The 144,179-nt window shown below is 44.2% G+C and overlaps 2 protein-coding genes across 5 annotated transcripts in view; one reads left to right on the top strand and one right to left on the bottom strand.

Moving 5' to 3' along the window:
* Positions 1–2,070, top strand: part of R3HCC1L (R3H domain and coiled-coil containing 1 like) — a 141,857-nt gene extending 139,787 nt beyond the window's left edge. For all 3 annotated transcript variants that reach the window (XM_029610126.1, XM_029610127.1, XM_029610133.1), the window contains one exon: positions 1–2,070. This exon is cut by the window's left edge. The gene's annotated coding sequence lies outside the window, so the exon portion shown is untranslated.
* A 45,007-nt stretch (positions 2,071–47,077) lies between these two features.
* On the bottom strand, positions 47,078–142,725 carry LOXL4 (lysyl oxidase like 4). Of its 2 annotated transcripts, none has more exons than XM_029610124.1 (15): positions 142,628–142,725; positions 140,159–140,507; positions 130,059–130,237; positions 122,510–122,718; positions 109,980–110,018; positions 109,611–109,824; positions 108,931–109,114; positions 101,477–101,631; positions 99,757–99,924; positions 92,884–93,046; positions 91,407–91,650; positions 58,522–58,637; positions 54,346–54,482; positions 53,455–53,566; positions 47,078–51,135 (listed from the first exon to the last, which is right to left on the bottom strand). In XM_029610124.1, the coding sequence occupies exons 2-15, from the start codon at positions 140,445–140,447 to the stop codon at positions 51,068–51,070; spliced, it is 2,277 nt and encodes a 758-aa protein (XP_029465984.1). In that variant the 5' UTR covers positions 140,448–140,507; positions 142,628–142,725; the 3' UTR covers positions 47,078–51,067. The 2 variants fall into 2 exon arrangements, with proteins under 2 accessions (XP_029465984.1, XP_029465985.1); XM_029610125.1 differs by lacking the exon at positions 142,628–142,725 and adding an exon at positions 142,463–142,527.
* Between the last annotated feature and the right edge of the window lie 1,454 nt (positions 142,726–144,179).

Here is a 144,179-nt window from a genome sequence, read left to right as displayed (position 1 = left end):
ATCAAATCAAGCAGCCTCTGGAGCCTGAACAAATATTGTTGGCACAAGTTCTGAAGCAGTGACTTTTGTATTGGTCCAAACTCTGAGCCCTGTTTTAACTTTTTCTAAAAAAAAAAATAATAACAATAATAATAAAATAAATGAATTTTGTATACTGATTTTTGCTCAAAGGCAAAAAATAGCTAAATTAGTTTTCTAGCAAAAAGCAATAGTTCTCCAATACTTAGAAAAAGTGAAAGCTTGGATCAGCTGTAATCATGCTCCTGTGGCATATGAATTTAATGTGATACTGCGCTGAGTAAATTGCACAGCTGGGCTGTGGTGATGCTGACCATATAAATACTATATTTATCATACTATTGGTCTGCTCACCTCTTCTTCTTTTAACCAAATATCTCTTTCCCATAGGTTTATATGTTCAGAGATTATACCATTGCTGTTTGTAGTTTATTGTTTTGGGTTTCCCTTTTCTTAGAAAATTCTTTGACAATATCTTCTCTGGAAAAGACAAACATTAAACATTTTCAAGTATTTTATTTTTCCAAATAGGCACTCGCTTTGTCTTGTTTTTGGATTGAAAAAAGCTGAGTGTGGCTTCTCGGGATGGGGGAAGGTTATTTATTTCCTGCACTTGGCAGGAGCTTCTTGTTACCCATACTCTCTGAGGAAACAAGTTGATCTACAGGGTTACCTGGCTCCCTCCCCAACCAGCTGTTCCTTAACAATTACAGTCTGATCAAAATTCCTACCAAGGATCTGTCCTAGCTCATGCTCTGAAACGCAGCCCCAAGAACTGCGAGAGGAAAAAGCGATGAATAATTTATTGGTATATAACCTTTTCTCCCACATACGTTTTGATATAAATTTGAGAAGAAACCTACAGCTTTTATCTGGGCTTCTGCATGTTAACCTGGTAATTGATAACATAGGTTGATGGGATTTTGATGTTAACTCCCGGTATCTGCTGGTACTCTGTGATTATGCTAATGTACATCCTATGCATGATGACACGAGCACTATGGGAGCCCTCTGCTTTGTCAGGTTGGTAGGTGCTCTTGTGCATGAGAAGTGGAATCCTCCATTGCAGTAGGGGTTGGAAATTCATATCGTGCAGGCTTACATCATTACACCACAGCCATCCAGGCTTATGTAATCTCCTGCCCGAACAACTGCAACTCCCTGAACATCAAGCTCCCAAAAAACAGTAGGAGTGCTCAAACCAGTCCTTGGGGTCCCCCCAGCCAGTCGGGTTTTCAGGATATCTGTAACGAATATGCATGAGATTTATTTCCATGCACTACTCCTATGCATGCAAATATTTCTCATGCATATTCATTAGAGAGATCCTGAAAATCCGACAGGAGCAGCATATGTGCAAAATGCTGCCCAGTAAATTCCCACAGATCACCCCCACTGCTCAAATTGCTACACTTTCTCCTAATCTTTCATTGCATCATTTTCAAGATCCTAGTTCTGTCTTTCAAAGTGCCCAAGGGATTGGCTTCCTCCTACCTCTCCCTGTACCACCCCCTGCTGACCTCTGCGCACTCTGCTTCACACTCGATTGGTAGCTCCGGCCCTCAGGGAAATGCGGTTCACTAGCACAAGGAAGAGAACCTTCACAGGAGCGGCCCCACCCCTGGACATCAGACTTGCACCTGAGCTCACTTTCAGGAAGAGATTAAAAACATGGCTGTTCGTTGAAGCATTCAGACCTTAACTTCGTTGTCCACCAGTCAGAACCTCCCACCACCTCACTCCCAACACAATGCCTTCAGCTTCTTAACTCTGGTAATTTTACTGGTTATTTTAGCAAAACCACCTTTCCCTCTCCAATTCCTGCTATTGCATCCTCCCCACCTTCCACAGCATCCAGTCTCGAGTGACTTCACAGGAAGATAATCCGCTTTGAAGTGCCGAAAAACGGAATATAAAAATAATAAATAGTTGTGATTTAAGATTCTTGTCCTGAATTGATTTAGGAGTCAGTGGATAAAAGTCATCATGCTGTACTTCAGCTTTAAAAAAAAAAAAAAAAAAAAATCTTTATCTGGGCATTAACCAGACAAACCCAATAGAGATAGCTGGAACCTCAGGAAAAAAAAAATCAATCTGTGTTTGGTACTATATAATCAAATAGTCTCAACTTTAAGTAACGGGTGTGGTAATCCAAAAGAGCTCTGTGTGATGGGGGGTGAAAGGCTGTTGTACACAGAGCAAGAGAAGGACCTTGGGATGATAGTGTCTAGCAATCTGAAGAAGGCAAAGCAATGTGACAAGACGACAGCAAAAGCCAGAAGAATGCTGGGCTGCATTGAGAGAGGAATTACCAGTAAGAAAAAGGAGGTGATAATCAGGTCCTTGGTGAGGCCTCACCTTGGAATACTGTGTTCAGTTCTGGAGACCGCATCTCAAAAGAGACAGAGACAGGATAGAGGTGGTCTAGAGAAGGGCGACCAAAATGGTGGGTCCGTCTCCATCAAATGACTTATGAGAAGAGGTTGAAGGACCTAAATATGTATACCCTGGAGAGAAGGAGGTGCAGGGGACATCTGATATTGACTTTCAGATACCTGAAAGGTTTTAATGATGCACAATCAATGACAAACCTTTTCCATTGGAAAGAAATTGGTAGAACTTGGGGTCACGAAATGAAACTCCAGGGAGGACGACTCAGAATCAATGTCAGGAAATATTTTTTCCAGTGAAGGATGGTGGATGCCTGGAATGCCTTTCCAGAGGAGGTGGTGAAGACAAAAACAGTAAGGGGTAGATTTTCAAATGTTACATGTGCACGTGCTACCCGGCGTGCACACATGGACGTGTGATTTTATAACATGTGCGTGCTGGCAGTTGCATGTTATAAAATTTCAGTTCGGCGCGCACAAGGGGGGGAACAGTAATGCAATTACGCGCTACGAAGCATCGGGAGCGGACTGGGAGGGAACTTCCCAACCCCGTTACCTAACCTCCCTTCCCCTTCCCCTTCCCCTATCCCTTTCCTAAATACCCCCAAATTTTTTATCTTACCTTTTGCTCCTGCTTCCGAGCAGGAGCAAGTTGCGTCTCTAGCCCTGCCCCGGACCACCCCTTTGGCTAGCCCCGGGACTTACACGTGTCCCGAGGGTTTATGCTTGTGGCTGGGCCCTTTGAAAATGGGCCCGGCACACGTAAGGCCCGGCCACACACGTAAACTTTTAAAATCCTGTCCTTAATGATTTCAACGGGGCATGGGATAAACTTTTGGATCCTTAAAGGCTAGAGGATGGGAATGAAGAAAAGAGTGCATGGGGGTAACTTGCTGGTGTGGCAGTTGCTACCATTAACCAATAAGCCTTCATACTGTTAATGCAACTCCATCATTGCTCTCTGCTTCCACGGAAGAGGGAAAAGAGGAAAAGGAGAATTAGATTCAGACAGCAACCAACAAGGACATTAAATTGTACAGTCTGGGAAAACAAGCTTGGGGGTAACTTGCTGATGCAGCAATTACTACCTTTAACCAATAAGCCTGATACTTTTGATTCAACTCCAACAATTGCTCTCTGCTGTAACAGCAAGAGGTAACAGGGAATTGGACTCAAAACAGCAGCCAACAAGGGCCCTTACTGACGGTCTGGGAAACTGATAATTATAACAAAAGCTTGCTGGGCAGACTGGATGGACCGTTTGGTCCTTTTCTGCCGTCATTTCTATGTTTCTGGGTATCCAAAAACCTTCAAAATTTAGCAGTCAACATAAATATTTATATTCATTATCATCCTTCTAGATCAGTCCAGATACATAGGTTTATACCACCCTGCCATCATATGGAGATAGAGAACACAGCTTCTCCGTTGACCTCATCACTGCTATTAGTACTGGAGCAGCATAGAAACCAGCCAGTATTCTCTGTCTCCAGCAGATGGTAGAACAAGTGCCAGACTGTGCAGCAGGATTGTAGGCTCCCAGAATTGGACTTAGGGTCTATCTTTGTTTGAGAAGGACTCACTTCTACTCCCAGGGCATGAGTCTGCAGGCTGAATCCCCTGGTTTGAGTGAAGTCCTCAGCTCCTAGTGTAATAAGCTCCTGCTTGTTCCCTTTGTGGAGCAGGCAATGTGTTATGCCAATAAAGTTCCTGATTGAACAGTTTCTTGGGGTTTTCTTGATGTCTTTTGTCCCTGGTTCATCCCTAAGGTAGTTAAGGGTACAGGAGAAAACATTCAATGTATTTATTTATTTGCTTTTTTATTTATTTGTACCAACTTGTATTCCACTGATAAGAAGGCGAGCCAGGCTAGTCCGGGCGCGCCGCTGGTAACTCAGGCGCGAGCCCGGGAGGCAGCTAGAGTAGGTTAGAAAAGAGGGGGGGAGGGGAGAAGTGGGGTAAGAGAGATGGGAACCAATGAGGAGGCAGCCAATTCGAATGCTGCCTCATCATTGGCTCAGAGATAGAGAGAAAAAGAAGGGAGAAGGCAGGGCAAGGCAGTTGGGAATCAGGCAGCGAGATAGCAGGAGTTCTTGCTACCGGTTTGCCTGTTTCTCAACTGCGGTGTTGTAGGTCGGGTGTCGGCGTGTTCGAGCAGTAGCAGGTCCGGGTTGCTGGCGCGGTATGAGGCGGTCGAAGGGACAGCAGACGGCGCGGTCACGTGGGCGGACGGCGCGTGCGGCAGATGCGGCGGCCGGGGAGCGGCGAGGTCGTGCTAGGGACCCGGTGAGTGTGGCTGAGTCTCAGGGCCGGGCTCCTGGGGACAGGGGCGTTGAATCGGCGGTCGGGACGGCCCAGCGCGGGCCATCCGTGGTTCTTTCCCCTCCCGCTGTGCAGGCGCCGGTCGTCCTTGGGGCGGATTCGGGCGAAAGCGGCCCGGAGCCCGACAGCCCGCCTCGCCCCGTCAGCCCGGGTTCCCACTTTGGCATTGCACTCGCGCATGCCCAGCCGACCCAGCCCTCGGGTGACCTGCGGGAGGCTCCGGCTTCCGGGCGGGTTCAGCGGCCTAGCCACGTGGCTCCTGCGGCAGCGAGCGCAGCCGCTGTGTTTGGGTCGCCGGCGTGTTTTGGGGATCCCCCTCTCGTCCTCCCTGCGGGACCGGGTGGCTCCCACACACCTCCCGGCCTGGGGCGGATGGGCCAGACCCCCCCTGCGGCTCCTTCGCAAGGACGCAGGTCTGATGCTGTGCGGCCCCGACCGCGTTCCGGTACGAGGGGCCGTGGCGGACGTGCGGGAGGGCGTGGTGTGAGGTCCTCGCCGGCTGCCCTCCCACGGCGACAAGGTGCCTCTCCTGGGGGTCGGCGCCCCCGCTGGGTCCCCGGAGAGCCTCCAGGGTGCGCTCTTGGTGCCCCCATGCCCCCGGCCTTGCCGGTGGGCCCCCCCCCCCCCCGCAGGTTTCTGCGGAGCTCGTGGCGGAGGTCCTCAGCTGCATGGCCAGGGCGGGCTATTGTATCCAAGGTCCTAGCGGGGACGGGGCCCAGGGCAGCTCGGGACCGGGGGGGCAGCTCTCTGTCCCCGGCGCGTGGCAGGAGGCTCCGGTTTTCCCGGAGCGGACCGTTATGGTTGGGTGTGCGGGAGGGGCGGGGCGGACCGTTCGTGGGCGCTGCCCCTGTGGCCGGTGTGCCCCGGGGGTCTCGTGAGGGGGGCGACCAAAGGTCCGGCGGGAGTAGAGGTTTTTCCCTTGGCTGGTCGGAGGAGGATTTACCAGGCCCATCCAGTCGGGAGGCCTGGCGGACCCCGGTGGGCCGGGAGTTGGGAGCAGTGCTGGCCGGGACGTCGGAAGGTGGAGGTGGACGGCCGGCCCCGGCGGACGAGGTGGACCCGAATGTGGCGGTGGCTGCTGCGGTCGGAGCGTCGGCGGGCGCAGGTAAGGATGAGTTGGGAAACGGGGGTGGGGTGGATGCGGGTAGGCGACGGAGGTCGAGAGGGGAGTCCAGGTCGAGCTCCTCCTCCTCGGGGTCTAGCTCCAGTGGGTCGAGGCCGGGTAGGGTGGCGGTGTTGGGGGAGGGTCCGAAATGTGAAGTGGGGCCCGCGGGTGTGGCGTCGTTGTCTGAATTGTGGGAGGAGGTGCCGACGCGCTTGGTCAAGCGCATTCGTAAGCGGAAGTTTGTCGATATCTTTAAGTTGCTGGAGGGACGCCGGGGTGGGAAGCGATCGTCCAGGAGGGCAAAAAAGCGCAGCCGGAGGAGCGGCTCTAGGCCGCGTGTCGCGAAGAACATTGTTAATTGGATGCGCGGGTTTTTGCGTTTGGCTAGCGTAGTTAGTCACTTTGATCCGGCACAGTATGGGGCGTTGTTGTCTTATGCCGATAGCATCTTGGGGGCCTTCCGGGATTACGAGGGTTGGGCTTGGCTCAACTACGATGAAAAATTTCGGGACAAGATGGTAGGGAATAAGCTCATGTCCTGGGGTTCTCAGGACATCCATCTGTGGCTGACGCAGATGACTAATAAGGGCGCCGCTTCGGTTCGGAAGGGTACGGTGGGAGGGGGGGCCTCGGGGGCAGGGGGTCCAGGGCCGGCGAGTAGTGTCAAGGGGCAGTCCTTTCGGGCCGGTGGGGTTCGGAGTGGTGAATTGGGCTCAAAAGGGGGGGCAGGGGGGTCCGATGTCTGCTGGCGGTATAACAAGCTCACGTGCCTGTTTCCGGAGTGCAAATTTAGGCACGCTTGCGCCACCTGCGGGGGAGCCCATTCGGCGGTCAAGTGTACGCAGGGGGCAGGGGGCGGGGCTGGTAGGGGAACCAAATAGGTCCCTCTTGGCGTGTAAGGCGGTCTCCCCCATCCGGGTGCGTGAATTGGAGGTGGTCCTACGTGAGTACCCTGATGGGGAAGCTGCCTCTGCGTTGCGGGAGGGGTTCCGGGACGGGTTTCGGATTCCGTACACGGGCACGGGGTGTGGGGGGAGGGCAAGGAACTCCAGGTCCGTTTCCCGATTGGCGGGTGTGGCTCGGGCTAAATTGGGGGAGGAATTGGCGTTGGGCAGAATTGTCGGGCCTTTTTCGGAGAAACCGTATGAGCGGATGCATTTATCTCCTTTGGCGGTTATTCCTAAAAAGGCAGCGGGTAAGTTTCGATTGATCCTCAAATTGTCCCATCCCAAAGGGGGGTCGGTCAACGATTTTATCCCGAGGACAGCGTGCGGGGTGCGGTATGCTTCCTTCGATGATGCGGTGGCGCTTGTGCGTCGGGCAGGGCCGGGAGCATTGTTGGCCAAGGCGGACATTGAGTCGGCCTTTCGCTTGCTCCCGATCCACCCCTCTTGTTTTCCCCTTTTGGGTTTCTACTTTGAGGGAGGGTACTACATCGATCGTTGCTTGCCCATGGGATGCGCGGTTTCGTGCGCCTTTTTCGAGGCATTCAGCACCTTTATTCACTGGGCTACGAAATGCGCCAATGGGTGCGCGGATTCTCTGCATTACTTGGACGATTTTTTATTCGTTGGTCCGGGTGGGTCGGATGCTTGTCTGCGGCAGTTGCGGGGCTTCCTGCGGACGGCGGAGCGTTTCGGGGTGCCGATTGCGCTCGACAAGACAGAAGGCCCGGTCACCCGGTTGACTTTTCTGGGTATTGAAATAGACTCAGTTGCCATGGTCTGTCGTTTGCCGGACGACAAAGTTGTTCGGTTGCGGGAGTTGGTAGGCATGGCTCGGGGGGCGGTCAAGCTCACCCTTCGTCAGATGCAATCATTGATTGGGTCCCTGACTTTTGCATGTCGGGTGATCCCCATGGGGCGGGCGTTTATTCGTCGGTTATCGGCACGAACGGTGGGGATTAGGTCGGGTCACCACTTCATACGAGTGTCGCGGCCGGTGAGGGACGAACTGGAGATCTTGGACGATTTCTTGCGGTCGTTCAATGGGATTCGTGTGATGCTGGAGCCGGAGGTGTCCACTCCGGAACTGGACCTGTATTCGGATGCGGCGGGGGCGTCGGGCCTGGGGCTTTACTTCAGGGGTCGGTGGTGTGCGCAGCCTTGGCCGGACGATTGGGTGGCGAGTGGCATGGTTCGGAATATAACCTTCCTGGAGCTCTTCCCCATTGTGGTGGCGCTGACTGTTTGGGGGGAGGACCTGGCGAATAGACAAGTGGTTTGGTGGTGTGATAACTTGGGGGTGGTTCAGGTGGTGAACAGGCAGTCGGCCAGGTGCTGCAGGGTCTCAGCCCTTTTGCGGGTCATGGTCCTGTTATGTCTGCGACTGAATGTGAACTTGCGGGCGCGGCATGTCCCCGGGTCCTTAAACCTCATCGCTGATGCTCTCTCTCGTTTTAAGTGGGATACCTTTCGGGAGGCAGCACCGCTTGCAGAGCGGCTAGGAGAGCGGGTCCCCGACCACTTGTGGAACCTGGGCAGGATGAGAGCTGGGACTTGATCAGGCGATCGGTAGCCCCGGCGACGTGGAGGTCGTATGTGGCGGGGCATGTGTCTGTTACTCGGTTTTTGATCTCAGGCGGGTGGGCGGGGGGGGGGGGGGGGGTCGGGGAGGCGGATCTGGTTAGATTCATCTTGTGGGCGAAGGGAACAGGGTTTTCCCTGGCATCCGTTCGGGGCCAGTTGGCGGGCTTTGCCTTTTTTCGTAAGCTCGCCGGCGGGGCGTACCCGCTGCGTAGTTTTTTGGTCCGAAAATTGCTGGACGGGTGGAGCAGGTCGGGGGGACGTCGGGTGGATGGGCGATTGCCGATTCGTTATGGGGATTTGGTAGCCTTGGCCAGGGGCTTGCGGGGTGTCTGCGGGTCGGCGTACGAGTTGGCATTGTTTCGCTTAGCTTTTTCCTGGGCGTTCTTTGGCGCGCTCCGTATTGGAGAGTTAGTAGCGCGGTCTCGCGAAGGTAAGGGGCCGCAGGAGGGGTTATTGGCGGGCGATGTGCGGGTGTATAGGGATCGGGTGGCTGTTCGGATTCGGCGCTCAAAAACGGATCAGTGGGGAAGAGGGGCGTGGATTTCGTTTGTACGGGCTGAGTCCGCTTGGGTTTGCCCGGTGCGGCTGGCGTTGGCGTATGTGGCGGTGCGACCGCAGGTTGGGGGCGGGTTTTTAGTGCATGTTGATGGTTCCCCGCTCACGAGATACCAGTTCGGGGCGGTGTTACGGAAAGCGGGGGAGGCCTTAGGGTGGGAGGTGCACCGTTACACGTCGCATTCTTTTCGTATTGGTGCGGCTACCTCGGCGGCGGAACTGGGATGGTCGGAGGCGCGGATTAAGGCTCTGGGGCGGTGGAAGTCGGGGGCTTTCCGGGCCTATGTACGGAGGTAGTGGAGTAGGATGGTTCGGGGGGCGTTCTTCGCTGGCTGTGTTAACGACTGGTTTGTCTTGCAGATCGGGTTGGGGTGGCGTTACGGAGGAATTGTGCCTGGATCGTGGGTCATTCCTTTATTCATCGCGCTTGTCGGCGAGCGAGGAAGCGGCCTTACGGCGAAAATCTGAATATGGAGCGAGAAGATGTTCGTGTACGCTGGATCGGAAAAGGGGGGATGAAGTGGGGGGACCCGGTTTGGTGCACCCGCTTGGCTCATCATTCATTTGGGTGGCAATGATATCGGCAGCCTCACGTGCCGCGAGCTTCTTAAGCTGATGAGGAAGGATATGGCCTCCCTTATGAATCGTTTGCCCCACACTACACTGGGTTGGTCCGATATGATTATTCGCCCCCGGCACCAGCGAGAGCCCCTTTGGCGTAATGGTGTGAAAAAATTGAATCGTCAAATTGGCAAGTGGTTGGTGCGGGAGGGGGGTTTTTGGATTCGGCATCGGTGGTCTTGGGAGTTGTTGGGGGGGTATTTCCTGGGGGATGGGGTTCACCTTTCTGAAGTGGGGACGGATCTGTTCAATAATGCCTTGGAGGATGGGATTCGGCAGCAAATTTGGAGGAGGGGCCGCAGTGGGGGGACAAAGACTAGCTGTTAGTCTTTGTTTGTGGCGGGAAACCCGAGCCGGAAGTTGATTGTATATTGTAAACTGTAATGGATGGATCGGAGGGGGGGGAGGAATGCCCGTGTAGCTTGGGGCCGCTGCACGGGAAGGCCTAAAGAGCAAGAGGGGGGCCGATGCTCAGGCCGCAAGCTTACCCTCGCTGATGACGCGGCGGGGTAAGTGGGAAAAAGGGGGGGCAGAAGATAGCTTATCACCGGGCCGAGGTGTAAGCAAAGTGGGGGATATGTTGGAGGAGGAAAGGGGGGGGGGGGGTTATTTTGGTTTGTTGTTAAGAGCTGGCTCGGGTTAAGTTAATAAACTGCGGCCTTTTGTTTATCACCAAAACTGTTGTGAAGTAGTGTTATTTATGACTTTGTTTATCACTAAAACTGTTGTGAAGTGGCATTATTTATGAGGAGGAGGGGGAAGGGTAGCAGCCGTACGAAGGTCTCGAGTCCCTGGGTTAAAGAAGGCGAGCCAGGCTAGTCCGGGCGCGCCGCTGGTAACTCAGGCGCGAGCCCGGGAGGCAGCTAGAGTAGGTTAGAAAAGAGGGGGGGGAGGGGGAGAAGTGGGGTAAGAGAGATGGGAACCAATGAGGAGGCAGCCAATTTGAATGCTGCCTCATCATTGGCTCAGAGATAGAGAGAAAAAGAAGGGAGAAGGCAGGGCAAGGCAGTTGGGAATCAGGCAGCGAGATAGCAGGAGTTCTTGCTACCCGCCCTCCCTCCCTGTAGGATGTTTTGTGTTCAGGGGTTCGTGCATGTCGCAGTGGTGGCGGGAAACCCGAGCCGGAAGTTGATTGTATATTGTAAACTGTAATGGATGGATCGGAGGGGGGGGGAGGAATGCCCGTGTAGCTTGGGGCCGCTGCACGGGAAGGCCTAAAGAGCAAGAGGGGGGCCGATGCTCAGGCCGCAAGCTTACCCTCGCTGATGACGCGGCGGGGTAAGTGGGAAAAAGGGGGGGCAGAAGATAGCTTATCACCGGGCCGAGGTGTAAGCAAAGTGGGGGATATGTTGGAGGAGGAAAGGGGGGTGGGGGTTATTTTGGTTTGTTGTTAAGAGCTGGCTCGGATTAAGTTAATAAACTGCGGCCTTTTGTTTATCACTAAAACTGTTGTGAAGTGGCATTATTTATGAGGAGGAGGGGGAAGGGTAGCAGCCGTACGAAGGTCTCGAGTCCCTGGGTTACTGCAAATCTCAGCAAAGTGCAAAAAACTTACAAAATAAAATCGGACAAACAATAACTTAATATTAAGTAGCACTAGCAATTAAGGAGCAAAAGCTACCGGAAATCTGAAAGGTAGGAGGCAGAAGGGAATCACATCAGTCAGGAAAGGCCAGGGTAAACAAATTAAGACTTTAGCAGCTTCCTAAAACAAAGGCAGTCCTTTTCTGCTCTGATTTTCAGCGGGAGATTATTCCATAAGGCTGGGCCTGCAATAGAAAACACAAGTTTTGAGAGACTCCGATAGCTGTGCTGGTTTGGAGGGGGATTTCTAGTAAATACTGAAAGAACATTAAATCCTCTTGGTTTTTTCTTGTCCCTTTTTTTTCTCTTATCTTTCCCTTCTCCTTCAGCCACCCCATTTCCCTTCTCCCTTCTTGTACTGCTGGCCTTCCTCCATCTTCACTTGTGCTGTACACAATAGCATAGGCAGCAAAGGTAAAGCTGCCATGGTTTGGGGGAAAAAAAAGACCGAGGAGCTTTTGCATTATCCGCGTTTGCTGTTACCACAGTGCTTCCACGGAGTAAGAGCTTGAGGCAGCCAGGTGTTTTCTGACTATTGGCTTTAGTGAGCTTGGAAATCTGGGGTGGGAGGGGGCGAGCAGGGTGGGGAATGGCCTAAGCTTGAGGACAACGAGAGGGGTGGGCAGAGTTGCTCCCGCTTTGCAGTGATTTCATTTTGGACAGAGAGGGGAGTGAGAGACCTGTTGGATCGGGGCTATCAATGTGGAGGGTGCAGGAGCCAGCGAGTGTCTGGCATTTTGGTCTCCTGCTGTCCCTCCTGCAATTCAGCCTCCATGGTGGGGAGGGATGGGGTTAGAATTGTGGCTGATTCTCTCACTTGCGGAAAAGTTGATGAGAGAGTTAATTGGGCTGCTTCAGCTCTACTGCAAGGGATCATTTTCTGTTGGGAACAGCTGCCTTTTTGGATTTCCCAAAGGGTTCACTTCAGAAGGTGTCCTTTTTGGAGGGGGGGCTTGCTCAGGCCTGCTGAGCCCTCCAGTGTTGGCTCCAGAGGGGGACGAGGCTAACCATGGCATTTCTGGATGTGGCACAAGTTTTAACTCCTTGGGTTCCCTTCTGGGTTTAATAGGGAGCTGGAGGAGGAGACGGAAGCCAGGAGTCTATTGTAGTCCTTGGAAAAGCAGGAGTTTGTTTATTTAACTATTTATTTATTGTACGCCATCATTCTGTAAACAATCATGGTGGTTTACAACAAGCATGCTATTTGGTAATATACAATAGATAAAATAGAATCACCTAGGTCAGTAATTGCATATAATGCAGTTGTCTTCTAATCACGAAGACTCCGCCATGATCAGGTTATTTAAGAAGAGCTTGTTTCTGTCATTGCTTATGTAGCTTCCTCCCTCCACATGTCAAATGCCAAAGTTGAAGAGGATCCCGATGAAGATCCTATCCTAATAGGGGTCAGAAGATCATCTAAGCCAGTGGTCCCCAACCTTTTTTGCACCAGGGACCGGCTTCAAGCAAGACCATTTTTCCATGGCCCGGCAGGGTGGGGCAGGGGCGGGGCTTTGGTCATATGAGGGCGGGGTTATGGAGGGGGTTGGATTTTAGTGCACACTTATCATTTAATTATGACATTTATAATGTGAATGTGACTCAACTCACCATAAGTTCTCATATGCATGGCACACTGACCCATGATCGTCACGGGGCTAGATGTAAAAGTACAGTTTGTATCCACAGGAACCCCCCTGACCCACAATAATGGATGTAAAGCAGAATTCTGACATTCCCCATACAACTCACCCTACAAAAAAGATATTCTGGTTCTGGTGACATCTCAGTAACAGTAACTCAAACTCCTTCTACTTCCAGGCTCAATAGCCCTACTTATGAAAAGACAGCAGTTTACCACCAATGCATGTCCTCTTGAGAAAACACAACAAATAAGACCGATACAAATGCTTACATGCTAGCAAAATATTTCATCTCGGTAACACACACAGAACCGACCTAACATACTCCCAGGATCTGTAGTAATGCACATACGAGGAGAGATTGAAGAATCTAAATATGTACACCCTGGAGGAAAGGAGGAGCAGGGGTGATATGATTCAAACTTTCAGATACTTGAAAAACTTTAACGATCCAAAGACAATGACAAACCTTTTCCAACAGAAAAAAATCAGCAGAACCAGAGGTCACGAGCTGAGGCTCCAAGGAGGAAGACTAAGAACCAATGTCAGGAAGAATTTCTTCACGGAGAGAGTGGTGGATGCCTGGAATGCCCTTCCGGAGGAAGTGGTGAAGTCCAAAACTGTGAAGCACTTCAAAGGGGCATGGGATAAATATTGTGGATCCATCAGGTCCAGAGGACGCATATAAAGAGCAGGTAGTAAAATACTGCACGGAGCGGCAGTAGCCACAGAGGCATTCACGGAGCGGGATGCCAGTGGCCAGTGGTAGGTGTCCACCTTCATGGAGCGGAAGGATGTAGGGCTGTCATCTCCCAATTAAATAAAAAACAAAAACAAAAAACAAAACAGGGATGGGATCCATCAGGTCTAGAGGACACATATAAAGAGCAGGTAGTAAAATACTGCACGGAGCGGCAGTAGCCACAGAGGCATTCACGGAGCGGGATGCCAGTGGCCAGTGGTAGGTGTCCATATAAAGAGCAGGTAGTAAAATACTGCACAGAGCGGCAGTAGCCACAGAGGCATTCACGGAGCGGGATGCCAGTGGCCAGTGGTAGGTGTCCACCTTCACGGAGCGGAAGGATGGAGGGCTGTCATCTCCCAATTAAATAAATAATAAAAAAACCCAGGGATGGGATCCATCAGTTCTAGAGGACGCATATAAAGAGCAGGTAGTAAAACACTGCATGGAGCGGCAGTAGCCACAGAGGCATTAACGGAGCGGGATGCCAGTGGCCGGTGGTAGGTGTCCACCTTCACAGAGTAGAAGGATGAAGGGCATCCATCTCCCAATTAAAAAAAGAAAAGAAAAAAAGAAAAAAAACAGGGATGGGTTCATGGGCTTATAGGTATTACCAATTATTAGGCTTTTCAATATTTGATGATAGTTAATGTGACTTTCAAGGCATTCTTCACTTTCGGTGCATGTCCGGCATGACTCCTTGCTTCAATGACAGGGGAAAAGAAAAACTGATACTTCACACATTTCCAGCATTGCCCTCTGCTTCATGGCAGAGAGCTATGCTGCCGCTTACCCAACTAATCAAACTTAATATTTCACTTGGAAGCAGCTCCAGCACTGCTCTCTACATTAATGGTGGGGGTGAAAAGGGAATTAGAACATAAGGTTACTAAGAGCCAAGAGAAACAGTTAAGTATGAGAACAAATGTGTGAAGCTTGCTGGGCAGACTGGATGGACCGGTTGGTCTTCTTCTGCCGTCATTTCTATGTTTCTATGTTTCTATAAACTAATCTGCACACAGTTACACCTGTATTATGGAATACACTCAAACAGGAGCAACCCTATCTATGAAAAGGCAACACTACAAATATTAAATCGGGTCCTAAAAACCAATACACCTCTTATTAGGAAAACAGAACTAGCAAGCAGCTATAGATCCCCACACAGAAATAATTGTAAAACTATACTAATAAGCAGAATAAATGTTTCAAAACAGCTATGAACAGAATAACATCAACAATTAAAAACTCATAAAAACTATTAAACATTCTCCAAACATCAATAAAATATTTCAAAAAAGCAGACATCACACAATTAAAATGGCAGTCAAGAAAAATAAACTTAAAAAGCCACTTTTACTTACCCCCTCCAGCAGCTGTCCTACTCCCCTTCCCTGCAGGCCGTGGCACACACCAGAAGCAGCAGTAGAAGCTAAGCTCTATACTTATGGTCCTCTTCCTTAGTGCCCATGACTCACACACACACCATACCAGTCATGCCCCCATGACCAGTTTCTGTCTCTCACACACCAATCATCTCCCAAACAGTCTTTGGCACACACACACCAGTCACCTTCCTGAACAGTTTCTCTCATGCCATACACACACACACAGAGGCCTCCCACTCCCGGTTCTACTTACATATATGGGCTTCTCACTCTCATAATCACTTTCTCTGTCTCTCTCTCACACACACACACACAATCACCAGTCTCTCACTCCCATGTTCTCTTTCAGATATACAGGCTTCTCCCTCCCATGATGTGTCTCACACACACCCAGGTTTCTCACTCCCATGCTCACTCTTCACATGCACAGGCTTCTCATTCCCATAATCACTTTATTTCTCTCTCTCTCTCTCACACACACCAGTCACCTGATCTCGCTCATGCATACACACACACACACACAGGCTTCCCACTCCCATGTTCTCTTTCAGATATACAGGCTTCTCCCTCCTATGCTGTGTCTCACACACACCCAGGTTTCTCACTCCCATGCTCACTTCTCTTCACATGCACAGGCTTCTCATTCCCATAATCACTTTCTCTCTGTTACACACACACCAGTCTCTCTCATTTCCATGCTCACTCTCCACGTGCACAGGCTTCTCATTCCCTGAATCACATTCTCTCACATTCACACACACCAGTCTTTTTCTCTCACACACACCGTCACCTTACTAAGCAGTCTCTCTCTCTCATGCATGCACACTCACCCAGGTTTCTCACTCCCATGCTTTCTTTCACCCCCACAACACCAGGCTTCTTACACCCATGCTTTCTCACATACCCAGACTTCTCACTTCCATGCTTTTTCTCTCTCACACACACACATCAGTCACCTCCCTGACTAATGTCTCACACTCTCACATACATATCAGTCATCTCCCTGAGCAATCACTTTCATTGTCTCTCACATACACACACACACACACATCAGCTCTCTGACCAGTCAATCACACACATGCTGGCTGCCTGCTTCTCTCTCTTTCTCTCACTCACTTCCTCTCCGCCCCCCCCCCCCCCCAAGCACAAACGGTAGCTGCACCACCTCCTCCTCCAGCCCCCGCAGGCCAAGAAAGAAGAATCCCATCGGCCGCGGGAGGCTCACGTTGCTGTCTCCTTTACCTATTATCAGCTGCTTCGATTGCTCGGGGGCCGATGCTGCTGTCGCCGCCGCTATTTTTTCATGCGGCACGGCTCTTTCTCCTTCCCGCGCACCGCGTATCACTTTTTGTTCTGGGTCAGAGGGAGGGGGGGCGGGAAGAAGAAAAGGCCAGCCGTGGATGCCACAGCTTTTTTTTTTTTTTTTTTGCACCGCTGCCGTTCCCGCTGGGCTTGAACGTGCTGATAGCCCAGCGGCAACGGCAGCAGGGAAGGAAGAGCAGCGGGAGAGACCGGGAGCACGCGACACACCTGCCGGTGCTTGGCGGCGCCGCGGACCGGCAAAAAACTCCCACGGCCCGGTCCCGGTCCGCAGACCGGTGGTTGGGGACCCCTGATCTAAGCCATTTCTTCTTCACAAAGCAATCAAGTGCATAGTGTTAGGGAAATGTGATTGTCCCAAAGGGGTGACTAGAGGAACAAAAGGAAGAAGGGGAAATGTGGAAAAGAGGATTTGCATTCAGACAACAAACAACAAGAACTGAACTTCACAATCTGGGTAAGCAAATAAGCGTGGGGGTAGCTTGCTTATTCAGGTGGTTACTACCCTAAACCAATTAAGCCTGATACTTCACTTTGAATGCATATACAGTGTTGCTCTCTGCTTCAACGGCAGGGGAAAATGTGGAAAAGAGGATTTACATTCAGACAACATCCAACAAGGCATTGATCTGTGCAGTCTGGTTAAACAAGCATCAGGGTAACTTGCTTGATGCGGCAGTTACTACCTTTAATCATTAAGCCTTATGCTCACCTTTGATGCAACTCCAATATTACTCTCTGCATCAGTGACAGTGTTGTGGTTGCAGGATGAGGTGGACCCTTGGACCGGCCTAGTGAAAAGGAAGTTCTTTAGGACAGGCCGGGAGGCAGAATCAAGCTGAAGAGCAGGCGGCGGCTTCATCCTGGAGATCCTAGATCCCCCCAGGAGGAGCCCGTAGGGTTCTGGACCGCTGGGACTTAGGCGATCTCAGGCAGGGGAATCGGAGAGGGCTTCACCCAGAGAATCCTAGATCCCCCCCCAGGAGGAGTCCGTAGGGATCTGGACGGCTGGGACTTATGAGGCGGGAGCAGACGAGATGAGAAGCAGATCCAAAGGTCAAGGCAGGCAGCGAACAGGGAACGTCAGGAGCAAACCGGAGTCAGGAACCAGGAGATCAGCAGACGAAGGAACAGCTGGAGCTGGAACAGGCACAGGAACATCAGGAGCCAGGACGACAAGACCAGCAGGAACCAGGAACAGGACGGCAACTAGACTCTCGAAGGAGGGACCTCATTGCAAGGCGAAGTTCCTGAGTCAGACACCGGTGTCTGTCGTCATCCAGGGGGCTGTCCAGCACTTCCGGGTACTGGACCTTTAAATGCCCTGTTCTCGCGCGCACAGCAACGCGGGGGACTGCATCAGAGACGGGCTCGGCGGCGTCTCCCACGTGGAGACGCCACAGCCATGCAGCCTAACAGGTCAGGAACCCGGCGTTTTCTTCCGCGGTCCGGAGCGGAGGTAAGTGGCCACGGCCCCGATCATGGGAGAGGCGGTTGGGGCCGCAACAGTACCCCCCCCCCCTTTACGCCCTGCCCCCTCTTTAAAGGGTCAGGTTTTCCAGGATGATCTAGATGGAATTGTCGGAGGAGTGACTTATCTAAAATGTTGCGGGCAGGTTCCCAGGTGTTGTCTTCATCTCGGCAACCCTCCCAGGCTAACAGGTACTCCCATCGACGATTGAAAAAGTGTACGTCAACAACTTCCCGCACTTGGTATGTAGGATCCTCAGCCGTAGGTGCTGCTGCATCTTCTGGTGGTTTGCGGTGAAAACAAGAGAGAATCACTGGTTTAAGGAGGGAGACATGGAAAACATTGTGAATTCGCAAGGTGGATGGCAGTCGTAGTCGATAGGACACCATTCCAATTCTTTCTGCCACTCGAAAAGGTCCACAAAACTTGGGTGCCAACTTTTTAGAAGGCAGCTTTAGATGGATGTTCTTCCTGCTGAGCCAGACGCGGTCTCCCGGACGGAACGCTGGTGCAGGTCGATGGTGCTGGTCTGCATATCCCTTTGCAGTCTTGGCAGCAGAAGTGAGTTTGCTCTGAATGGATTTCCAAAGACCCCGAAGTTGTTGTGCGGACAACTGCGCTGCCAGTGAAGAAACTGGTACAGATAGGGGCAGAGGTGGTTTAAGCTGTTTTCCGTAGATGGTTTGAAATGGAGAGCTCTCCGTGGTAGCATGGATTTGGTTATTATAAGAAAACTCAGCCCAGGGAAGAAGCTCCGTCCAATTGTCTTGTCTCTCATTCACGAACGCCCGGAGAAATGTTTTCAGAGAGCGATTCATTCGCTCCGATTGGCCATTGCTTTGGGGATGGAATGCTGTGGAGAAACTGAGCTGGACCCCAAAGCTCTTACATAGGGCCTTCCAATATCAGGCCGTAAATTGCGGCCCCCGATCTGACACTATGTCCTGAGGAAGTCCGTGGATACAGAAGATGTGTTGGGCGAATAGTAGTGCTAGTTCGGGGGCAGATGGTAGCTTGGGTAACGGCACAAAGTGGGCCATTTTGGAGAAGCGGTCTACCATGACCCAGATCACGGTCTTCCCCATAGACGTTGGTAGATCCACTACAAAGTCCGAGGCTATGTGGGTCCAGGGCTCTGTGGGAACTGGAAGTGGCTGCAATAGACCCCAGGGAGATCCAACCTTAGGTTTCTGTTTGGTGTACGTGGGGCAGGAACTTACATAGGTTCGGACATCCCGTCGCAGATTGGGCCACCAATAGTATCGATTCAATAATTCTAATGTCTGGTCCCGGCCGGCATGCCCACCGGTTAGCGAGTCGTGAGCCCAGCGTAACACCCTCTCTCGTAGGCGTCTAGGAACCACGGTCCTTTCTTGGGACTCGACTGTAACAGCTGCCAGGCGAACCTTGGCAGGATCTAGGATGTATTGAGGATGATCCTCGTCCTCGTCTAAGATCGAGGTCCGAGATAATGCGTCAGCTCGGGCATTCTTTGAAGCTGGTCGATACTGGAGGGTGAAGTCAAAACGACTGAAAAAGAGCGACCATCTGGCTTATCTTGGATTCAACCGCTGTGCTTGAGATAGGAATTCGAGGTTCTTGTGGTCTGTATAAACCATTATAGGATGAGCTGCCCCTTCTAGCCATTGTCTCCACTCCTAAAAGGCCAGTTTGATGGCTAGGAGCTCCTTGTCGCCAATACTGTAATTGCATTCGGCGGGTGAGAACTTCTTCGAGTAATATGAACATGGAAGCAACCGCCCTGATTGCGAGTATTGACTTGAGTATAGCTCCTATCGTGAGGTTAGAGGCATCGACTTCAACCACAAAGGGGCGCAGCGGGTCCGGGTGATGCAAGCAAGTGTCTGTTAAGAAGGCTTGTTTTAGCTCTTCAAAGGCCTGGATGGCCGTGTCTGGCCACACTTTAGCATCCGCCCCCTTATGGGTCAGAGCAGTGAGGGGTGCCACTCTACATGAATAATGGGGAATAAAATGTCTATAGAAGTTGGCAAATCCCAGGAATCTCTGTAAGGCTTTTATTCCCGTGGGGCGAGGCCATCTGGTGATTGCAGATACCTTCTCCGGATCCATCCGGAATCCGGTAGACGACACTATGTAACCTAAGAACGGTAGAGACTCACACTCGAACATGCATTTTTCAAGTTTAGCATACAAGTGGTTATCCTTTAGGACTTGTAACACCTGTCTGACATGCTTTTGGTGAGATTCCAATTCTTTAGAGTAGATTAGCACGTCATCTAGATACACTATGACGTATGAATTCAGAATTTCCCTCAGTACCTCATTCATGAGGATTTAGAAGACTGCAGGGGCATTACACAACCCAAAGGGCATTACCAGATATTCATAGTGCCCATCCCTGGTGTTAAAGGCAGTCTTCCATTCGTCTCCCAGGCGGATGCGAACTAAGTTGTAAGCTCCTCTTAGGTCGAGTTTTGTAAAGAGTTTGGCTCCTTGTAGTCTATCTAGGAGCTCAGGGATCAACGGAAGTGGGTAGCTGTCCCTTTTTGTGATGGCATTTAATCCTCGATAGTCTATACATGGTCTGAGTGACCCATCCTGTTTCCCCACAAAGAAGAACCCCGCTCCGGCAGGTGAGCGAGAGGGGCGGATGAACCCCTTGGCAAGGTTTTCCGTGATGTACTCAGACATCGCTCGGGTCTCCGGTAGGGATAGTGGGTACACTCGGCCACGAGGAGGTGTGGTACCTGGCAGCAAGTCTATAGAGCAGTCAAAAGGTCGGTATCGAGGAAGAATCTCCGCTTTTTCCTTGGCGAATACCTTGGTGAAGTCTCTGTAAGGTGCAGGCGGTAGTACCGAAGTGCTGAGCAAGGGTACTTGAGGTGGCTGTGGAATCTTGATGCAATGAGAGAAACAGAAGGTGCTCCACTGCGCAAGTTGGAGAGTATCCCACTTGATTACTGGAGAATGTTGCTGTAGCCAGGGTAGCCCTAGCACCAAGGGGTGCACGGCTTTTTCCAACACTAAAAAAGATATTTCTTCGGAATGGAGTACTCCTGTTTGGAGCGTCAATGGTGTTGTGGATTCCGATATGGTACCTGGAAGCATGGTGCCTCGAATGGACGTGACACGTAATGGAGGGCATTGTGGTACAGTAGACAGACATAATTGGTGCACCAAGTCTGCTACAATGAAGTTCCCCTTCGCTCCTGAGTCTATGAAAGCCAACGTATGAAAATACCCTCCGGGGTATTTAATGGTCACTGGGACTGTACATTGAGGAGCAGAGCCGGCACAGCCTAGGAGTAGCTCCCCGGTACTTCCTAGGCTCGAGCGTTTTCCGGGCGTTCCTTGCACTGTGCTAGGAAATGCCCCTTGTCGCCACAGTAAAGGCATAACCCTAGTGTGCGACGTCTCCTTCTTTCCTCAGCAGTCAGTGGGGCGCGACCTATTTGCATAGGCTCATCAGAGGAGGAACCTGCAGAGGGTGTTCTTGGCGTGGCCATTGGAGTCATCGGTCTGGCGAATGCTGGGGCAAGAGCTACGGGCCGGCATGGCCGTTGCTGAAGCCTTTGGTCAATCCAGCCAGCCACGTCTATAAGGTCATTTAGATCGTCGGGAATATTCCTGGCAGCCAATTCATCCTTAATACGACTTGCCAGTCCTTCCAGGAAGATACCTCTTAAACAATCCTCGCGCCAACCCACCTCCATGGCGAGGGTGCGGAAATCAATGGCGAAGTCCGCCAAAGATCAGGATCCCTGCTTTAACTGCAACAAGTCGGATGTAGCTGTAGACTGGCGAGCAGGTTCATCGAAGGCTTGTCGGAAGTTAAGGATGAACTGCTGGAGGTTGTGCAATAATGGATCTTGGCGTTCCCACATGGGGGAGGCCCAATCAAGCGCTCTCCCATCAAGTAGAGAGAAGATGTAAGCTACCTTCACTGAGTCCGATGGAAATTGAGCAGGCAGCAAGGTGAACCGGACGTAACATTGGTTTAAGAAACCACGGCAGGTCTTGGTGTCCCCCGCATAGCGTGTCGGGGCAGGAAGCTGAGTGAGCGTCGTTACATTCATAGCCGGAGCTGGAGGCGGTACTGACGGTGGCTCAGGAGTCGCCGCCTCAAGACGATTGGCCAGACGCTCGACGGTGGCAGCGAGGACATCAAGGCAGTGTTGCTGTTGCTGCAGGTGTTGTGCCATCCCGGGGATGGCTTGTAGGCCAAGTGCTTCCACCGGGTCCATGGCCTTGCAAACTGTTATGGTTGTGGGATGAGGTGGACCCTTGGACCGGCCTAGTGAAAAGGAAGTTCTTTAGGACAGGCCGGGAGGTTGAATCAAGCTGAAGAGCAGGCGGCAGCTTCACCCTGGAGATCCTAGATCCCCCCAGGATGAGCCCATAGGGATCTGGACCGCTAGGACTTAAGCGATCTCAGGCAGGGGAATCGGAGAGGGCTTCACCCAGAGAATCCTAGATCCCCCCAGGAGAAGCTCGTAGGGATCTGGACGGCTGGGACTTACGAGGCGGGAGCAGACGAGATGAGAAGCAGATCCAAAGGTCAAGGCAGGCGGCGAACAGGGAACGTCAGGAGCAAACCGGAGTCAGGAACCAGGAGATCAGCAGACGAAGGAACAGCTGGAGCTGGAACAGGCACAGGGAACACCAGGAGCCAGGACGACAAGACCAGCAGGAACCAGGAACAGGATGGCAACTAGACTCTCCAAGGAGGGACCTCGTTGCAAGGCGAAGTTCCTGAGTCAGACACTGGCCTTATATACTCTGCCGGCGTCTGACATCATCCAGGGGGCTGTCCAGCACTTCTGGGTGCTGGACATTTAAATGCCCCGTTCTAGCGCGTGCGTAGCAACGCGGGGGGGGGGGGGGGGGGGCGGAGTCAGAGACAGGCTCGACGGCATCTCCCACGTGGAGACGCCGCAGCCATGCGGCCTAACAGGCCAGGAACCCAGCGTTTTCTTCCGCGGTCCGGAGCGGAGGTAAGTGGCCACAGCCCCGATCGTGGGAGAGGTGGTTGGGGCCGCAACAGACAGGGGATGGCAGGAAATTTGAATCAAACAGTTACCAACAAGGGCCCTGAACTTGGTGGTTGGTGAAACAGATAATTATGGGAAAATAAGTGTGGGAGCTTGCTGGGCAGACTGGTCTTTTTCTGCTGTCATTTCTATGTTTCTAAGATGACAATGAGCAGACTGTATCTGCTTTCTGGTAGAAGAAAGGGAGTTTATTTAGGATCCTGAAGATTGATACCTTGGTGTCAGTTTTGACTTACAAGACAACTATTCCTGTGGAAGGTGGCACTGCCTTAAAGGACATACAGGAAGAAAGCTTCAATCCCTTTTGAAACAGACTTTCACTTCTATGGTTTTAGCAATCCAAGCCTTCATTTGTGGGGGATATGAAGTGTGGTCCCTGATACTTTGGTTGCAACAGTTTCCAGACATCCCAGAGGTGACTTGTTTGAAGTCTGAGGCCACCTTTGTGGCGGACACACTCGTATGATCTTGTAAGGACCACTTCCCGGTTGGCAGCTTCAATGGTTTTGGCTCAAAGGTTGGTTTGGCCAAGAAACGTGGCAGATACAGCATCTAAGGCTCGACTTAGCAAATTTCTTTTTAAAGGGAAGTTATTATTTGGAGAAGTTTGTGAAGAATCTGGGGGTGTTCAAACCCCAGAAATTCCCCAAGTATAGATCCCACACAGCTTTCTGGACTGTTTGAGGCTGTGGTTGCTTCAGAGAGACCAAGCAATATTGTCTGGGGAGATAATCTTCAGTCCAGTCTAATAGGTTTCGATGTGGGGCTAGGAGACATAGGTCCAATAATACTGGAGTCACTGTAACTCCCCAGTGACTCAGAGTCAGTGGTTCTCCTGAGAGATTATCTTCATTGGCAGGTGCCTTCTTTGGTATTATCAGGAGTGGACTCTCATCATATCAGACCACATGGTGTTCCCCTGTGAATCAGTCCAGGGGGGAGGGATTAAAAGACTCCAGCAGTTTTATTTATTTATTTATTTATTGTATTTTTAAACTTTTCTATATCGTTATTTAGTCATGCACCATCACAACGGTTTACAGGGAGGCACATACATTCATGATTGGGTAAAAATCTCTAACAAAGTGCCAATAACATTTCGGTTACATGTTTTACTAATAAAATTAAATGATAGGTGACATGGATCTTGTCCATTTATATGGTTACAGGAGTAACCATACAATTATTGTACTTTACACTGAATTTCCATATTCTTCATAGTGAAGTAGGAGAAAATAATAAAATATGCAAAAATACATCTGGTGACATTGTGCTGTGTGTTTAAGTTCATTTGCCTGTTCATTTATATTTCTTATTCTCCATTCTCACTGTAAAATGCTTTTTTGAAAAGCCAAGTTTTTAAACTTTTTTTGAAGAGTTTTAAATCTCTCTGTAATCTTGTTTCGAGTGGCATTCTGTTCCATAGTATTGGACTGGCTAAGGATAATGCTCTTTCTCTTACTTGGGTCAGTCTAGCTGTCTTGACTGAAGGGATGGTTAAAAGGGCTTTATTGGCTGATCTGAGATTTCTCTGGGGGACATGTAAGCGTAGTGCTGTGTTTAACCAGACTGCTTTGTCTTCGTTGATTAGTTTGTGAATCTTGCAGAGTGTTTTATATTGTACTCTTTGTTCTGTTGGCAGCCAATGTAATTCGGCAAGTGTTTGAGTGATGTGATCTCTTTTGGTTTTACCAGTAAGTATTCTGGCAGCAGAGTTTTGTAGGATTTGTAGTTGTCTAATTGTTGAATATGGTAATCCCAAAAAAAAAGTGTGTTACAGTAATCTGTGCTAGCGAATGAGTTCCTGTAGGACTGTTCTAAAGTATGCTTGTGTTAGCAAGGGTTTTAGCCTCCGGAGGATCATAAGTTTGGCATAGCCTTCTTTAACGTTTAGCAATATGTGTTGCCTAAGGCTGAGTTCCGTGTCAATTATTACCCCTAGGTTTCAAGCTTTCTCGGCTAGCTCTACTTTCTGATCATTTTTAAGTTTGATGGGGTTTTGAATCAACTCAATGTTTTTTCGTTCAAGTTTCAGTTGGAAGTAGTGCTTCTGGTACTGACAGAGGCTTGAGGCCAAGGGCAGTATTCCATTTACTTTATGGTTTAAAAGAAGAAAGGGTCCTTTTGACCAATCCTCGATCTCAAGAGGATCAACAGGTGTCTCCGGGTGCCATGTTTCCAAATGGAGACTCTTCACTCCATTATTTCAGCAGTTAGACAGGAGGGACTATCTCTCATACCTAGACTTTTCAGAATTGCACTTCCACATTACCCCATCAGGAAGGATCACTAGAAGATCCTTCATTTTTGTATGCTGGGCAGACCTATAAATAGGTTGGAAACTAGGATGATCAGATTAGCTGTGTTGCAGTTTCTGCCCATAGTGAAGGAAGTGGCAGTTTGTGTATTCTCGGACAATGCCATGGCTCTGGCCTATATCAACAGCAAGGTACTCCAGAGCACAGTGGTGACTCAAGAGGCAAGTCTTTTGCTGGTTTGGGCAGAGTGGAATCTTCTTCTTTTGTTGTCCACTTACATTTCTGGCGTGCAAAACATTCAAGCCAACTTCCTTAGCCAGAATACATTGTATCCCAGGAAGCGGGAGCTCAGCCAGAAAATATTTCAAATGGTGGTTTATCCTTCACATAGACATCATGGTAACTTGCAAGAATGCCAAGTGACTTAGTTGTGGCTAAAGGGCAAACCCATATTTCTCTTTATCGTGCCCTTCTGTAAACCGTTGTGATGGTATTTAACTTAACGACGGTATAGAAATTTTTTAAAAATAAAATAAATAAATAAATAGTGAAAAATATATTGAAATTGACGGCTCAGTGTGCTGCGGCAAACAGAACGTTAGGAATTATTAGGATAGGAAAGGTGAATAAAACAGAGAATGTCACGATACCTCTGTATCGCTCCCTGGTGAGACCATACCTTAAGTACTGTGTTCAGTATCTCAAAAAAGATATAGATGACTGGAGAAAGGAAATAATTATATATATAATACATATATAGTTTACCCACCTCCTGTACTATACTTCATACATCTGATGAAGTAGACTCTGTCCTTGAAAGCTCATGCTTCAATAAATTGGTTAGTCTATAAGGTGCTACTCGCCTCTTGTCATTTTTGCTATACCAGACTAACACGGTTATCCCTCTGAAGATTTTTTGAAATCAGCTGCAGTAATAGCTTTACCAAATCCTCTGGCAATAAATATCTGAGTTTAGTTATGCATTGAGCAAAAAAAAATGTTCTTCTATTTGCCTTAAATGTATTACCTAGTAACTTCTTTGTGTCCCCTAGTTTTTATACTTTTTGAAAGAGTAAACAACTGATTTGCGTTTACCCATTCCACTCCACTCATTTTTTTTATAGATCTATCATATTTTCCATCAGCTGGTTTTTTTTTCTCCAAGCTGAAGAGCCCTGACCTCTTTATCCTTTCCACAAAGGAAAATTGTTCCATGACCTTTATTATTTTGGTCGCCCTTCTCTGCATTTTTTCTAATTCTGCTATATGTTTTTAGGGAAATACAGTGACCAGAACTTCAAACAATACTCAAGGTGTGGTTTCACCATGGAGATATATAGAGACATTATGATATTATCCATTCCTTTCCTAATAATTCTTAGCATTCTGTTTGCTTTATTGGCCACTGCCATACACTGAGCAGAGGATTTCAAAATATTATCCATGATAATGCCTAGATCCTTTTCCTGGGTGGTGACTCCCAATGTGGAACTTTGCATCACGTAGCTATAATTTGGGTTGTTCTTCCCTATGTGTTCTTTGCATTTGTCCATATTAAATGTCTTATGGCATGTTATTCTCCAGCTACTATAGATAGTTATTGTGAGTATGAAAATGGTTTACTGTTTTTAAAATTGATGTATGTTTTATAGTTGTTATCCTCTGTGAACTTAGGATATGTGCGGAATAGAAATTTTTAAAATAAATCTGCCATTTGGATGCTTAGTGTCTCAGTTCTGCAAGGTTCTCTTGCAATTTCTCACAGTCCTTATGTAATTTGCAACTTTGAATACGTTTGTTTCATCAGCAGATTTGATCCCCTCACTCATTCCCATCTCTAGGTCATTTATAAATGTTAAAAAGCAGTGATCCCAGTATTTATTTATTTATTTATTTAAAATCTTTTATGTACCGTCGTTTAGTAATACACCATCACAACGGTTTACATATAGGCACATTTATTTGGTTTGGTTATAGATGAATTTACAAAAGTGCCATTACAATGTCGGTACATGCTCATATAAAATAATGTATAAGAAAAGTGGCATTGATCTAGTCCATGTATATGATTAATATGGTAATCATACAAGGGTTATGCTTAAGCTGGAGTTTTTCTAACAATTATTGAGTATAAAGTAAAAGTTGTGGGACCAATTATCTAGGTAACCTTGTTCTAAGTTTTTGTTTGTTTTTTGTTTTTGTTTTTTTTTTATTCTCTGTTCTTATTGTGAAATGCTTTTCTGAATAGCCAGGTTTTTAAACTTTTTTTGAAGATTTTTGGATCACTCAGTAATCTTGTCTCTAGTGGCAATGTGTTCCATAACGTTGGACCGGCCAAGGATAGCGCTCTCTCTCTAACTTGTGTTAGTTTCGCTGTTTTTACCGATGGGATTGTTAGTAGTGCTTTATTGGCTGACCTCAGATTTCTTTGGGGTACGTGTAATCGTAGTGCTGTGTTTAACCAGTCAGCTTTATCTTCATTGATTAGTTTGTGAATTATGCAAAGTGTTTTAAATTGCACTCTCTGTTCTATTGGTAGCCAGTGTAGTTCGGCCAGTGTTTGGGTAATGTGGTCTCTTTTGCTTTTGCCGGTGAGTATTCTGGCAGCAGAGTTTTGAAGGACTTGTAGAGGTCTTATTGTAGAGTACAGTAATCCCAGAAATAGTGTGTTACAGTAATCAGTACTTGTGAAGATAAGTGCCTGGAGGACTGTCCTGAAATGTTTCTGGGTTAGTAACGGTTTCAGCCTCCTTAGGATCATGAGTTTGGCGTAGCCTTCTCTGACTTTCAGTGATATGTGATGTTTAAGGCTAAGTTCTGTGTCAATTATTACTCCTAGGTTTCGAGCTTTCTCGGCTATATTCACTTCCTGACCATTTTTAAGTTTGATAGGATTTTGTATTAGTTCCATGTTTTTTCGTTCTAGGTGTATAAATTCCGTTTTTTCAATGTTTATCACTAGCTCCACTTTGCTTAGTAATTGCCTAATTATGTCTAGGTACATCATTGCTAAGTTTAGTGTTTTTTCAATTGTTTCGTCTATGGGCAAGATTAGTTGAATGTCATCTGCGTAGATGTAGTGTGTTATACCGAGTCCTGCTAGGAGGTGGCACAGCGGTAACATGTAGATGTGAAACAGTGTTGCTGATAGTGCAGAGCCCTGAGGTACTCCTGTCATTAACTTTATTTTATCTGATGTTGTGTGTTTTATCTGTACTTGAAAAAATCTATTGTTTAGATAGGATCTGAACCAGTCTAGTGTTTTGTTTTGTAGACCTATTTCTTCGAGTCTGTTTATAAGTATGGAGTGGTTTACTGTGTCGAACACTGCTGATAAATCCAATAGTACAGATTCCTGGGGCCCTCCACTATTTACCTTTCCTCATTGAGAAAATTTCATTTTTCAGTTATTTCAGCACTCTGCGATGTATACCATCTGGCCCAAGTGATTTGCTACTCTTTAGTTTGTCATTTTGCCCTAATATATCTTCCAAGTGCCTTGAGATTTATTTCAGTTCCTCTGAATCATTACCTTTAAATATCACTTCTGGCATGGGTATCTGTCTTACACCTTCCTCAGTAAAGATCAAAACAAAGAATTCATTTAATCTCTCTGCAATAGCCTTGTCCTCCCTTAGTGCCCCTTTACTCCTAATCATCCAATGGTTCAGTTCATCCCTTCGCAGGTCTTTTGCTTCAAACGTACTTGAAAATTTTTATTATGAGTTTTTGCTTCAACAGCAAACTTATTTTTGAATTCTGCTTTTATCTTCCTTATCAATGCTTTGCATCTAACTTGCTAGTGCTTGTTATGCTGTATCTTTCATTTGGATCTCTTTTTCTCCAGTTTTTGAAAGATGTTTTTTGGCTATAATAGCCTCTCTCACCTCACCTCATTTTTTAACTATGCTGGCAGTCATTTAGTCTTCCTTCTACTTTTTTAATGCATACATCTGATCTGGACTTCCAAGATGGTAGTTTAACCTCATGCTCAGTGCACTAGCAGGTCCTCCTTTTGAGCCTCTTAACCATGCATCCTTGAAGAATCTCTGTCTTACAGCAATATATGCAAACAAAAAGAGCAAGGTGTATAAAGTTCATAGAAACTGTAATCCACATGTCAAGAGTTGGGATAATTCTTTATTCAAAGTAAAGCAATCCATGTGTAATGTACTGATTCAACAATTGAAAGTCCCCAACCACATCCATGTTTTGCAATAAAGCTGCATTGGGAGGGACAAAGAACACAGAAGATGATTAAAAAATGAAAGACTGCTAGCAATTCAGTCTTTGACAATTTAATCATTCCCTGTGCAGTTCTTTGTCTCTCCTGGTGCAGCCATATTGCGAAACATGGATATGTCGGGGGACTTAAGATTGTTGAATCAGTATAGTACACATTATCCAGACTTGATGTGTGGAATACAATTCCTTTGAACTTTATATACCTCACTGTTTTTGTTTGATACTTGTTTGTGAGGTTTGCTCGCTCCACCTTTATTTTGAAATATATATTCTGCTATTTTGTTAACATATTGGGAATCACATATTGGTGTATATACTGCTGAGACAAGTGACAACATACATATTCCAGCAGAAAATGCAATCAAAATGATCCCCGTGAAGAAGCCAATAAATATTTAGTGAAACAAGGGCTCCTTTTTGGAGAAGTGAGGTGCCTTGCCAAAATTTGTTGTACATACGCAGCATTAAATAGGTGGAATGGTTCTTGCTATAGCTCAGTAATAGATTTTCATTTGAATGCACTAGATGTTTTACTTACTTCCTTTAGTCTGGGAATTAAGTAAAAATACAAATTGGAATGTAGAATTCCTGTAAAGGTTTTTTTTTTTTGTTTTGTTTTTTTTTTGTGCTGGTTTGATTTCTCTGGCTTGTAAAACATTTAGGGAAAGTTCGTCATTAAAGAATTTAAGACCCCAATGAAAATCATTCACTGTTTGTGAAATTATGCTTAGCACCTTGTTTACTCTATTTTCTTTTTGCCAGTAAAGACATTTTCTCCCGTTTGTGCCAAAAATTGAAAATGAGCAGCTGCCTAGAACAACATGTTCCTTGTTCTGTTCTTCAGGTCAGCGTCCGAAGTGAACGGGTTTCTTAACGTTCCATTCATTTTCTTGGGCTGTGTGATGTGGGAAGTGCTTTGGGTGGGGTGCCGTGGTCGTTCTCTCATTCAAATTCTCTTTTGAAGCAGGACACTGGGCAGACTTGGTGTACTTCAGCATGTTGTGCTGAGCATCATATGACCTCTTTACAGCTGTTCCAAGTAATGTTCAGGATGAACACGACATACCTATTGGAAATGAATACTTTCTATTTTGGATTATTTGCTTTTCCTGAATAATAAAGTCATGTTTATAGCTAGTCATGCTGTAGATATTTTTATGCATGCATATATTTATAAGGTACATAACTCAAGGACCACATTGACTTACAAGCTAGTTTTCAGCAGTGCATGTGTATTTCATGCTTGTGTCATAAACAGGGCCAGATTTAAGAATTTGGTGCCCATAGGCAAGACTGGAGGTGAGGGCAGGGACCCACCCCATAGAGCTCAGGATTCATCTCGGAGAGTGTGTTGGACCAGAGTGCCAAGGTGGTGCCTCTTTGTAATGGCATTGGTGCACAACCCTTAAAGCAAGTGGGAGAAGGCTCATCTTTGGCCCAGCATTAGGTACCTTCAGAATTTGCTGCACTAAACTGTTGTCGATGCCTAAATCTGAGCCCGTTCATAGATAGCAGTTCAAATGTTTGGGCTTGTGCTTGCTTGTCTCCTCCAAGCATGGGATTGGGCATTAGCATAACAACTCAAAGGATTGTGCACCTATTAAAAACATTGAACTATCTACTGTCATACTTGGGGTCATGCTACTTTAACAAGTTTTAATGTAATACTACTTAGATGTTTTCATAATATGGTTTCTTACATGCTTTTCAATGATGGTTATTAAATCAACATATAAGGAAGGCTATCAATTCTGTTGTATCAAAATATGTTGACTGTTTAACACATTTTGATCAATAGAATCACTGTAATACTGTAGAATATCACACTATGATCTACAGCAACCTTAAAAAGTACTCTTAAGAGCTTAGTGCCTATCCTTGTTAAGTAAATTCAGAAAACATTTAACTGGCATTCAATCAACCAACCACTTTATGTAGTAAAATAGGTACAAGCATAAAATAACCCAAACCTCAGGTAATTTGGAGCTTTGACACAAAGTGACTTCAGAATTTTGTTGGTGTTTGTAATTACCAAGAAAAGAACTCAGAATATGTTAGACACATGGCAGCACAAGATAAAGAAGGCTGAATTAACACAACTCCAAAACTTGTTAGTAGTAATATTATTGTTGAGAATTCAACTCTCATTATAGTTCCATTCACTCAGCTCATAACCAGTGTGAAATTCAGGCATAAGCCCAAGGGTAGCATCTTCCCTCTGCTCCCCTCAGAATATGTGGTATTTAGGGGTACATGTTGTAAAATCCTGGACCGGCGCTCACAAGGGGGTGCACCTTGCGCGCGCTGAGCCACGCTACCTTCCCCGTCTCTCCCCCCTAACCTGACCTTTCCAACCCTTCCCCTAACCTTTTCCCCCCCTAGCCCTACTCTAACCCTCACCAAACTTTGTATCTTACCTTTTGGGGGCAGGTGTAAGTTGCTCGTGCCGGCAGCCTGCCGGCACGCGATCCTCCGACACAGTGGCAATGGCCGCTCTGTCGGAGGCCTCTGGCCCTGCCCCTGGACCACCCTGCCCCTTTAGTAAAGCCCCGGGACTTACACGCATCCCGGGGCTTTACACGTGTCGCTGGACCTTTTTAAAATCCGGCCCTTTATGTTAATAAGAATGGATTAATAATTTTATAATCATCTTTTTTTTTTATTTCTTCTATGAGTAAAAACCTTTGTTCCTCTGCACTCAGGCAGGCCAGTCCACACAAGTTGGGATATGCACCTCTACCAGCAGTTGCAGGAGTAAAACACTCGTTGATGTCATGGACATATAGCCCTGCCCCAACGTCAGTCTATCAGTATTCTCTGACTCCAGCAGATATTGGATATGCATCTCCCTACTGGGGATTGCTTGTAGTAAAAAAGAAAACAAGAAAGGAAAAGGTAGAAGATTTCAGAGCACCGCTTCAGCTCCTGAGGTGAAACCACAGTTTGTTCCCTCCCTCAGTTGAGCATTTTAAATCTGGGAGCCGGTCAGGTGTAGACTTAAAAAAAAAAATGGTTTGCAGACGAGGGAGTGCTCAGTGTTGAAGGCTTGTGCCCTTTCCCCCCATAGCTGGTGATCTGATCATACTCTCAGCCAGGAAGGGCTGAGCTCAGGTAAAAAAAAAAAAATAGGGAAGTTTCAATCCCCCTCTCTTTTTCCTTACTGGGTCTTTTTCCTTAGGTGTGGGTAGTTCTATGTCTTTATCTCCTTTTCCCTCTCACTTCTCTGGGAAGTTAGTGTAGAGCAGAGGCGGCTCAGGCTCGATGAGTTGAGCAGTCTTTGGCTAGGCCTCCGCTCCTCAGGCTTGGTACTGTCAGCCGTGTGGTAGACCACCATGGCGATTTTATAGCATGCAGGTGTGTGTGTGTGTGCACAGTCTCAATGCACAGCAGTGTTTTGATGTAAGCATGCAAGGCCACACTGCCTGTATTTGTGTGCATATTTGCGCATGTATGACCGTGGCCTAGTTTTGGGCGTGTAGTTACATGCAGGGGTTCTTGTGCACATACAACCTCAGCCTACTTTTTTGGTGCATATTTGTATGTGCACTCCTAGACATGTGGTGGGCACGCAGGAAGCCATCAAGAGCCCAGTAGAGAAGGACCATAGCTCCGGGGGAAAAAAAACGGTCTAAGCGCCTGCCTATCTGTGAGGCTTGCCTTATAGCGGCAATCCAACCATCACTTTCTCTTCGCCTATGTCAGTTCTGCTTAGATGCTCAAAGCAATTTGGCCACTTTGGATTTTGCTGATGTTGAGCTGTCCCCTCGGGAGGGGAATGGGATGGAAGGCAGCACAGTGGTTGGATACCTCCCCCTTGTTCCTGATGACAGACATCTCCGGTAGAAGGGTCGGAGAGTGTCCAGTTTGGGTCTCTGTACCCTGGTTTGGATCCATCCTCCTTTTCCTGAGTGGAATTTTTCCAGGGTCTGCAGGCTTTTCTACAGGGGAGGCGAAGCAACCTTGTAAGATGGATGTGCATACTCAGGCCCCCATTTGTCAGGCACTTCAGACACGCGCTACAGGGAGGCTGTCCCTGGTTGTGATCCAGGGGATGTGGACCATGATACCTCAGAAGACTCCAATGAGGACTTTGATTTCTCCCTTTTGGAAGAAGGAGAAATTCCACCTGATTTGGAACCACATTGGACTCTGCTCTGGTTTTTTTACAAAGATGAGTTGCTGAGTCTGTTGACTCAGACACTGAAGATGCTTGGTGTTGACAGGGGTCATGCTGCAGGCTTGCAAAGGAAAGATTTCATATTAGTCACCTTACACAAAGTGTCCTATTTCTTTCCCCTTCTGGATCCAATTCAAGAATTGATTGACCTTGAACGGAGTGCCCCAGAAGCAAATTTTAAAGGGGGGCACACTTTAGTGGGTTTGTACTTCTTGCATCTGAAGGCAAGGGATCAGTTACAATTCCCGAATGTGGATGCGTGGTATGCGCTGTTGCCAAGCGAACCACCATTCCAGTGGAAGGAGGGAGAGCTCTAAAAGATGCTCTGGATAGGAGGATTGAGGCTATCCTTAAGTAGGCCTTTGAGGCCATGGCCATGAATTTGCAGATTGCTTCTTGCTGCTGCCTGGGTAGCTCAGGATGGTTTGCATCTCTCTCAGGAGACGCAAGGAGTGGGATCCGATGGCGAATTGGAGATAGAACTGGGTGCTGCCTTCTTAGTTGATGCAGGCTGTGACTTGGTGCGGACAGCTGCTAGAGGGGTGGTTTCTGTGATAGCTACTAGATGCCAGTTGTGGCTTCGCAATTGGTCAACAGATACTATTACCAAGTCCAATCTCACAAGGTTACTCTTTAAGGTTTCCCTTTTGTTCATCAGTGAATTGGAAAAAAAATGGTGAATAGTTGGGGGAAATGCAGGGTTCCTCATTTACCGAAGGACGAGAAGGCGGCATCATGCCCTTTTGGGGCAAAGGGCCGCTTCAGAGATTCCCATCTGTTTTATCCTTACAGAGGAGCATCTACTCAAATGTCTCATTCCTATGGAAGATATCAGTCCTTTTGGCTTAGAAAGCCTCGTAAGGATATGGGCTCTGGTACCGCAGCATCTCTATCTTTACAATGAAGGCGTGTGGGCTCATCTACTGGTGCAAGAGATAGGTGGGAATCTATCTCTCTTTTATCAGAGGTGGGTCCAAATTACAACAGACCAAGTGGGTCCTGGATGTGGTGAAGGATATCAATGCTGAATTTCACCAAATTCCTCTAGATGCCTTTATGGTCTCTCCATGCGACTCTCTACAAAAGAGAGTGGCAGTGGAGACTACTTTAAGGAGGCTGTTGGATCTGAAGGCCTTGATTCCTGTTCCCAGATCACAGGAAAATACAGGGTGGTGTTCCATTTATTTTGTCATTCCCAAGAAAGAGGGCGGGGTCTTTTCAGCCCATCCTAGATTTCAAAGTTGTCGATCGACATTTGCGTGAGGTTAATTTCTGAATTGAAACTCTATGTTCCATAATAATGGCAATGCAAATGGGAATTTCTCACATCTCTCGACCTGACGGAAGCACATCTCTATCTTCCCATTCACCAGGAACAACAATGTTTCCTATGCTTTGCCATTCTGGAATGTCATTATCAATTTCAGGTTCTGCCCTTTGGGCTGGTGACTGCGCCCAGGACCTTCTCCAAAATAATGTTGGTGTTGACGGCTCTGCGCAAGAAGGGTATTTTAGTCCATCTGTATCTGGATGACTGGTTGATTCAGGCCAAAAGTGCAGAAGAGAGCTGCTTGGCTTCTCACAAGGTGATCTTGTTTCAGGAACTAGGCTGGATGGTGAACTTGGTAAGAGCAGTTTACAGCTGGCTCAAACACTAGAGTATCTTGGCGTGCAGTCTGATACCGAGCAGGGCAGCGTGTTTCTGCCAGAGGGTTGCATTCAGAAGTTAATTTCTCAGGTTCAGGCTCTGAGAAGGACGATTTACCCGATTGTGTGGTCTTATCTACAAGTCCTGAGGGTTGATGGCAGCCATGTTGGACATTGTCCCCTGGATGAGTGCGCACATGTGACCCTTTTAGTGTGCATTGCTCTTCTGGTGGAATCTGCAGCCCTGGAGTACATGGTGAGATTCCACTTGCCAATAAAGATGAGCGTCCAGTTGCAGTGGTGGTTGTAAGTGGATCATCTCAGGAAGGGTGTGTCCTTGGAGATACTGGACTGCTGGTGCTTACGATAGATGCAGGCCTTCAGGGTTGGGGGGGGGGGGCTCCCTGTCAAGAATTGGTGACACAAGGTTGCTGGAATGCTGAGGAGTGGCAGTGAACCATCATTCAGTTAGTGATACATGCTGTTCGTCTTTTCATGCTTGTGGTTTGCTGAGTGACTGGAAGATCAGTCAGGAAGGATAATGTCAGACAATGCCACGACGGTGTCCTACATCAGTCAAAGTGTTGGTGGAGGTAGATGCACGCATGGTGTGGTCAGAGCGACATCTCCAGAAAATATCCACCTCCCACTTTCCTGGGAAGGACAATGTACGGGGCCGACTTCCTCAGCAGGCAAGACTTGGACCCAGGAGAGTGGAAGTTGGCAGATAAGGTTTTTTAACTCATAGTGGCGCACTGGGGTCGCCTATATTTGGATTTGCTGGCAACTTTCAGCAACACAAAGGTATCACATTTCTTCAGTTGCAGAAAGGATCAGAGGAAGCCAGGCATCAATGCTCTCGTTCAGGTCTGGCTGCAGAGTGGGCTGTGGTATGCCTTCCTGCCTTGACTAATGATAGGCAGGCTCAATTGAAAGCTTGCAAGTCAGACAGAAACTGTACTTCTGGTGGCTCTGGATTGGCTTCGGAGGCCATGGTATACCAATCTTAAAGACTATATTTTAAGCTATATACTTTATATTTCAATAGGGAGCTATTTTATTCTGGATAAGAGGAAACTGGATAGAAGGAAAGTTGTAGCATTCTGAGAGTTAAATGGCTAACTCCGCTCCTCCCTGGAATGCCTTTCTCCTGCTCCAGGAACGCCCCCAACTTACTAGAATTTTGCTGGATAAGACTTTTAAATATTCGGCTAAGCCATTTAGATGAATAACTTTCCTATTATTTTTCTAAACGACACTTCCAATTATGTATATTTTTATGAGCTATTTTCTGTTTCCAATATTGATATTTGTGCCTCATTGTAAACCGTTATGATGGTACCTAACTTAATGACGGTATAGAAAAGTTTTTAAATAAATAAATAAATAGATCTATTCAGCACAACTGGTCTCTGGGCTGCAAGCTCTTTCATGCTACATGCCACATGCCATGAGCCGCTTTTATGAATTACTCTGGGGGCCATACAGTTTAGAATGGTATATTTTTTTTAACCGTGATTTCAGAGTTTCATTTGAATCTGACTACTTCCCTGCCCAAGCTGGACAGAGATAGAGATAAGCGCGATTATAGTCTGTTGCATGCTTTAGCTGTCAGGTGGCATCTGATGCAATATTTGAATCTGATGCGATATTTAAATCTTTCAGGAAGTCTGATCATCTGTTTGTGCTCCATGATGGAGGTAAACAAGGTGAACCGGCAATGCAGGCAACTATTGCCCGTTAGGTAAAAGAAGTCTTCACAGCCGCCTCTGTGGATGCTGAAGTCCCATTACCTAGACAGGTTAAGGCTCATTCCACTAGAGCTCAAGTGGTATCGTGGGTGAAGCTTCAGTTGTTGTCTCCTGTAAAGATTTGCCGAGCAGCAACGTGGTCCTCACATACTCTCTAAGCATTACTATGCGGGCCCAGGAGGTTTGCCTATGTGATGTTGACAGGACCACGGACAGCCTCCCGCCCTTTTCATGAGTAGCAAGTCAGTTTTACTCCAGCTGCTGGTAGGAGTGCATAACCCACTTGTGTGGATTGGCCTGCCTTCCTTAGAGGAAAGGAAATTATCAGGTAAGTAGTAATTTCTCCTTGTTCCCCACCTGCCAATATTGCTGAATGTTCATAATGATATCGGGTTTACATTCAGCTCACAAGCACAAGATTTAAAGCAGCACGGTCTCTTTCAAAAGGCAGGTTTTTTATTTTAAGCCAAGTGTCAGTAATGGTTTTTAGTCAAGCAGCAAAATTGCTAGTAGTGATAGTGCTAGGTGGCACTTCCAGCCTGTGAGATCACACATTCAGGAAGTGCCAGCCCAAGAATTTAAAAAATGCATGTGTGCAACATAGAGCTTTGATAGCTGGCAGGAATGGGAGATAAGCATGCTGCCAAATATGTCATCACAAGCATTGTGTTGTCATGCATGCAAGGGTTGGCAAACACCTATTTTAAGCTATATACCTTATATTTCAATAGGGAGCTGTTTTATTCTGGATAAGAGGAAGAGGAAAGCTGTAGCATTCTGAGTGTAAAAGAGATAATTTGGAAGACTCAGAAAAGCAATGCAGAAATCCTGGGCAGAAATGTTAAGACAACACATATATAAAAAGAATCATAAAATGGCACAGATTGTACCATAACCCCTGCCACCTCCATAAATCTCTAAATGTTGGTTAATTGCATTTACTGTACCTATTCATTTTAAAATATAATTTGTACTCGCTTATATACATAGGCTCAAAGTGAGGAACATTCCTGAGCAGTCAAATAAAAATTTAGGCTCTTAGACTGTCCAATTAAACTTAGATATTTTGGAATACTCTCACAGCAAAGCAACAGTCTGCATCAAAGGAGCTTGTATTCCTTGATGTATAGATAGATGCAAGGTCTATCTAATTGTACAAATAAATATCGCGGTTGAGACGTGGGTTTCCTTCAACTCCTTCAAACTCCTTTTTCACCGCATGGAGGACTCCGGACCCACTGACTTCCCTACCCCCAGGCAGGCAAGAACTTCCCTCGCCCCACTGACCTTCAGTGGGATCAGCGGCAGCCTAAGACTCTCTGTCTCGGCACCCGGACAATCAACAGGAAGTGCCTCCCTCACACCGACGCGATCCAGGCAGTGACTCAGGACCCGACTATTTAAAGCGGACTAGTGCGCCTAAGGAGCACGACAAAGGGCCAGCCCTTTGTGCGCCTCTTCGTGCAGCCACCGAGGGCAACTGTCTATCCTCTCATACCACTCCCACCGTAGTTCAGTCCTCTCCTCATTACACTCTCAACAGCCACACGTCTAACTACTCAAACCATGCTCTTAACTTATCCCATCCCCATCATTCACCACCTATACAACAGGAGAAAACCAGCAACCCTTACTCATCTTCTCCAGAAGAGATCCCTGATTCCCATCATGCCATTACCAATGACACAATTCCTTGGTCTCTCACTCTTCTCACTAACCTCAATGCCCAATCCCTCACAAAAAAAAACCCTCACATCTTCAATGACTACCTATTAGATTCAAAACCAGATATTTGTGCAATCACTGAAACATGGCTGAAACATGCAGACATTGCTCTTATCAATCAACTACCTCTACATCTCTATGACATTTTCTCAAACCCTAGTCAAAAAAAACACGAGGGGGCGGCATTCTTCTAGCTGCAAAAAAAGAGCTAAACTTAATTCCTCAAACACTGAAAATGGCTTCCAAACTTGAAGTCGGCCTCTTCAGATCTAAACAACTGCACTGCAAATCTGCCTAATCTACTCCCCCCCCCCCCCCCCCCCCCCCCCCCCCCCCCCCCCCCGGGGCTCCTCGAATCTGATCTCTCTCCTCTCACAGACTCATAGCCAAACACATCAACGCTGAGTCCCCAGCTATTATCTTAGGGGACTTCAACATACATATAGACAAGATTCCACTGTCCCCCAATTGTGAAGCCCTGCTATCCTCCCTCAAAGCTATGGGATTCACTCAGATCATCAATAATCCCATCCACAAAGCTGGCCATACTTTGGACCTCATCTTCATAAACTCTCCTGTCACTCTCATATCCCCCCATCTTACACCTCTAGCCCCTGGTCAGACCATTCGATGATCACTACTGACCTCTCGATAAAGAAAGAACAGACCCCCTCCCATCCTCAAACAACACCTCCACTTCAGAAAACCCTACTCCATGGATGACCTCAGTTCCCACCTCTCTACGAACCTTCAAAACCTTGACCTCTCCAACGCAGACTCTGCACTGACATCTTGGCTCAACATCACAAATTCATTGGCGAACAAATTATGTCCCATGACCTCCAAAGAAATTAACCCGCCTCTTAAAAATAGAAAAACATGGTTCTCTCCAGAGCTGAAAATCCTCAAACACGATCTAAGACATAAGGAACAGAGGTGGCGCAAGAACCCTTCACCCACTTCGCTATTAGTCTACAAAGCTACTATGTATTCTTACAGAAACACCATACTCTGCACCAAAAGAGACTTCTACGCCAGCAAAATCCACAACTTCCTCTATGATGCAAAGGCCCTGTTTTCTTGCGTCTCAGCACTTACAAAACCAGCTCCTCCCTCCATCCCTGATGACAATGCTGAATCCAAGTCTAACGAACTGGCAACTTTCTTCGAAAACAAAATCTCCAACCTCCTAGCTCCGCTTCTATCATCGAATTCCCAACCTCCCCCCACCTACACCCCCCCCCCAATAGCCGATTCGCAAACTTCGATACCTTTGAACTCACATCATCCCTAGAAATTGAATCCATCCTCAAGAAAATGAAACCCTCCTCCCACCCCTCAGACTACATCCCCACCAAACTTCTACTCACCATACCAAGCACTATCTCAAAATCTCTAGCGGAAATTATAAACTGCTCTCTCACACAAGGATCAGTGCCTGACTGTCTGAAACTTGCCTCTCTTAAACCACTTCTAAAGAAACCCAACCTGGATCCTGTAGACCCAGCGAACTTCCGCCCTATAGCGAACCTTCCATTTATCGCCAAACTTATGGAGAAACTGGTCAACTCCCAACTCTCTGACTATCTCGAGGTTCAGAAGATTCTCTACCCAGCTCAGTTCGGATTCCGGAAATCTTTAAACACAGAATCCCTCCTTATCTCGCTCACAGACAACATCCTCATGAGTTTAGATAAAGGCCAATCATACCTCCTGGCACTGCTGGACATTTCAGCTGCGTTTGACACGGTGAATCATTCCATTCTCATTAACTGCCTTACAGACATTGGCATTTCTGGTACAGTCCTCAACTGGTTCAAGTCCTTCCTCAGCAATAGAGTCTACAAGGTCAAAGTAAACAACAAAGAATCCCTTCCCTTCAGTTCTTCACACGGAGTACCCCAAGGATTGTCCCTCTCACCCACCCTCTATAACATTTATCTGCTACCCCTCTGCCAGCTCCTCGCAAATCTGAAACTAACACACTTCATCTACACCGATGATGTTCAGATATTGATCCCCATAACTAAATCCATTCCAAAAACCCTCGAATTCTGGAACAGCTGCCTACACTCTATCAACCTACTCCTCTCTAGCCTCAACCTAGTCTTAAACACAAAAAAAACGGAACTCCTCCTCATCTCCCCCAACGACCACAACCCTCACAACAACAACCTCAATACAGCATCAGCCTCTACATCCCATGTAAAAGATCTTGGCGCTATACTAGACAACCGACTGAATTTTAAGAAATTCATTAACAATACCACCAAGGAATGCTTCTATAAATTACACATCCTGAAAAGGCTAAGACCTCTCCTGCACTTTTATGATTTCTGCACAGTTCTACAAGCCACCATATTCTCAAAAATAGACTACTGCAACTCACTACTCCTTGGCCTCCCTGCAACTTCTATCAAACCTTTGCAAATGCTCCAGAATGCTGCCACAAGGATACTAACAAATTCCAGTCGAAGAGAACACATCACGCCCATTCTCAAGAATCTACATTGGCTGCCCATTAACTTCAGAATACTATACAAATCTCTAACCATTATCCATAAGACCATCCACAATCAGTCCTCACTACAGTTAAAATTCCCGCTCCACTTTCACGCCTCCATGAGACCATCAAGAAAGGCTTATAAAAGTACCCTCCAAGCCCCACCTGCCAAGTTCACGCTACACTCCTCCATAATGAAACGCGCCTTCTCTACAGCTGGTCCATCTCTTTGGAACTCATTACCATCAGAATTACGATAGGAACAATGCTCGAGTACATTTAGAAAGAATCTGAAAACTTGGCTTTTCAGACAAGCCTTTCCTTAATCGGAGGCGGCACTAACACTGACCATCATCATCTTCATCAGTTCACCAACATGCTGTGGTCAGCCTTTCATTAAGCTACTTTTACGATTTAATGTTCCCTGTATTCAGAATTCTAGCACCCCATTTCCCCCAGGCATTCCCCCCTTATTTTCCCCTCCCCTCCCCCCCCTCTCCCTTCCCCTTCCTTAAGTTAGGAGCCAAGTTCTAACTAACTTCTGTCTAGATTCTGGAATTTTTCTGGTTACTCCTCCTGTTATTTGTAATCTATTTATTTATATATGTATACATCTATTTATTAATTTCTCTTGCTTACTTGCCTTGTTATTTGTAACTTTCCCAGGTTATGTTTGATGTAAAACTTGACGTTTGGAGACCTTTTGGTCCGCTTCTAGAATTTAAACACTGTAAACACCTTCTGTCCTTGGGACATCAGGCTGTTTGAAACAAATTTCTTCCGTGCCCAATCTGAAAATGATTTAAATAATGAAATTAAAAAACCTCTTTGAATTTTTCTGACTTAAGTGGCTTGCTGGTCCTACCGGTGCCTCGAAGCACTTCTTCTCTCCGCAATGTTTCCAAGACTCACATTGAGCTTTACGCTATGAGCCAAATTCTAAAAACTTTCTCACATCTTACCTTTAAGCTGGTTTCCAGCGGGTATCTCAGCTGCTTAAAATATACTGCTCCTTACACAATATACAAATTTGAAATCTCCGATTCCCCTGACACAGCTCGATGTGAAGCATGGCCGTGTCGGGGTCCTTCGCATTCATACAATTGTTTACTATATATTTAACTTCATGCACATTGTTCAGTGTGCATATGTAAAATAAATAACCTTTGTGATGTTACACTTTTATTGTCCAGTATACTTTATGCCACACATTTTTTCATTGCAAATAAATATATTCACATATATGTTCAGATGACAAAATTATGGTATTTTCTGGCTAATTACTAAGAAAATGCAGTTTGTTATGGGTTAAGAACTTTTAAAGTGCAATTTGTTGAACCGTTAGTTTGAGTGAAATGCTGCATTATGGAATCACACTCTAAACCAGGCCCAGACTCTATCCTCCAAGGCCACAGTCCAGTTAGGTTTTCAGAATTTCCATAATGAATATGCATAAGATCTATTTGCCCACAGTAGGAGGCAGTGCATGCAAATAGATCTCATGCATATATTCATTGTGGTAATCCTGAAAACCTAACTTGGTTGTGGCCCTCGAGGATCAAGTTTGGGAACCTATTCCCTAAACTACCTTGTCACTGTGTGGTGTCTATAGAATATACAAAGAATTTCCCACTCACTCTGAGATTATTAAGCTATTAGAAGGAAATTCATATGTTTTAGGAGGAATTCTCAATTTCTTCCCTTGCTTTTAGAATTTCTATCACTGTTCTGGAATTGGAATGCAATGATGCAACAAATCACTTATCAATCAGAGGTGACCCTTATCAATATTTGAGAACAAATGCATACTAGTACCTACTGGAGGTTAGCATGCTTAGGCTGTCAGGGCTTTTTCCACTTTGATTTGTTGAAAATTACATTGAACTCTGTATTAGCAATTTACTTTTAATAAACATGAGAGAAAATATGTTTAAATAGACATTACAAAGTAGAGGAAGTATGGGCCTTATTCAGTAAAGATTGCCATAGGTGCTGAATGAGAAAAGGTTTTTTTGAACATGATCTTGTATCCTTAAATTATTAACACAACTAATATTTTTAAAGATATTTTTTTTTAAATCAAAGTCGTCATGATGGTTATTTATTTGTTTAAAAGATTTTTATTCAGCCCTAAGCAATGAATTGTTCAAGTTGGATTGCAAAGTTAAAACATTGAAATGAACATTGTAGACAAATCAAAACATATAAATAATATACAAACTTAGACAATACGCATAGAGTAAACTATAAAATACTTGACCAGCATTTCAGAAATAACACTGTTTTTTTAAGGACAAAAATCAATTGAGACAAACCAATGCTGTGAAAATAAGAGTATTTAGTTTCTTTCTGAAAGATAGTAAGTCAGTCTTCTCTCTAATACCCAGTGGTAGAGCTTTCCACAACATAGAGCTAGCTATGGAAAAGACATGGTTCTGGAGGCCTTGTAAATGATAATTCTTAAAAGAAGGGACAGCCAGCAACTGCTTCAATGCTGCGTGAAGGGTTTGTGTTTGATAGTAAAGTTGCAAATGCTCTTTCAGTATTTGGAACCATCTTCACTAATAGGTGAATTTTCAAAGGAGTTACGCATGTAAATGTTACATGCTGTTGTAGCCATTTTCAAAAGCCATTTATGTATGTAAAGTGCACTTACACATATAAATCCTATGCACAAGTCAATGTCATGTATTGTAGCAATTTTCAAAAGCCTACTTATACGGGTAGAGTGCATTTATATGTATAAAGCCCAGTTTTAAGTGTGTAAATACTTTTGAAAATCAGGCCCTAAGATATTTGTAGGCCAGTCTTGGAGCAGTGTGATTCGTTTGACCAGAACCACTGATCAAATGTACTGCAGAATTTTGAACTATCTGCAAAACCTTTAGCAGTCACTTGAGGAGACCTAAATAGATAGAATTATAGTAATCCAGGGAACTTAAAGCAATGGAGTCTATCACTGAGCAGAAATCTAAACACACAATGGGGTAGATTTTAAAAGGGTTACGCGCATAAGTTATGTGCGTAACCCTTTCAAAACCCCCCTGCGTGCGCCGAGCCTATTTTGCATAGGCTCAGCGGCGAGCGCAAGCCCAGGGACGTGCGTAAGTCCCAGGGCTTTCCTGGGGGGGTGTCGGGGGTGTGTCACGGTGGTGCGTCATTCGGGGGCGTGGCCGAGGCCTCCGAAATCGCTCCCGGGCTGGGGAATCGCGCGGCGGCGGACGGCCAGCGCGCGCGAGTTACGCCTGCCTGGGACAGGCGTAACTTTCGTGATAAAGATAGGGGGAGTGTAGATAGGGCTGGGGGGGGTGGGTTAGGGAGGGGAAGGTGGGGGAGGCTGAAGGAAAGTTCCCTCAGAGCGGCCTCAGAAGGAAAAGGCAGCACGCGCAGGGCTCGGCGCGCGCAAGGTACACAAATGTGCACCCCCTTGCACGCGCCGACCCCGGATTTTATAAGATATGTGCGGCTATGTGCGTATCTTATAAAATCCGGGGTACTTTTGTTTGTGCCTGGTGCGCGAACAAAAGTACGCGCGGGCGTAGTTTTAAAAAATCTACTCCAATATACTTAAGATGCTGTACTAAGCGAAGCTTGTAGAAAACGAGTTTTAACACTGCCTTAATATGAAATTTAAGACCAGACTCAAGATATGAAGGTGCCAGTCTTCAGACAGCAATAGGTATATTTGATCTTTTGTGTGCAAAACTCCTGGATTTACTGGTATAGGCTCCCAGCTTTGCCAAAGCACTTTGGATTTCTGAAGGTTAAGAGCTAACTTATTATAAATCATCCCAGTTTCAATTGGCTTGGTTCTTTTGCATTCTGTTTTATAGTTCAATGCGTTGGAGATATTGGCATGTTCACGTTTTGAAAGCTGCCACCTAGTCACTGCTACTGTTTTCAGTCTAAGTAAAGAAAAAGAAAAAGGGGGATGCTATTGTGTTCTGATATCAAAAACTCTTACAGAGATCTCATTGGTAGGTACTAAATGACTATGACAAAAAGGCAGACGTCATGTTCCAAAAAAAAAAATGCAAAAAGCATAGGAAGCAAAGTATTAAACCAATAAAAGGCAGTCCAACCAGAAAGCAATAAACTAAAGAATAGGGAAGGTGGTAGTTTTTTTTTTCTATTTTATTATTTTGTTTGCTTATTGGGAACATTGTCACGTAATAAATGATGGCAGAAAGACCAACGTGGCAAGTCCAGTCTGCTCAGGTGCGATTCTCTGACTTTGGATAGAGGAGCACATAAATTCCCATAGTCCACCACTGGTTTCCCTACCTCACATGTCTTGTACCGGAACTTCCAGCCCCTTTCCTACCATTGCCCTTTATATTAGGTCCCCACATGTCCAAAATATGTTAGAAGACTTGGTCTCCACCATCTCCATGTCATGATTTGTCATCTTCTGTGCTTCTAACAAGACTAACACTAAATGCAACATCCATGTCCACTTCAATGTCTTTATTACCAAGTGTTTTTTTTCCTACCAAAACGAGTGATGCTTTTGTCCAAAATATCTGGCCTTACCACGTCACTCCTATATTTCTGAAATTGAATATTTTCGGTATGATACTGGCAATTTTAATTCACAAGGCACTTCATACAAATACATACCAGCTTCTGTTTCTTAATTGCAGTAGGAGATTAATAAATCAGTTTATAATAATAGCATGTTGAAAAGTTACCTGTTCCACCAGTGCAAGTCTTTTAGCCCTTATTAGCTCCTATTTAGTATGGAACTTGCGCTCAGCTACAATACGCATCTCCTGTGAGGAAAATGCATACACTTTATTTTCTGACTCAAATATGAGGTTCAAAATCTCGGCAGCACTTCTCTTGAAATTAGTAAATGTGTAGTTATACTTGAGTAATGTGAATGTCTTTGTGAGCAGGACAAAGCTGCCGGTGAAAAGAGGGAGCTGCTGCTGCCCACAGCCATTCCCCACTGCTGAATAAAAGGAGCTGCTGCCACTGCACAGTAACGCTAGCACTTCATACTCAGATGATGCATTTTGGCCATGTTCTGGAGGCATCCATGGTACATGACTGTTAGCTGAGGACTGTCACTGGGATGACTGGGCAGCATTGGGAAAGGGATACAAGAATGGGGGGAGGGGGTAACCCTGCAAAGCTGTGAATGATGGCTCATGGCACCATAGCCCAGTAGAAACCAGCTCTGATTGAGTTGCAAGTCCGAAGGAGCAGGAAGAAAATCATAATTTCATCAAAACCCCGCTAGCCATAACTCAGACTATTATTTATTTATTTGTTTAAATACTTTTCTATACCGAAGATTATTGTTTGATGTAATTTCCAAATGTTGGTTCACTGTAAACCGAACCGATATGTACTTGTACATGATCTTCGGTATAGAAAAGTATTTAAACAAATAAATAAATAATAGTCTGAGTTATGGCTAGCGGGGTTTTGATGAAATTATGATTTTCTTCCTGCTCCTTCGGACTTGCAACTCAATCAGAGCTGGTTTCTACTGGGCTATGGTGCCATGAGCCATCATTCACAGCTTTGCAGGGTTACCCCCTCCCCCCATTCTTGTATCCCTTTCCCAATGCTGCCCAGTCATCCCAGTGACAGTCCTCAGCTAACAGTCATGTACCATGGATGCCTCCAGAACATGGCCAAAATGCATCATCTGGTCACTAGGTGTTGCCAAGTGACCAAGTGCTGTGAACACTACCACTACAGCTTCTTTCTGCCCCAGCCTGGCCTGGAAATGGAATCTAGGGCCTCTACAGGGCAGTCCCCATTCCTTGCCAATGAGCAACTGGGTTGGCACATTGGTTCGATTGTTCAGGGTGGCTACATAGATATACACACTTTTTAGAGGATGAATGCATGAGGCTGGATGTATCTAAGTTGAAATAAGAGCAGAATTAGAAGGTCAGCTGGCCCAAAAGGTTGTGAAGCGGGACCACCACAGCTCTTCTCCAATCACTCGGCACCACTCCCGACTGTAGTCCTCACGAAACCCGCCTGCCACCCCGCAGAGTTGGGTTTCTTTACGTTTATTTTATTTTTCGCGAATTCTATGTTATAAGACTGAAGAGGAACCCCGCGTGGATAGTGGCATGTCACCTATGTGTGAGGACTAACATCCTGCTGTCCTTGGAGAACACCTGTTACAGGTAAACAACTCTGCTTTCTCTGATGCTTCATGGTATGAATGGAAAAAAGACATCCCAACTGCCTATTATCTTGTATGCAAAATATTTCACAGTCCAGGGCTAACTGCTTATACCTTGCAGATTTTGCTTGGTCAAGAATTCTTTGCTGTGCTCGCCTTTAGGCTACTCCATGTGCAGGCAGAGCAGTTAGAATCCCTGATCTCCTGTAGTCAAATAGTACCAGCCGAGTATATAACGGCACAGCCTTGCTGCTGGCTGCTGTCAATGTGATGCTAAAATTCTTTGGATAAGGGTAATCTGGAACAGATTCCTAGAGCCAGTAGTCAGTCTGGTAAAGGCAATCCTAATTTTAAACCAAGGGCTGTTCAACCTTAAAAGCCCAATTTATTTTCACCTATTTTATTAAATCTTATATAAAATATACAAGGTGTTGCTAAACAAACTATGAATCCTATTCTTCATGAAGTATATGTCATATTACATAGTTCTACAAATTTAAAATAAATTGAATAAAATTGTGATGCTTATTTGATCCTCACATTGCTCTAAAAATACTGACTTGAAGAGATTTTTTTCTTACTAAAGCAAACTTCAGTCTGCTATTTTCTCATATCTTCACTTCAACCCTGGCATTATTGGAGTGGTAGAACAATTCACATCCTATGTTCAGTTACTCATGGGAATTTCATCTCACTGCTCTCTAATGTGTCCTCTTAACATAGCATGAAGCCAGCTGTGATGCATGCCCATTCCCCCTTTTCACTCAGGACTGAATAAACTCCCATCTCTGCTGCTGCTCCTAACCTATGACAACCAGTGTTCCCTTTAAGCTGTGCACACAATGTATCATGCTTCAGCACACAAACCTTTTCCCTTAGTGCACAACTGTGGTGAGAGAGGATATGGGGCAAGGCCCAAGCTTGCTTACACCTTGCACTGCAGGGAAAAGCAGCAGTATCCCCTCCCCTCCTCCATAAACGGGGGGAGGGGGGGGGAATTGAAGGTATTTCCCAGACATGGAGAACCTTTCTGGGAACTCGTGCCTCCAAATAAGATGAAAAGTCAGGCTGTGACCCTCCAAGTTAGAGGGCTCACGCCCCTGCATCAGGTCTATGTGCTGCGCCTGTTTGTGTGCATCCCAGGGAGGGGTTCATCTCTCTGCCTGCTGTGAGAGCCAACCTCTCCTCTCCCCTCCCCTCCCCAAAATAAGAGCCAAAAATGAAGTCTGGCTAGGCCACAATGGAGCCCATCCCACGATGGCAGAAGAAGCAGCCCAGGCCGCTGTGAAGCTCAATCCGTGGCGACCAAAGACTGTCCAGCAGGACTGCTGCAGAGCCCATCCCTCAGCAGCCAAAGACTGTGTCTGGCAGGGCTGTCACAGATGCCAAAGACCTCATCTGGCTGGGCTGCCATAGATTATATTCTGTTGGGCCGTTGCAGTATTCATCATGTGATAGTTGAAGATGAGCCCTGCCCTGAGAGTATATATATATGTGTGTGAGAGAGAGAGAATGTGCCTGAGTATGTGTCAGTGTGTGAGAGAGTGCATGCCTAAGTGTGTAAAAGCATGTGGGGAATATTTGAGAGAATGAACATGTGTGAGTATGAGAAAAAGAGAGAGGAGAGTTTGTGTGGCTCCCCTCTCCACAATTCACAGCAATTTCAGGGTGACTAGCCTTCAAAAGATCCCAGATATGGAGAGTGAGAGACTTTTTAATCTTTACTTGTTTTAATTTTGGGGTTTTATTTGAAGTGTTTGCTGTTTTGAAATATTGGTGTTTAGTGAAGTATTAAAACAGTTATGTGAGTGTTTAATTATTGGATGTTCTATTTTATTGACTGTTTTGAAATATTCTTTATATTAGTATGGTTTTACTATTTTGAATGATGTTTTATATTTCTTGATTTTATTTGGTGTTTTTTTGAGGAATAGTGGGGGTTTTTTTCCCCATTGTTGTACTGCATAATACAGTCAGGCTTGTTGCAGGCACTAAATTGGAAATCGCAAGTTTCTATTTCTACCTCTACCTCTATGGTCTCTCTGGTTCTGTGATTGGTGAGAGTCTGTGTTCTCCAAGTGTGAAGGATTCTGCTAGCACAGGGGTGGTCAACTGGCATCTTGTGAGATTTATGCACTGGCTGTGGCATTAGTGAGTCTCCTGGAGAGTGTGAGTGCAAGAGTGTGTGTGTATCTTTGTGTCTGAGAGCTTGTTTGTACTTGAATAGTTTAAATAAACATGCCATTTCAATAAATACAGTTTGAAATGCATGCTATAATGCATGAACTTTCAGGCAATTTGCATCAAAGCAAGAAGTGTGCACGTGGTAATATAACAAACAATGTTTTCTCACAGCAACTCACCCCTGAAAGGAAACAGTGATGCGAACCCATGGTTGAATTTTCCAATACCACCATCACAATCGGCAGGAATCTTAGCCCCATTGACATTCCTAAGGATCATAACCTATGTGAGATTGAGCTGTACCCTTACAACTACTTTTTATACAAAACCACAAGCAGTACTCCCCAAACCCTGCAGCCAACCAAAGAAGAAAACTCCCAATCTAAATGAAGAAATTTAGAGATCATTGACAAATTATTAAATAAACTCAACAGGAAAAATGCTACTTTGATTGTTAAACAATTAGGGATATGGGGTTGTTTTTTTAAAGAAAAGTTTCACAGGAAAACTGTGCAGCTGTAAAGAACTAGATATGGGGAGGGCCTGCTACAGAGCATAAATTTGTTCTGGCAGCTAGGGCTGGCGCAACCATTAGGTGAGATGCCATTTTCAAAATGTGAAAGAAGAAGCGACTGCAGCCGAGAGAGAGAACTGTAAGAGGATGACTATAACTCTCTCTATATCTTCCACTGTCAGAGTACACATTCAACTCAGGGTGGGGGCGGGGGGCAGTGTTACATTGGGTCTGCCTAGGGCACTACAGACCCTTGCACCGGCCCTGCTGGCAGCACATTATAACCCTCCCTACAATATAGAACAATGTATACACTTTAAAAGCAACACTTTTTCCTCCCATAATAAATATAAAGAAAATATAAGTCTCTTCCAGAGTCCAGATCTTTCAACTATCAGCCCTAACTCATGTTAAGCACAAGGGACCTAAAAGCATCTGAATAAGTTCTACTGGTTAGATTCTGAGAGGGTCAGAATCTATACATAATCGGAAGGTAGGCTAGGGCTGGGAAAATGAGAAGCATAATTAGCAAAACTTGGTTCCATCGGCCGAGTCCTTGGTCTGTGGACCCGGTGCTGAGAAATCCAAATTGCTGAAGGTTGCGATGTCACATAAGAAAGAGCTTAAGAGCAGCAAGTTAGTGTGGCACATGACAGCATGTGCCCCAGATTGCGAAAGCTCCCCGAAACTGCTACACAAATAGCGAGAAGGAGATTCCTGAGTAACCCCACAGCAAATAAAAATGAGGATCAAGCATCATTCCAGTACAGAAGTGCCAGGTTTGAGGTTCTACAAATTGGAGAGCTCTTCAGCGGGAGAAGCCAGATATGAGAACGGTGGTTGACATCCTAATGAGACACCAGCGATCACAAAATATATTTTTATGTCTCAAATTATCTCCAAAATCCAGGGAGCCAAAATAAAAGCACTTTTCTTTCTGCCCATCCTGGAAGAACAATGCATGCACAGCAGATTACCTAAAACATGCCCCATGTTTGCCTCCTTGTCCAGGGACTAGATCTGAGTACAGTTCCTTCAACCACTTCTTGAGACTTTGGTGTAGCTTTCCACTTCCTTGTATCAAGTCTTTGGGGTTGCTAAAGAGTAAATATAGAATGAAGAGAGAAAGGACTTGGAGGTTCTGGGCATGGTAACGGGTGCTGCTGGCTTCTCTCCTAGAGCTCCGCATGGTTCAGACAAGGTTATTGAAGAGTCTCTGTTGGTGTTCAAAGGAATCTAGGTCAGTTCTGAAAGCATCATCTGAAAGAATAAACACAATGGTCAACTAGACGGCTGGCAATCTGGGGGTGTAGCCGATAGTCCCATCCAGCTATACATGATAGTTAAGATATTTTCTTCCACGGCACCATGGACTACTTGAAGTGAACAGATGCCTCTCTGTATTCTGGGCGAGTATCCTTCCATCACAAAAGGCCAAGTAGTAAATTGAACTCAAATGCTATCATGCAAGTATCTTAGCACCTCCTCCTGCATACACAAATGCACTCTGAGGATATCATATATTTAGGGCTTCTGGTTTTTGGTTTAAACTGATAAAATGTGACCAAAAAACCCCCAATGCTAAAATTGGGTCCATCGGTTTAATCTATAATCTGACCTCCTCATGCCTCTCCTCCTCACTGGCTCACAGCCGTGGTGCCTCATAGCTGTATGGGCCTCTTTCCCTGTCTGGGACAGCTGCAGCTGATGCAGCGAAACTCCGCAGTTCCTAGACATGCGAGAACCAAACTGGAGTACGAATTCAGTAGCAAGCAGGCCCAAGTCAGCAAAGCAACACCTTGTGCCACAAAGAGCTCCAGAAGCAGAGCAGCAAGCAGGGGATCGACCAAGCAAATAGACAGAGGGGAGTGTGGGACCAGAGGTAAACAAATTCTGGACTGGGGCTGCAGTAGGGGGGGATTGCTGGAATGTTCATACTGGGTAGGAGAGGATTATAAGTGTGGGGCTGTGCCAAGGGAATGTGAGTATGGGGGGAGAGGGGAAGGTTAATTGTTAGTGCTGCACTGAGGGATTGTACTGGTGACTGGGGTAATGTGAGTGCTGAGGTAGGGAAAACTAAAGCAATTGTGTAACATTTTTTTTGTTGTGCTCGGGCTAAGGAATGTGAACACGACTGGGATGGAAGAATTATGAGGGATAGAGAAATAAAACTGTGTTTACAACTGCTGGGGGGGGGGGATGGGATGGTTCATAGGCCACCAGCTAGTGACCACACACAATCTCCCAATAGAGGGGATAGGGAACTGTAAGTGCTATGCTGAATTGCAGAAATCAAAGCTATTATGTGCTTATTTTTTTAAAAATCTTTCTGAGAGAGAACAAGAAATAAATCCTAGGCCAGGGGTAGACAGCTTTAGTCATGGAGTGCCACATAGTGGTCTGGTTTTCAGGATATCTGCAATGAATATGCATGAGATAGATTGCATGCAATGCCCCTATTGTATGCAGATATACCTCATGCATATTCATTGTGGCTGTCCTGTGGCAATCCAGGACTGGAGTTGCCTACCCGTGGCCTAAGCGCTCCACATATTTTAGTAAACTGGAAAAGACCCTCAGAAATAGTGCTTACACCATGAAATACAGATCCCAAGTTTTAATTCCTTCAACGAACCTATTAATAGTAAAATAAACACCTAGATGTGCAATTTATAAACACCTAAAACCAGAAGCCCTATTTACATGATTGATATCATAGCAGAGGTAAACCAAAATTGCACTGGAATGTTGGAAGTTTTTATTTCATATCCAGTAAATATGTTTATATGATGGCACATAATAGTGCTTGATAAAGGGATATGACATTTGCAGATACTCAGGAGGAATTAAAAAATACAGGGAATTAACAGAAAACAAATACTGTGTCCCAAGAGAATTTACTATGCAAGCTCTAATGTGATTTTTGTAGAGTGTTGTTATTTTATCCCATTCTATTTTTAATAAATGAACAGCTGATATGAACAGTCAAATCAATAAAGTTTGTTTTGGAATCTAATTGAATATTATATTTAGAAAATTATATAAAACAAACTACATACTTAAATTGGCATGCTCCTGTTTCTCTTTATATGTTCATTCAAGAAATAGTTGGTATTAGGACTTTCAACATTTTAAATAGTGAGGTATAGAAGTCTTTCCTGGACTCAGACTGATGACTGGAAGCTATAAACAGGCTAGTGATTGTGAGTGAGCCATATGATTTTCAGATTCAACCTAACAATGCATGCTAACAATTTTTCTCCACATCACAGGGCAAGATTTTTAAAAAATATATTTTGTCCCATCCTTAAAGACAGCTCCTCGGACCTAGAACCCTTCACATTTATTTCAGGTCAATGTTCACATGACACAACATGGCTTGCCAGGACAGACATAACCCCTGTGTAGAGACGTATTTGTGCATGCAAATGCACACAACACTAGAAGAGACCATTACATTATACTGTTTTGTGCATATTATTCATGTATTACCCCTGTGATTGCTGCAAATGCAGATATGATTTTCCAGTTTCCACCAGTATATATGCATTAAATTTATATGCAAACACTACTCAATACCTGTGTGGCAGTTGTGCATCCAAATACGGTGACCATCATATTTACACTGACACTTCATCACGTTGTTGGTGAAATCTGACTCACCCATTTCAAATGAAGGGTTTACCACCACCTATATGGGAGTATTGAAAATAGATAGAAATTTAGGACAAGAAAAGTGACCAAGAAAGAACAAGTCAAAAAAGTCAGTGATAAGAACCTGGAAACTTTTCTGCTCCAGTTGAACCAAGGCTTGCAATAGATTTATGAGGACTATGGGCATCCCTTCCGGGATGTACACAGTAGCAAATCATGGTGTCCTGCAACCTGCCAGAATGCTCAACACCTGTTCATTATTTGACTTTTGTGCACCCCCTAAATTCATTATTTGACTTTTGTGCACCCCCTAAATTTTAGGAGGAAGGCACCTGACCTTATGGAGAGAAACCAAGAGGTGGCATGCTTTTAATCTTTAAAGAATACTTAAGTAACTCACCATGATGGATACATCATGCAAGCCAAGAATTACAATAGCAAACCATAAAGGTGTCCTTTGCAACCCTCTACAGAAGCCTATGGCTAGGATTGAAGCTGAAGTGGTTCTTCAGATGCCCCTCAAAAATTATTTTCTTGATTTCCTATTTATGCCACCGTTCAATCAGATACATTCTACATGCAAAGAAAAATCTCTGAGAAAATATTGATGTTGGATGGACAAGCTGCAGCTTAGGTGGTTCAAAGAAAGACATCTCCTTGTGTACAGGGCTCAACATTTTGCTCATGCTGCGTCTATATGTGGTATGAGCACTGCAGAGACCTTCAGAAATCCATGACTGTCATGGCTTTGCATTTTATGAACAGAAGAAAGCGTGTGAGGTCACAACAGAAGACGGGAACAGAAATGGCACTTACCTGGAATATATAATCGCCAGGTTCTACATCTGTGATGTCTACCCATTGGCAATCAATGTCATGCCGATATGTATCCCAGCATCCCACTGTTACGCCTTGCTCCCCAAAGTTAGCACACGCATAGCGTCTGTGCACACCTGGATGAAAATTTGGAGGCAACAGTGGTTAGAGAGCAGCACTATTCCCAGTCTCCAAATAAATTCATGGTCCATCGTTAGAGAGTTAGAAAGGAGAAGAACGTCCTCTGTTATGTTTCGGAGGGGAATGTAGAGAATAAAAGATTCTATTCTCTGATTAACATCACAGTTTTAATTATCTTGTGCTCATTTATCCATCTGGAGAAGAGGAAATAAAGACTTGTTTGGATGCTGCTAGGAGCTATTAAATCAGCAGTAGAAACTAATTCCCAGATTATCAACAGTTTATTGACACTTTCCTATTCTCTCGCGTTCTAATTCCTAGATTACATTTCTTTTTGGCCTCAGGTTGTTTGTTTGTTTTTTTGGGGGGGGTGTTCAGGATTCTTTATTTTTGGTTCAAACCTGTCCTAATTTAACCCCTTCTTTTATATCTGTTCATTATTTTTTGAAAAACAGGAGAAAAACAGATTTATAATGGCTAAATCTGTGATTCTTTTATTAGTTTACTTTCCAAAAGGAAAGGCGGCTCATGAGATCACTGCGTATGTGTAGGTGGGGATAGAACTGTTGAGTTTTTGTTTTTTTTAAATACATCTCTTATACAGAGAGAAATATCTAACCGTTTATACTTTATAGGGTCGTGCACCCAATTGGCACTCTAGGCACCTATGTTTTAGCTAGCACAGCCTGGCTGATTTTCAAATACTAGGTAGCTGTATATGCTGTGCTTGAATATAAGCTTACGGGCAGATTTTAAATCACCCGCATGCGTAAAATACGGGGGTTAATGCGCGCAAGAGCCGGGCCTCAGCAAAGGGGAGGGGGAGGGGCAGTCCAGGGGACGGGGCAGGGCATCAGGAGGCCAGTACAGTGGCCATTTGCTGCTGTGCTGGGGGATCACGCACCAGCAGCCTGCCGGCGCATGCAACTCAGGAGCTAGTATAAGTTCTTAAACAAAGAAAAAAAAAATTGGAGCGGAAACTGGGGGGGAGGCCTGATCTCGTCACCGCATGTAAATTGGCAAAATCTACCCCCCCCCCGAGTGCGCTGCGCGCCCATGTATGTGCAGATTATAAAATCCGGCGTGCATGGGCGCGCAGCCCCCAGATTTTATAACGTGTGCAGCCACGCGCGCATGTTATAAAATACGCGCGTCCATGTGTGCGCACCGGGTCCTGCGTGCGCGCGCGTGCTTTTTAAAAAATCTACCCCTGATGTGGCAAACCATACATGTGTACTCCTACTTTTCACCATGGTTTTAGATGCCGTATGTCCATAAACCTACCTGCATAGATTTTTTTAAAAAATGAAATATATGCACGTATTTTTCTTCCCTGATCGGAAATATATATATTTTTTTAACTACAGCTACATTATGAAAGTATATGCATTCTTGTAGTCAGTTGAAAATCCACTCAGGCATCTTCATGTAGTTCCCAGCTAGGCATGTGAACATCTACTGTATTGTATCGACGATCACCATAATGGCAAAACCACCTCCTCAGATTTATACCTCCATTGATGGGAGAGAGTATTAAAAACATATTTGGCTTTGCTAACAAAATGGAACAGAAAAGGGGAGATCTTAATTTTGTATTTTTTTTATAATTGCTGATTAAATTGTTTTAAAAATTGTTCAGTAGTACTGCTGTTTAAGTCTAGAGGACGTGTGGTCAGTTTAGAATTGCTGGCAAACAACTGGGACAGTTCTCAGAATGTGGGGCCTCAAGTCTCTGTGGCTGGGCCATTAGTCTGGGATATTCTGGCCTGCAGGGTAGACCTGAATAGCAGCACCCGTGGGCTCCAGACAGTTGACAGCAGCATAAGGATAACAGGATGGACTTCTACACAACACTGTCTTGTTTCTGTTCCCAAACACAGGGTACAGATGCCACTTCATGGTAATTATAGTCACTGGGGTCAGACCTACTGTAAATAGATGGCAGAATATAATTGAAGCTGCTCTATGGAAGAACACAGTAAATAAAAAGCAAGATGCAAGCAGAGAGATAGAGTCCCAGGAGGAATTACTTGAATGAATGGTGATGGAGAATTTGTTGTGAATGGACTTTTGCATCTACTGAGTCTCACTTTTCTCAGTAGGTATGGAGTTGATATACTCCTGGGCAGATACATTTGTATGTCCCTTCAGGAGAGTTCATTTTACTTATAAAGATCTGTTTTCCAACATTTATCAAGTTTGCAGACTAATGACCTCCTAATGTACTTCCTGAGCTGCAGAAAAAAAAATCTATGCAACTTTTAAAATTTTTACTTGGCTTGTGTAGCATTGAATCCCCCAGTACTCAGCAGCATTCTAGTGTTCACTTGTAATGATCCTGTCCTTCTTTCTATATTCGCCCATGTAAATGTCTCATTTTCCCTTCCAGACATACGAAAAGCCTAAGTACATAGGCAATCGCAAATGTTGCTTTTCTAAAATTCAGTATCATATCTACTCTCACTCTCTTCGCAGCAGGGGTTACGTTGGGACAAGTTACAAGAAAAAGCACTGACTTGGAATAGCTTCCCTATGAGGAAAGGCTGAAGAGGTTAGGGCTGTTCAGTTTGGAGAAGAGACGGCTGAGGGGGGATATGATAGAGGTGTTTAAAATCATGAGAGGTCTTGAACGAGTAGATGTGAATCGGTTATTTACTCTTTCGGATAATAGAAGGACTAGGGGGCACTCCATGAAGTTAGCAAGTAGCACATTTAAGACTAATCAGAGAACATTCTTTTTCACTCAATGCACAATTAAGCTCTGGAATTTGTTGCCAGAGGATATGGTTAGTGCAGTTAGGGGAGGATTTTAAAAGGGTTCCGCACGTAACTGTTAAACCCCCCCACCTGTGCGCGCCGAGCCTATTTTGCATAGGCTCGGCGGCGCGCACAAGCCCCGGGACACGTGTATGTCCCGGGGCTTGCAAAAATGGGCTGTCCGGGGGCGTGGCTGAGTGCCCCTACACAGTGGCCTGTGTCGGGGCCTGGCCAGCCGGCGCGCGCAAGTTACACCTGCCAAAGGCAGGCTTAACTCCATCGAACAAGGTGGGGGGGGGGCGGATTTAGGTAGGGCCAGGGGGGTGGGTTAGATAGGGGAAGTGAGGGAAAGGGGGGGGGGGGGGGACAAAAAAAAAGTTCCCTCCAAGGCTGCTCCGATTTCAGAGCGGTCTTGGAGGGAACGGGGAAAGCCATCGGGGCTCCCCTTGGGCTCGGCCCTGGATTTTATAACATGTGCGCGGCAGCACTCGCATGTTATAAAATCGGGTGTACATTTGTGCGCGCTGGGTAGCGCGTACAAATGTACCCCATGCGCGCAAAATTTAAAATTGGCCTCTTAGTGTAGCTGGGTTTAAAAAAGGTTTGGATAAGTTCTTGGAGGAGAAGTCCATTAACTGCTATTAATCAAGTTGACTTAGGGAATGACCACTGCTATTAATTGCATCAGTAGCATGGGTTCTTCTTGGTGTTTGGGTACTTGCCAGTTTCTTGTGGCCTGGTTTTGGCCTCTGTTGGAAACAGGATGCTGGGCTTGATGGACCCTTGGTCTGACCCAGCATGGCAATTTCTTATGTTCTTAAGTGTTTTTTTCTAATTCTAGTCTCTCCTTGGCAGAATTTACTGTACATGTTAATATTGGCAATGTATGCTACTTAATTCTTTGTGTTTTCACTTAATTTAACCATGTTGCCTTCTCAAGAATTCTTGAAGCTGTATCTAAAATGCGTTATAAATACAAAGTTAAAAAATATATTGGCCTTTGTAATAATAAGGCATAGTTTAGAGCAGAAGTTCTCAAATCTGTCGGGTTTTCAGGATATCCACAATGAATATTTATGAGATAAAAGTTGCATTTTATGGAGATAGTTCATGCAGATTTATCTCATGCATATTCATTGTGGATATCCTGAAAACCCAACTGACTGGGAGTCCTCCAGGACAGGTTTGGGAACCACTGGTTTAGTGTATCGGCACAGCCTACAAACCCGCTGTATGAAAGCCTCAGAGAGAGATAATGTAGCTCAGTTTATAACATACCTTTTCCACAGTTTGTATCTTCTAGACAAAAGCTGGCTTTATGACCTTCTGCAACCTTGGAACCATTTAATGTCAAAAGGTCGTAGTGAGTGAAAACTTCAATGCTGTGGTAGTGTCTGTGGAAGCAAAGAGGGATGGAGAATTGGATACTAGACATGTCTTTGCTCACCCACCAGCAAATCTCAAGAGTAAATAAACATATCCAAATTGAGACTGGAAAGGTGAAAGGCATAATTAGAATTCAAGAAGAAAGTCTAATTCTATGTTAACTTTTTAAGCATCATGTAGGCAAAACAGGCATTAAAAACTGGTGCATAGCCAGTCTCAGTCTATGAATCCTGGTAAATGCAGCCACCCTGTAGATTAGGATTGGATATGTCTGGCAGAAATGGTTGCAAATGTTCATAACACAGTAACAGTAGATATTGACAGATATGGCCCATTTGGCCCATTCAGTCTACACAATTGCCCTATGCACACTACTCTACCTCTGTTTATCATCTTTCCATGCCCTTAACACTGCCTTCTGCAGTGCAATAAGATCTCCCAGCTGTCAGTTGTATAAGCTTGACTGCTTGTCAGATGCCTTATCTTTTGTCCTTAGCTGTGGTTTATAACCAAGTCATCCTGCCATCTCCAGCTGAGAGGCAGTTTAAAAACTCTTGTTTTTACAGTTTTTTTATTTTTTAAATATAAATATGTATTTTTTTATGTTGGTTTTTGTTTTTTTTGACCCTGCAGTATTCTCCTGTTCCTTTTGAGTCTCCAACTCAATATGAACTGGATTCTGTTAAATTACTGTGTGGTGCTATGAGTCCTCATTCACAACTTCTATTTTTTTTTTTTTTTAATTTTCCCCTCACCTCAATCCTATCCCCCCCACCATCACCACCTAGTCCAGCTTTTGCAGTCACAGTCCTTTGCCAGAGAAAACAGCGCCCTCAACAATTCAGTATCTGTGCAGCCTAAGTCTGGCTAGTAGGTGTCACCGCTGTGACAATGGTTCCCTCTCCCTGCCCCCTGCTCCACAGGACACTAAATGCTGTGTCTGCAGCATCCTTAGTTCTGGTCAAGCAAACACCAGCTCCAGGAGTTAAATCCAGATTTTCCACTGAATCTATGATCCAGACCCATAAGAAGTGAACCAGTAGGATCTGGACTCCCAAAAAGTGACACATTCATTATGCTACAGGACCTGACTCATGATTACATATTTAAACACAATAGCACAAATATCACACTAACATAAGGGAAGAACTCTCGTCTCCATTCTGTGCATTGCATGAAACCTCTGAGGTATTTCTAATTTTTTATCTTTGTTACTAGAAAAATACTGTTTTTTATTGGCCTTTGGGCTTTAAGAGCAGGGCTAGGATCTGACACCATGAGTCTTCATTTGCAACTACCTGGGGACTTCTCCTACCCCCACTCCCTATTTTATATCCTCTTCCAACTCATTCAGCCCAGTCATCAAAGCAGCAATCTTCAGTCGAGGGGGTTATAAACCAGGGCTCCTTCTGAAATCCTGCAATCATAGACCCTAGATCAAGCCATTGGGTGGTGCCATTGCATTATAACTGAGACTCTCCACCTAGGGGTTATGAATGCTGCCTCTGCAGCATCTCCAGCCTCAGCCAACCCAAGGAGTGGAAGAGCTGAGCTGGGAGTCAAACCCGGGTCCTCTACACTGAAATACTATGCCAGTCCAAAGAATGCTGTTTAGATGTGTTTTTATTATACTTTCACTTCTTTATGATTTAAGGCTTTTATTGTCTCTAGTGTCTCCAGGTTTTTATGTTTTCAGTTTCTTCATAGCAACAATGCACACTTTTTTTCTTTGCTGCCACAATGGACATTCTGGTGTTTGCCATTACTGTTCAATAAAGGGTAAACAAAACAAACTTTTTTGTCAGCTTTCACTTGTACTAAGTTGGTGAAGTGTATTATTGGAATTAAAAGGGCGAGTGGCCAGATAGAAAAATGAGTGACCTGAAACTGAAGTGACGTCGGGCTTTTCTTAGTAAAGATTTTTTTCTTTTGGCACAGAAATGAAAGTAGAGATTGATTTATTTACTTTAACTGGATTTCCACCCTTCCTTATCCCTTACAAATCTAATCAATAAAATATACATCCATATAAACATAAAAACACATAACCCACTTACTCACCCACTATAATTAGTATCCCCATCCCATCCCGCTTATCCCAAATCCAGGTATCATCCCATTATAAAACAGTCAACTTCCAAAAGTCCATTGAGCCCTACTTTACTTACACCTAAAAAGCCTGCTCATACAACCAGAACATCATTTTCTTCCAAAAAACCAAATAATCATTCTCCTTCCAAATTTAAGGCAATAAGTTGTTCCACAGCAGCTAAATGCCAAGCACAGACAGTGGTGCTACTGAAAGTGATAGCATCACTAAGGGCCTCATTTTCCAATATCACATTGGTAACACCTTAGGGTGTTTCATCACAGTGCACAATAGCCCATTTTGAGAGAGAGAGAGAGAGAGAGAGAGAGAGAGAGAGAGAGAGAGAGAGAGAGAGAGAGAGAGAGAGAGAGAGAGAGAGAGAGAGAGAGAGACTTACTATAGTACCTATGCCCTAGACAGGTATTTTAACCCCTATGGGAGGGCCACCTACTAACTCGGGGTGGGGATTAGGTATGAGCGTCGGGGGTTGGGGGCCACTTTCGCATTCCACATGAGACCTACGGAAAGAACAGTGGTCTCTAGTGCAGATTTGCTGGCCGTCGGAGTGAGGAAACTCACTCCAAGAGGAGATTTGGGCTACGTTCTCTCCACCTAGCTTGATGGACACTCTACCTGGGCAACAACAAGCTAGGTGGAGAGAATGTAGCCCAAATCTCTTCTTGGAGTGAGTTTCCTCACTCCGACGGCCAGCAAATCTGCACTAGAGACCACTGTTCTGTCCGTAGGTCTCATGTGGAATGCGAAAGTGGCCCCCAACCCCCGACGCTCATACCTAATCCCCACCCCGAGTTAGTAGGTGGCCCTCCCATAGGGTTTATTTTCTATGCAGACATTTAAAACCATCATCAAGATGTGGAATGGCACCCTAAATTCAACAGGGAGCCAATGCAACACCCTGTAATATGCTCCCATTTCTGCATTTATTTTATTTATTTACTTAAGCATTTTTATATACCGATGTTTGTATAGATATCACATTGGTTTAAATAAAACGAAAGCGGAGAGGAGGAAGAGAAATCGGAAGAAGGAAGTTACATCATAACAAAACTGATTAAATAAAGGAGGAGAAGGGAAGAGAAAAGGATAAAGTGGAGAGAAGGAGGGGGAGAGGTTAGAGGAACAGGTAACTGGTTTAACAAAAACATAGGATAAACTCAAAGGGGGGAATATGTACAGTGGAAGGGAGGGAGTTGCCATATAAGAGTGGGGTGGAGTTATGCGAAGGCCTGTTTAAGAGCCATGTGTTTAATTTCTTTTTGAAGGTCTGGGTGCAAGGCTCAAGTCGAATATCAGGGGCCATCGAGTTCCAGTGATGGGGGCCGGCAATGGATAAAGCACGGTTTTTGGTGGAGTTGAGGTGTGAGAGTTTGGTGGGGGGGAGGGGGAATGAATAGTGTGCCGGTGTAAGAGGGTCTGGTGGGAGTGTGGAAGTATAGGGATGTGTGTAGCCATTGCATGTCTGGGTTGTAGAGGGTTTTGTGGATTAAGGTGAGGGTCTTGTATAGCACTCTGGAGGAGATGGGAAGCCAATGTCAAACGCCTTGCTGCTGTGTTTTGAAGCAGTTGCTGCCGTTTTAAGGAGGCTGATGTCAGATGCTAATATAGTGATCAAACTACTCAAAATTCACACAAAAAGACAAGCTGTCAAAATTCAAATGAACTTCAAACGGACAGCACAAAGACCTTATACACAATAACTATAAACACAATTCCTCAAACCTTACACTTCAACAGCCGAGAAGCGCTGTGGGGAAACATTGTCATCATAGGAATTGTGTTAAAGAGTCCTGCTTGACTGCAGAGTCTTTGACTGCATATCTCACCTATACAAAAATAAGTTAAGTAACCTATATCATTTTTGTATTAAATGTTGAAATAAATAAAAATAAAGATCTCTTTGTTATGATAGTATTTTTTGTTCTTTATTAATAGGAATATATTCTTGTAATAGGTGGGGACCATTAAATTAAAAACAGTTCTTCTCTGTCTTTGGCCTGGATTTTCCATTCTCGCAGAGAATGGTGAATCCCAGTGGTAACAGGGGGACGGCGGGGAGAAAGGGGGGGGGCGGGCCTGCGAAAGCCGGCAGCAATCGCACCACCACGGTGTTATCGCTGCTGGCTTTCGCACCCAATAGCGCCACCGTGAAAGGTGGTGCTATTGGGCGCGCTACTGGGGGTGATAACGTAGCTTACCTTATTGCCGCCAGCGAAGATACCGCTGCGTCCGCCTCCTCGCCATACTGACTCCTCCCCTCCCTTCCCCCGCTTGTTATCGCATGCGATACAGATAGAAAATAACCCCCTTTATTTTGTTTGACCATATATATATATATACACACATATATTTGTGTGTGTGTGTGTGTGTTTACAGTTTGGTGTGGTTGTGTAGTTCTTCATGCATATTTCCATATTTGTTCTGCTAGTTCTTGTTACATAGATTTGTATATCACAGTGCCTTAGACAGGCTAAGAATTCATTATGTATACTTGTAGCAGAAACTGAGAAGTCTCAAATTACATATCTCATAGCGTAGTGTTTGTTGATTGGGTTGGTCAATGTTCTTCACTACCTTACTCTACCTGTAAATTCTAATGCTCTGGGGCATATTCATAGATTGTATTTACTGATCCAACAAAGGGAGTCCAAACAGCTATATTTTAGGTATACCTGATCTTAAGTGATGCAGTTATTTTTTTCCAAAGTTTGTATCTCTCAGGCTTTGGCCAGCTACTACTTGACTGTTGGACCACTTTTTTGTCAGTGCCATTCTGGCTGTCTGCATACAATTGGATCAGTTTTGTGTGTGGTTGGAATGTTATTGGATTCAACATCAGTTTCTGACTTGTCATTTTATTTATCCAGTCTCTAATGGATGACCAGAAACATAAGACTTGCTATACTGGGTCAGACCAAAGGTCCATCAAGCCCAGTGTCCTGTTTCTAACAGTGGCCAAGCCAGGTCACAAGTACCTGGCAGGATCCCAAAGGATAGATAGATTCCAAGCTGCTTATCCCAAGAATAAGCAGTGGATTTCTGCAACTCTACTTTAATAATGATTAATGGACCTTTCCTCCAGGAACTTGTCCAAACCTATTTTAAATGCATCTACACTAATAGCTTTTACCACATCCTCTGGCAACGAATTCCAGAGCTTAACTATGTGTTGAGTAAAAAAATATTTTCTCTTAGTTTTAAATGTATTACCTAGTAACTTCATTGTACATCCCCTGGTCTTTGTACTTTTCAAAAAGAGTAAACAACTAATTAATGTTTACTCGTTCTATTCCACTCATTATTTTATAGACCTCTATCATATCTCCTCAACCATCTCTTCTCCAACCTGACGAATGCTAACCTCTTTAGCCTTTCTTCATAGGGGAATTGCTCCATCCCTTTTATCATTTTGGTTGCCCTTCTCTGTACCTTTTCTAATTCTGCTATATCTTTTTTTGAGATGTGGGGACTAGCACTGCATGCAGTACTCAAGATGAGGTTGCACCATGCATCTGATAAAGTGGACTCTGGCCTTGAATGCTCATGCCTCAATAAACTGGTTAGTCTACAAGGTGCCACCCACCTCTTGTCATTTTTGCTACACCAGATTAACATGGCTATCCCTCTGAAGAGCTTATTATTTAGTTCTTCCAACACAATTTTGTATGGTTTGGACATTAGGAGCAATCCTGTAAAATAATTTTTTGATTGTATATGGTGACCTAATAATTTGTTGAAGGTGGATTTTCTTCATTAGAAAGTACTGAAGTTGAAGTATTACAATAATGGCATTTTTAGGCATGTTTTTCCTTCAGTCTGACCCATTGTCATGAAAGACGTGACTGATGCATAGTCAGCATAATGCTGGAGCAAAGCATACATGCTGCCTTTTCAGCCACTGAATAAGACACCAAGCCAGCGGTTTCCTAGCAACCTTGTAGCTCCAGGCAAAATTACAAGCATGCATCCAAATAAAACTTTAATGACAGCCTTCTTGACTGAGCACAAGGCATCATTCTAATTACCTGGGGTGGTGCTGGGGACCCAGCGGACCTCAAACTTCTGTTGTGCATTCTATAATTAAACCGATTTGGAATCTGTAGGAAGTACAGTCACAATTCCTAGTGCTTTAAAAAAAAACAAACAACCCTCCTCTGTGGAATTTGAAATTTGAATATATCTTATGCAGCCAAAAAAAATCTTGAGTTTGCAGTTTATATTTGTCAGAATGCATATTGATGGAAGTACCACTGCCAGCATTCTTTGACTAGGACATTGCTGTGGGCAGGCCTGGATTTGTCAATGGGTACACTAGGCCTTTACCTAGGATGGCAAAAATCTGGGGGCAGCAGGCTGGCTGAAGACTTACTGTCTTCCAACTGTGCTAAATCTTACTTCTTGGCCCAGCTCCTTCCCTCTCAGGCAGCATGCAGGAAACAGGAGGAGCAGGGGTGAGCCTGGAGCAGAGAGAGCAAAGGGGATCATGGTGGGGAGGTTAGGAAGAACTGAGTGTGGGATCATGGGGGATGAGAGGGCATCAGCTGGGGAGCGTGTGTGTGTGTGTGTGTGTGTGTGAAAGAGGGGAATGGGAGGGAGACAGTGTTTGTGTGTGAGAGAGAAGGAATTGGTATGTGTGTGTGTGTGTGTGTGTGTGTGTGTGTGTGTATATGCCAGATTGGGTTTGAAGGTTAGAGAGCGGATGTAAGAGAGAACAGGACCTGAGCAAGTTAGGGACACTTGCTTCCTCCTCAAACACACACCCTACAATTCACACCCTCTGTCCTCTGATCTTGGATTGTATTCTCTAGATCCAGGAATTTATGATCCTCCCACCTTTCCTTTCTTCCAGATCCTGGAACCCATCCCCCAATCCCTCCTCCTTCCCTTCCTCAGTCCCAGAACTTCCCTCCTTCACCTTCCTCTTCTCCATCCCAGATTCATGATCTCTCTCCCCCCCCCCCACTCTCTTGCTCTTCCCCAACTCCCATCTCTGTTTCTCCTCCCTTCCTCCCCCCATTCCTGGACCATTATCCCTCTCCTTCTCCTCCCCCCATACCTGAGATCTCATCCCTTTCCTTCACCCAATAAAAGTAAAATACATTTTACAAACAAAAGCAAGATTTACAATGTAATATTAAAAAAAGGAAATATTTGTCAAAGTACTTTAGAATTTTCACATTTTTGCCGTAGAATCTATCCCTGAGCTTCAGCAGGAAACACTGGGGCTGTGCCTTACTTATTCCAATCTTACTGAGGGGATGCGACAGCACTGTCAGTGCCCAGGGATGGCAAAATCCCAAATCCGTCACTGGCTGTGTGAGAGGCCTAGCTTAGTCTGATAACACATCTCTGAGGAAGTTCATCAATCACACTGAAAGGTTAGGTTGCTGCCTGGTTATATCTGAATGGATTTGCTTTGTGCATGTACCATGACAGGAATGAACTTCACCTGTAAGCCAGTTTATGCTGGGTATGAGTTCAGTCTCTCAAATTCACTGTAGTGCTTTTTAAAATACTTGCACTGGGCCAAAGGGATGGGGCTATTACTGACTTCAGGGTGAAGGTGGGTCCCTGGGGACAAGATTTCCATTCCCTTTATCCTGGTTTGTGCTGCAGTGTGAGCCATATTCTTCTTCCTTGCAGGGGCAGAGCCTGTAGATTTGGCTACTGCCCCTGTATAGGCTACACAAATTAATCTCTTTGCAGTCCTTCACTTCCTAGTTCTATGGAGTTCTTTCTTGCACATCTTGGATGAGTACTTCACTTCCTGGTGTCCAAGGATGCCACACCTTCTACATGCCTGGGTTAGGCCTGGGATTAGTAAACAAAAACAAACAAACAAAAAAAAAAGCCCATTTCTACACTCAAAAAAATAGACACCAAAGATAGCCCTGAATGTGACCACCAGAAACTCCTAAGGGGCCTGTCCATAACCAGAGGAAACAGTGAGGACCAAGAAAAGGAAATCAGACACCAGCAAGGATTCCATACCCAAGACACCATGAGGCACACAGGAGGAGCCTCTGGAGACCCTAATGCCAAGATGGAGATGATACATAACCACAGCAGATGACACCCCGGAAACAGCAATTGAGTTTATGAGGGCACCAGCCATCAAGCTAGCACAGTCCTCCAACACATCCGGTGCACTTGAGGGCAATGCGTTTACCTCCCTGGGCCAGAACCCTGGAGGAGATGACAGCTATGTCCCTTACAGTGGCACAGACAAAAGAGAGGATGGCAGACCTGCAATCAGCCCAGATAACCACTGACCAAACCCGAGGAAGTAGTAACTAAGTATCGCTAGTATTGTTCTTTTCATTCAGTAACATTTGCTGAATCCATATACCTTTTTAAATCTATTAAAAAAAAAAAAAAAAAAGACCTTCGCACTGATTTCTTTAAATGTCAAAAGTATAAGGGGTCTTTCAGATGTGTTAATGTGCCTTCCTTAGCCAATCAGCCAGAAGTCTGACATAGGAGAATGGTATCACATATATATATGTTTGTATGCCCACCTTGGTTAGCAGTGGTCTCTCAGCTCCTCACTGGGACCTAGGGAAAGCAGCTTTAGGAATGCATGCATCAAAATGCAGCTTGTGATCTACAGAAATATAATGATGGGAAGGGATTTTAACTGCATGATTGAGGAAGATGGATGCAGAGGAAGCTGCTTGGCCCAAATGGATGTAATGTCTGGTCTACTCGAGAAGAACAATGAAGCATCCTTCAAGGAAACAGTGGGGATCCATATGGTCTAGATTCATAAATTATAATTGGAGTCAGCCCATCAGCCTACCACATTCTCGGATACACTTCCTGTTTACAATCCACAGGTATGGGCTAGACCAGGGGTGTGTAAATGGGGAGGGGGCACGAACAATCCTGAAAGGGGGTATACTGGCTGGCTGATCAAGGAAGAAAATATAGCTGCTTTGTCCAATCTCAACGCAGTGGAGGCACGCAGATAAAAATGACTCCACACTGCCGGAATCTCGGAGACCTGGTGGAAGGAAGATAACCAATGGGGCATGTAAATTATATTGACATGACAGGGCAGATATAATTGGTGGAGAGGTAGCATTATATATTAAGGATGGCATAGTGTGAAGCAGGATAAATGTTTTGCAGGAATCAAACTGCACTCTGGAATCCTTATGAATAGAAATTCCAAGGGTAAAAGGAAAGATTATAGTAATGGGGATATATTACCACCTGCCTGGCCAGAATGAGGAAACAGACTGCAAAATGCACCAGGTTCTCAGTGGCACACAGAACCTGGTGCAGAAGCTAAAAGATGTAGATCCACTTGGCAACAGTGATCATAATGTAGTAAAATTTGACATAATCACAGAAAGGCAAATACTAAGGAAAACTACTACAGTAGCATTTAACTATAAAAAGAGAGACTATGATGAATTGAGGACATTTATTAGAAAAAAACTGAAAGGAGAAATCCACAAAGAAAAAAACTGAAAGGAGATCTGGAGACTGTTTAAAATTACTATCCTTGAGGCCCATGCATTAAAATATATTCCATGCATTGAAAAAAAAGTTAAAGGAAAACAAAATGACTTCTGGCATGGTTTAACAGTGAGGTGAAAGAGACGATTAAAGCCAAAAGGGCATAATTCAAAAAATGGAAGGCAGACCCAAATGGAGAAAATAGGAAAGAGCTTAAGCATTAGCAAGTTAGATGTTAAAAAGTAATTAAGTAGGCTAAGAGAGAATTTGAAAAGAAACTTGCCATAGAGATATAAACAACTAATAAAAATGTTTTCAAGTACATTTGAAGCAAAAAGCCTGTGAGAGAGTCAGTTAGACTGCTAGATGACAGAGGGGTAAAAGGGGTGGTCAGGGAGGACAAGAAAATTGAAAAACTAAATGACTTCTTTGCCTCTGGCTTTACTGAGGAGGATGTCCAAGTCATACCCACAATGGAAACATTTTTTTTATCGTGATGACTGAACAACTAGATGGAATCAGTGGGAAACTGAAGGATATAATAACTCAGATTGACAGACTGAAAAATAACAGTGATTCACATCAGGGTTCTGAAGGAACTCAAAATGAAATTGCAAACCTGTTTCTGGCGATTAGCAAACTATCATTTTAAACAGCCACAATAGCAGAAGACTGGAGGGTGATCAATGTGATGCCAATTTTTTAAAAGGGCTCCAGGAGTGATCTGGAAAACTATAGACCAGTGAGCTTGTGCTGTACCAATGGCCAAAGTTATAGAGGGATGTGAATCGTTTTTTGACGATTTAAAATATCGTCCGATATATTTTAAATCGTCAAAAATCGTTAGGGCCACGATACAATACCAATTCCCCCGATTTATCGTTAAAAAATCGTAAATCGGGGGAAGGGGGAGGGCAGGAACTTACTTACTTGCCCTAAACCAATGGCAGGAAAACCGGCACACTAAAACCCCCTAAAACCCACCCCCGACCCTTTAAATTAAATCCCCCACCCTCCCGAACCCCCCCCAAATGCCTTAAATTACCTGGGGGTCCAGCGGCGGTCCGGAACGGGCTCCTGCAATTGAATTGTGTTGTCTTCAGCCGGCGCCATTTTGCAAAATGGTGGCCGCAAAATGGCGGCGACCATAGACCAACACGATTCGACTGCAGGAGGTCGTTCCGGACCCCCGCTGGACTTTTGGCAAGTCTTGTGGGGGTCAGGAGGCCCCCCCAAGCTGGCCAAAAGTCCCTGGGGGTCCAGCGGGGGTCCGGGAGCGATCTCCTGCCGCGAATCGTTTTCCGTACGGAAAATGGCGCCGGCCATACGTGTATGGCCGGCGCTGAACGACCTCCTGCAGTCGATCTCCTGCCGGCGCCATTTTCCTGGACCCCCAGGGACTTTTGGCCAGCTTGGGGGGGCCTCCTGACCCCCACAAGACTTGCCAAAAGTCCAGCGGGGGTCCGGAACGACCTCCTGCAGTCGAATTGTGTTGGTCTATGGCCGCCGCCATTTTGCAAAATGGCGCCGGCTGAAGACAACACAATTCAATTGCAGGAGCCCGTTCCGGACCGCCGCTGGACCCCCAGGTAATTTAAGGCATTTGGGGGGGGGGGGTTCGGGAGGGTGGGGGATTTAATTTAAAGGGTCGGGGTGGGTTTTAGGGGGTTTTAGTGTGCCGGTTTTCCTGCCATTGGTTTAGGGCAAGTAAGTACTTCCCTCCCAAAGTTGATGAAGTATTAAGGCATTTGGGGTGGGGGATTTAATTTAAAGGGTCGGGGGTGGGTTTTAGGGGGTTTTAGTGTGCCGGCTCGCGATTTTAACGATTTTCACGATATTTTAAACACCCAAACGGCAACAATACGATTCCTTCCCCCTCCCAGCCAAAATCGATCGTTAAGACGATCGAGGACACGATTCACATCTCTTAACAAAATTACTGACCACATAAATAGACATGGTGCAATGGAGGAGAGTCAACATAGTTTTTTCAAAGGAAAGTCTTGCCTTACCAGGTTACTAGATGTTTTTGAGGGTGTAAATTAAACATGCGAAAAAGGTGAGCCAGTTGATAAAGTGTATTTGGAATTTCAGAAAGCACTTGACACATGTAAGGCTTCTCAGGAAATTGGGAGGCCATAGGATCTGAGGCAGTCGCCTATTGCAGATTGATAGCTGGATAAAAGTCAAGAAACAAAGGGTAGGACTAAACAGAGGGTAGGTCAGTTTTCCAAATGGAGAAAGTTATTAGTGGAGTGCCTCAAAGTTCTATATTGGGACCTGAGCTATTTAGCATAATCATAAATGATCTGGAGAAAGGCATGATGAGTGAGGTGACCAAATTTGCAGATGACACAAAATTGTAGAGAATAAATAATCCTAACTATGGGTACAACATTTTGGGTTCCATTTAGAAATCTCCACCCAAGAAAAGGACCTTTGAAGTCCTTGTGAATAATACCTCAGTGTGCAACAACAGTCAAAAAGGCAAATAAAATAATAGGAATTATTTGAAAGGGAATAGAGAACAAAACCTTGAGCCCCATCTCAAAAAAGACATAGTGGAAATAGAAAAGGTGCAGCGAAGGGTGAAAAAAATGATAAAAGGGATGAAAAATCTCTCTTATGAAAAAAGGCTAAACATATTAGGGCTCTTTAGCTTGGAAAAAAAGACAACTGAGAGGGGATTTGATTAAAGTTTATAAAATCATGATTGGCGTAGAATGGATAAATGTTATAATCTGGTATGGTTGTGGACCCTGGATTGCAGTGAGAGTTGTCTCCACCCACAGGGAGGAGCCCTGTGGGGACTCACCACAATAGGTATGGTCTCAGCTGAGATGGACACAGATAGTAACGAAACTTTATTAGACTGGAATGTAGGTGAAGTACCCACCGAGTGGGAAAGAAGACACAGTCCAGAGTAGTAAGGTAGTTCAGTAATGATATCCCTGGTAGTGGCCTGTGGAGCGGGGTACGCCGGGGAACTCCTCCTTCAAGGATACACTTCTCAGGGTAGATCCGGTAGTGGTCCGCAGCGCGGAGTACGCTGAGAATCAGCACTGTAGATGGCAAGAGAAGTGCAGGAGGACAGCAGAGCTAGGTAGATGAAGGAATTCACTCTGAAGTGTAGAAGATGGTTGCTGAGGCGAGCACGGTAGTGGCCCAAGACACGGGGTACACCGGAGGTTCCGTCAGCAAGATGGTATCAAACATGAAATGTACTCACAAGGCTGAACGAGGCTGAGTCCCAATCTAGAGTAGATGGATTCTCCAGGCAGGAAGGTCCTCCGAGGAGCAGATAGCCAGAACACAAGACCCCGAGGAGTGGGTATCTATAGCGTCCAAGTCCCGGAGTTCAGGAAAAGTTCAGAGTAGCGAATAGCTAAGCATCTCCAAGTGGAGTGGAATTCAGCAGGAAGGAAGTCCTTACTAACTCGTAGGAAGCATAGGCCGGATAGCTTAAATACACTGGCGGGTGACGTCATGCGGAGGGGATGCCCCCGAGGTTCCCCCCATGATGTGTATAAGAGAAGGCCTGGCGCGTGCGCGCCCTAGGTAATCCCCGATTCAAGATGGCGGATGGGATCGCTCACGCCGTCTCAGGGACGCCGGGGAAGGCAGTGTTTGTAAGCGGAGGCCGCCATTCTTCCAAGAATCGCTGGTGCAGGAAAAAGAGAGGTCAGCAACAGAGGTCACAACAATAAATAGGGATCCATTATTTAATTTACACTTTCAAGCAACACTAGGTCCAGAGCTCACTCCATGAAACTAGGAACTGGCAGATTTAAACAAATTGTAGGAAGTATTTATTCACTCAGCGCATAATCAAGCTATGGAATCTTTTGACCGAAGTCGTGGTCAAAGCAACTAACATAGCGGGGTTCAAATGAAGTATGGCCAAATTCCTGAAGGAAAAGTCCATAAACAGTTATTCGTCAGGCAGACTTGGGAAAGCCAGCGCTTATCCCTGGGAATGGGATACAAGAAATAGATCAACTAATGGGGATCTGACGGATACTTGTGACCCGAACTGATTGATCACTGTTTGAACAAGGACCCTGGGCTCAGTGGACCTCGGTCTGACCCAGCTGGCACTTCTTATGATCTTACGCAAACTCTGGAGGGAGGGATAGAGATGTTATTGTAAACATGTCATGGCTCAGCCATGCGTCTTTTTGAGCAGACCTGGGGGAAGAGCCGCTCCCACTGGGGCAGGCCCAAACATGGGAGGGGCTGCTGCAGTATTCCACAACCCAGGAAGAGCGTCTGCCTTCAGACCCACCCCAGCAGGAGGTCCTGCTGATGCAGTACCAGGGAGAGAAACTGCAGCTGTTCTCCACTGGAGGCAAAAAATAGACGTGGTGAGGTGAGGGCGGGGAATGAGCAGAGAGGTCAGAGAGAGGGATAAGGTGGAGGAGGAGGAGAGTTAGGGAGAGACAATAAAGGCAAAAAGTTAAATAAGCAAAACATAGCATGGCAAAATAAAAAAGATGAGCAAATTAAGAAAATATAAAAAATAAAAGAAGAAAACAGGAACAATTAGTGAAAATGGTAAAGTAAAAATAAATATGGGACAGGGTGGGGTGGAGTTTTCCCAGGTCCTAAAAATTTTGGCTGGAATCTACATTTTTCAAAAAAATATACCATCCCTTACAATGTATCTTTGGTGTGTGGCCTGTCTGTCTGGGTCTCTCTCTGGATCTCAGTCTGTCTGGATGTGGAGTGTGGAGTCTGTGTCTGGTGAGCTGTGGTCTGCGTGTGTGATCTGTCTACCTGTGTGTCTCTCTCTCTCTTAGTGTCTGAGTGAGGTGTGTCTGCTTGTGCTTCTGTCTAGGTATAGTATGGTGTGTTTGTGCCTCTCTCTGTCTCAGAGTGTGGTGTGCCTGTGTCTGGATGTAATGTGTTTGAGTGTGGGTGTCTGTGTCTATATCTGTCTGTGTATCTGTGTCTTTCTGTCTGGGTGTGCAGTGTCTGTGGTTGTCTGGGTGTGAGGTATCTGATTCCCTGTCAATGTTTTTGTGAGCAAGCTTACATCCTTCACCAACCGGAAGAGAAGCAAAAACTGGGGCATTGAGCCACTGGTTAACAACATGGCTTGCTAGTGGCTTGGCAGCTGGCTCCAGAGCTGATTGGTTGGCAAAAGAATTTGACACCAGTTCAGGAATCCAGTCTGCCTTCGTGTGTGTATATTGAGTGTTGCATAACCTTTGCCTCCCCCATTGCAGCAGCAACCAGAAACGCGATAGAAACATGCAATATACCATTTTGATCAGCCCTCAAAACAGAATTAAACAACATACAATTAATAGTTGGTGTGCCCACCATTAGCTTGGAAAACGGCTTTAAAACGAGTGCGGTATGAACGCAACAAATAAACTTTTGGTGGAATAACGTCCCTGACCACTTTCCTTCGACATTAAACTCTTCACCTCATCCTTAATAATGGCAGCTATGGTTTCTGCAGCATTCAAGTCTGGAGTGTTCCCTGGTCAAACTTCATTACCCCAAAAATCAAACCATTTTCTTTAAGCAGCTGTTGCATGATGTTGGCTCATGTGCATGATGCCTTATCATGGACAAATGTAGTTCACCTACTACCAAAACATTTTCCAGACCACTCAAACATGGGATATTTTCGGTAAAATCATATTCAGAAAATAGGCACCATCCCAAGATTCCCCACATTATTTGATTACCCACAATATTTTCTTTGCTGTGAACATGACAAAAAGACCAATACAAGCAGGGTTTCTGACAATTTGGCAATAATGTTTCTCGTTGCTAATTTCATTCAAAGTTTTTGACCAAACGCTATCATTTTGAAAATTTAGTTTTTGAATTGACCAAATGAAAAATGAGTCAGCATGCACTAAATGAAAAATCCTCTTCATCCCAATTTCATAACCAATTTGCCAGCCAGAACCTTCTTGGATATGAATTTCAGTTTTCAATGGTTTCAAATTAACATGAAACGCCTGGAAACCAGCCCTGACTCAATAACGATAAACTGTTCCTCTATCAACTTTTTCTCCTCTCATTTTTCGGCAATCCATTTTTTTGTATTAAAAGTTGCTCCAGCATCACTTGCCTTACGAAATTAAATACACTTAACACTTGATCCTGTTTTTTGCTGTCGTACTATTCCAGCCTTAAATAATATATTTAAGTAATGTATAAGATACTGTTAAATTCCAAATTGAATGGCCTACAAAATGGTACAAAAATTATCTAGATTTCAAAAATACAGACTTTGGTAAAATGGGAAGGTACCAAAAAGAGGCAGTGGCAGAGTGGGAGAATGTAGATGAAGTGGAAGAATAATGGACTAAACTAAAAGAAGCGATACTAAGGGCAACAATGTTGACAAGCAGTATAGAACTTGGATAGATAAATAAATAAATCTTCATATCAGGAAAGTAAATAAAGTAAAAGGAAAAAGAACTGAGCATGGTATTCCAAAGATCTGTTTGAAAAGGTTAGGCCAAAAGATTAACATTTAAAGTATACAAAGGTTCTTGAACAGAAGAACACAGAAAGGAATATCTACTAAAGTTGAAAGAGTTGGGGAAAGAAGTCAGGATGGCAAAAAATGTAAGTGGGAGAACAGATAGCAAAAGAGGTAAAGCAAGGCAACAAGACAGTGAAAGGAGGAAGGCCAAAGCTAGAATTGCTAAATTGAAAAGAGACAAGGAAGGTTTGTTTCTCAATTTACTTGACCTCTTCTTGGTGTTTTTGGAAAATCTTGCCATAAGTAGACTCCACGTAATTCTGTTTTTGTTGTGAGTGTTTTGTGTGTTTTTTATTGAGTTAAACATTTTTGTAAATTGCTGTAGGAGAGTGTCTGGATTTAAATCTTCCCCTGAGGCAGCTACTGATAGAGAAACAAAGCTTATGTTCATGACATGTGTCATATAGGGCTGTTTCATAGAAATGTTTAAATATATTTTTGGGTTTGTTTTTTGTATGTAATTCTGTTAAAAATTTATTTGGGTTTTTTGTGTAATAAATATAAAAAATTATTTACACAATGAAAAAACTAGAATTAACATTTATACATGGTTTTATTTTAAATTTGTTTTTTTAAAAAGTCGGTAAATGCTCTCTAAATTACTTAAAAATATAAATTTACATTATTGATTTGTTCTTTGCATTGTTGATTTGTGGATATTGTATTTTTATCCTTGTTTTCTGATATATTTTATAGGCAAACAAACAGTAACCCAGTTTAAGAAAATATGGGCTAAGCACAAAGGATCTCTAGTCATAAAGATGATAAAAAAGCAGTGGGGTAACCTTCACAAAGCAGCTCTTACAACCCAAAAAAGCAGTGGTATTATCTGGAAAACTTGTACAGAGCAGCAGTAGCAGCCCTAAACAGCAGTGGTATGAATGCATTGGGCTTCCAAGAAGGCTGCATGGAAGCTCTATGGTCAAAGCACATATTGTAAGTAGTTGGGGAAGGATGGATATTTTTGGACATCAGCCTTACTTACTTTGGTGGCTACCAGGGATTATTACAAAACTTGGTAAGACATGGAAGGGGATCTTGGGGTTGGATTACGTATTGGTCTTGTAAGAAACAAAGTTGAAGATGACAAGGCCTGAAATGGCCTGCCATCAGAGATGATGGCCAACACATTTCAGAGATATGGAAAGCAGTGATAGATAAAGGGTTGGTGGTGGGGAGGGGGAAGTTAGTATCACATTGCGTATGAGAATTTGTATGCTCATCTAACCAAAAGCAAAAGAATCTCAACTGGGCAGACTGGATGGGTTAATTTGGTCTTTATCTTAAATCATCTAGGCCAGGGGTGGCGAACTCTGGTCCTCAGGAGCCACAAATAGGCCAAGTTTTCAGGATATCCACAATGAATATACATGAGAACGATTTGTATACAATGGAGGCAGTGCATGCAAATCTATCTCATCCATATTTATTGTGGATATCCCGAAAACCTGGCCTGCTTGCGGCTGTTGAGAACTGGAGTTGGTCATCCCTGATCTATGTGTACAATATTACAGATATCTAGACTTTAAACGTTAAGTGCTTTTTCTAGCCTCGGCGCCTAAATTTAGATGCCTTAGAATTGGGTGAGGTCAAAGGGAAGGCCAGGGTGGGAAATGAAGTTAGGTGCTCAGCACTGGATGCCTAATTAAAGCACACAAATTTAGGTTAGTCAATATGTCTAAGTATAGGAACTCTAATCAGAAGTCAGACATCTATATTCAGCTGTTTAAGGCTCAATATACGTACCTAAATAAAATTACTAATTAAGCAATACTAGGCTCTTAGTTACCATGTCGATGTGAAATCAAAGATCCTGACAAAAATTATGCTTAACAGGCTGAAAGGTCTTATTTCACAAGTGATTCACTAGATAAGACCTATAGCATACCAGGATTTAGGATCATGGACAGCCTGGCCATGATGAGGGACATGATCCATTATACAAAGAATTGCAGCATCCAGGTGGTGTGGTTCTGTGAAGTCTTGACTTGGAGAAGACTTAACCCATTTCCCATCACATCCTGAAGAGGATTCCGCATGGGTGATGTACGATGACATTTTTAGTATTGCAATGGTAAATGACTGAAAAACAGACCCCTTTTCTATCAGTTCAAGGGTCAGACAAAGTTGACCTCTATCACCCCTTCTGTTTTTGTTATAGAGCTTTTTACATCAGATGGCATATGGAATCAGGGGAATTATGGTATCAGGCACTCAAGGAAGACAGCAAGTAGAATATTTATACTACATGAATGACAGCATCATCATCTGTGCAAACCAGACCTCAGGGAGGATTTTAGTAGACTTCAGAAGAGCTTTGGAATCTAGAGTGAATTGCAAAATTTGGAGACAAGGATGTTTGGTGAGTGGGACTTAGCCACTTACTTGTTTCCCTTGCCCACTGGATAAATTCAATCCAGATCCTGGGGATGTGGTTCAGGGAAGAATGGAAAAGCCCAAAAGTGTTGGGAGAAGAGATCGGATAAATTGACCCAGAAGCTAACTTTAAAGTTTGAGAAAGCTGTCCTTCCAGGGAAAGGTCCTAGTTCTCAAGAAGGAGGCTTCTCCCATGCTCCGGTAGGCAGCACAAGAGTGGCTTCCTCTGTTAGCACTGGTCATAGCCATCACCATTTCCTTCTGCACCTCCGAGCTGGATTGTGTGACTTGTGCAGTTCTGTTAAAGAAGCACCTAAAACGGGGCAAATGAGTCTCTGAACTTGCTACCATACTTCAGTGCTTCTTTGTCTGCAACTGTATAAGAGTCACCCTAAAGAGAAACTACAAGGCCAGACAGTGTACCAAATGCCTCATTTCTTCCTTCTCACAGTCTGAAAGCTGAGCTGGAACAAGTGGGAGAGCTCACTGCCCTACAACTGGACTCTTCCTCCATACTATAAAGAGCTGGAGCAGTTTGTAAAGGAGTCTGTGGCATGTCACAGACTGATCTGCACAAAGGACACTATGGGAGCTATGAGCAACCTACTAGAAGCCACCTGCATTATGATGTGGTAGAACATCAAATCTTAGAAACTAAAAAAACAAGCACATAGCAGCTTGACCCTTACAGGCATTCAAATATAAGATGAGCCTCAGCAGAGTCACGTACTGCTCAAGGGGTTCCACAGGGTGTACTGAAGGCCATGGAAAACAAATTTAGAGACTGCATTCCAAGAAGGTATTTAACCCGTCAGTCAAATGTTCTATGGAATTGTTGTGACCGTCACTTCCTGACGGCTTCACTCCACCTACCTTTCCTTTTTTGTGACTCCTCCTGCTCTTCATGGATGCCTGGCTGCTGCTGCATCTGCCTGCCGTCCTCTCCGGCGTCCCCGGACCGGCTTGGGTGCTGCCTCCCACCATGCTCTTCAGGTACCTTAGGGCGCGTGCGCCGCACGGCCCTCATTCTTATTTCCTCATTGGCGCGTTCCTCAGGGGTGTCCCCCTGTGATGACATCACGCTGCCCGGATATTTAAGCCTACAGTTTATTGTTAGCCATTGAGTTAGCAAGGGTGATCTTACAGATGGGATTCACTCTCCGTACCCAGTTACTCTGCCTTCCAACTTCCATTGGACTCTTTTGCTAACGGGGTACCCGCTCCTCGGGGGCCTCTTTGCTTCTTTCAGGTCGCTATCAGGTAACCGGTACTCGCTACTCGAGGGCCCATGTTCCCTGACCCGCTGTCTGCATCCATCTCCTTTTCTACTTGGAAGAATTCGCTACAGACACCACCAGTGAGTACTACTATCATCCACTCCTCAGAGCTGTCTCCCTGGAACCAGGGAGTCACTCCTCGAGGGCCTGGAGCTCCATTCCAGCGCCAGTGCCATCTCCTACGTGGAACCGCTGTGTGAGTACTTTGCCAACGAGTCGCTCTACCTCCAGGGATCTGGTACTCGCTCCTCGAGGGCCAGCTCTCCCTATCTCGGGGCTTCTCCATATTTGGGACTCTGTGAATGTTCTATTGTACTCACTTTCTCAGTTTTATCCACTACAGCACTGCTACCGGAGGAACTGCTGTTCCAGCGCCCTGGGGAATACTAGCCCAGCTGGGCTACATCTTTTACTCACTACTGCCACCTCTGGGGGCTTCACAAACTGTCTAAATAAAGAAATATCTGTGTTTGTGTGTCCGGAGCTAAGCCTGACCTGTGGCCCCTCACGGGACTTCCCCCCGTGGGCATGGTCAGCTGCCACAGTGTCCAAGGGTCCACCCAAACCTCACTAACTATAATAGGAATCTTTCTAAAGATGCTTGGAGGCTTCTATACTGCATCTTGCCAGGAACTGCCATGTTTACCAAAGGAGATGATGGCCCACCCAGGCTTGCTGCAAACTGATCCAGACCTTGCGCCAGGACTAAGCCATCACTGAAAGGCTCACGGAGGAAAATGAGGACTAAAGGCTTTTTCAACAAGAAGTTTCAATTCAGAGACACTGTAAGCCACCAGACAACTGGGTTTGAACCAGCGGATTATAACTCCCCAGAAACCCACCGGATTGTTGAAAACCAAACACTTTTCACACTACTGACAGTACAATCTATATCTACATATTTCTGGCATTACATATTAAGAGTTGTTTTTTAGTTTCACTATCTGGCTATACACTGGATGCTGCATGTAAACAGCCAGTTAGAATAACTATGTAATTAAACTGTATTTTGTCTCAATTGCAAAGTATTTTGATTTTTTTCAACAGTCAGGTATCTGCTAATGATTGTTAAACTTTTGTTCAATTTTAGGTAATTCTTAAATATGTACATGCCACATGTAATCTGACAGTTGCAATGAATTTCATATTTTTTTTATATAAAGCTGTTTATTAAAAGGAAAAACAGCACAAACATTTGACATACAAGAGTCTGAAGCATGTCAAATAAACAATAATAGACAGTCATTTGTTGGAAAATAAACTTTTTGTATATAGTAATCCCCCCCCCCCCCCCCCCCCAAGCTACCAACCACCCCCCTTCCACCCTCCCATCCCCACCTTTAAAGCGACTCCTGAACTCCATTAAACCAAAGGCAGCAACTTATTTGTTTTAGTTAAAATATAAAATTTACCCCCTCAGGGGTGATTAATCAATTCACTTTTAACCCTAGGGGACAACCTCTGCAAATAAGGATGCCAAATGTTGTTGAACTTACACTTACTTTTAAACAAACGAGAGGTAGTTTGATTTTCCATTTGCATATAGGCATGTCATTTGTTTCTCCAAAGCCAAAAAAACTTGAAGGGTCCTGTTCGCACCACTACAAGAGAATGGCCCTCTTTGCAATCAGATATGCCTTCCGAATCAATAGACATTTATCCCTCCCCCGAATCTGAAAAGAGGAGGCCACATCAAAAAAGAACACCTTCAGGAGCAAAAGCCACGGATTGACCCACCAGCAGAGACAGATACTTTTGAATCTTACCCCCCCAAAATTTGAATGGTCGGACAAGTCCAGAAGCAATGTCTCAGGGTACCCCTGTCTATCTGGCACTTACTGCACAGCTCAGAGCCCAAATACCCCACTCTACGCAGCCAGGCAGGAGGCAGATATGCCCTGTGCAAAAATTTGTATTGCATCTCCCATAAAGTTGCATCCTCTGTCAACTCAGGTATGCACTTGATAGCGTGAAGGAGAGAGAAATCAGCTAAAAGTCGAATTTCTACCTTCCACTTGGCAAAGGCTTCCGCCTAGGAAAACTTCTCAGTCTTGTCCACAAACACATCGCAGAGATGAGATTTCTGTAATGACTGTATATAATGGCTCAATTGAAAATATGAAAAAAAAAGACTTAGGAGAAAGGGCAAACCATGTGGACAAATCTTGAAAAGACAATATGGCACTCCCTGAATCCATCACTTGCATCAAAGAAACTACTCCGTGCACCCCCCATTGTGAGAAAAACATGGCCTTTGATCTAATTTTTAATTGACATTTTTTCTGATGGTACGATAATGATTGCTACTGTTGAACTGTCTTGTGTGTTAATTAGACTATATCTAATGCTAGCTTTGTAGAACTTGCATATTTTATCAATTAAATTTATTTTATTTATAAAAACTATGCCAAAGATAGCTACCTTCTGGAGCATGTATGCTGTAATATATTCAGGTAACTTATTGAGATATGCTTTTTAATCAGGCTGGTGGCAGTCAAGACAATTGGGACTATTTCTGTATCTCTTTGCTGTATTTTCCTGGTCTTCTGCTGTGATAAAGCTTTTGTTCATGCTTTAGAGACCTACCAGGCACGGACTGGTCACTACTCTGAGTAATACTCTGAGTAATCTCAAACCACTGTGATTTTAGCTGATATGGACCACTCATTGTTCTGATCCGATGAACTTTGCAGAGCTAGTTTATTTATAAAACTTTGTGGATCGCTCTACAGGTTTTACAATAAAATCTTCCAATGCGATGTACATAAAATAATATTAACAAGAACAAAAGAATAACATTATAAAAATTTTTACATGAATTATCATGCCTTCAAAAAATAAAATCAGCTCAATTTCCACTATGAAACGTTTGGCCAGCCGAAGGGCGGCCCCGTGATTGGCTACACTCACCCTGCATGCTGCCAAACCCTGTCGAGGCTGGGATGCCGCTGTTCTCTGTCTTCCCTCGCTCTGCTGGCATTGCCCCTAAGCACACATGCACCAACTTATGAAGTCCCGTGGTGGAATAAGCTGGCAGAGGTGCCTCCTGATGATGTCATGCGGCAGGATATTTAAACCCACGCTGCACTCCTCTCCAGGCCTCAGCAACAGGTTCTCCTGCCTAGTCTGCAATGATGGTTGCTATCCTTCATGCCTTGTTGTTCTGCCTCACCTTGGTGTCCTGTTGTGTCTCCTTGTCATGCCCCTGCCCTTGTCCACCTCTCTATTGCCTCGTCTATCCGGTCTTGTCTTGGTTCTCTGTGTCCATTCTGTCTTGTTCTTCCTGTCTTTACCCGACTCTTGGACCTGACCTTTACTATGAACCCAGACCACTCTCTTGCCTGCCGCCTGATACTGACCTCTGCTACAGACACAGGGTAATCCTTGTACCTCTGCTATGATCTCGGCCTAGACTCTGACACTGATCCTTGCTGCCTGCCCTGACATCAGCAAGGACCCAGACCCAGGCTCCTTGCTGCCAGCCCTGACTACTGCCAGTACCCGGACTCTATCAGACCACTCCTTAGGGACACTTGCCTAAGTCCTGCCAGCCTCTGGAAACCAAGGTCTTAACCTGTAAGGAACAGTGCTGGTATAGGTGAAGCCCCAGCTCCAATCACAGTAAGAGCATATCTGCCAGCTGTCGGCATGGGCCTAGTAGGCCCATGCCATAGCCTAAGGGCTCACAGCTATGACACACTAATGGTGCTGGATTAAACCAATCATACCCTAGATGCCATCAAACTAGTCTATACTTGACAGTGGAACCATATTAGATCTTTTCCTTCCTAATTGATAAAGAAAGATCATTCCATAACTTAGGAATGATCATGGAAAACAATCTATTGAAGGACTTTAGCTGAAGGGAGCTGAAGTTGATGACAGTATTAGAACATAAGAAAATAAGAACATGCCACACTGGGTCAGACCAAGGGTCCATCAAGCCCAGCATCCTGTTTCCAACAGGGACCAACCCAGGCTACAAGTACCTGGCAAGTACCCAAAAACTAAGTCAATCCCATGCTACTGATGCTAGTAATAGCAGTGGCTATTTTCTAAGTCAACTTGATTAATAGCAGGTAATGGACTTCTCCTCCAAGAACTTATCCAACCCTTTTTTAAACCCAGCTACACTAACTGCACTAATCACATCCCCTGGCAACAAATTCCAGAATTTAATTGTGCATTGAGTGAAAAAGAACTTTCTCCGATTAGTTTTAAATGTGCTACATGCTAACTTCATGGAGTGTCCCCTAGTCCTTCTATTATCTGAAAGAGTAAATAACCGATTCATATTTACCCATTCTAGACCTCTCATGATTTTAAACACCTCTATCATATTTCCCCTCAGCCGTCTCTTCTCCAAGCTGAACAGTCCTAAACACTTTAGTCTTTCCTCACAAGTAGCTGTTCCATCCCCTTTTATCATTTTGGTTGCCCTTCTCTGTACCTTCTCCATTGCAACTATATCTTTTTTGAGATGCGGCGACCAGAATTGTAGACAGTATTCAAGGTGTGGTTTCACCATGGAGCGATACAGAGGCATTATGACATTTTCCGTTTATTCACCATTCTCTTCCTAATAATTCCTAGCATATTGTTTGCTTTTTTGACTGCCGCAGCACACTGAGCTGATGATTTCAATGTATTATCCACTATGACGCATAGCTCTCTTTCCGGTGTGGTAACTCCTAATATGGATACTAACATTGTGTAACTATAGCATGGGTTATTTTTCCCTATATGCATCACTTGCACTTATCCACATTAAATTTCAACTGCCATTTGGACGCCCAATTTTCCAGTCTCACAAGGTCCTCCTGCAATTTATCACAATCCGCTTGTGATTTACCTACTCTGAAAAATTTTGTATCATCTGCAAATTTGATTACCTCACTCGTCGTATTCCTTTCCAGATCATTTATAAATATATTGAAAAGCATGGGTCCCAGTACAGATCCCTGAGGCACTCTACTGCTCCCCCTCCTCCATTGAGAAAATTGTCCATTGAATCCTACTATCTGTTTCCTGTCTTTTAACCAGTTTGTAATCCACGAAAGGACATCTCCACCTATCCCATGACTTTTTACTTTTCCTAGAAGCTTCTCATGAGGAACTTTGTCAAATGCCTTCTGAAAATCCAAATATACTATATCTACCGATTCACCTTTATCTACATGTTTATTAACCCCGTCAAAAAAGTGAAGCAGATTTGTGAGGCAAGACTTGCCTTGGGTAAAGCCATGCTGACTTTGTTCCATTAAACCATGTTTTCTATATGACTGTGATTTTGATCTTTAGAACACTTTCCATTATTTTTCATGGCACTGAAGTCAGGCTAACTGGTCTGTAGTTTCCCAGATCGCCCCTGGAGTCCTTTTTAAATATTGGGGGTTACATTAGCCACCCTCCAGTATTCAGGTACAATGGATGATTTTAATGATAGGTTACAAATTTTTACTAATAGATCTGAAATTTCATTTTTTTAGTTTATTCAGAACCCTGGGGTGCATACCTTCTGGTCCAAGTGATTTGCTACTCTTTAATTTGTCAGTCTGCATTTAATCTTTCCACGATGGCCTTATCTTCTCTAAGAGCCCCTTTAACCCCCTCGATCATCTAACGGTCCAAATGACTCCCTCACAGGCTTTCTGCTTTGGATATATTTTAAAAAGTTTTTACTGTGAGTTTTTGCCTCTACGGTCAACTTCTTTTCAAATTCTCTCTTAGCTTATCTTATAAATGTCTTACATTTAACTTGCTACGCTTATGCTTTATCCTATTTTCTTATATTGGATCCTTCTTCCAATTTTTTAATGAAGATCATCTATTGGCTAAAATAGCCTCTTTCACCTCACCTTTTAACATGCCATTTTGCTTTCCTTCCACCTTTTTTAATGCATGGAATATATCTGGACTGTGCTTCTAGAATGGTATTTTTTAACAATGACTACGCCTTTTGCACACTTTTTACCTTTGTATCTGCTCCTTTCAGTTTTTTTCTATTTTTCTCATTTTATCAAAATTTCCCTTTTGAAAGTTTAGCATTAGAGCCGTGGATTTGCTTAATGTCCCCCTTCTAGATGATACTTTCCAATGAAGCCTGCAAGACATATGTGGTGGACAAATTCCATGCAAGATGTTAAATGCAAGTACAAGAAGTTTAAACTTGCATCTCAACTGCACAGGCAACCAATGTAACTTTAAAAGTAAAAGGGCAGCAAATTTCCATCTAGATCGACCAAGACCATCCTTGCAGCCATGTTCTGAACTACTTGAAGCCTTCATACCATATCACCAGGAAGACTGCAATAATTAGTGTTACAATAATCTAAAACCGCTATTACAAGATCATATACCATTGATTTTAATGTTTTAAAGCTCAGAAATTATTTTAATTGACTCACCAACCTTAAGCAACGATAGGCTGTTGCAACAAGTCAGTTATTTGACTTTCCAATGTCCAGCTAGAATTTAACTTGACCCCTAAGGATCTCACTTCATCTGTTGCTGTAACGATCACCCCCTCAATTGGTAGCTGATATTTGTTTCTACCAGGTCCCACATGCAATATTTCAGTTTTCTTAGAATTCAAGTTCAAGTAGTTCTCTCTTAGCCAATTGCTGACTGCGCACATACAATCTTTAAAATGGAATAAAACCAATCCTGGATCAGATCTCAGATGTACCAAAATTTGAACATCATCTGCTTATATAAAAGGGGTAAAACCAAATGACTGAATGATGCCCTTAAGGATGATAAATGCATATTAAATAAAATAGAGGACAACAAAGATCCATGTGGAACTCTACAATTTATTTTGCATAAACATGAACAAAACCCCTGAAAATATACAAATTGCAAAAAAACTATTATCCATTTCAGAATAGTTCCCTCTAGACCCAATGTCTGGCAGCGAGACACAAGAAGAATACCATGATCCACCAGGTTGAATGTGCTTGTTAAATCAAGTAGCACAATCAAAGCCATCTGCCCCTTATTCAATTGGGGCAGCACAGAATCCATCATTTTTGACCATCATGGCCTCCATGTTATACCCCCTTCAAAATCCATCCTGAGCCTTGCTGCCTAGCTTTTTCTGACCCAAACAGCAGATCCAAGGTGTGTCCCCTTTCATGAGTTTCACCCTTCACCACCTGAGAAAGACCATTTGTTGCTAAAGTTGAATGGAAATATTGCACTTGAGTTGAATCAAAGCCATCAACCTGAAAATTGAAATCCCTCATGACCAATAAATATGAATATATCAATGATAGATCCAATATAACTTCCTAAATTAAATCTGTTTTTACTTGTGATGATCCAGGTAGACAGTACCATAAAGAAATAATAATGGGCTCCCTATAATCTAACATCAGTTACAAGTTTTCATATACCTGGCCCTGATCTAAAAATATTCTTTTCAAGGGAAGAGAATTAGGATACATTATGGTTACCCATCCACCTTCTTCCTTACCTTATTACACATATGCAGGGAATAACCCTTAAGACAGGCTTGGGAAATGGCTATAGACTGTTTTCCCTTTAACCACGTTTCAGTTACACAAATAAAATCAATATTTCTATCAATAATTAAATCATAAATATACAGCCAATTCTTTGGGAATGATCTAACATTAATCAATATACACTAAGCATTCTTCTTTCCCAATTAACGCTCAATACTATCCCCATATGATAGTCTTAGATAATGACAATCAACTTAAATCCCTACTAGGTTTTTTTTCCCCCATGGGCAGCCTTCCCTTTATAATTCAAGGGCTGGAGCATAATTTCCCTTTCCTATCACAATCAAAATATTACCCATAAATTCAGTGGCATTAAGAATCTCTGTTCCCTCGATCTCCTGAAGAGGTTCCCAAAGAGGTGACCTGACCCTCATTGGCGAGCTGCAGCAGCGGCTCGTCTCGGCAAATTAAAGTCCCGATTCTGATGTCATAGATGGATGGGTCCAATAGTGGCATCCAACGTGTGGCTGGGATGGAGGGGGGGGGGGGCGAGATGTAAGGCTCGGTGTTAAGGCTAGCGATGGTAATTTGCAGCCACAAAACCCTCTCTCTCAACATCCCCATGGGTAAACACTTCAGGATGGCTCGTCTCAACAATTTAAAGCTCTGATTCTGATGTCATAGATAAGCGGGTCCAATTCTAACCAATATTCCTTCTAATGTTTTGAAGGGCATGTGCAAGTGTGCCCCACTGTTATACAAATAACTTTTGTAAGTGAGCAGTTTGGGGGCTCCCTGTTTGTATACCCCCCCCCCCCCCCCGGCAAGCTGTTTCCATCATAGATCTGCCACTTATCAGTAAGGCACCAGAGACCTGAGCTCCATCTTTCATCCTCATTCTTTCTATCAATTTTTCCTTCATTTCCTTCTCTTCTCACTCCTCCCTAGCTTTAGTCACATCTTTCAATTCTCACCTACCTTTTCACTTAATTTTTCTCTCTCTGCCCTTCCATTCCTATGTCTCTCATTCCTCTATCTCCACATCATCCCTCATTCATGTAATGCTCCTTTTCCCATTCTTACTCCAAGCCTTCATTTCTTTCTTTTCCAGTATCCACTTCTTCCTTTTCCCCCTTTCCCCTGCATCTTTCCCCTTGACTTTCCACCCTTCCTCTAACATCTACTTCCTGCCTCACCCTCTTCCAGAGCCAGCCGAAGTACTTGGTGAACTAAGCAATTTCCTAGAATGCCAAAATTTGGTGGATGGCAGCCACTACAAAATACTGCTGTGGGAAGGAGAAGCAGGAAAAGACCGAGTTGATCAAAGCCCAAGGAGTCTGGGCCCATCCCCTTACCAAAGACAGGACAAGGAGAACAGGCTGAATGCAGATCGAGCGCAGAGAGAAGGAATGGCCTTCCAGAAAAGTTGATGATGCAAGGAGAAAAGTAGAGGGGATGGACAAGCTACAGCCTCCACCTCCTTCAGCAAAGTCTATTCTTCCTGCTTCTGACACTATCCCCTCTGTCTGGCAGGAGTCAGTGAGTAATGTTTCTGTTATGAAACTGAAACTGAAGGTGGACCCTTAGTCCGAGGTAGAGTTGGCGCTACCTAAGGGAGAATAAACTTTCTTAGGTCCCCACCGTCGGAAAGAAAGGCCAGGTAAAGCAGACGTTGAACAGTTACTTCGCCACTGGAAGCCCACGGTCCCCCCAGGAGGAGCCCATAGGGACCCGAGCCACTTGGACTTAGGAGACTTCCTGAAGACTGAAGATAGGTGGACGCAGGCGCCTCCTGCAGGTCATGGGGTCCAGACCGCTGGTGCCTCCAGCAGGTCGCAATGCAGTCCGGAAGTCGAAGCCAGGAGAAGGGTCAGAAGCCGGACCGGTGGTCGAAGCCAGGAGAGTCCGTCCAACAAGAGGAGAAGCAGGAACCGGGAACAGAAGGACAAGACCAAAGAGAACTAGTAGCGGAGTCCAGGAGCAAGAAACAGGAACTCGGAGCTCAGGAACAACACCAACCAGGAGCCAAGATACCAAGGCAAGGTCTGAGGAGCAGACCTAGCCTTTAAATAGTAAACCAGCAAGCGAAGTTCCCCGGAAGGAGCTTCTGAAAAATCCAGTAGTAGTCTCTTTAAGAATCATGCTTAGCCGTGCAAGCGGCTCTAAGCAGGCTTGGTGGGGGAGGAGTCAGCGGCAGAAGGACGTCGGCAGGGACACGACCAGGCCTCAGCAGCGGCCACGGCTGTGAGTCAAGCATTGGAGCTGGCTGCCCACTCCTGCGGGCACCCCGGGAGTGTCCCGACGCTGCGGGTGAGTGTCTGGCCCTGGTTGCGGACTGCAGCAACTGACGGCCATAACAGTTTCATATCGGCCCTTTCCTCCTCTGCTATCTGCCGCTTTCCTCTGAAGTCAGAATGTGTTGGGCCAGTGGGTCCCAGAGACTATGGGTCCTGCACAATTCTTGCTTGACAAGGAAGTGACTGGCAGCGCTGCTCCTCCTGTGATTCTTACTGCTGGCCAGATGAGATCTTGGGTCAGGGTGGGAGTAGGCATGGTGGAGATTTTTATACTGGAGTTGGGGGGGGGGGGGGGGAGTGGAGATAATTGTGTTGCAGGGGCACAATGCAAACTGTTTGCCAAGGGTACCACTACCTAATACCATTGCACCAACCCCACCTTCTTCTTTCTCAACATCTACCCTCTTCCTCTTGCCCCCTCACCCTTCCCTGCAATCTACCCTTTGCCTCTTACCATCTTCACTTAGTTTCTGCCCCTCTATCTTTTTCCTCCTGCTTCTCCCCACCTCTTTCCATATCATCTGGGTCCTGCTTCTTCCCTCTACATTCCGCAGCATTTTCTCCCCTTGCCTCCTCTTCCCTAGCATTTGCTCCCCCGTGCTGCTTGGGCCCCCCTCTCTTCCCCAGCATCCTCCCCCTCCCCCTCTTGCCTGATCCCCTGCAGTGGCTAACTGAGCTGTTGGAGCCCATCCCACAGCAACTTCACAACCTGCAGGCCCGCAGTTTCTGCTGCTGACCTCACATGACGTTCACAGTGATGGAGTCCCAGATATCAATTCCGGGGCAGCACTGCAAGGAGGTTCTTAGCAATGAGGTCCTAGCTGATATTATTGTTACAAGGAAGCTCCCACGCCTGAGTTCATAGCAACCATTATTTCTTTATTCTTTACTGCTGTAATCTGTCTGAAATCACATTATAAAATATATACTTTTGATCTCTGCCTTGCCCATCCTTAATCTCTGGCATAATCGTGTTATTACTTTTTTTGCTGTCTGCCTCAGACTCCAGAGTCTTTGAGCCATGCCAGCAGCTTCTGGAGAACATTTCTCAAACTCCACACCTCTCCTCCTTTACAGCACTCCCCCACACCTCTTCAGTCAGCTTTCCGTCTAACTTAACTTCCATTACACTTCTGCCGGGGAGGGAAGCTTTGGGTGGGGGTGCCAGACGAGATGTGGTGGGCACCACTTCGTCTTAAGTGTACAAAATAAATCTAAGAAAAATATTGCTGAAAGCTTAATTTCCTCACATCCGTTTCCAGGAAAATATTTTCCAGCCTTTCCCTTAACAAGCCATGGGCATTTTTCAACATCCTGTGATCGCAGGAAAGGTGCTTTGAATGCCGCAGGTCATAGTGTTTAAAATGAGACCCATTGCTAGTCAGGATAAAAATTCCAAGCCGCCCAGGCCTCCTTGATGTGGCCAGACCAACGATCAGACACTTCTCGGCAGCACAAGTGCCGGATGGTGTTTAAAAATGACCCTTACTGTGCTCGGGAGTCCTGAACGAAAACCAACACCGTATTAAGGGAGGATCTCGGAATGAAAGGGGGAAAAAAAAAGGAGGAAGGAATGAAAGAGAAAATATTGGAGTTGGAAATATTGAAGGTGTGGGATGCCTTTAGAAGATTTTTGGTCAGCGATGGCCTAGCTGTCTGATGCTTAGAAGACGCTGCCCAGGAAAACAGCAATTTCAGGAATGGTGTGCACAGAAAAAAAAAAGGGCCAGGAGCATCCAGCAATGAGTGTTGTGTGATTCCTGCTCTCTGTTCATAATTGCAGGGGGGGGGGGAGTTGGAGGGGGAAGGATTGGTTTTTGTTTTTACCAACTACAAAATTCCAACTCTGCCAGAGTCAATTTTAAGATCTGGCTCTTTCCTTTGGAAGTGCAAGCCTTGGGCGTGATGACGACTTGTATTTGTGGAGGTGAAAGTTAATCAGCCCTGCGGGCTTGGGTTCTGGTTTTGTTTTTTTTCTTTTTCGTTTGTCAGATTCCTGCAGAATTCCAAAGTGGTCAGACGCAGCATTAGAAAAGCACATGACTGTGGGGAAACTCTAATCATTTTTCACAGTCACTTCTGGTGAAAGACTTAAGACATTTAATGTAAGCTGCCAGGACTTGCAGTTTCAGAAAACTGACAGGTTTCACGCACATCTTGGAGCCTGTCAGAAATAAGGCAAAGCATCTTCAAATGCTAACCACAATAAGTCTTGAAACCTCCTTGCTCACTCCGCCTTCCTTTTGGAAACCATTTTTAGCTCAATAGCTAGAGTTTTTTTCCACTAAAGGTGGGCTATTTATATCAAGTACATACTGTACTTTATTTAAAAGATGTATTGCCTGCTTTATTGTCAAATATAGGCAAGTAATAATGTGCATGAATAATCCATTACATACGCAATATAATACCAGTAAAAACCACCGAAAACAATAAAACAACAAAACAGATGCTAAGCAAAAAATCACAGCATTCAGCAAGATTGCACAATGGTAAAAAAATCACTGCTCCAAGACTGCCTCCAGTCCAGCTTTATAAAACCTGGCTGTGATATTAAAAATCTAGGGATGTGCAGAGGAACGCATATGTTGCATTCAGTATTCGTATTCGTCGGGGGGCAGATACGTTGCATTCGGCAAGGGGAGCCCTCGATACGTTCATGCGTTCATTCTTATACGTTTCCCGGCTAAAATTTAATTAACTACACCCCCCCACCCTCCTGACTCCCCCAAGACTTACCAAAACTCCCTGGTGGTCCAGCGGGGGTTCCTGGAGCCATCTACTGCACTCACACCATCGGCTGCCGGTATTCAAAATGGTGCCGATAGCCTTTGACCTTACTATGTCACAGGGGCTATTGGTGCCATTGGTCGGCCCCTATCACATGGTAGGAGCAATGGATGGCCGACCAGAATGAGATGTGGCGACCAGAATTGTACACAGTATTCAAGGTGCGGTCTCACCATGGAGCGATACAGAGGCATTGTGACATTTTCCATTTTATTCACCAATCCCTATTTCAGGTTTCTTTAAATTTTAAGGACAGCTTGTGTTTGCTGAAGCCAGCACTTTATGTTCTGGGTATGTGGAAAGTGATTAGATGACTGACATTTGCCCAGGCCTGTTTAAAAATAAAATCATAGATCTCAGCGGAATTAGTGCACACAAGTAAATTAAAAGTTATTATTCATACAAGTTATGTAAAAAAAAGAAAGCAGAAAAGAAGTGCGGTAACAGAAGCAACCTTGCTAGAGAGAAAAGTGGGTGGATATTTACCTGTGACACTCGTGCCAGATCCAACTGTGACGTCCATTCCTGGGTCTGAAGTCTGACCTGCCGATGTTGTGGATTTGGGAAGAGAAGCGCAGTAGCCTGCGGTATCCATATGGCCAGGTCATATAGTCGGCTGACTTAGAAAGACAGTTCTCCTCATGTGCACAGTACAGCATGTCGAGGGGGCGATCTTCAAGGTAGGCAGATTCCTGCACCAGATGGGCATTCATAACCAGGTCTGGAGCACCTGAAAGAGGAAAGATGAACAAAAAAAGTGCTTTTAAAAAAAAAAAAATTGGCAGCAAAGCTCTCCCTTAAATCACTTTCTTTTCACGGTAGGTTCACAGACCTTATAATCTTTTTTTTTTTAATTTCTGGTTTACAAGTTTTATAATATTACCGGAGTCTTAAAGATCCTGACAGGAAAAACAATCCTCGCAACTATACAAATAAAATAGAATATCACATAAAACAAGGAGAAAGCACCAGAACAAACTACCCATTCAGAAAATCGAAACACACGACTAAGAAGGGGGGGTGGGATAAGGAAAACTGTACAAAGAAATAAAAATGAGAAATAAGCCGACTGACATGCATAAAATGCAATACTTCACTTCAACCCCAATTTTCTGTAATGATATTTGTGGAGCTGGTAATACTCTTCTGTTAGAGAGGCAAGCTGTCATCGACAACCCAGCAGTTTAGTTCATTAGTACAAATGTTTTTCAAATAAAAATAATTCAGAATGATGTAGGGATGCTTGTACAGGAGTCCTAGATTTATGTCTTGGGGCATTTCTCTCTGGCCTTTGTCGCTGTGGAATTCTGAAAGGCGACTGTAGCCAGGGCCCGTTTCTTTCCCAGGTAGGTTACACCTCTCACTGTAATCCATTCCTGTGCAGGGTACTCAGCAACAGCAGGCAACTAAACTAAGCATCTTTTCCATGCCTTAGATCCAAGGACGCACTTAAAGACAACCTTAAAATCTGTGAGGCAGACCTCGACAGCAGGGAGGAAATGGCTTTGGATAGGGCCGGATGTAGGCAGAGCGGTCTCTTGTCCATCCAAAGCTTGGAAACCGAGTGGGCACGAGTAACAAAAGGGAAAGAAAATGAGAGAAGACGCTCCCACAACTCCACTGGCTGCAAGTTTCACCTGCATCATCCCTAAGTCTCATTTGCAGGTTATGGATTGATTTTATATCATGTCACGTAGTCAGATTTAGGTGCTGAAAACTCCTATGTCGTTATCAATGGGAGACTTCCAGATAGATGAGATCTCAGTGAGATTTTAGTCCTCTAGCCATGACCAAGGCAGAGGCAGCAGTGCAAAGCAATTACACCAGTGGGTTAATAACAGAAAACAATACACACAGTAACCAGCGTTTAAACTCAATAAAATAAGAACAAGGCTAGAGGCCAGGAATTACATTGAGGCTGGATGTTCTGAAGAGAGGCGCTAAGTGCCAGCAGGTGACTTACTGTCTACACAGGTGACTCCAGCAGAGAAACGCCCACCTCCCCGGGGACAGTGCACCACGCTGTGCTTCTGGCACTGCTGGAGGGAAAGCTCCGTTCCAGCGCATCGCACACCACTCATCACTACATCACCAGCCCCGGGCGTCCCTTGCCAATACCACGTTTCCTGAGGGAAGAAGATAACCTCCATCAAATCATGCCTTACGTGTCGTCTTGCCATTTCATATATTGCCATTTTCTCTTTTGGGCTCTGCATGCACTTCCGTAGTCTCCTTTTTCATAGTGTCATTGCAAGATTTCCCATACTGCCAGAAAACATCTGCAACCCCACCCCCACACGCTTTATATCCAGGATCTCTTTTTCTTCATCTTCAAAGCCCATCTGAATACCATGACTTATGTTTGAAATTTAGACATATGTTTATACATTTAGTAATGTTATAGGTCTTGTGAGTGTTTCGTAAGTTGTGTTTCCTTTGTATTTTAAACTGTTCCCCATTTTCAGCATTCAGGAAACAAGAAAAAGAGATGTGAATAAATAATTTTATTAAGGAAGGCTTTCACCAGCCTAACAGGCACTGCTACTATAGTACTTTTGCACAACTGTGTTGCCTTAATCATCTCCTTCTAGCTAGAACATAACATAAGAACACAAGAAATTGCCATACTGGGTCAGACCAAGAGTCCATCAAGCCCAGCATCCTGTTTTCAACAGTGGCCAATCCAGGCCACAAGAACCTGGCAAGTACCCAAACACTAAGTAGATCCCATGCTGCTGATGCTAGTAATAGCAGTGGCTACTCCTTAAGTCAATTTGATTAATAGCAGTTAATGAATTTTTCCTCCAAGAACTTATCCAAACCTTTTTTAAACCCAGCTACACTAACTGCACTAACCACATCCACTGGCAGCAAATTCCAGAGCTTAATTGTGTGTTGAGTGAAAAATAATTTTCCCGATTAGTCTTAAATGTGCTACTTGCTAATTTCATGGAGTGCCCCCTAGTCCTTCTATTATCCGAAAGTGTAAATAACCGATTCACATCTACTCGCTCAAGACCTCTCATTTTAAAGACCTCTATCATATCCCCCCTCAGCCGTCTCTTCTCCAAGCTGAACAGCTCTAACCTCTTTAGCCTTTCTTCATAGGGGAAATGTTCCATCCCCTTTATCATTTTGTTCGCCCTTCTCTACCTTCTTCAGTGCAACTATATCTTTTTTGAGATGTGGCATCCAGCATTGACACAGTACTCACCATGGAGCGATTCAGAGGCATTATGATGTTTTCAGTTTTATTCACCATTTCCTTCCTAATAATTCCAAACATTCTGTTTGCTTTTTTGACTGTTATAGCACACTGAGCTGATGTTTTCAATGTATTATCCACTATGACGCCTAGATCTTCTTCCTAAGTGGTAGCTAGCTTATAATATGGAACCCAACATCATGCAACTACAGCATGAGTTATTTTTCTCATCTGCATTTGGATGCCTAATGAACATAAGAACATAAGAAATGCCATACTGGGTCAGACCAAGGGTCCATCAAGCCCAGTATCCTGTTTCCAACAGTGGCCAATCCAAGTCACATGTACCTGGCAAGTACCCAAACATTAGATAGATCACAAGCTACTATTGCTTATTAATTACTGAAATAGCAGTTTATGGATTTAACCTCTAGGAACTTATCCAAACGTTTTTTAAACCCAGTAACACTACCTGCTGAAACCACATCCTCTGGCAATGAATTCCAGAGCTTAACTATGCACTGAGTGAAAAAGAATTTTCTTAGATATGTTCTAAATGAGCTACTTGCCAACTTCATGGAGTGCCACCTGGTCATTCTAATATCTTAGAGAGTAAATAACTGATTTACATTAACTTGTTCAAATCCTTTCATGATTTTGTACACTTCTATCATATCCCCCCCCTCAGTCATCTCTTCTCCAAACGGAACAGCCCTAACTTCTTTAGCCTTTCCTCATAGGTCAGCCGTTCCATGCCCCATATCATTTTGCTCGCCCTTCTCTGCACTTATCCAGTGCATCTATATCCTTTTGAGATGCGGTGACCAGAATTGTACACAGTATTCAAGGTGCGGTCTTCACCATGGAGCAATACAAAGGCATTATGACATCCTCCGTTTTATTTTCCATTCCCTTCCTAATAAAGATTTAACTACTCTGAATAATTTTGTCTCATCTGAAAATTTGATTACCTCACTCATCATATTCCTTTCCAGATCATTTATAAATATATTAGCACCGGTCCAAGTACAGATCCCTGTGGCACTCCACTGTTTACTAGGGGTGTGCATTCGGATTGACCGCATTAGTAAAACGCAACTCATATTTTTTTTTTACTTAAAAAATTGATTCGACATAAACGATCGGATTTCCCACATATCGAACATAGATATGTTCGATATGTGGGAAATCGCGATTGTTGAGCCAAAATAAAAATATAAACCCCCTCACCCTCCTTAATCCCCCCCCCCCCCCCGACTTACCACAACTCCCTGGTGATGGAGCGAGGAGTGAGGACGCCATTTCTGCAATCCTTGGCGAGAAGCATGTGACGTCGGCGGCACGTCGAGTGACGCCGGCGTCACGTGATTCCCGGCTCGTTCGCGCCGGACGGCTCGTTCGGCCCAAAAAGAACTTTTGGCCAGCTTGGGGGGGCCTCCTGACCCCCCCAAGCTGGCCAAAAGTTCTTTTTGGGCCGAACGAGCCGTCCGGCGCGAACGAGCCGGGAATCACGTGGCGCCGCGTCACTCAGACGCGACGTCACGTGATTCCCGGCAAGTTCGCGCCGGACGGCTCGTTCGGCCCAAAAAGAACTTTTGGCCAGCTTGAGGGGGTCAGGAGGCCCCCCCAAGCTGGCCAAAAGTTCTTTTTGGGCCGAACGAGCCGTCCGGCGCGAACGAGCCGGGAATCACGTGACGCCGCGTCACTCAACGTGCCACCGACGTCACATGCTTCTCGCCAAGGATTGCAGAAATGACGTCCTCACTCCTCGCTCGATCACCAGGGAGTTGTGGTAAGTCTGGGGGGGGGATTAAGGAGGGTGAGGGGGTTTAATTTTTTTTTTTGCACATATGTACATATACCCAACTCATTGGATTTTTTTTATGTCCATATTGGCCGCAAGTGGGACCCCCTTTCGGACATAAAAAATATGAACATAAAATTTTGCTCTGCACATCCCTACTGTTTACCCTTTTCCATTGAGAAAATTAACCATTTAATCCTACTCTCTGTTTCCTGTCTTTTAACCAGTTTGTAATCCATGAAAGGACATCACCTCCTATCCCATGACTTTTTAGTTTTCCTAAAAGCCTCTCATGAGGGACTTTGTCATACACCTTATGAAAATCCAAATACACTTCATCTACTGGTTCACCTTTATCCACATGTTTATTAACCCCTTCAAAAAAAACGAAGCAGATTTGTGAGGCAAGACTATTGCAACCATCGCGGCCTGACGGCTTCACTCCACCTACTTTTCTTTTTCTGCGACTCCTCCTGCTCCCTGTGGACTTCTGGCTGCCGTGGCGTCTGCCCGCCGTCCTCTCCGGCGTCCCTGGACCGGCTTGGGCGCTGCCACCCGCCATGCTCCTCAGGTACCTTAGGACACGAGCGCCGCGTGACCCTCATTCTTATTTCCTCTATGGCACGAACCTCAGGGGCATCCCCCTGTGTTGACGTCACGCTGCCCGGATATTTAAGCCTGGTGTTTATTGCTAGCCTTTGAATTAGCAAGGGAATTCCTACGGATGGGATTTGCTCTCCGTACCCAGCTATTCTGCCTCCAACTTCTATTTGGACTCTTTGCTGTTAACGAGGTACCCACTCCTCAGGGGCCTCTCTGCTTCTTTCAGGTCGCTATCAGGAACTGGTACTCGCTCCTCGAGGGCCCATGTTCCCTGGCTCGCTGCCTGTGTCCATCTCCTCTTCTACTTGGAAGAATTCACTACAGACACCATCTGTGAGTACAACTACCATCTACTCCTTAGAGCTGTTTCCCTGGAACCAGGTACTCGCTCCTCGAGGGCCTGCCTCCGTTCCAGCACCAGTGCCATCTTCCACGGAGAACTGCTGCGTGAGTACTTGCCGACGAGTCTCTGTGCCCAGGGATCTGGTACTCTCACCTCGAGGGCCAGCTCTCCCTATCTCGGGGCTTCTCCATACTGGGGACTCTGTGAATATCTCAGTTTACTCATTTTCTCAGTTCTTCTTCCTACAGCACTGCTACTGGAGAAGCCGCTCTTCCAGCGCCCTGAGGAATACTAGCCCAGCCGGGCTCCATCTTCTACTCACTACCACCACCTCTGGTGGCTTCATAAACTGTCTAATAAAAGATATAATCTGTGTTTGTGTGTCCAAGCTGAGCCTGACCTGTGGCCCCTCATAGGACTTCTCCCGTGGGCATGGTCAGCTGCCACAGTGTCCAAGGGTCCACCCAAACCCTACAAAACATAACAAAGACTTCCCTTGGGTAAATCCATGCTGACTTTGTTCCATTAAGCCATGTCTTTCTATATGCTCTGTGATTTTGATCTTTAGAATAGTTTCCACTATTTTTCCCAGCACTGAAGTCAGGCTCACTGGTCTAGTTTCCCGGATTGCCCCTGGAGCCTCTTTTAAATAGTGGGGTTACATTGGCCACACTCCAGGCCTCGGGTACAATAGATGATTTTAATGATACATTACAAATTTTAACTAATAGATCTGAAATTTCATTTTTTAGTTCATTCAGTACCCTAGGATGCATACCATCCGGTCCAAGTGATTTGCTACTCTTTAGTTTGTCAATCTGGCCTACTACATCTTCCAGGTTCACAGTGATTTTGTTCAGTTCGTCTGACTCATCACCCTTGAAAACCATCTCCGGAAATGGTATCTACTTAATATCCTCATTAGTAAACACATAAGCAAATAATTCATTTAATCTTTCTGCAATGGCCCTAAGAGCCCCTTTAACCGCTCAGACATCTAACGGTCCAACCAGCTCCCTCACAGGTTTCTTGCTTCAGATATATTTTTAAAAAAATTATTATGAGTTTTTGCATCTATGGCAAACCATTTCAAATTCTTTCTTAGCCCGCCTTATCAATGTTTTACACTTAACTTGACAATGCTTATATGCTTTTTCCTATTTTCTTCAGATGGATCCTTCTTCCAATTTTTGAAGGATGCCTGTAATCATTTTGCCTTCCTTCCACCTTTCTTAATGTGTGGAATACACCTGGACTGCGCTTCTAAGATTGTATTTTTAAAAATGTTCATGCCTGATATACACTTTTAACCTTTGCAGCTACACCTTTCAGTTGTTTTCTATTTCTTCATTTTATCAAAGTTTCCCTTTTGAAATTTAAGTTTTAGAGCTGTAAATTTACATATTTTACCCCTTCCAGTCATTAGTTCAAATTTGATCATGCACTGCTCAGTGACTGTCGGCTTTCCCCTTTGTTCTAGTTTAAAAGTTGCTCTATCTCCTTTTTAAAGGTTAGCGCCAGCAGTCTGGTTCCACCCTGGTTAAGGTGGAGCCCATCCCTTCGGAAGAGACTCCCCCTTCCCCAAAAGGTTCCCCAGTTCCTAACAAAACTGAATCCCTCTTCCTTGCACCATCGTCTCATCCACGCATTGAGACTCCGGAGCTCTGCCTGCCTCTGGTGACCTGCATGTGGAACAGGTAGCATTTCAGAGAATGCTACCCTGGAGGTTCTGGATTTAAGTTGTCTACCTAAGAGCCTAAATTTGGCTTCCAGAACCTCCCTCCCACATTTTCCTACGTCGTTGGTGCCCACATGTATCACGACAGCCGGCTCCTCCCCAGCACTGTCTAAAATCCTATCTAGGTGACGCGTGAGGTCCGCCACCTTCACACCAGGTAGGCATGTTACCAGGCGATCCTCACACCCACCAGCCACCCAGCTGTCTACATTGGCTAATCCATGTCACAAGTAACTGGCTGGGGGGCAGAGCTAAGATCAGACTCGAAGACCACTGGTCTGTACAAGTAAGACAGGGAAATGTATATAAGATAATCTCCATAATCAATGTTTTCCAGCCCAGTACAGAAGACACACAGCCATTCTGGTTTTCTGGAGAGCCTGAAAACCTGAATGGTTAGGGGGTGGGAGGAAGGACAGGATTGAAAACCATTGGATAGACTATCATCTCTATTCAGTTCTTTTGCAGACCTTCCTGAGTTAACGCTTTGTGGAGCACTGAATACACTCAATTCAACGTGAAAATCATTCATATTAACCAAATATACACATCCCTTTGCTCAAAGGATTTAAGGATCAGTATAGAAGAATAACTGTCTGTATTCTCCTCTGTAGCTGAAAGCTCAGAAAATAGACTTGATAGAATGATGAGAATCTGTGCTATGCTTGTAGAGGTCTCTAATTAAATGTGGTAGGCATTACAGAAATGTACTTCTGCAGTGGGAGTGTCACACAGTTGTGTCTTAAAAGTGTATGGCCTACACAATGATTGCATCATGCCTACACTACCTGTATATGTTTCAGAGAAATGGTAGATATATATATATTTATTTATTTTCTGATTTTTTACATGTCAAATCAGATTACATTCAGGTATTGTAGGTATTTCTGTATCCCTGGAGGGCTTATAATCTAAATTTGTACCTGAGGCCACAGAGGGTAAAATGACTTTCCCAAGGTCATAAGGAGCAGCAGTGGGATTTGAACCCTGGTTTATGCTGTTTTGTAGCCTGCTGCTCTAACTGTTGAGCTACTCCTCTACAACATAATGTACAAAAGGAACACAAAATTTATAGGGGCTAGAGGTTTCCCCTACTGCATTCCTATGTCAATATCACAAGTAGCTGTTTAATGATACACTTACCGTCAAGGCATGACTGGCAAAGCCTAGCTTCATCTGTCTGCACACCACCATGGCTTCATTAATACTCCAGAAATCACTGCACACGGCACCCCATTTCAGAGCTCCATTTACATCTGCCAGCACTTCCACAATCCCTTCATCATTCGTTCGTCCACCACTCAGACGCATCTGTACTCAAAAGAAAATGTTTCAGGAATGTTTGGCAAATTCCTATCCAGCTAAACCTACAGACAGAGGGAGAAAGACTACAAGGTTCACAGGTCTAGAATCAGTTGAATCTGCATATGAATGTATTGATAGGACTTTGAGAGAATGCAACTGTAGATGTCTACATTATACACTTGTGAGTTAGGTCACAAGTGAAAGAAAAGTATAGTGGTTACACTATAATGTAGTTTCTAGTGTGCATCAGAGATCTACCATAATTGGTAATCTATTCTTAAAGGAGGTTTAGAACTATAATAGTGATGGTGTTACAATGGCTACAATGCCCCAGAAAACCACAATGTTGTTACTGGCAGGTTGGTCATGGCTAGGTACTGTCCAGCAAGGTGGCAGGGACCCAGGAATCCAGATGTTTGGCCAACAACTTCTTTAGTTTTGGTAGTTGTCTAGATTCTTACAAAGCTTGGATATAAGACATGGGTGTGGGAGATGGGAGGAGGCTGGGTTTTGGATTACATAAGCAATCCTATATGCTAATCTACCCAGAAGGGTAGAAAGCTGAGGATGAAGAAAACTAACAAGCGGTTATGATTCTACAAGCGGTTATGATTCTACAGCTGGCAGCTGGGATATATCCTTGCAGTGTAAACAGAAATAACTGAGTAGATTGAATGGCCCCCCCACTGGTCTTTCTCTACAATGTTATTATGGGCCTGATTTAGTAAGGCTTTCCTCCCATTCTGCGTCTATGGTAAAAATGCTTAGTAAATGAGGCCCTATGTTTGTTAAATCTTCCTAGAAAGTGATTGATTTTGTTGCATTTCAGTAAAGTGCAGAATTGATATGCTTTATAGATTCCATTCCTATAAGGTTTCAAGTGTCAATAGCAGAAGAAAGATACATTTCTGTTTGTAGCATGATGTTTTGACTACATGTCCCAGGAGATTTGTGTCTAAGTGTTGTACTAGTAACAAGATACCGAGGCACATAGAATGTAGTTCTGCTGTTATGGATGACTCACTTCCAACTATGTTACATTCTATTGGCTTTCTATGACAGTAAAATGTATTTGCAGATCTGTAGACCAAACTTTTTCAACATATACTCTACTTGCTTTTTTTTCTAGTAATACTTGCCTGTTAGCTTAATAGGCACTAAATTCCTTATATTTTTCCATTTTATTTAAACTAATTTTTTTCTGTCATAGGAATTGTACAGAATGAGTATGGATAAAGCTATCTTCAAGAAAAATCTCTTATCACGGAAAAATCAAGGAAGCTTAAATTCATTGTTGGCAATCCTATAGGTAAAAATTAAGTTGAATGACAAGACTGTAGCATTGTATTTGCTTTAAGATAAATGTAAATCACAAACGATATATAATAGCAAGTCCAAAATAGGCATTATCTGTAAGGCTAGTAATGAAGCATGAGCAATAGTCCTTGGATAAAGATTGCAAGGTAACCCTAAAAATGGGTAGGCCCTGTTTACTAAAAGAAATATACAGAACTTACATAGCAAACTAGACTATGGTGCTTGCAAGAAAAAGGCTTACCTTACTACTGTAGCCCATCTGTGGAATATTACATCGCAGAGCTGCATCCTCTTCATGCAAGCAACCTTTACGACTTGCCTCCTGGAATCTGCACTCAGTGATGGATTTCTCATTCCCTGTGCATACAACCTCATTCATATGAATAGGACCCAAACCTAAAGCCAAGATAAAACCATCAAACTCATTCTCCAGTGCATTCAACCCTGAAGCCAACTTTTACCTAATGGATTCAACTTCAAGTCACATCTTTACATCAGGTGATCTTACCAAGGCAAGCAGGGATGGTGCTTCCATCAGGCAAACTAGACTGTTACCTAGAGCACCAAGATTTTGGGGTGGGATGGCAAATTCCTGATTGTATAAGGTCCAGAGGGTCAATACTGCCAAAGAAGGGAGTGCAGTACTGAATCCACTGCTGGCAACGCTGCTGATTCTGGTGGAGCCGTACTGCTTTCCCATTTACTAAGGCAGCGCTTACCATGCCAATAATTTTGGCGGGGCCACACTGCTTCAGAGAAGGAGGAGTGCCCCGCCGGAAATAGTCCAGTGTCCCGTGGCCAGACATTGTTCCCTTGGCCATGGGGGCTGAAGAAGGAGATTGCTGCTGCCTGCTACGTCAAGGAGGAAGTGAGAGAGAGAACATGTGTGTAGGAGAGTGAGATGAAGCATGTGTGCATCTGTGTAGGGGAGTGAGAGAGAGCATGTGTGTGCACAACTACCCCGTTACTCTCTGCTTATTAATCCATGACAATTTCAGGGCATCTGGAAATCAAAAGTTCCAAGGTATGGATAATGGGGAATTCTCTAAAATCCTTTTAATTGTTGGATGTTGTTTGATGTGTCTGTTTTGAAATATTGTATTGATGTTTGGAAGATTTGTATTTGAGTTTTTAATTATTGAATGTTATTCTGTTCATTAATTGTTTCAAATTATTATTTTTTTATTGGTATGGTTTTACTAATTTTGCTTTATGAGGAATGGTAATGTTTCTGTTTTTTACATTGTTGCAGTGCATACAGAATTTGGCTTGTTGCAGTTTCCAGTTCAGTTTTTGTCTGTACATTTCTATTTGTACTGAATGATCTCTTTATTCTGTATTTGAGGCTCTATCTGAGTTTTGCATGTGTGACTGAAGTGAGTTATTCCATTAGTGTGTAGTTTCTCTGTAGGGATCTATAACAGCTTGGCTTGTTCTGTTTTCTTAGTAGGGGGTATATTACTATTTTAGGCCTGATGTAATAGTTGTAGGTAGGGTTGTTGCTGTTTGAGTGCTAGAAGTTAGTGCTATTTTTATATAGAAATTATTTTTTCTGATGGCTCTGTGAGGGTCATGCCCATGCCCAAGAAACATTACAATAGGCCTAATACCATATAGAATCCAAGTATCTCTTGCTTTTTTTTTGCAGGGTTTTCTGGTTGGCACCTCAGCAGTGCATGTAAATATAATGTACATATTGTAAGTGATACTTTTACCTCAGAAGATTGTGCTTTGAATGTTCTTTATTGTGTAAAATCTGTTATTATAAATGCATACTTTTGAATTGTGTGTGAGGAGGGGGTGATGGGGTGGCGGGGGTACAAGGCTTTAAAGTTTTCCTAGGGCACCTTACACTGGCCATGGGCATTGCTGTACAAACAGAATCTCCCAACTAGTGGTGTCGTGGGTTGTGTAAAGGGGGAGGCGCAGATTTTCACGTGGTCATAGGTGCCAAATTGCCTGACTTCGGTTCTGACAGAGAGGGTGGTGGATGCATGGAACAACTTCCCTGTGCAGGTGGTGGAAAAAGGACAGTATCTGAGTTCAAGAAAGTATGGGGTAAACCCAGAGGATTCATGAGGGTGTGGTAGGGTCTGTAAAGCTGAATACTTGGTGTGGATGGGCAGGTTAGACAGACCATATGGTTGTTTTCTGCTGTTATGTTTCTGTGCTTTGAGAGTTCTTGTTTTGCATGTATCATGGAGATGTTTATATTTAGTAATACAAAACAAATATATTGACCTAAAGAAGGCACTAGACTTCACTACAACTTTTTATAGCCAGTAATTAGCAGCCTTCCTGCAAGTTAAAACCCACACACTACCTACATCGAACTCCAAGTACCTGCCTTATTTTGAACCAGCATGTTTCAAAACCCCCATGTTGGTATATATGTCACCCAGAGGTCACTAATTCACCAAATTATCCCTAACTTTTTCCTCTGGTTAGGATTTCTTTTATTTGTGGACCTCTGAGGCCTTTTTGGTTTGGTCACTGTGCACTATACAAGGCAGCGCAGCACGTGGAGCAGTGCGGCATCTTTGAGCTGCAGTTTGAGAAGCAGGAGTGGCTTTTATTGGAGTTCTCTCCACCTTTGGGCCTCCCAGTCTGAATCGGGGAAGCGTTTTTTTTTTTCTTTTGTGTGTGTTTTGGAGTGGAGATGATTTTTGTGGTGGCATTTCCCCAATTCTGGGCGCCCAGCCTGGCACAGGGAAGAGACTCTGCCCTTGCTAGTACCCTCACAGATACGGAAGGGCTTGTCTAGGAGGAGTGAGGAAGAGATTTGAGAGAGTTTTGAATTTTTGCTGAGATTCGTGCTTTTGAGACCTGCTTCTGCCCGAGGAGGCTGTTACCCCTGCCTTGGGAGGGCGGGAAGGTGCGGTGACTCCCTCCGTCCAGTGAAAGAAGGGACAGCAGTTCCCTGAACCGGTATTGATCTTTGAGTAGAGTTAGTTCCCGTGTTTTGGGAGGAATTCTTTTGGCCATCCGTTCCTACCTGCTTGAGAAAGAGAGGGAGGTTTTTTGGACTTTGAACATCTTTGGACTTTTCCACCAGAAGTCCAGCAGAGGAATTTTTCCATGAGAGAAAAGATGAGGAGATCCTGGCCCTACTGGGAGCCCACATTCCTACCAGATTTTTGACTGCAGTCAATTTTTGTTGAACGCCCGATTAGAGTATCCAGAGTGCTTTCCTCAGCAGTAAAGGTGCCCTCAAGCAAGGACATCTCAAGTGTGAGTACGGTGGAAGCTGCAGCCAAAGAGAGACGGAGAGGCAGTGGGTTACTGCCCAGTTCCCTCGAGTGCTGTGGACCCATGGAGTGTAAAAGAACCAAGATACCGTGTATAGATCCCCATACCCCTGAGCGTAGATCCTCGGACATTTATCCTCCTTCCTACCAGAACAGACCCCAGTGGTCTGAGGAGAACTGCGGAGAGAGAGAGAGAGGGTGTGTGTGTGTGTGTGGAGAAAAAGCAGAAGTCTGGGTACAGAAGTGGCCCCAGGGACTATTGTATGCCCCTGCATTCCAGAAGGGCCCCAAAGAGGGGGTTACTTAGATTTGCATATATTGCTTTTCCTGCTTCAAGTATGATTATTTATGTTTAACTGCCTTAGTTGGCTTAAACCCCCCCCCCCCACCAAAAAAAAACATCACCCTTACCATGAGAGTAACACAGGGAAATACAGAGATCAGTAAGTTGATACTTTGAGAAAATTAAATGATACTGCTCGATAGGAAAAACAATAATACAAACAAACAACTGCAATGTCCATGGATACAAATAAGCCATGCAAAGAGGCAAGGACCAGAACTGAAGACATCTTATGGGGCTTCCGCTATTTGATCTGTGAGAAGACCTCCTTTTGTTTGATGGGGTGTAGTTAGACCAAAAGGTCACTGCTTCTAGTCCCGGGAGATTCATATTTTACTTCCTTATTGGCTATTCTAAAACATGGGAGGATAACTTCAAAATCTGCGTGCAGGTGCCCATATACACCGACACAGTATATGGATGCATGCAAATCTACTCTGGTATTTTATAGCCTACATGTATATGATATATACAGGTTATAAAATGTGTACGTATACCTGAGAATATGCTCACGCATGTTAAAAAAAATGTGCAAATACATTATTTTACTTATCCAGACAAGTCCCAAGTTATCTGGATAGATAGCAACACTTATCTGCATAAGTCTTAAAATGCTACTTATCTAAGACAGATAGCCAGATAAGCAGCGCTTTTTAGACTTATCGAGCTGTTTGATTTAGCCAGATAAGTAACAATTCAAGTCTTATCCACTGGCTTTATCACTACTTAGCCGGATAGATTGGAACTTGTCTGGATAAATTCCACTACTTATCCAGATAACTTGGAATTTGTCTGAATAAATGCAGAGATAAATCGGAATTTATCCTGATTAATAGTGCGCAACTGCCCTACTCACGTATATTTGCTTCTGACTTTAAAAGTATATGCATGAATGTTTTACCTGCGTAATTTATACACATTTAACTCCGTATATTGGCTTTTACGCATGTAAGTCGGGATATTTTTTAATATGTGCATGGCAATGAAATTATAATTTTTACCAATTAGTCTACCAGTTCGTCTAGTCCATCATGCAGGTCGAGAACCTCCTGGCTCATCAACCTGAACTCCCATTTCACCCAAACTCCCCCAACTAGTCAATATCTCACTTTTAAGACATTTAGATATAGAGGAGGTGTAAATATACATGAGTAAGCTGCCAAATTTACATGAATAAATTGCTTATAAAGTAGCAATGTACACGTGTGAATGTTGGCCATGCCCTGGCCCACCCCTTTTTTACATATGCAAATTTACTCGCAGATCCTTACTTACATGTGTATTTTGAGTTTTAGAAAATAGCATATACACGAGTATATGTTATGCGCCGGATTTTCAAAAGGTTACGCGTGCCGGGCCTATTTGAAAAAGGCCCAGTGACGCGCAAAAAGCCCCGGACGCGTATATGTCCCGGGGCTTTACAAAAGGGGCGGTCTGGGGGCAGGGTGGGGCGGTCCAGGGCGCGGCGACGGTAAGGGCTGAAGTAAGTTTTAAAACAAAAAAAAGAAGTCATCAAAGGTAGGGGGGAAAGGGCGGGGGAGGTAGGGGAAGGTGGGGTGGCGGGGCAGGGAACGGGGGAAGGCAGCGCTGCTCGGAGCGGGTTCAGTGCGTGCAAGGTGCGCAGTTGTGCACCCCCTTGCGCGCGCTGACCCCGGATTTTATAACATGCGCGCTCATGTTATAAAATCGGGTGCACATGTGCGCGCGCCAGGTAGCGCACGCACATGTAGGCCGCACGTGCTTCTTTTAAAATCTACCCCTATTTGTACACATAGGTACTGATTTTTACATGCGCAACTCTGAAAATTCATCTTTTAGTTGAAAAGGAGGGGTTTCTATCTATGAAGAAGTGATTATATAACAGGGCAGACTCCAATCTGATTTAATTAGCAGAAAACAAGCCTTCCTGGAGGTCCTGAGGAAAGCCCTGATAAATTCCTGTCCAGGGAAAATTGTGTCCACTAGAAAGTAAACTGTCCTGATTTGAAATTTCCATCTGCAGTTTCAATTATTATTAGTAATAGTTTTTGTTTTATTATGCGGTGCTTTAAGTCAGAGCAATGTACAAATTAAAAAATCAGGAGAAATCAAAGCAAAAGCCTGTTCAAAATTAAGAACTAAATACAGTCTAATTATAGAGCAAACTAAAAGAATTATTACTGAAATGTTGCCTTAAAGAGAGGAGTTCCGGTAGAAATGAGGCTGACTTTGTATCTGGATGAAATCTGTTCCAAAAAAATGATCGAGGATGACAAAAGGAGGCTGAATGAAGCACTTGAAATGGTACAAAGAGGTTTTTGAACTATAGGCGTGATTCTGAAGTGGCTGGAAAGGATTGCGTCTATTGAGCAGATCTGTAAGCAAATTGGAACTGTTGAAAAAAGATGGACCCAAGTTTGAATTGTATGCACTGCGTTGTAGGCCGGCAACTGAATTAAAAGAGCTATTTATTTATCTATCTATTAATTTATTTATTTGATTTATATTCTGCCTTTCAGGGTCTTCAAAACGGTGGGTATTTTCATGGACTGCCTATAAAACAGTGCTTGGGTCATCTTTTTCACGGTTCTAATGTATTTAAAACAGTGGAGAAGAATCTCAAAAGTAAGGGAAACAAAATTGAAGGCAGCCAGATAAAATTAAGGAAAGGAGATGAAGACATTGAGCATTTTCTTTTTACCGGCTCAGCTTGGTTAGCATAAGAAAAAGAATAAAGAAGAACAATCAGACTGAAATCTTTTCTAATTGCAAGAATATTAGTTCAGTGCCTACATATTTATAGCCAAGAAGCAGGTCATGTCATCTATGGTGCAGTATACAGGACTATCCTCTATCATAGGTGCAGCTTTTTATAACCTTCACTTTATTGTGCATTTAGTTCTATACATATATTTATGTCAGTTCAATCTACCTCTGTGCTCACTCTAGAGATGTGAATCGTGTCCTCGATCGTCTTAACGATCGATTTCGGCTGGGAGGGGGAGGGAATCGTATTGTTGCCGTTTGGGGGGGTAAAATATCGTGAAAAATCGTGAAAAATCGTAAAAAATCGAAAAAACGTAAAATCGCAAAACCGGCACATTAAAACCCCCTAAAACCCACCCCCGACCCTTTAAATTAAATCCCCCACCCTCCTGAACCCCCCCCCAAATGACTTAAATAACCTGCGGGTCCAGCGGCGGTCCGGAACGGCAGCGGTCCGGAACGGGCTCCTGCTACTGAATCTTGTTGTCTTCGGCCGGCGCCATTTTCCAAAATGGCGCCGAAAAATGGCGGCGGCCATAGACGAACACAATTGGACAGCAGGAGGTCCTTCCGGACCCCCGCTGGACTTTTGGCAAGTCTTGTGGGGGTCAGGAGGCCCCCCCCAAGCTGGCCAAAAGTTCCTGGAGGTCCAGCGGGGGTCAGGGAGCGATTTCCCGCCGCGAATCGTTTTCGTACGGAAAATGGCGCCGGCAGGAGATCGACTGCAGGAGGTCGTTCAGCGAGGCGCCGGAACCCTCGCTGAACGACCTCCTGCAGTCGATCTCCTGCCGGCGCCATTTTCCATACGGAAAATGGCGCCGGCCATACGCGTATGGCCAGCGCCATTTTCCGTACGAAAACGATTCGCGGCGGGAAATCGCTCCCTGACCCCCGCTGGACCTCCAGGAACTTTTGGCCAGCTTGGGGGGGGCCTCCTGACCCCCACAAGACTTGCCAAAAGTCCAGCGGGGGTCCGGAAGGACCTCCTGCCGTCCAATCGTGTTCGTCTATGGCCGCCGCCATTTTTCGGCGCCATTTTGGAAAATGGCGCCGGCCGAAGACAACAAGATTCAGTAGCAGGAGCCCGTTCCGGACCGCTGCCGTTCCGGACCGCCGCTGGACCCGCAGGTTATTTAAGTCATTTGGGGGGGGGTTCGGGAGGGTGGGGGATTTAATTTAAAGGGTCAGGGGTGGGTTTTAGGGGGTTTTAGTGTGCCGGCTCACGATTCTAACGATTTATAACGATAAATCGTTAGAATCTCTATTGTATTGTGTTCCATAACGGTTTAAGACGATATTAAAATTATCGGACGATAATTTTAATCGTCCTAAAACGATTCACATCCCTAGCTCACTCACCTTGTCCCAACTGGCCACCATATATGGCCTCTCTAGCAGTTCCGTAACCAAGCTCACGGCATACTACGCTGGCCGAGAGGAGATTCCACTTGTCATCACAAACGGTGCCCCATTTACCATTCTTCAGCACTTCCACCCTGCCCTCTCCAGGATGAGCCCCGGCCCTGAGTCTCACCAGAGGTTCCTGCAGCAACGGAAATGGGACAGATATAAAAAAAAAAGGTGTCTGAAGTGTTTAAATGGCTTGCAGACTGCAGAATCTTTCACTAACCATGGTTCATTAGTAATATCATCAGGCCATGAGTAGAACGTCATCAAACGTTTTCTGTACTGGAGCAGGTCATGTACTTTCTAACATCATTCCTATAGGGATGTCTGCTGGGAAAATCTGGGGCTAGAGTCTGATCTGTTTCTATTAGGGGTGCACCTTCGTTTGAAATAATATATAGGAAAAGTCAATGACATTGGCCAGCACCATTTTGAAAAACCGCAGCAGCAGGACAGTAGAGACTGGGGATTGTTCCTGCCCCATTTAAACTGTTAAGAAGGGGAAAGGGGGGCAGTTCTCCCAGGCATAGAAAAACAGGAAAAAACAAAACATTTTTCCAGCACACACCCCTAGACCCCAATGCTAAAATTCTCAGAAATTGCCCTTATTTCTAAGAGATGCAATTGCTTACCTCGGCTCGGAATGCTTTGCGAAAGTTATTTCCATGCCCGTGGATGAACTGGGGTCCTGCCACGCAGCGCACAATCGCATGCATCTCATTTTTGTGGGATGGCTTCAGCTTGTCTGGCGATACCTGGATCTTGCAGTTTGACAGATGAGGCTCATTCCCGGAGCAGCTCACCTTGTGGATCCAGAACATGTTCTTCTTGCCGGCAATTTTCAGCCTGGAAAAATTAGAAAAAATGATGATGGAAAGTAGGCAGAAATGAAGCAGAGTAAGAGAAGAAAACGGAAATGTGAAAAAAAAAAAGAGAAGTAATATTTTCAAAATTTGTTTTAAAACAAACGAAATTGCAAAGAAGGAAAAAGAAGTTTTTACCTGGATTTAGGGTTTTTCATTTTCAAATTCCAAAGTTTCCTGCAAGAAATATGTGGGAATATTAGGATATTGCTGGGGAGCAGTAATCATGGCCTTCAGCAAGTAGGGAGTCCCAGACATTGCAGACCAGTGACACCTATTGGTCAGAGTCAGTGCACACATTCCAAGTTTTCAAAGGTCTGTTACCCCTTGGTCAAAGGACTGGCACTGCAATGGCTGGGCTACAGAGGGATTGGGAGAAACAGGTTTAAAAGAAAAGAAAGTCAATGTTGCTAGATAACAACAGAAATAAATAATTTAAACGTTTATAATACTAGAGAAGCAGGTAATATGTCCTTAATGAAGCCTGATCACTGAGGGTCTTGGGACAGTTTCTCACTAATGCTAGTTCTAAAATAGATCTTAAAGGAGTACTTCATGACAGATATTATTCCGTAACTTAAAAGTCAATCCGTAACTTAAAAGTCAAGTCCTATCCTCAAATTAAAAAATATCTATATATATTTATTCAACGTGCTGGTGCAAGGTCTCGAGCTTGAAGCATCGTATAGCAGATTCTTGTTTCCCTGGGGCACTGATAGGACAGTGTCACAGGGAGCCAGCAAGAGCATAAATAAGACTTCAAGCCAGAAACAGCCTGGCTGTATCTGACATTGAGCAGAGAGCCCTGCAGAATATTAAGCTCTTGTGCATCAGCCTTTTGAAACATGAATTTTTAGCTGATGCTGGAAGTTATTTTAGTCTGCCAGCTCCCAGGGGTCCTAAGACTGGCCCTACAATGTTTTCTTTTTTTCATGGCAGGAGGGTAGGGTGGAGGAGCTCCAGGGTCCTAGAGGTGAACAAACTGAGATTCAAAGCTCTGCATGCAAATCAAGTCAAAGACGTTGTATGACCTAAGGACTTCTTTGTCTAGGACTGGCTCAACAACAATTATGTTGCAGTAGATTGAAGTATCCATCCCTAATCTCTATGAAATAATCTCCAAATCATCTCTTTAACAAGTTGCAGAGGAGAATCAAACAGTTGTGGCACCAGGCTAGTGCCAGCACCACTTCCAGTCTGAGCCCTGAAGGGCAAATCTTACTTAACATGTCAGTGAATGCTCTTGATGTAACTGGTCATTTCTCTTCCTGTCAGCAATAATTCAAATAAAAATCAAAATATCTGGATATGCTCCATGATTAGTATCTCGATTCTGACAGCCAGCAGACTCTTCTCAGCATTTAGGATCAGGTGGGAAATATCCCAGGGATACCATATCCTGGTGAGCCCTTCTCAATTCCAGGAATAAAATAAGAAATTGTGCCAATTGGCATCCCACAGTAACCTGTGACACAGATTAACTTTGCCTCCTTGGAGCACAGAGCGCTGGGTATCTCATATAGAACCCATTGCAAAGTTTGCCTTGAGCCTGACACAGGTCTGACTGCCTCTTAGAAGGGAATGGCTAATTGTCTCATTAGGTTTCCCCCATTGTTGCAGTAGAAGCAAGGAAAAATTCCTGAAGGGAGTAACTCTCTAAGCTGTGCACATGTGCGTGCATACAAAGGTTGTGAACTCTGCGCAGAACGCAAAACATAGTGCGCACAAGAAATCCCGATATTATTTGCATTGTACTGGCTTGTAGCGCACAGATTTGACCTCAGCTTATAGAAAGTTGCACAAAAGATAATCTTTGCGCATGTAGCCTTTCAAAACTTAGAGCAAACATTGCCCAGCACCCTTTCTGACAAAAGCTAGTTCAGCTTTTTTCTCTCTCACGCTTACCAGAAAGATCCTGGGGGCATTCCTCCTCCCCCCCGTCTCAAGGAGTTCCTCTCTCCTCCCCAGATCTAGAGGCAAGTTCAATATCTCTCTCTAGGTCCTCATGCCACCTGGCAAGCACATACCAAAAATGCTTTAATAGTCAGGGGTGCATGTAACTGAACCATACCATCTCTGATTTAGAAATTGGGTTTAGTAAGGGACCATGAAAGACTTACATTATTATTGTGCAGCTCCCAGCTACATAGCAATAACTTACAAGCAGCCTTCAAACGGTTGAATTTGTTGAAAGCAGCTCTTCAACATGAAATGATTCTTTCAATTAGCCACTGACTTCCAAGAGGCAGTCAAACCTGCGTCAGTCTGAAGGCAAACATTGCAATGGGTTCTATATGAGATACCCAGCGCTCTGTGCTCCATGGAGGCAAAGTTAATCTGCCACAGGTTTGTGTGGGATGCCACAGGTTTGTGTGGGAAGCTTGCACAACTTATTTCCTTCTTTTATTTCTGAATAATGATAGTTGCTCTAGGTCAGGGTTTCGCAATTCTGATTGTTGAGAGTCACAAACAGGCTTGGGTTTTAGGCCAGCCACAATGAACAGTCATCAGATATGTCAGCATACACTTGGTCCAAGAACCAGATCAGTTTGTATATTTTGGTTGATCTGAAAACCAGACCTGTTTGTGGTCCGTGAGAACCAGACTGAAGAACCTTTATTCTAGGTGCTTAGATAGCTTTTAGTCCAATCCTGTTACTTTATTGCCCATTCCGAATATTGCATGTTGCATAAAGACAGACTTTGCATAATAAGCAAGACATCTGTGAGCCTTAAAATGGATTGGATGAGAGTTAAAAATAAGAGTAGTTTGAAACTTTTGTGTAGGACTCAGTCAGTTATACAGTGGGATAACTAACGTCAAGCTCCCTTTATTAACTCGAACACACAGATACACCACAAGGCACGTTTTAGCCAGAAAACATTGTTCAACTCCAACAACTTGCATGAAAAAAAAAATTATAGGCCTCTGTCCTGCAAATCTCTCGAGCTTTTTGACTAGCCAGCTAACTGGAGCATTTTTTTTTCCATGATGCAAAATAGATCTTTGACCAGCTCAAGGGATACTCGTCTCTGTGCCGTGGAGATTTACTTCTCTACATAATCTTCTGCACACCCGTGAATGTTGTAGAAGAGAAGCCATCGTCCATGGTAAGCTGTTTGCTCCATTTCCCCCCCCCCCCCCCTGCCAAGAGATCTGCTGCCTACAGTAAACGCTGTTCCTCATGTATTTCTACTCCATCACCTCTCTTTTCTTTCCACGAGCCGCTCTGCCCAAGAAATGGCATCTGTAACCACAACTGGATGAATATGTATTTTGCGCTCCAGTGACTTTCATGATAGTCTTCTTTCCTGAGAGTCACCCTAGCCCTTCAGACGTTGCAGCAATAGATGTCAGCAGCAATCTGCTCCTAGTCTCAAATCAGCCAGGCCGATTTCAGAACCAAAAGTGATGTCACTTCCTGGGTCAGTTTGCAAACCACTCGTTAAATAAAATACATGGTGGTTTTAAATGAGTCTGTATTTAAAACCCTCTAGAAAAGAAATGAATGTGTAAATGGATGACCCCCCCTCCCTTTTATTATTTTAAGTATAATTTCTGTGGTTCACCCCACTCCATTCTGTAACACCATAATTCCGAGGTTGAATTCCCTTTGCCTTCTAAGAGCAGTAATTTGCCTCCCATGAAAATAAATCAGTCACAGAAAAAGCAGATTTTCCAGCCATTCCAAAATGTTTTTGAAGTTTTTTTTTTCTCCATGAGAGAAACAGCCTTCCCCTTCCTGATTACACTGCAGCAAAGCCAGATTAATCTTTGGACAGACCCACAAATAAGTTTCTACTCCACCGGAGACAGTTGTAAATCTTTGAAAAAATATTATCTGCAAAAATACAGCCAGTACAAAGCATCCCTTCTATTTAGCAAGAGAGAGAATAAGTCGTGGTGTGCAGCCATAACTCACTGCATGCAATCTCCAGCTCGGAGGAGAGGTTGGGACTGGGAGAGATGCGACTCCTGCTGGGAGGGACCAATAGGAGACAACAATCAGAGACTTCCCAAGTAGCAGAGCGCCATATCATGGCTTCCTACAGCTTTTCCTGGGAAAGGGTAAAGTTGGGACATGGATTCATTCCTGTGCAGTCACACTGCTGCAGCCTAATCATGGAAGTAGGCGTCTAGATCCCTTGTTTAAAAATTCACCACTGCTTCAAAAGTAATCATTTCAGGAGGCAGGCTTGGGTCAGTGACGTCAATTGTGGGTGTATATTGAGTTTTCCTATACACTTACACGGTTTCCCCCACTAACTTCACCCACAGGTAAAGCACCCACATACTTTACCCCTAGCTGGCCTAATGAAAACTGCCCACCACCCAAACAAGCTAGAAATACCTTTCACAGAATTAGGTTAACAGCACTGTTATACCTTAATAAGCATAATAGTGAGTTCTCCCAAACTCTGTCCTTATTCATGTAAGGCACCAAAGGACTCCTTACCAGAAGGTTTGAACCAAAAATACTGGGGAGACATGGAAAGAGTAATGGGTAAAGGTTGGGGGGTTGGGGGGTTGGGGGGTTGGGGGTTTGGGACACCCCCCCCCCCCCCATGTAGGAGAATTGGATGGTGTGGTCTTGAAGTCTTTATAAACCTCTGCCACCACCTCAGTGCGTGGATTCTTAGTTTACATTTTCTCTGAGTTATCTTGCTGTGGGTCAGCCCTGTCTGTGCAGTCTCCACTTCTGATTATTTTCCTGGGAAAAGGACTCAGAGGTTCTCACTGAGAGAACTGGAGACAGAGCGCCTTACTCCTAACATTGTGATGTAAAATTTCGGAGACCTTTTTGTTATTGGGGAAGGATGGTTTTCCATCCTTCCTTTCTTCCATTTGATTCCCCTTTTCGAGTGAAAGTTATTATTCTTTTTGCAGGTTTACTGACAGAGGACTCTAGGGCTCAGGGACTCTGATTTCTGATATTTGGAGGAAGAGGTGTCTTACCCAAAAAGGACTGGAGGAGAAGTTGTGTCATTGAGGAGGGATGGATTCCCATCCATTAACTGGGAGAAGGAGATATCTTGCCATGCAATAGTATCTTTTCCTACTCACCCAGATGAGCACCATTTGGGAGGAGAAGTCACTGCCTGTCTGCTACCGGCAGGAAAGGTATGAGAACTGGTAAATACCTGGGACTAGTAAATTCTAAATTCTAACCATCACCAAATGGGGAGATGCCGAGGATCAATCGATAAACTGAGGAGAAGTAAGGAACTGGAATTAAAAGGAACTAGCTAAACTCCTTTGAAGACTTTTACTGGAAGAGTAAGGTCACAAATTTACTAAATTCTACTTTGTAAGAATCCATAGGACTATTATCATCAAGAGCTGTAAAGAACCATTAATTCAACTTTACAACCCGTATAGTTTGCAACATGGTTATTGCTGCTGTCGAACACATTGCTGTTATCAGTGCTGTTTACAAGGGACTGGAAGGATGATTAAGAGTGAGCAACGTAAAGGATCCAGCTGGACATTTCAGATGTGATACGACACCTTTGTGAGAACTGTGAAATTAGGGTCCGAACTGAAAAGTGAGCCTTTGGGTCCATTATCCGGGTTTTCCCACCCAAAGGTTACATACACTATTCTTCACAATGATTTCTCTGGGACTAGAGAGAATGGAGGTAGTTAAAAACTGCCTAAAATTACTCTTTAAGAAGATTAGATGACAAAAACGAACTTTTCAGGACCAGTTCTTCAAATCATTTGCCAAAACGGCTTAACTGCCCAATGCTCTCTGTAATTACTGGTTTTAAATGTGTGGAAAAAGATATAAAAGTTGTATTTGCTTCGGCCAAATTTTAAGATGGCCACGCATGCATATATTGGCACTTACGCGCATGGCTGGGCCCTGTGCATGCCATGCGCATTTTCAAAAGGGCACAATTGCCGGGCCCTGAAAAAGGGGTGGGCCGGGGGTGTGGTCTGGGTGAGGTGGGCCGGGACAGAGGCAGGTCGGGGCAGTGGCCATTAGCCGCTGTCCCAGGGAAGCACATGCCAGCAATCGGCCAGCGTGAGTAAACTACTTCTGCTCCAGGAGAGCAGTAAGTACTAAAACAAAACAATTGTAAGTCGATAGGAAGGGTTTAGGAGGTGGGAAGGAGAGGGGAAGAGGGAGGGAGTTTAGGTAGGGGGGTAGGGAAGTTCCCTCCCTGTCCGCTCCTTAATTGGAGCCGGGAATGGATGCCCGCGCGCACCTTTTAAAATCTACCCCTCACTTTGTTAGATCCTTGATACCAGTCTGCTAGTGATGTGCCATATATATATATAAAGGATAGAGTCAAGTATGATAAAAATTCCTGCAGGAAACAAAATGCCTTCTGGAATCCTTATGGATAGAAAGTCCATGTGTGATAAGTAAGAGCATAGCAGTGGGTGTTTGCTACCATCCTTTTGGCCAAGATGAAGAAACAGACTGTGAAATGCTAGCTGAAATTCGAAACACAAATAAATTTGGCAACACAATAATAATGGGAGATTTCAGATACTCTAGTCTTGATCAAGTCAGTATCTTTTTAGAGCGTTTTAGGAGAATAAGATTTTAGATATCATATATGACTGTTTAATGGAGCAGTTGGTCATATGAAAGGGGCAGCTATTTTAGATCTAATCCTCAGTGGAAGCATGACCTGATGCAAGGGCTTACTATGATGGGCCCTCTAATCAATAGCAATCATAATGCAATCAAATTTGACATAATCACTAGAGGGAGGACATTAAGTAACATATAAATTTAAAAGAGAGACTATAATACAATGAGGAAATTAGAAAAAAAAATAGGAGCAGTTGCAAAAGTTAACAGTTTGCATGAGGCATAGATATAGTTTTAAAAAGCCATCTTGGAAGCTCAGCTAAAATGTATTCCATGCATTAAAAAAGGTCAAAGGAAGATCAAACAACTGCCAGCATGGAATAATGGTAAGGTAAAAAAGGCAGTTAAAGCCAGGGCATTGTTCAAAAAATGGAAAGCAGTCCAATTAATGAAAATATGCAAGAGAATTAGCCCTGGCAAATTAGATGTAAAACCGTAGTAAGAAAGGCAAAGAGACTTTGAGAAGATGCTTGCCAGAGATGCAAAACTAATAAAAATGTGTTCAAGTATATTTGAAGCTAAAAGCATATGAGGGAGTCATTTGGGCCACTCGATGACCGAGGAGTTAAAGGGATGCTCAGGGAAGACAAGGAAATTTAAAAAAAACAAAAAAAAACTTGAATGAGTTCTTTGCCTCCATCTTTATTGAAGAGGAAGTTGGATACATAATCAAGCCTGAAACATTCTTTGATGGTGTTGATTCTGAGCAACTATAACAAATCTATGTGATACTGGAGGATGTAATAGATCAAACTGAAAAGCTAAAGAGTAACAAATCACCAGGACTAGATGGCATCTACCCCAGAGTCCTAAAAGAACTCAAACATGAAATTGCAAACCTGTTATTAGTGTGATGAAGCAGGGGCTTCACACACACTAAAGCAGCCTAGACCATTAGAAACTCCAGAAGGCAGAGGGAGGTCTGAAGGCAGAACCAGGGAGAACATTGCTTCAAGTGGAAAAGAAAAAGTAACCCAGAGTTGACTAAGGGATTGGAATGCCAGAAGGAACAGGAAGCACAGGGTTGCTGTGAAATGTAGTTTGGAGTGCTTTGGCAGAGAACTAATTAGGGTGAAGGTAGTAGCTACAGAGAGCTGTGCTAATAATTAGAGAGCTACAGTACAGGATCAGCATTGTCTGTTAAGAATGAGAGCACAATTTTTCAGGGAAAGATAGAAGAACCAGAAAGGAAGCTTACCCAGATCCAGAAACACAGATGTAGACAACCTTTGGTTATGGATTTGAAGCTGCAAAAGGTACAGTTGGGAAGTAGGTTACATGTGGTCCTGGGAAATTGGGCTAGCCTATGCCTAATTGCCATGTACTTTATTGGGATGTCTCTGGTATCTCAGGAAAAGAAGTGACAGTAGCATGTGGAGTGAACACTGATGTCTGGAATAAAGTTGTTTTTGCTGCAAGTGGCTAGCTCTGAGCAGTGTGTTCCAGAAACTGTCAGCATATCCTGTAGTGCCTAGGCAGTGACCTGTGACACTATTAATCTGTATCCTATCGTTTTAAACAGCCACAATACTTGAAGACAGGAGGGGTAGTCAATGTAACACCGATTTAAAAAAAAAAAAAAAAAAAAGGCTCCATTTTGTGATCTGGGAAACTATAGACCAGTGAGCCTGACGTCAGTGCTAGGCGAAATAGTAGAAGCTATCCTTTAAAACAAAATTACTGGCCACATATGTTCTTAAGTTCTATGTATTTTATTGCACCCCCATTCTATGTAAACCAGCAAGATATGTTTTCATGATTGCCGGTATATAAAAACTCTAAATAAATAAATAAATAAATAAATAAAATAAATATAGATAGAAATGGCTTAATGGGGAGGAGTCAGCATAGTTTTAGCAAAGGGAAGTCTTGCCTTATCAATCTTTTAGATTTTTTTTTAAGGTATAGATAAAGGTGAGCTGGTTGATAACGTGTATTTGGATTTTCAAAAGGCATTTGACAGAATCCCTCATGAGAGACTCCTCAGGAGATTAAAAAGTCATGGGATAGGAGGCAGTGTCCTATTGTGGATTGGTAACTGGTTAAAAGGGAGGAAAGAGGGTAGAAGTAAATGCTCAGTTTTCCAAATGGAGAAAGGTCATTAGCAGAATACCACAGGGATCAATACTGGACCTGAGCTGCTTAACATATTCATAAATGATCTGGAAAAGGGAATGACAAGTGAGGATATTTCAGATTTGCAGATGTCACATAATTATTCAAAGTCAATAAAACAGCAGTGGATTATATGGAACTACAGAAAGATCTTGTGAGACTAAAGGAATGAGCATCTGAATGGCAGATGAAATGTAATATGGAAAAGTGCAAAATAATGCACATAGGGAAAAATATTCCGAACTACCCAACTCAGGGTTCGATATTGGGAGTCGTCACCCAAAAGGACCTAGGCGTTCTTGTGCAGAATACATTGAAATCCTCCTCTCAGTGCGCAGTGGTGGTCAAAAAGGCAAATAAGATGTTAGGAATGATCTGAAAAGGAATGGAGAATGAAACGGAAAATATCATATTTGCCTCTGTATCGAGCCATGGTGCGACCGCATCTTGAGTACCATGCGCATTTCTGGTTGCCCCATCTCATAAAAGACAACAGAACTAGAAAAGGTGCAGAGGAGGGTAACACAATGATACAGGGAATATTTATTTATTTATTTAAAATTTTTATATACCGACATTCATCCAGGATATCATATCGGTTCACATTGTAACGCAAAACAAACGCACGGCATGGCGTGTGTTTGTTTTGGACGATTCAGTTTGGACGATTCAGTTTGGAAAAGAGATGGCTGAGAAGGGACATGACAGAAGTTTGTAAAATCATGAGTGGGGTGGAACGGGCAAATAAAGAACATTTTTTTCCCCTTTCAAATAATACTAAAGACAAGGGAACGCTCCGTAAAAGTAACAACCAGCAGATTTAAAAGAAATCACAGAAAGTGCTTTTTCACTCAGTGCACAAGCAGCCAGAGCATGCGAGTAGTACACGGCGGAGTTTAAAAGATGCATGGATCAGACTCTGGAGGAAAAGTCCATTAGCCTGGGAGTGAGTAATGGGAAATAGATCCACGATTTAGGATCTGCCTGGTACTTGTGACCAGGGCTGACCACTGTCGGAGAACGAATGCTGGGCTCGATGAGCCTTGGTCTGACCTGGCATGGCATTTCTTATGTTCTCATGTCACACAGCAGTAATGCATATTCTTGAATCATGATCATATCTTTTAAAGAAGAAATTGTAGAGTTTATCAAATGGAAGAAATGTCAAGTACCGCAAACGGAAACAGTAAATGTAAAGATATTCCCTTTTTTCCTTTCACACACATCCACAGAGAATCTATACATATGTATGTGTATGTGTGTACATATATATATATATCTAAATATCTATATCTATGAACCAAAATTACACAGTGGTAGGAGCACTGAGCCACATACAATACAATTATAGTTGATCTGGCAGAATACGCAAGTCTTGCCAAATAGATTCTCTGAAATGACACACTTGAGCTTTCTTTTCTGCTAATGACAGAGCATGGGTCTCTGAGTTCAGTCACTGTCGTGCATTTAATTTCAGCCACAGATTCACCTCCTCACTGCCAGCTGGACAGAACTTCCACTCTGCCTCTACAATTGCCCTGAGATGCAGCTCCCACTGACTACAAGGCTCCTGCTCCAGGGGCTGATGTGAGCTATGCATTCATTGAGATTACATGGAAGAGCAGACAACATCTAGTGGGCCCGTTGATACACAGAAATAGTGTGAAACTTGTAAGTAGTAGCACTAGGATCCAGCTTCGGTGAGAGTTTAGCAATGTATGAGGAGAGGTAATGACACCTGAAGCAGAATTTGTGAATACTCTTATGTAGAATGAGTTAAAACATCTTTCTTCCCCTCATTCTTTACCTGGCTGCAGTGATCCTTTCTCCCACGAACAGAATACAATAGTACCCTATTAAAATTCAGTTTCTCCAGCTTCAGACAAAGAACCTTACCTTTTAAAAACTTAGTAAATTCTTTACCCAGTTGTCCAGAGGAAAGCAAGGCTTGTGAGATCGCTATGCCTCTGTCTGTGCGCGCGTGAGTACATGTTCCCCTAATGTTTTGTATAGTGTCCTATCCACACCAGATTTTCAGAACATGGCAAAGGGGTGTGGGGAAGGATTCTGACAGGGTTTGTGTGAGTGTGGTGTGCAAACCCTACGCACGTTTGTACAGGAAAATAGGCTCCTATAGTTCTGGGTGAAACTTCTTGTTCTACTTTACTGCCTGTGTTTGCTAGCTGGATGTGGGGACTTATAAGAGAAGAGCAACTGGAACAATAAGCATTGAAACCTCAGTCATGACCTTTTTTTTTATCTCATGCTAATTCAATCGTCTTCAATCCTATATTCAATCCTATATCCTAATTCAATCCTATATTCACTAGGAGGTCCATATTCAAAAGCATTTAGCCGACTGAATATTTGGGCACTTATCCAGCTAAATTCTAGCCGGCTAGAATTTAGCCAGTTGACAGACTGATACAGAAAAATGCGCAGGAGAGCTGATGAGTGCCCGCTCTCCCAGCGCGCGCACAGGCCACTCTCCTGGGCACGCGATTCAGGAGGGTGGCCTATGCAAATTAGGGCTCGCGGTAAAAGGAGGCACTAGGGACACTAGCGCATCCCTAGCGCCTTCTTTTTGACAGGAGCAGTGGCTGTCAGCAGGTTTGACAGCCGACGCTCAATTTTGCCGGCGTCGGTTCTCAAACCCGCTGACAGCCACGAGTTCAGAAAATGAATGCCGGCATAAAGCGTCCGTCTTCTGACTCGCAGGTCACGGGCCGATTTTTAATTTTTACTTTTTTTTTTTTACTTTTGGGGCCTCTGACTTAATATCGCTATGATATTAAGTTTTTTCTGCTTTTCTGTACACTTCCCCAGTGCCGGCAGAAATTAACGCCAGCATTTGGGTAGGCGTTAATTTCTGAAAGTAAAATGTGCGGCTTGGCTGCACATTTTACTTTCTGTATCGCGCGGGAATACCTAATAGGGCCATCAACATGCATTTGTATGTTGTGGGCGCTATTAGTTTTGGGGGGGTTGGACGCGCGTTTTCGACGCGCTATTACCCCTTACTGTATAAGGGGTAAAGCTAATGCGTCGAAAACACGTGTCCAAACGCGCATCCAAACCTGGGCTAACCGGAGCGCATTGTACTGTATCGGCCTCTAAGTTAGGGGTGTTCTGAGAGGAGTTGAGTTAGCCGGCTAACTCTGATATTCAGAGCTTGAAGCTTTGTTCCAATCTTTGTAGCCTCCTTTGGCTGCAGAGCGACTCAGGGGTTCTGTAGGGGTGCAAGATTTCTCTGCTCTGCAAGAACTCTGGAAAGTGCTTGAACTCTTGCCAGAGGCAGGGGAGGGGGGTTGCAGATGGATCTGACCTTCCGCAGCACCTTGGAAATGTTGCCCTTGTTTCCCTCAACTACTGCTCTCAGAAGTTTAAGAACGGATTTATAGCTTCAGTTGCAGAAAAATAATCACAGCTCTAACTATAATAGCTATTTACAGCAAAAGATAACTACTCTCATGCAATGCATTGAGAACACCGCCATTTACTCTTAGGCTGACTTTTCCTCCGATTCCAAAAGCAAGAGATGATGTATATGACAATCCTGTGCTCTGGACAGGCAGAGACTTTGCCCAGGAGCGTAATGGCTGTTTATGCAGGTTGTAGCACCAAGCTCATCTGTACATGTAATGAAGATCTTATTTGTACAGATATTACCAGATCCTGGTAATACAAGGGCAGATAGTGGAGAGAGGCATAAACAGGGAAAGAAGAGAGAGGGTTAAAGGGTGACTTCATTTGTCAAATTTGTTTTAAAAAAAAAAAAGCCAAAAAAACCCAGCCTTTTCTTCCCTTCTTCTTCCTCCCACCCCACCATAGGACCTACACCTATAGCTCCATTGACATTTTCAGCAGTCTCGCCTTCCCCTGCACTGTTCTTCATATCATGCATCCGTTTGATCGCGCCCCGCAAGCACAACATGGTCCTTTTTACCTGTAGAACTTATCGTTGGGCTGCACCTCTCCAGGGAATCCCAGCATCCCGCATAACACTCTGCTGCTGTTTGTGTCCCAGCCACCTTCACACACCTGCCTCCAGCGTCCCTTGTGTTTTACTTCCACGATCCCCTCCGTGACGGGATCGCTCGCTTTGGCACGTGCCAGAACAGGCTTGATCCGTACTTCCTCGACCTTGATGCCCCTCTTAAAGAAAAAAAAAAAACCCAAACCACATAGATTCTCACAATGGCATTGCAATCATCAGGAAAGAGGCTGGCATTTCATTAAGAGCCACATTTCAGAGAAGTCTTCTAGCTCAGTCATGCAGTGATCAGAGAAAGCAATGCTTTACCTGGATGGTAACAGGTGAGACACAGTCTGAGGCAAATCACCGTGCGGTTACAAGAAAGGCTGGGGTGACTGAATGAGAATAAAAGATACCTCTCCCTTTGAAGATGGAAATTGTGAAAAAGAAGAGTAGAACTGTTGAGATCTGTTAGAGGGAGGAAGGAAAAGTCAGTGCAGAAGGGCTTGGAGATTAGACGCGGTTAGTAAGGTCTGAAATGGGCGGAAATTGTCAGAGTCTAAGAAGCAGCAGAGCAAGAGATATTGGTGACCATGGCATTGCTTCACCTGGAGACTGCAGGCCAGCAAATAATTTTTTAAAAATCCTCTATTCACCATTTGAGCAGAGGCTGCATAGGAGGCCAAATAGCAGTGATCTAAGTCTAAGTGACAATGAGCTTACAATGAGATATTTGGGCTCGCCTGGGCCTGAGCTACAGATGCATCATTAAAATATGCATGACTTTCATTATCCCTTTTTGGACACGTAAGGTTGTTCAGGTGATGTTTTATCCCCTATAGAAAAAAAGCATGGAAACAGCATTAATCAGGCTGCAAAGTTGTCAGGAGCTAAAGGAAAGAACCACAAATACCTGTCCAAACTTTATTCATCACACTTCCACATAGGCATATGCCTGGAACCCTTATCCACCCTGACTCCATAGGAATTAATAGAGAAAAACCTCCGTACACACACACACACACACACACACACACACACACACACACACACACAAGAAACAATTGCAGTGAGAAAAGCTACCAATGGTTTAAGAAGCTACAGTGTGTGAGAAATTTCTGGCATGCAAAGCCAAAGTGTAAAAATGCCAGAAAAAAGCTGTTACCATCTGCACTATTTTTTGTCTCCCACTTACAGCTGTCCTGTACATGAAGGCTGAGTATTCATAGGACCTTAGCCACACATCTTCTTCACCATATATAACTTCACTATCTATACATGCAATCAACCCCTGCTTTGTTGTCTTGACCTTTCCATTTCAAAATCCTCTTCCAAACATCAAGATAGGGGCACTGGGCATTCTCTGCCATTCCCAAGGGCTCCAATACTGTATCATTTATCCAGCAATCCCAGTAGTCATACTGTAATAAAGGAAGCGTTCTGCCTTCATACATCCCACATTTGCTAACACCCTGCCACCTTTTATAAGAAATCTATCATGCATATTGAGAAACTACCCTCTGGGACAGGATGCCCTGCCTGCCTTTTGCTGTCACTGTTCAGAAAAAGGGCTGCAAGCCAGTATACATGTAGGTAACCATTCCATGTACATGCAAATGGACACATCTCGAGGCCAAAGAGTGACTGTTGATACTCACTCATCTTGCCCCTTCTTTAAAGGCTGCTGTTTGGGTTCACAGAAGAGCGGAGGATGCCTGCCTGCTGCCTCTAGGCAGCTCAAACAAATGTAATAACCTTAAAAGCTTGTAATGTGCCCCAGTGATGGTGCTCGGAGGGTGAATGACAGCTACAATGGTCTTAGCCCTGCCTACAGTCTCTGCCACGACCCCCAAGCTGCTGCCCAGGGTCGCCTTCCAGCTGCTCCTCTGGAACTGCTACCAGAATGAGGAAGACTGTGCCCTCCTCATTCTGGGCTTTTACATTTCTCTATGAGAGGGGTAGAGTCCATACATATAGTCAATGGTCCAATGCGTGCAGCCAGAATGAGAGTGACGACACTAATATTTTGCTTTGTGCTGGTTGGACTCAATTCACAATTGAGTGTCTTCTTTTCTGACATTTTTTAGACTGACCCGGACCTTGTCACGAATTTGTTTCTGTACAGGGTTTGGAAGGGAGCAGGCCCAGAGGCCCAGCTCTGGCTGGTGAAGAAGACCCGCCTCATGAGCATTTCCCTATACGTATCTGACATTGCCCAGCATGGCGCCTTGTTTTGTGTGCCCACAAGTGTCTTTTCATGGGAGGTTTGTCTCTATTTGATATGTTGGTATGTGTGTCGTTTGGTTCAACTTTTCTTCCCTGCCTGCTCTCTTTTTCTGTCTCTCCATATTGTGCCTGACTATAGTAATACTTTGGCTGCTGTCCTCTGATGCATGCAATGGAAAGGCACACGCTTTCCCAGTATTTCCTGAGTAGTGTCTGTCACACTGTGTGTCTGTCATTCATGGTTACATTGTGCATTCTGCCTTTCTATTCTTTTGACTTGCTCATAGGTATAACTGACCTTCTTTTCCCCTGACTAACCAATGCATGTGGTAACCTCTCCGAAAAGCCAGTATCCTGCAGACCATACATGCAACCAGTAGAAGAATACATTCCATGGGGTTTGCTCCAGAGATGTTATTGTATATACTGCTTTTTCCTGTTTGCCACCCATCTTTTGTTTTGTCTGTGACGCATCCTGATTGTCCCTTTTTCTCTCTCTTTCATCCTCACCCTGGTATGCAGCTGCTTCGCTTCCAGGAGCAGCATTTGGAGGAGATGGCACCACAGAGAAAGGCAGAGTGCCCTGAATCCCCTCCTCCCCTTAAAGAGTCACTTGGACATTGCCACCATTCCTGTCTCCTCTCTCCCCCATCCCTATGAAAGTAGAAAATGTTAACTGATACGCAAAATATCTTTGTTATAAATACAAAAATTCTAGTTTTGGGGTCAATTTGGTGTCCTTGGTAGATTTTCATAGCTGAATGGTGTGTGTATGTGTGTTTGTGTGTGTGTATGTGTGAATACATGTGTACAGGGTAGGTCCCAAAAGTGACCACTTGTGAAAGTGATTGTAGGAAAGATGACACTGGGAGGAGGTTGATAGGGGGAAATGTGGAAAAGAGGATATACATTCAGACAACATCCAACAAGGCATTGATCTGTGCAGTCTGGGTAAACAAGCATCGGGGTAACTTGCTTGATGCGGCGGTTACTACCCTTAACCATTAAGCCTTATGATTCACCTTTGATGCAACTCCAACATTACTCTCTGCATCAACGGCAGGGGGTGGCAGGAATTTTGAATCAAACAATTACCAACAAGGGCCCTGAACTTGGTGGTTGGTGAAACAGATAAGTATGGGAAAATAAGTGTGGGAGCTTGCTGGGCAGACTGGATGGGCCATTTGTTCTTTTGCTGCCATCATTTCTATGTATCTATGTATCTATATGTATCGAGATGATTGTGTAGTAGGTAGGGTCTAGAAAAGGTGCTTTAGGTCAGACAAATTCCTCTGTGTGGTGCAGACATCCTGGTACTCTGTCTTTAAAAGCACTGAGAAGTAGTTCAAAAACAGGAGTTTTTGAACTACTTTCTCAGTGGAATAAGATAGCGCAAAAGAAGAGTGGCCCAGCTAGGCTCCTACGATTTTCCATGAGAGGAAAATAAAAAGGTTAAAAAAAATGTATGTTTCTTCCAGTAGGAAATATTTGTAGCTACAGGGAAGCTACCCAGACTCATTCCTGCTGTAAGCAGGAGGCCTCATGAAGGTGAATAAAAAAAATATATGAAAGTGGTGAATAACCCTTTGGGGTCAGGCTCTGAAGGATTGAGAATAGAGGGGGACTCTGCCTCCTGTGTAATGAATGTCTTTGTTTGGATCCATCCAAATAGCTTTTTGAGTCTTCCAAAATAGCATTAACAGCCAACTATCCTCTTTTACAACAGTAGGTATTTGTAAAAACATATTTAGCTTCTTTTCACCCACCACAGCCCCAAGCCTCCAGGGATATATCACTCCTAATGAAAACAGTCAAAATGGTCTTATTTACTACACTTTTATCCCATAGACACAGAATGAGAAAAAAAGGCCCAAAATGGGGATTAGAATTATGGCAACTCAAGGCAAACTGTGCAGGGGCAGTCCTATCACAGAGGGCAGTTTAGATGGTAGGAGGAATCATAGACGTGTTTGAACAAGAGAAAGATGTCAAAAGGCACTTGGAAATGATGGTGGTTCGTGGCATTGGAAGAAATAAATGAAAGAGCTGGGGACAGAGTCCAGGAAAGAGGTTGACAGAAGGATGCATTTTGCATCCTGGGATTCCCTCTGGGCCAATTCCAAAAACAACCACCAGTCTCGGAATTCTAATTTACATGGCTTGGCAAACGTTCTGGGAGAGATCAGTCCAGACCTCGTGTTTCTTGCTTCATTTTGTCCTCTGGTTGTGTTTGTTTTGAGTTTTTACTTCTAATTTCTTTTTGATGGCTTTCAAGACGATTTGACATAAGTGGGCAGTTATTGCTTTTGTGGTTATGCTGGAGGACAGAAAAAGGAACTACAATGAAAAGGAACTACATAGGGGGCAAGAAATAAAAACACTTCAAGCGTTTCCATACAGTTCTAAGTTTGATTGTGTTATGCTGCATGCCTTCTCGCATCCTTCCTTCACTTCAGTTTGCTGTATGTGTGTGAAACATGAGCATCTGGGAAAGTCTTCGGTTCACTAACGATATCACCTAAATCGGATTTTTAAAAGTTCCTTAAAACTGTTTTCATCTAAAAATGTTCCTTCTGCTTCCAAACTCAAGCAGGATGCATTTGCAAGACGTGTAATGCAAGATGATAAAATCTTTTCCATCTTTCAAAGAAAGAGAGAGAGAAAAAATCCTGGAAGGCAGAAAGGAAAGGAATGAGAAATGAAACAAGGCAAGAAACAAGGCCAGAGGAGACCAAGAGACACAGAGTTAGAAAGTAATTGAAGGAGAGATGGGAAGAGAGTGAGAATCAAGTATGGTGGAAAAATGACCTCAGAATGAATGGAAATTAGAAGACCATGAGTTGATAACCAACCTTGAAGCTACAGTGCTAATGAAATAATGAAAATACCCAGGAAGACTTGGGATAAGGCGCCTGAAACTAGGGTTAAGGCATGGGGGGAGATATTTTGCAACATCAGGGCTTCCCAAACCCGTCCTGGGGACCCCACAGCCAGTTGGGTTTTCAGGATATCCACAATGAATATGCATGAGATATATTTGCGTACCCTGGGCCTCCAATGTATGCAAATCTATCTCATGCATATTCATCGTGGCTATCCTGAAACCCCAACTGGTTGGGAGTGCCTCCAGGAGAGGGCTGGGAAACACTGCTCTACATGGCATCAGGTCACCAGAACCACAGTTTTATTCTCTTTATTTCTACGAAGGAGTTCAGGAACCAGTGAGCAGCAGCCTTAAAACAGCTCACAACAGAGGCTGAGTTCCTAGTAGAAACTGGACAAATAAAATATGCACACATACAGCATTGTTCCACCAACTCATCTGAGCTCTAACCTGCAAGAATGATTTAATCCTCCAAAAGTAAAAAGTGTTAACCTTGAGGAGAAACCACTCTTGTAAAATGGATGTTGAATATTCAGATTCAATCAGTGCTCTTACGCTTTGAGACCATGGCCTACACTTGGGTTTTGTTTTGTTTTTGCTTCTGTTAGTGAATAGTTTGTACATTTCAAAACAAGATGGTGTGACAGGAGACAGCATCTTTTCTGCCCCCTTAATACAGTGCTTCCCAAACTCGGTCCTCTAGGCCCTCATACAGGTCTGGATGGGGGATAAGCAAAACACATTAATCTAATCCCGTCTGCAAATGTATCTTAAGTATTTATTGTGGCTCTTCTAAAAGCCAGGCCTGCTTAACATGCTCCAGGACTCACTTTGGTAACCACTTTGGTAACTTCCCCTGAGGATGTGGTGAAAGCTATTAGGGTAGCTGTGTTTAAAAAAGATTTGGACAAGTTCCTGAAGGAAAAGTCCATTAACCATTATTAAGGTAGACTTTCAGAAATCCACTGCTTATTCTTGGGATAAGCAGCTTGGAATCTATCTATCCTTTGGGATCCTGCCAGGTACTTGTGACCTGGCTTGGCCACTGTTGGAAACAGGACACTGTGCTTGATGGACCTTTGGTCTGACCCAGTCTTAGGTTCTTATTTAAGATTTCAGTTTAGATGAAAATTTTCAAATTCCAAAGATGGGAGTGTGCTTGGTCTTTTTACTAGATACTAATAAAAAAAAGTTTTACCTTGAGCTCTTACTGTATGTTTGAATTATTAAATCTTTCGACATGCCCGATTTGATTCAAAGAGAGAGGGAATAAATTTCTGTGTCCTGGGACTGTTTGCAGAAATGCGAGGGCCCGTGCCAAATGCCCGGAACCCACAGGAGAGCTGGTGCCGCACGCTGGGCCCTGACGCGTTCCGTCGCTGGCAGAGAAGCTGAGAGGCCTGCAACAGATCACCCCTCCCCCCTTTACTGCCTCCCTTTCCCCATGTTGGCTGAGGGCAGGGAAGACATTCCTCAAGGGGAGGGGGTGGGGGGAACCGGGCAACGGTCGCTTCCCAATGATGTTAACGGGCCTTTCAATTGCAGACCCCCAGAGGGGCAATCGTTTCCCATCCTCCCACCCAACATTGTTTGTTTTCCAAAAAAACAAAAGCCCAACTGTTTACGGATTTGTAGTCATGCGTAGGCTCTCGCTGATGAGCTCGTGATATATAAATACATAGATACTCAACGGTACTATTTTACACGGGTGTGCAGGAGTATGTATATATCTACGTATGTGCATTTGTATGTGTACACGTATTTGTCTATGCTGGATCACTTCATGCAGTTAGTCCATGCTAATGAGTTTATGTTGGTTTGGTACACTGTTATGATATACTACAGATATCAGGCAATGTTAGACAGTTGTTGATTTTGATTAGCTTTGGGTTTTGCAGGTGCCAGAGCCGGTGGGGAGCTTTAAATGTGATGGCAGAGTGGGTGAGCCACTAGGCTGATGAAAAGGACATCTTTTTCGGCAAATAGTGGTTCAGGGCTATGCATTGGGAAGTGTGGCCCCTTTGCTTCGAAACAAGGCGGGGAGCTGGGTTCAAAGATCCTGTCTTGCTTGGGCTATGGTGGATGGAAATGGAGCATGGCCTGGTTCTTTGTCCATTGCAAATCTGGCTCGGGTGCAGGGTGATAATTTTAATATTGTGATGTTGGAGAAAGCTGTGGCCTTTACATCCAATCAATTTCCTGGTGTCATTAACTTGCTGCGTTCATGTGGGGTACAGCAGAGCCTAGGCACTAGTCATGGCTGCCAGCGTTAAAGGCGGTTGACACAAATATTTTGAAATGCATTGATCCTGAAGGATCCCTTTCTGGTTGCCCAGTGCTAGACAACTTACCCTTCTGTGGCTTTATCTTCCCCAATAGATTGTGATGATAAGATAGAGAACATCTTACCTGTACGCTAAGGGGTTGTAATTTTCCATCCTGGTGGAATTCAGGTAAGCGTTTCGCAGAGCAGACCACACCCACGTCTTCTGAGTGTTTACAGTCACTCACGCCCCAGCCATTGGAGTCGCACTCTGCAATGGAACTCTCCGTGCCTGTACAGTGAACGTTATCCAGCCAGATGGGACCTGATACAACAATAACAAAGACATATATGCATACATAATTCCAATGACCGCCTCTTAAAGTCTGTACAGAAGGGAAGCTCAGACATATTTTGGAATCTCCTTCAATCACCCTCGTGTTTTCTCTGCACAGACATGGTATTTACGAGAATCAAAGAACGGCATGCTCGGAAAATATTCATTTTCATTTCTCTTGTTTATTTCATTTTGAAAAGTATATCATTTTGTTTTGTTTGTTTTACTTTAAGCACACACTTTTTTTTTATAATGTGCAAATAAAATTTAAGACTGCCTCTCATTATGAGCAAAGTGGAAAAAACAGGGATTAGATCAGTTTTTTGGGGACTGAGATGAGTGAAGTGCCAACTTTTTCTGGCATGATCATTAAGGCACATTCAAGTTGGGCTAAGCTTGCACATAAAATCTTTGCACCCTTGCCAAAAATTGCACTGGATCTGTTTTGCAATTTTCACCCTGACACAGCCTCTATATTTAAGTTAAAATTCTAATTTGCATAATTTTTGCAAGCTGTCATAGTAGCAATTTGTACTCCACATTTATCACTGTTTATATCAGGGCTTCCCAAGCTGTGGCTCGGGATCTGAAATGGGATCCCAAAGCTTTCGGCTGGGGTTCATAAGTGCCTCAAGCAGTAAGTGCCCTTCAGGTGCCAGCAGCATTAGTAGCAATTTAACTGTGTATGTGCCGATGTTCTCTGCTGAGAACTGTAGATCAGCAGAATAAAAATGCATTAAATAAATAAATAAATAAGTTGGCACAGGGCCTATGATCCAGCATACATTCACAGGCCATGCTGTGTCACTGCCCCTTGTAGAGTCTCTGTGATTATAGGAAGACCTGAATGAGGAAGGAGCTTATGCCGGCTCACAGGCCCCATGCTAACTTTTGTTACCAATGTTGTTGTTCATGCAGTTGAACATTGGGCATGGGTTGTTGGTCATTGCCATTGCTCCTCTATTCTCACTCACTATTGAACCTTACCCAAGAGAAAAATGTTGCCCCTGTCATCAGTGTGTTGCCCCTTCCCACCAGCTGTCATCCACCTTTTGGCCCAGGACCCAAAGGAAAATGTTGACACTGACCCTGGCCAGGGAATGTCTGGAGGAGGGGTTGTTTGAAGGGAGGGATCAGATGCAGGAGGGGCTTGATCAGGGAGAGAGGGATTGGCTGTGGAGGGTGGAGAGCAGGGATGACAGAAGATTGACTGGGGGATATAAGAGAGGAGCTGAGGAGTGAGAGGAGATTAGCTGGAGGGGTGTGACAGAAGGTTTGGAAGGGAGGAGGTGAGGGAGAGGGAATGGGGGATGGGGTGAGTGGGAAGGAATGAGAATAATTAGTTGGATATTAGAAGAAGGGCTTGGGATGAGGGAGGGGCAGCTGGGAAGAATGCAAAAAGGGCTCGAGGGGCTGAGAAAGAGGGAGCGGAGGGTGAGAGAGAGGATCCATTGGAGAAGGTGGAGGTTGAGAGAGGGGATCAGCTGCAGTGCGCGGAGGGTGAGAGTGGAGTGTGTGCTGGAGGGGGACTTCACCTCTGCCAATTTATTTTGGTCGTCCTCTGGGGTCCATGCGAATTTTCAAGTGCGAAAAAGGGGTCACATTTGCTGAAAGTTTTGGGGAGCCTTGGTTTAAATCAAGGAAGAGCAATTTTCAAAGGCATTTCCATGGGTAAACAGTGTTTTTACCTGCAGACCTGAGCTTTCACAAAACTGCTGGCCTGACGTGAGGGTGTACTTCCACGCACGCCGCCCGTCTGCACGTACGTTTACCTGCGCTGAAGCAGAGGCCTGCCCGGCTGTGGAGCTGGGTGAGGGGTTTGAACTTACGCACATGCTTTTGCACGCTCAAAAGCTAGGCGTGTAATACTTTGAAAATTATCCCACCCAGTTTTACCCGTGCACAACTGCGCCCACGTCTGCTTTGAGAATTGGTGTATTTAGGTGGGCTGGTGTAAAATGACCAGCTCAGACTAGGACAGTTTGGGGGTTAGAGTGATGGAAGACTGAGCTGCATGGCAGGTTGTGAACCTTTTCTCATTGGGTCAAACACCGAACTCATCCAAAGATCTCATCCAGCCTCTCTCCAGACCACACAGGCCCCCCCTCTTCAGTTGTGCTGGAATGTTTTTTGTTTTGTATAATTTTAGCAGATTTTTATTTTTTTTTTTGGAGCATAGAGAGGACACAAAGAAAGAAAGTACAGAGAACAGAGGAGAAATAAAGAGAACGTATTTTGTCTACGTCAAGAGTGAGTTTAAAAAAAAAAAATCTCAAATCAGGCTATCAGCACAGAATATGTATTTAGGTAAATTAAAAATATCACATTGTAACGATTAGTTCAAAGAATTATGCACCCGCAAGATAAACCTGTAAATGATGTTTGTAACCAGGTTCTCCAAAGTGTTTTGTGGGCCCTGTTGTATTAATGCCTTTCTAACCTACTTAAGAAACCCCTCATTAGCCCCCTAGAGGTCTCTCCCTTAGAGAGATGTAGGAGTTCCGCAGTAAACAGCAGAGAAGAACCCAGCACATTGGGTTATCTCAAAGGTGAGCAAAATGTGACCACGAGAGCTTCCCCCCCCCCCCCCCAGCTTACTGTAAAAAAAAACCCAAAAAAACCCAACTTATTAAAATTAATACCATTACTATCCCGCTGATGATGGAGTTTCGCGACTGCTCCTGCTGACATCATCAAAGGCCCAATGCGTCATATAAAGCGGATCTCAGGCCTTTGAAGATGACTTTGGTAGGGAACAGCCGAGAAGCTATTTGCCTGTTCCCTTCTCGCTCTTCTGTGTCTGCTGCCGCTGCCTAGCGTTGCTGGAAACCTCCACCAAACGTTGCCTGAGACTGTTATCACTGACGCTGGAAAGGAGCCTAAAAGCGCCAGTTAGAATTGATTTTTTTCTTAGGCTTTACAATGGGGAAAATGTTGGTTTATTTTTTAAATAGTATTTAAGACGCATTAGTTGCTTCGCATTGGGTGGTTTGGGACTACATTGTATTCCAGGGGGACTCCCTGCCCCCTCCCCCTTCAACCTTGCCCCCCAGTGCAGACAAAAGCCAATAAGCGTGGCCCAGTGGAATAAAAAAGTTTGCCCACTCCCAGGTTAGCTCCTGCATCATGCAGTAAATCTTTTGAAATCGCTTTCCAGAGGTTTCTGAGGGTTATTGCTAAAGAACGTGAACATTTCTTTTTCACTGCTGCAAACTGGGTCTACAGCAAACAGAACCCGGTAAGTAGAATTGCCAAATGTCAATAGAAAACAAAATCTCTCAGTTCATGAGGCAAGGACTTCAGTCGACACTGCTGTAATTGCCCTACATCTCTTGGGAATCTGAATTCTGTATATTTCCAGGTCACCTAGAAGTAAACTGAGGCTGTCATGTTTTAAGGTTCTGTATCAAATATTTTGATGGACCAACCATTCACTATGAAAGTACCTGTGGACTGGATTCTGTAAATACTTTCATTTTTTTAATAAATAAATAGATCTGCTTTGGAACCACAACTTTTCTTGCCCAAAGCCTGCCTTTATTGCCTGGTGTATGGTTCACCAGCAATAAAGAAAGAGAAAGTCAGCGTGTTCCCTGAAATAAATTCCAGTCTGTGCCTTACAAACTACAGCTGCCATCCAGAGAAGGGCCTGGTCAGCCATCACGCTGGGCCACGACCCCATCTGCTCAGCCTGTTTTGGACTTCACCCCAGGCAGGTGTTACATGGTGTTATTGTCTTCTGCCAGTCAAAGCAGACTTGGTCTCCTGCCAGACATTAAACCCATGGATTTAGGGCCAGTTTAAGAAATTTAGGGTTGGTTTGGAAAGGATGTTTTCTTTTGCAAAGCACTGGGACAATTTGAAGTTGGCAAATACTTTGAGGTTGATGAGGCTTTTGGCTTGATTAAACTCGTTTATATTTTATACATGATTTTAGGAACACCAACACCCAGGGACATTCTCTGAGTTATAAAATATGCTTAAGCGAACAACAGCAAGTAGTTACATATTTAAACAATTTTAGCACCAACAATCACAGCACCAACTGGAACCTGAACAAAGAAGAAACCTTTTAGAGAAAAGAAGTGCTGAAACAGTTCCCCTAGTATCATAGGAGCAAAGAAATACTGGTACTCTATATGCCCCACAGAATAGTCATATTGCTATTTAAAAAATGCAAAAGGTAGTGGCACACAATATTTTCGCATATCATTATACCTTTGGCTCCTCCTGAGTGCATCTAGTAGCATTATAGAAATGATAAGTAGTAATAGTAGTAGTAGTAGTAATAATAATATTTACATTTCTCTTACCTCTTTGCCTTATCTCGCCTTCCTGCTCGATCCTACCAGTGTCTATAGATAACAAGAAACTGTGCAACAACACCAAACCTTGAAAACATCTCTGGAGGCAAGAGCTTTGTTAGACCTAGAATAGCCTTTATGGACAGTGTAGCAAGCTACTATAAACCAGGTTCCTTCCCCCATGAGCTTATCATGTGTTGGAGTCTTCCATGTAATCTGAGCGGCGTCTGGATCTGAGTGATGTTTTTGGACCTGTCAAAAAGGGGTTTTCAACCTTGCAGAGACTGCAAGCCGCCGCAGCCAAGACGAAGGAATATAAAAATGCATCAAAATCCCTGTGTGCTCTCTTGTGAATGACAAATGTTCTACAGGAACCAGCATCCAGCACTCACAGTGTTAACAAGTTGGGAAAAGGACTGTATTGTTTTAGTTTGCCCAGAGAACAGCACTACATAGCCACCAGTGGAGGAAACCAATGGAATGCTGGGAGACCATTTAAGGTAGAAAAAGCGCAATTTGGCTGGCTCTGTCTGTATGTGCGGGGCAGGGACGGCCAGGAGATGGAGCCAGGAAGAGAGGAGTGCATCTGGCAGCTCTGCAATCAATTATTCACACGAGATAGGGCTGGGAAAAAGAAACTGGTGGGCCGTGGTCTTTCTGTAAGGGACTGAAACCAGGCCCGCTTTCTGTTTAGTACCAAGTAAACCATTGGGGGAAGCTCCCCAGGAGAAAGAGAGACCTTCCTCACACTGCAGGGCTCATTTATTTGGTTTGTCTTCTAGCCAGCTTCCCCATCGAGAGGGACTCATTCATTTTCTTGATTGTTTTTTTCCCACACAATATGAGTATTTTGGTTGCCCTGGCTAACAGGCCATACCCAGTGTTATTTTTCTATTGCTTTATATTACACTTCACTACTGTACTTTTCCCATTTAATGTTCTGGTTGGATTTACTGACTACTTACACAATACTAGTAAAAGGGCTGATTACTGTTTTATTCGGTGTGATGATGATTTTATCTGGTCTGTGGTGCCACAAGTGAGAGGTTGTTAGGGAAGGGCACAGAATTGTGGTATCGGGGTGACCGGGACCCTGTCTCATCCCCCACTCAGGCTACGAACCTGAAGGTAAATCATGTTGGTAAATATAATTTCTCCTGTGGTACTCCCCACCCCAAGCATAGGGGAAATTCATAGTCCAGACCAAAGGGGGGTGGGCCACAACGGTTTACGCATTTTCAACGACTGAAGCCCTCGATGCGAGAAGAAGGAAGCAAGAGCTTTGCTAAAGTTACTTATTTTTCCCAGCACTGCTGAGGTAAGCAGGCTTTTGCTTAATTTTGCCTGTAAATAATAAAAGTCTGGAGAAGGATAGAAAGAGTTCAGTCCTCCCACAAACCAAAGGCCATTCACGCTTATGTTGTATTAAGAAGTTAACTTTCCAGGCCTGCTGATAACCAAGTTTCAGCATGATCTAGAAGAAATCCACCGTGAGTTGGCATGATTTTGTAATTGGAGAAGGGCTTCAGGAGTGCTCATTAACTTGTTTTTCGTCATCCATTCCCTCACTACCAGGCTCATAGTAAAACAGAAAATTATGAGGGTCGTGTGTTCCTTGGCTTTTTCTTTAAAATGTTTCTCCACTTCTAGGTTATGTTGCACAGTTGAGATGCATGGATTTCATACATGTGCTGTCCCAGACTTCATGCCATAAATTTTCGGTTTTCCAGACAAATGCACTTTGTAACCCTCGTGGTCAATTAAAAAGGGTCATTCAAGTCTGGTGCAGTTCATCACATCGACCAGCCCATAGTTATATGATATCAGCAGCGAGAAGAACCCAGCTTGACTTTAGCAAACATTTGTCTCGAAACAGAGACTAAAGAAATGCTTCCAACTAAATTAAGGAAGGCTTTACTCTTCTTTTTTTTTTATGTTTGTACCAATACTATGATTTTTTGGTAAAGTGCCCCAGATAAAGGCAGTATTTAAAAGTCTAACTAAACAACAAAATGTGACTTCCTGGCTGACCCTATTCTCTGCCGATAAATAATTGCCCAGATGCTGATTGAGTCTTGATGGTATCAGACTTACAAATAGTGTTTTCTGGGTCTTGGTCTGCATCTTAATCCAGTGATAAGATGAATTTCCCCATGAAATTTACAGCAGCAATGCTACCTAAACTCTTCAAATATCGGCTTGCTTGTTTCCTGACCCTGTTGTTATCCCTTCGACTCTTAGCCCTAGGTCTCTCTTTATTTTATTCTAATATATTGCATTGCTTGCACTCTATAATTGATATGAAGGATGTGCACCTCTTCCTATGGCTACCCCCTATTTTCAAAGTTCTTCGTTTCTTGTCCAGATATGATGCCCGAGTCGTGCAGGACCGTCCCAGAGGCACTCGGAGGTCCTTGGATTCATAATACTGAGAACAGTGACGAAGGAGGAATTTTTGTAAACTTTAGACATAGTCAGACATTTCCTTTTCCAACACTAAATGTAAATCAAACTCCGCCCAAAAAAACAATCACTAGGGGGTGAATTTTCAAAAAGTTGTGTTGGTAAAAGTTAACATATACACATGTAATTAAAATAGCTTGTACTTGCATAATCGCTAATTTATAAGCCTCATACTTTGTTTCACACACGCACATAGACGCTTGTGTGGCCGGACCCCCCCAGTTTGCCACTAGATGTTCCTAGGTCCCAGTCTAGATATTTCTACCCTTGGAGCCTTCTATCCCCCTCGGCCTCCTCCTCCCTGGAGAACTGGGATTGGTTGCCTCTGACTATTTAACCCTGCCATTTTACAGTTCGGGGGGGTGTAGAGGGCTAGTTTTAGTTTTTGATGTCTGGGTTTTCCATCCTGCCTCATCAGGCTTTTGTTTTTTTGACGTGGATCTATTCTGTGCACTCCCTGCCAGAGGGTCTATCTGTTATTGGTGGCGGCAAGGAAACTTGTGGGGACTCCTGTTCCAGGACTGAAGACCAGTGAGCCCGTTCACTCCCTGAATGTGGCAAGCCCCTGTGAAAGGCTTGGCAGCGTGAGATATTTGATGGCCAGAAGAAACCTATGGAACCTTGGAAAGGTTCTGTGTTTAAACCTTGCTCCTTTAGGCAAAAGTCATCGTCGCTGACTGGACACAGAGGACAGGGGCTGAAGACCAGTGAGCCCGTTCACCCTTTGCAGGTGGCAAGCACCTGTGACAGCAAGACACTGGACAAGGAAAATTTGGAATTAAGAAATGCATTTTCTCTTTTGTTGTGAAGAGGTTTTTTTAAGCCACCCCTCCTCACTGGGAGCCAGGTTCCTGATTCTAAAGACTTCCAACACAAGGAGTCACCATTTTAAAAAAGCAAAGGAGACAAGTAAGATCTGGAGACCCCCACCCCAGGACACAGAGCTGGATCTCAGGATTGAGCTGGAGACTCAAGCAGGACTGTATTTTTGTGGCAGAAGCAGACCCCTGTTATGGGAATCCTGGTGGGTCGCTGGGAGAGCTGTTGTGCACATTTTCATGACCTTGGGAAGCTCTCCTCAGATTGTTGAAGTAAAGGACACCTACCCAGAGGGAACACCCATGCCTGTACCAAATTCATCTGTAACTTCATATTTATGGATAAAAGGGACTTTATGACTTTTAACAAATCAGTAAAATAACGATTTAACACCCAATGCCTTGTCCTAGCTAGCTTGTCCCAGCATCTCCCTCCAGGGGAAGCCTCAGCTATCAACACATCCAGAGATTGACACACAACTGTCTGGGCCAGAAACAAATGTTTCCCCCCATAAAAAGAATCCACCTCTGGGATAGAGAACACAGGACATGGGAGGAGCACTAGCCAGGGTATAAATATATTTGTGTGCCCTTGGAGTTAACACACTGCTAAGGTTTACACATGAAAAACATGTAAATTTCCATTTTATAAGACACACACATACATTTGGCAACTTGCATAATTTTACTCCTGCTAATTATCTGGCATAATTGATATCAGACTGGTTTATTGTGTACTATTGGCTGGGTGGGAGGACTGGGTGAACTGGAGGGAGTTCAGGCGGAAGAACCAGGAAAGTCTCGATCATCTGCAGAAGGACTGCAAGAACTGGTGGAGGAATCGGAAAACTGGTAATTTCAATTATGCACATCTGTTTTAAAATATACCGATTTCCATGCATCAATCGGCTTTTAAGCAAGCAAGTCCTATCTTTCTTTTGAACATACAATATATGTGTATATACTTTTAGTATTGGTAGGAAACGTACACACATTTAATGTACTGAAATACTCGCTTTCAATGCATTGCATGTGTTTACGTGCAAGCGTTCATACGCGTATTTTATAAAATGCATGTATCTGATATGCGCAGATTATAAAATACTGTCTTGCATCTCTGCACGGCCATATGTGCACATATATGTGGCTGTGCGGGGTAGTTTGTAAGTTAGCCTCTTAATTTCCAAGACACAATGCTAATCCTGCTGCTTTAAACTTCTGCTAATGCCTACAGTTACCCCTAGCATTCCTATAGCATTCTCTGTACTTACTGCTAAAAGGAATGAGCTAAACCTAATCCTCTTTACTCCATTCATCTGAGCAACACCTGTTGAAAAAGAGTAAGAGGCCAATGCAATATGACATGTGGTAAAACGGGCGCTCGTATTGAGCGCCCTGTTTCCTAATGCGCGCACAAACACCTCTCCTGGGCACCCGATGCAGTATTATAATGAGCTGCCGTGCTGAAAAGGATATGCTGGGGATCAGTTGTGCATCCCTAGCATTCTGCATTGGGCTCCCAGGAACCGACGGTGCATGGGTTAGGAAAAAGGCCTGCTCAATACGAGCATCCGTTTTTTCACCCCACAAAAGAAAAGCTGGCGTGTGAAATCCCCTGCAGTGACAAAAAGCAGCCATGCAGCCTTGCAAAATCTAAAGATTGCAGCTTCGCAAAATGTAAACATTTTTACAGCAGGAAGCCAATGCAGTTCCCTCAGTATTGGGTTAATCTGGTCTTGGGTTTTAGCAACCTGGCAGGCAGCCAGTAGGAGGAAACAGAAAATCGCCCCTCGGCTAATGGGCCCTTGTCTCGTGGTATGACTTAGTGCCAGCTCCGGGGCTGACGTTAAATTTGCCACATTAACAAAGGTGCATTAGCTGAGGGGCAATTTTCTGCATTGTGGAGGTAATAGATAAAAGCCTGATCTATATGGCATTTACATGTGATGAGCGCTATCAGCTATGCATTTGTTTGGACACGCGTTGTGGATGCGCTAATCCCCTTGTTGCACATCCAAAATGCACATCCAATCGCTCGTTAAGCTGTGTGCTAGGCTGAGTGCACTTTATTGCATTGGCCCCTAAGGGAGCACCATTGTGCCTCCCTCTCTCCTAGAAACACATTTATACAACACTCCCAGTTATGACTCCTGCTTGGAGATACTTAGACTAAAAAGCTCAAAGTAGATAATATTTTTCTACCACATTTCTAGATGATTTCTGCAAGTAAATCTAGGATGACCTCTCAATAGTGTTTGCTGTTACATTATTATTCAATATCCTTTCTGGAACTGGAAAAATGAGGAAAGAGATTTTCTTCTTACCATCGCCTTGCCCGTATTTAGCACTGTGAGCCCACGTCATGGCCCTCTCAAAGCCAAGCTCTTTGCAAATGACATTTGCCTCATTGATGTTGAAGTCATCATCACATACTGTTCCCCACTGTCCATTGTACCGAACCTCCAAGCGCCCTTCATTAGGATTCCTCCCTGGCCCAACCAACCGTAACTGGATTTGTGGTGACCCGGTTTGGCGCTGTTGCCAACTTCGGTCTGGCCAGAACAGCAAGACAAGCAGCAGAATGCAGATGGGTTGAGCTGATACCAACTTCATGGTTTTGTTCTCAGGGTGACTCAGATGGGTCTCTTTCTTTCACATGAATAAAAGCATATACTGCCGAATGAAAAAAAAGAAAAACTATTATTTCTTTCCCTTAAAAATAAAAGTAGGTTTATATAAGAAGTTTGAACATATTTTTTAGGCTTGTAGTTTCCTTCTGCTCCTTTAGGTTTTAGTTGCAGCTCAATCAGAATCAGCTTCTGTTAGGCTATGGTTACCATGATCCTTCATTTGCAATTATCTTGGGTTTCCCCCTGTTTTATATTCCCCTCCCACCTCAGTCCAGCCATTGCAGAAATGGTCCTTTATCAGGAGCCACATTTCCCTCTAGATCCCAGCTAATGTAAGAATGCCTCATCCACCACAGCATCCCCAGGTGATGCAGGAGCAGAGGCTCAGCCCAGGAATTAAATACAGGTCCTCTGCATGGCAATGCACAGCACATGCCACTAAGCTAGAAGTTTACATTTAAAAAACAATTCCCTATATGATATTCCTAGTTTGTCATAGTGTCTTCGACTTGAAAAATCCAAAATGCCAAGAAGAACTGCAATGGCTTTCCCATCAATCTATAGGTAAAATTTCAGTATGGTCGCTATTTAGGTCATTACTGATGTTTGTTAAAACAAAATCAGGACCTACATTTGATAGAAAATGAATGCCGATCAAGCTGCACTGGAATATTACAAATGAGAAAGTGCCAGTCTATTTCCACTTCTTTCGAAAAAGGATGAATTCTGTGATGGTGAAATGGGATCACAGAGAAGAGCAAGAAAATTTCTTAGCTATAAGCTAGTGCCAACTCATGCATGACTCAGATCTGGAAGATGTCCAACTCCTACTAGCATTGGCAAAGCCTTTAAAATACCTTCTACTGCAGAATAATTTCTGGGTCACACATATTAGGATACCCTCCCAACATTAGCTGGCATCAGAGAAGAATCACTTATTGTAGAGCTAGTGCCATCTTACAGTTATCATGAGTAGGTCAAGTAGCACTGGAAATGCCTATGAAGAGAACTATGCACTCATGGGTAAGTACCTCGTCACAGCTAGCTTGGGCAATCCTTCAAACACTGTAATTGTCTTGGAAGAATCTCATGGTTTCCAGGGTTAGTGCTAGCTCTCCTATTAGCACATCTTTCCTGGAAGCTACTAATACTGGGTTAACTGTATGGATGCTACTAGCACTGGGTTAACAGTAGATCACATAATGATGTCATAGTATATCATTGGTGATATTTAAAAGTCAAAACCATTTAAAATGACTATTTTTCTGCATGTCACACATTTTCAGTAATTAAAAAGCTATGAGTTGGAACATATAAAAAGCAGTAACAGAGAGGATACTGCACTATTTCATATATAATAAACTTCAGTATCTGGAAATTGCTCCAGAGATTATCTGGCACTTATTTAGACTGAAGAATAATATTGAATATGAAAATGTTTTAAATGGAACAAAGTTTAGGAAACACTCAAAGTAAATCTTTTATTATATTTTTTTTTCTGCATTACATATGTTCAATGACATTTTAGTATCTTTCTCTCTAGGTTTTTCCTCTATATTTCTGCTTTTTCTGGACATACATTTAGAGAGCTATTTTCTTCATTCTGGAAGAAAAGGTGCTGATACTCACATGCAGGATGCATTTTTTTTTTTTTTTTTTAGGGAAAACAGCAAATCAAGCAGGTGGAAGAAAAAAAGGTGCATGTACCCCCTGAAAAAAAAGCCCTGTACATTTATATGTTATCTAAACATAATCTCAATCGTCATCATGATATTTCTCCATCTAGTTGATGTCTGTGCATACCGCGCCCTATCACACTTCTCCTTAGATATTGATGCTTACTTAGGTTACTAATTCTGTACATGCAATCCTTAGATTGTAACAGACAGACATAATAAAACAAATGCATTCAAAACCAAATGAAATTTTAAAAGTTGCTTTCTAAGCAAGGGTTACAAATAAGCCCGAAGCAGTTAGAGTATGAAAGTGAGAGCTCACCAGGTTGTAGTTAAAGCCAGATGAGTTCTTCAGGGTCAGTTTCTTACTCTGTGCCAAATTTCCTGTCTCTCTCTCTCCCTCCCTCCTTCACTCATGCATGCACAAACTGACTGAATTACAGATTACTCCCAGCAGGATAACTGCAGTCCTAAGTGTTGCTCTTACCTTCATGCAGAGTAACTGAGACAGCCAGGAGTTCAGCAGGAGGCTGTCCTATCCCTTTTATTGTAAACCGCCTGCCCCCAGATTATGACTCTCTGTGGAAAATCTGTGGAAAGGGAGGGAGACGGGCAGCTTTCAGTTGGACTAATTGGAGGAGTCAGAAACTGCTTGTCAGAGAAAGAGAGACTGGAGGGTCATAATCCATAAGAAACCGAGAATGCACAAGACTTCCATTTAGAATGTGAGAGTAAATAATATATACGCAAGGTTCCTTAAAATATAATAGCTTGACTTTTTTAAACTAGTCCATGACACTGTAACCTCAGCAAGCTGCTTATATTTCTTTACATCCCATAAGTGCTGCAGACATCAGACAGTATCTTTCTCAATGTTCGTACAATTTTTTTTTTTTTAAATTACAGTATTCCAAAATAAGTCCTGCATTTTTGCCCAAGGTTATACATAGAGAGGGGTGTGGATTAAGGAAAATGATTTAGTTTTGTCCTGAAAGGGTGGAGGGGAGGGGGTCTCTGAAGAGTAGGGGTTTCTGGACCCAGCTCATTATTTTATGCCTAAACAGAAGTTTATATGAGGAGGGATTGATGTACTGGAGCCGGCACGTACTTTAGGAGTCTATATAACTGGGAAGCTGGCTTTTATCCCTTCTTTCTCTCTTCCTGCTTTCTCATTCCTTCCCTTCAGCACATTCTGCTGTCCCTCCTTCTACATGGGTCCTCCTCCATGAGACGTCAGCTATGCTGCAGTGCACTGTAAAGCCACTGGACATCTTTCCTAATTTAATTCTCCTGAGATGCTCAGTTTAATTACACAGAAACCAGTTGGAAACCAAATTCCCTTTCCTCTGTTCTTTTTTAACATTTATCTAGCTCCCATCTGTTAAATCTTGTCCAATTTGACAGAATCATACAAAATATATACTGATGACATCCAATTTATTACCCGTGTCCGCTCCACCTGGAATGAAACTCTAGAACATCTCAGCATTTGCTTCTCCTCTGTTAACTCTTGGCTTAAACACAATAAAAGAGTTTTTGGCTCTGTTTAGCCCATATTCCCCTTTCAATGAGACCACCATCTGCCTTAATAATTCAACTTTCCAAATCAAAAGCCAGGTGAAAAGCCTTGGCGTCATTCTAGATAACACACCATCCTTCAAACCTTAAGTTAAACATGTCATCTTGCAGGCCTTAAAAAAAATATTGCATGCTCCAGAATTTCGTACCATATTGAAACTCGATTACTGTAATAGTCTTTACACCGGTCTTGCTTCCTCAACATTGCACCCTTTACAGTTATTGTTAAATTCAGCGGCTCATCTTATCGCTGGCTTTAGGCGCTTTGATCATGTAACTCCGGCCTTGATTGCGTTACACTGGCTTTCGATTCATGAAAGAATCAAATTCAAACTTGGAATACCATATTTAAATAAATTAATGAGCAAGCTTGCCCATGGGCAAATGCAATTTTGAAATTCTATCAACCTTCAAGAACCCTGCGTTCCTCTCAGTGAGGCCTATTGGATGTTCTATCACCT

Source organism: Rhinatrema bivittatum, chromosome 7 (assembly GCF_901001135.1).
Source record: "Rhinatrema bivittatum chromosome 7, aRhiBiv1.1, whole genome shotgun sequence".
Classification (NCBI taxonomy): domain Eukaryota; kingdom Metazoa; phylum Chordata; class Amphibia; order Gymnophiona; family Rhinatrematidae; genus Rhinatrema; species Rhinatrema bivittatum.
The sequence above is the reverse complement of the archived record's forward strand: the minus strand, read 5'-3'. Positions and strand labels throughout refer to the sequence as shown.

Bases quoted from the DNA above. Each gene is read 5' to 3' on its own strand.
- LOXL4 (XM_029610124.1), bottom strand. From the start codon at position 140,447: ATGAAGTTGGTATCAGCTCAACCCATCTGCATTCTGCTGCTTGTCTTG. The intron at 99,925-101,476 runs GTAAGCCTTTTT...TTTTGAGTACAG, and splicing joins AGATGGGCTACAGTAGTAAG to ATGCGTCTGAGTGGTGGACG. The intron at 93,047-99,756 runs GTAAGTGTATCA...TTCTTCCCTCAG, and splicing joins TTGCCAGTCATGCCTTGACG to GAAACGTGGTATTGGCAAGG.